Source organism: Theropithecus gelada, chromosome 16 (genome assembly GCF_003255815.1).
Source record: "Theropithecus gelada isolate Dixy chromosome 16, Tgel_1.0, whole genome shotgun sequence".
Lineage (NCBI taxonomy): Eukaryota > Metazoa > Chordata > Mammalia > Primates > Cercopithecidae > Theropithecus > Theropithecus gelada.
This window is the reverse complement of record NC_037684.1, coordinates 62,823,978-62,935,544: the sequence shown is the minus strand read 5'-3', so window position 1 is coordinate 62,935,544 and position 111,567 is coordinate 62,823,978. Positions and strand designations below refer to the sequence as shown.

General features: G+C 44.6%; 5 protein-coding genes across 7 annotated transcripts; 2 read left to right on the top strand and 3 right to left on the bottom strand.

Annotated features, from left to right (window-relative positions):
- Window positions 1–22,955: 22,955 nt before the first annotated feature.
- LOC112610174 (arachidonate 15-lipoxygenase-like) lies at window positions 22,956–29,456 on the bottom strand. Its single transcript, XM_025363503.1, is given in 9 exon segments — window positions 22,956–23,210; window positions 24,348–24,491; window positions 25,464–25,624; window positions 25,824–25,939; window positions 26,319–26,441; window positions 26,520–26,601; window positions 26,899–27,100; window positions 28,068–28,213; window positions 29,033–29,456. Coding segments are annotated over 9 exon segments (1,653 nt in total).
- Window positions 29,457–30,665: 1,209 nt separating this feature from the next.
- C16H17orf100 (chromosome 16 C17orf100 homolog) lies at window positions 30,666–32,491 on the bottom strand. The gene has a single exon (XM_025361754.1). It carries the CDS (start codon window positions 32,242–32,244, stop codon window positions 31,867–31,869), a length of 378 nt encoding a protein of 125 aa, XP_025217539.1. The 5' UTR covers window positions 32,245–32,491; the 3' UTR covers window positions 30,666–31,866.
- A 4-nt stretch (window positions 32,492–32,495) lies between these two features.
- MED31 (mediator complex subunit 31) lies at window positions 32,496–40,506 on the top strand. The gene is made up of 4 exons (XM_025361753.1): window positions 32,496–32,658; window positions 33,479–33,556; window positions 33,837–33,933; window positions 40,119–40,506. The coding sequence occupies exons 1-4, from the start codon at window positions 32,496–32,498 to the stop codon at window positions 40,309–40,311; spliced, it is 531 nt and encodes a 176-aa protein (XP_025217538.1). The 3' UTR covers window positions 40,312–40,506.
- Window positions 40,507–41,599: 1,093 nt separating this feature from the next.
- Window positions 41,600–44,010, bottom strand: TXNDC17 (thioredoxin domain containing 17). The gene is made up of 4 exons (XM_025361752.1): window positions 43,548–44,010; window positions 42,941–43,022; window positions 42,453–42,528; window positions 41,600–41,821 (listed from the first exon to the last, which is right to left on the bottom strand). Exons 1-4 carry the CDS (start codon window positions 43,855–43,857, stop codon window positions 41,753–41,755), a joined length of 537 nt encoding a protein of 178 aa, XP_025217537.1. The 5' UTR covers window positions 43,858–44,010; the 3' UTR covers window positions 41,600–41,752.
- Window positions 43,936–109,564, top strand: KIAA0753 (KIAA0753 ortholog). Of its 3 annotated transcripts, XM_025361748.1 has the most exons (19): window positions 43,936–44,129; window positions 49,478–49,638; window positions 55,921–56,545; window positions 59,985–60,091; window positions 61,280–61,342; window positions 61,783–61,998; window positions 63,961–64,171; window positions 76,173–76,402; window positions 78,161–78,327; window positions 79,843–79,959; window positions 81,036–81,125; window positions 81,363–81,452; window positions 87,872–87,950; window positions 89,003–89,086; window positions 91,975–92,160; window positions 93,259–93,340; window positions 97,209–97,329; window positions 97,835–98,059; window positions 107,987–109,564. In XM_025361748.1, exons 2-19 carry the CDS (start codon window positions 49,543–49,545, stop codon window positions 108,102–108,104), a joined length of 2,907 nt encoding a protein of 968 aa, XP_025217533.1. In that variant the 5' UTR covers window positions 43,936–44,129; window positions 49,478–49,542; the 3' UTR covers window positions 108,105–109,564. The 3 variants fall into 3 exon arrangements, with proteins under 3 accessions (XP_025217533.1, XP_025217536.1, XP_025217535.1); XM_025361751.1 differs by lacking the exons at window positions 49,478–49,638; window positions 61,280–61,342 and adding an exon at window positions 61,163–61,244 and having other exon boundaries at window positions 44,058–44,129; XM_025361750.1 differs by lacking the exon at window positions 49,478–49,638 and having other exon boundaries at window positions 44,064–44,129.
- The last annotated feature ends 2,003 nt before the right edge of the window (window positions 109,565–111,567 follow it).

Sequence of the window (111,567 nt, the reverse complement as noted above, 5' to 3'; positions counted from 1 at the left end):
CTGTTCTTCCTCCCCAGCCCTCTGTCACTGCCTTCCATGCTGCTGCTGTTGACTGGCCTGCCCCACCAGACTGAGGGCTCTGACTGCCCACCGAGTGTAGTGTCAGCAGTATGACTGACCCAGGGCAGGCTGTATAGTTAGTATGATGGATAAATAAATGATTGGTCAGTGTGGTCCTTTAGGTGCAAGCTGGTGGTAGTAGGCAAGGTCAATGAAGGTCATCCAAGGTAGGCATCGAAGGATGAGTAGAATGGCCAGGGGTAATGGGGGAGGAACTGGTGGGTGGGTGGAGAACTCTTCCAGACACCATGTGGTTGAGGGCTGACAGAAAGCTAGGTGGAGGGCTTCCAGAGTACCAAGCTCCCACCTGAAGAGGCTGACCAGAGGCCAATTCTAAATAACTTCTCTAGGAGTTGACCAGAGTTGCACTAACATGTATGGTCTCCCCAACCAAACACTTTGCTTCTTAGGGTAAGGACCACTCTGTCTCATTGATCACTGTCCTGAGCCTATCTCAGGGGAGGCAACAGAGAGGGACCCATATTCGGAGATCTTCCCTTAGCATGACTTGCTCTTGGTCACTCACCTTTCCCTACAAGCCCTGTGAGGCCAAGGCCCTTCATGGCTAGCGGAAGGAGCAGCGGGCATGGAGTTGGAAGATCTGGGTTGGAATTGTAACTGCCACTAACTTGACTTGTGGTTTTGAATGCTTAACTTGGCCATACATGCTCTCTTATTTGCTTCTGATGGCAAATAAGAGAAGGCCCAGCAAACAGTGGCTTAAACCAGAAGGTCATTTAATGTTTGCTTTTCAGGAAGTCTGTAGGTAGGTGGTTGCTGGCATTGGCCCAACAGCTCATTTCAGCCTCCAAGGACTTGGGCTCCATAGTCCACTCTGTCATCTTAAAGCCGTCACACTTTTACCCCCATGCTTGATCCCCAGGCTACATACACAGCTGCTTTCCTTCAAGGCAGAAAGGTGGATGGGGGTGAGGGCATGATGGTGTCAGCTGCATCTTCCTCTTTTACTAGGAAAGTAAAAGCTTCCTCAGAAGCCCCATGCAGACTTCCCTTTATGTCTTACGGGCCATAAGTGGGTCACACGCCTACCCTTAGACCCACCATTCACAAAGGGGAATCGGAGCCCCCTTGGAATACTGTGACCAATTAAGACTCATCTCTTGGGGTTGGGGAATTAGCCTATGTTTCCCCAAATTGAGCTATTTCCACCCACTACAAAATCTGGGCTCTGGCAGGAAAAAACGGTGGGAGGAGGTGTTGGGTAGGCGATGATAAGTGTCCAGCGTGATCACTCCATGAGATCTGAGTGACCCTCTTTCCGCAGAATTCAGTAGAAGCGTGTTGCTAGGTAGGAAGTGAGTGCATGGTTGTCTGGTCAAGAGCTTCAACAATGCCTCCAATTCCCAACAGGTAGGCCCTCTGCAGGGGTCCTGTGGATTGGGAGGCTAGAGTCTGAGCCACGGATGGAGCTCCGTCCTAACATCTGACACCGAATAAGTCATGCTGCACTCTGGGTCTCAGTTTTCTTCATGAAGGCGCTGGACCAGAGGGTCTCTAAGGGCTTTTCCCAGAGTCACGGATCCTCTTACCCTAGTTGACCCTCCCTCTGCTTGGGCCAGATGCAGCACCCCCATCCCAATCTCCCATGTTGTCTCATCTTGGAGCCTGTCCAAGGTCCCACTGCCTGCTTCCCTATGGGGCTTCACTGAAGGCCATCTCAGGCCTTTCCCCCATCTATATGTTGCCTCTGACATTTTGTAAAGAGGCTCCACCCTAGGCCTTTGAGTTCTCTCTTCTTAGTGCTTGGATCAGACATCTGGGCTTGAGGTTAGCTGAACACACAATTTTGACCAGGATTGCTTTTGTAATTTTTTTTGGCAGGGACTTACGGCTCCACAAAGATTCTTTGCATTCCAAAATTAAGTCCCTGGGCTCCGTAGCCTCTGACCTCTGAATGAGATGCTCCTGAGGGCAGGACACAGGTCTCCTCCCCTGTTCATCATGAGCTGAGAGCTTTCTTGGAGAAGGACCGGGGTCTCCCCGTCTGGCATTTACCTGGGACAGGTGAAGTTTTCTCTCCTCCCCACCATCTCTTGTGCATAAACGAAACAAGTCTTTGCTCTGGGTTCCAAGCAGGATACCAGCTTACTAGCACAAAGCCCAGTCCTTGAGATGAACAAATCAGGATGTTCTTGGGTGAGACCTGTAATGGCATGTTCTTGTCTGTGGAAACAGAGCCCAAAAGCTGTATTGTCCAGTTAAAAACTACAGCTGGCAGCCGGGCGGGTGGCTCACGCCTGTAATCCCAACACTTTGGGAGGCTGAGGCAGGTGGATCACGAGGTCAGGAGTTCAAGAACAGCCTGGCCAAGATGGTGAAACCCTGTGTCTACTAAAAATACAAAAATACTAGCTGGGCATGGGAGTGGGCGCCTGTAATCCCAGCTACTCGGGAGACTGAGGCAGAGAATTGCTTGAACCTGGGAGGCGGAAGTTGCAGTGAGCCGAGATCGCACCACTGCACCCCAGGGTGGGTGACAGAGTGAGACTCCGTTTCAAACACAAACAAACAAACAAACAAACAAACTACAGCTGTCTGTCCTATTCTTAGCCCAGAATCCCTTCTTCCAGGTACTTTCTCCCCCTAGTTACACAGCCTCTGAAAAGCCTTTGTGTCCCAACCTACCAGATACTTTTTAAAAATTATTCACACACACACACAAGTTTTATCAAGATAAATCCTCCATACCACAGGATGGGCTTTCATATTTCTCAACCGGAAGTTTGCGACTTCAGGCTGAAATCTCTGCAATCGAGATTCCATTTATTTCACTTGGCTTCCTGAGCCAGGACTCTCTTGCCTGCTCCAGGAGCATCTTCCAGAAGCTTCCCTGATCGCTTGTACAAATACCCGCTTCCAGCCTCAGAGCCACAGGCCACCAATGGCCGGCAGGGGTGTCCCTGCTTCCCGCTATCGAGGGCAGAGAAATATTAAAGTTCAATCTCAGAACACCCTGTTATCTGGTCAAGAAATTTTTAAACTACTTTTTATAGTAAAAAATTAATATGAACACAGTAAAAGAAATTCCAGTGGCACAAAATGTATTGAGACATTTGCCTCTCACTTCAGACCTTGAGTCCCCAAACCAACTTCACCGAAAGAGAACCGCTGTCTACAGTTTGTTACACACCCTTCTAAAATATTACGTAATCCAGAAAGATTATGTAATAGATACCCATTAACTGTATTACATATGGGAGCATACTATACACGTTTTCTGTTCTTGTTTCCACATCCCCCTCCGCCAATTAAGAATTTATTTGCAGATCATTCTATTTCAGGACATATTAAGTTTGGCTAAATTTTTTTATTCAATAGTTAATGTTAGTTTTAAACTGAGGTAAGATTAGGCTGAGCGCAGTGGCTCACACCTGTAATGTCAGCACTTTGGGAGGCTGAGGCGGGCGGATCACAAGGTCAGAAGATTGAGACCATCCTGTCCAACGTGGTGAAACCCCATCTCTACTAAAATACAAAAAATTAGCTGGGCATGGTGGCGCGCACCTGCGGTCCCAGGTACTCAGGAGGCTGCAGCAGGAAAATCCCTTGAACCCGGGAGACAGAGCTTGCAGTGAGCAGAGATCGCACCATTGCACAGAGTGAGACTCCGTTTCTAAATAAATAAATAAAGCGAGGTGAGATTAAATTTGGAAAACTGCACAGATCTTCAGTGTACCATCCAATGATTTTGACAAATGCTTACATCTTGTAAACAGCATCCAAATTCCATAAGCCCCTACCCAAAGTTCTCTCTGCCCTTTCAAGTAACACTTCCTGCAGGCAACCACATTCTGACTTCTGTCACCATGGATGGGTTGTGTCCGTTGAACTTCATATAAATGGAATCATACAATACGTACTTTGGCGTCTGACTTATTTTGTTTAATGAAATCCTCCTGAAATTCATTCCTGTTGTTGTATATCTGTTCATTTTATTGTTGTTGCTAAATAGTGCACCATTGTACGAATATACCACAATTTGTGTAGTCTTCTGTTGGACATGTGGGTTGTTCCAATTTGGGGCTATTATAAATAAGGCCATTATAAACATTTCTGTACAAGTTTCTTTTGTGAGCATATGTTTTCACTTATCCTGAGGCATACCTAAGAGTGAGCCCCTGTCTTTTTAAAAGCTGCAAGGTTTTCTTTTTCTTTTTCTTTTTTTTGAGATAGAGTCTCGCTCTGTCGCCCAGGCTGGAGTGCAGTGCCACGATGTTGGCTCACTGCAAGCTCTGCCTCCCGGGTTCCCACCGTTCTCCTGCCTCAGCCTCCCACGTAGCTGGGACTACAGGCGCCCGCCACCATGCCCAGCTAACTTTTTTTGTATTTTTAGTAGAGACGGGGTTTCACCATGTTAGCCAGGATGGTCTCGATCTCCTGACCTCGTGATCCACCAGCCTCGGCCTCCCAAAGTGCTGGGATTACAGGCGTGAAAAGCTGCAAGGTTTTCTATTGTAAGTATATGTCACAGAATAATCAAGTCCCCTATTGATGGGCGTGGGGTTGTTTCCAGGGGATTGCTAATGCTGTAATAAACATATCTGTACGTACATCTTTGTGTATTTATGTCAGAATAGTTTCTGGCCAGATGTGGTGGCTTACGCCTGTAATCGCAGCACTTTAGGAGGCTGAGGCGGGTGGATCACAAGGTCAGGAGATCAAGACCATCCTGGCTAACATGGTGAAACCCCATCTCTACTAAAAATACAAAAAATTAGCTGGGTGTAGAGGCACGCACCTTTAGTCCCAGCTACTTGAGAGGCTGAGGCAGGAGAATCCCTTGAACCCAGGAGGTGGAGGTTGCAGTGAGCCGACATCGCATCACTGCACTCCAGCCTGGGCGACAGAGCGAGACTCCACCTCAAAAAAAAAAAAACAAACAAAAAAACAAAAAAAAGTTCCCTAGAATGACACGCTCAGTCAAGGGATGTGTATTTAAATCTGAGACCGATACTACCCTGCCCTCCAGGAGGCTGTTCCAATACACTTTCTCGAGATCTGCTCATGAGACTTGCTCTCACAAACCCCCAGCAACCTTTGCTAATCCGATAGCTGAAAAAGCCATCTCATGACTTCTATTTGCGGTTCTTTAAATTGTAAGTAACATTGAATATTGTTTCTCATGTTTATAATTGATTTGTATCTTTTTCCATGACTTCTCTGTCTTTTGCCTATTTTTTTCCAAGAGTTGTTTTTTTTTTTTTTTTTTTTTTTATTTGAGACAGAGTCTTGCTCTGTTGCCCAGGCTAGAGTACAGTGGTACAATCTCGGTTCACTGCAACCTCTCCCAAGTTTAAGTGATTGTCCTGCCTCAGCCTCCCGAGTAGCTGCAATTACAGGTGCCTGCCACCACTCCCAGCTAACTTTTGCATTTTTAGCAGAGACAGGGTTTCACTACGTTGGCCAGGCTGGACTTGAACTCCTGACCTCAAATGATTCACCTACCTTGGCCTCCCAAAGTGCTGGGATTACAGGCATGAGCCACCACGCCCAGCCCCAAGAGTTTTTTTTTTTTTTTAAGTCCTTTTTAATTAATTCGTAAGAATTCTTTACCTATTTAAGAAATTAGTCATTTGGCTATCATAGGGATTTTTATAATATATGTGAAGATCTGCTGAGGCTACTTTGTTTATTCTTCTTTTTCATTATTTTTGCCTAGCTATTTTCACATATTTTTCCATAAGAATTTCTAAGTCAGCTTCTTCAGTTCCAAAAAGAGAGAAAGAAAAAAAAAAAATGGGTTGGCATTTATCTCCCTGGCTATCTCTCCTATTTCTCTTCCTCTCACTCACTCCAGGATTTCCTGACTTCAGCAATATTGACATGTTGAACCGAATACTCCTTTGTTGTAAGAGGCTGTTCTGTGCACGGTGCACAGAATCCTAGCTTCTATTAATATTTAGTAGGTGCCAATAGCCACCCTCTCCCCGTCCAGCTGTAACAGTGAAAAATGTCTGTAGACATTGCCAAATGTCCCCTGGAGGGCAGAATTGCCTGTGGTTGAGAGCCACTGACTCACTCTGACCTAGAACCCTGGTCCCTGCTGTCTAGAGCATGCGGGCTCTCCTCCTGCTCCCCCGCTGCTCCAGTCTTTGCTCAGTGGTCCATTCTCAGCCTAGTTCAGATGACAACTCCCTCACCTGCTCCACACTCTCTCTCTACAGCCTCCTTGACTTTTCTCTATTGCACTTTTCATCTTCTGACATACTATGCAATTTACTTTTTATTTGGTCTGTCTCTCCCACCTCTGTAAGAACGTAAGCCCTCTGAGGACAGGGATTTTTTTCTGTTTTGTGCACTCCTGTTGCCAACCCCAGAGGGTCAGGATCTGGGAAGGGGCTCCTTGGAACAGCTCTGGGCTCTTTCCCATAAGAAGAGGGTTGATCTCGTCTTTGAGTTCTCCCATGGGCTGGCGACACACAGGCTGAGATGACCTTACCTTACCTGGCCAGCTTACCAGCCTAACGGGAAGGGCCATACCAGATGACCCCTCAACCCGTGATGTTTTCCCTACACAGTCCAGTGGAGGAGGATGTTGGAGAAAAGACCGTTCCTCGGCAGACTCTGAGAGGACAGAGGGGGAAAAGGCTCGGCTCTCCTTTCCTTCCTCTGTTTCCTGACTCTTTCACATGGGTCACCCCTGTCCACAGCGCAGGAGTGTCTGGGAGACCGGGAGGCATCGCTGAGCTCCGGGCTTTCCTCGCTGGGTGTAGTTCTTTGCCTGTGAAATGGGCATAATGTGCCTTCTGAGCTTCTGGGGGCTCATGTCAGCCACTGCGGCTGCTCCCCAGGCTCTCCTTCTCTGCAGTGCTTCTAAGGATGCCCACCAGGACCACAAGAGTCCCAGGTCCACCCCAAGGCAACCTCCAGATGGGGCTGTAGCTGTGAGCTCGTGCCACCCAGGAAAGGAGTAAGACTTTTAGAAGCACCAAGCACCCAAATGATTATATGGCCCCCACCCCTTCTTGCACAAGTCAATGGAAAACAAGACTATGCTTGTGAGGAGACCAGCACCACTGACTGTGGAGAAAATGCTGTGTAGGGCCCTGCCTGCCCCTCTCCCTGCACTGTCTCTGGGACCCCCTCCATCTGGCCCCATGGGAGATTACCGGCTGGGGTGTAGACAACAGCTCTGCTCAGAGCCCAGAGCTCTGAGACCCCGTGGGCAGGGCAGGTCTGAAGCTTAGTGGGCTGGCCCTGCAGGGAGGCTGGGAGCAGGCTCCTGCCCGCTGCTGGGCTGCGGCAGTGTCCCGCGGTTCGCCACTTCACATTTATAGCTACAGTGCTTCTCAGCTTACTGTCCCTGCGGTGGGAGGCCTGGCTCTCTGGAAACCGCAGCTGTGGTTTGTTGGGTGCCTGCCTGAGCGCTGAGCTGTGAGGGAGGCTCAGGATTTTCCCAGGACAGTGAGGCCCAGCCCGCAGCTTCAGGCTTGCCCTGGTCTCTTCCTAGAACCTGACTGAGGCTGGAGGGAGCCGTCAGCATGTTGAGGGGCTCCCGGCACCCCTGCTGTAATCTGGTGTTCCAGCAAGCGCAGGAACCTTGCCAGAGAGCGGGGTGCTCCTCAGGCCATAGTGGGACTCCTGAAGGCAAGGGAATGGTCGGAGGAGGTGAAGGAGTCCTGAGGCTAGAGAAAGGGCAGGAGCCAGGTGACAAAGTCTTCTTGGCCCCTGTGGTGCCACAGCCAGTGCTGTCTTCAGAGCCACCAGCTCCTCCCCTGCTGCCAAGAGCCCAGGTGGGCCTATCTGGCCGCTTACAGAAGCAGGGCTGGGCTACCTGGAGCTTGAGGTTTGATGTGTGCACAGGCAGCCTCCGAATGATTTCTAAGTTGCCAAAGCTGCTGCTCTCAAACTGGAATTTATTTCCCTGCTGGGTTTCACAAACAGTGCCTCTGCTGGAGTGGCTGGTCCTGTGCCATCCCTGCCTCACGGTGTGACTGGGTGGGTTCTCTCTGCAGGGGATGCCCCCTTTGGCCGCTGAGGACTCTGAGGCTTGGAGGGGTTTGTCTAAATGAAGAAGCCAGGACCAGGACCGGAACCCTGATACGAAAGCCTCTGCTGTTTGCACTGCACCATGGGGCGCCCCCGTGCATGATCCGAGCTAGGGAGTGGGACCCTGCTGGCTTGACAGAGGCCTGGGAGAAGCAGGGCTTGGCTCCTTCTGTGCACCAGCCATGCATCTTCTGTGCTTTGGATCAGGTAAGCGACAGATCCTGCGACAGACTGACTCCCAGCCTGCCCCCTCTCCTCTCATAGGGCCCTGGCTCTGGCCTGCTTCTCACTAACTCCAGCATCAGGGAGGGAGGGAAGGGGCCAGTCTGAGACAGGCCCCTGTAATGTCTGAAAGCTCAAACCCTGCAATCGAGGGAAACCCCAGAGAGCAAACAGGGGAGGAGAGGTGGAGCAGGTAGGGCCATGATTACTGGGTAGGGTGTAGAAGGAACTGGTGCAAGGGCAGGACCCACCATAGGGAGGTGAGAAGGGAGGGCTGTTACCTATAAACAGACCTGATTTTCATATAAATAGAACACCTATTCACAGTGTTTCTTTTTTTGAAGTAAGGATTTCAGTGCTTTCTTCCTTAGCAAACATCTCTGGCATGCCAGCCCGGGGTGGTTTCGGCCCAGTAACATGGGCACTTGGCTGGTTCAGGTCATGGTGCCCTTAATCTGGGGCTGAAGCAGTGTGTGGTATGTGTGTGTGTGCGTGCATGCACGCGCACGCAGGTGTGTGTGTGTGTGTGCGTGCATGCACGCGCACGCAGGGGTGTGTGTGTGTGTGTGTTTGCAACTGCAAAGAGCAATTCAGTTCTACATTTACTGACCCTTGGTAGATGCTTCTTCTGTGCTGAGAGATGGGGTCACCGAAAAGAATCAGGCTCTGTCCCTGTCCTTGAGGATACAGCCTAGTAAACAGGGTTAGCTTGGTCTGTGTGAATCAGCAAAGTCTCCATTGGATCTATTTTAGGCAGAGTTTTAAAGACAAATAGGAGTTTTCTAGATTCTTCCTTTTTTTCTTGCAAGAACAGTTACTGAGCACCTACTGCATGCTATGCATAAAACTAGTAACAAAGAGACAGGACACAGGTCCTGCCCTTGAGAAGTCTAGCAGGAGACAGTGATAAGAATAGTGACAGTACAATGACTTGAGGGTTAAAACAGAAGCATGGGTAAGATGTACCATTGGCTGGAAGAGGGAACCATCCATGTGGGGATGTGAGAACAAGGACCTGTGTAGGGAGTGGGTTTGTCCTCTGGTGTGACTGAGGCAAGAGAGCAGTGCAGTGTGCACCAGGAGAAGAGGGGGCTGGGAGACAGGCACTGGGCCTGAGCTTCCGTAGGCCTAAGGGCTTAGCAAGTTGCCCAAGGGTGTGGGTCCACCAAGAGGTCACTGAGGCACAGCCAGGAGCAGGCCTGGTGGTCTCGGGCCAGTTGCCTGTGGAAGCGCTGTGTGGTCCAGGGGTGTTAGGACGACTCAGTCCCAGCTCTGACCCCCTCACTTATGACCTGAGTGGCCTCGAGCTACGCATGCCACCTCTCTGAGCTCTATCTGTTCATGTCTCAACTGGAAATTGTGATAGCACTAACCACACCCCCTGGGCAGAGTGACGGAAGGAGTAAATGAGATGGTACGTGAAGGGCTTGGATAGAGCGGGTCCTGCAGCACCTGGATGAATGGGTGCTGTTCTGCCTCCCCAGCAAGGCTATGGGGAGGCAGGACTGGGCCTGGGAGGGCCGTGTGGAGAAAGGGCAGTTGGCCCTCCTGACTCCTGCTGGTAACCCAGGTCCACGAGCAGGGACCCCGTCCCACTCTGGCTCTGTCTGGGGTGCCATCATGGGGATGAGAGGTAGTGCTCCCACTGGAAGGAAACCTTAGTTGGCCTGGGTCTGGTTAGCCAGGCTGTCCATGTAAGCCTGGCCCCTTCACACTCCTTGGATGTTTTTCTTCTTCTTCTTCTTCTTCTTCCTCTTCCTCTTCCCCTTCCCCTTCCCCTTCCCCTTCCTCTTCCCCTTCCTCTTCCCCTTCCCCTTCTCCTTCTCCTTCTTCTTCTTCTTCTCCTTCTCCTTCTCCTTCTCCTTCTCCTTCTTCTTCTTCTCTTCTTTTCTTCTTCTTCTTCTTCCTCTTCTTCCTCTACTTCCTCCTCCTCTTCTTCTTCTTCTTCTTCTCCTTCTCCTTCTTCTCCTTCTCCTTCTCCTTCTTCTTCTTCTTCTTCTTCTCTGAATTTAGGCCCCTTTGGGCAATACCAGCCTGTCTGTGACACGTGTGCCAAACAACCAGGACTTGGCCCATCAGACCCTGGGACCCTGGTCAGGGCCAGGGGAAAGCAGCATTTGGGAATCTTCGAGGGTGCAGATGCTCTGGGATAGGCCTGCCCAAGGTCTGGTCCAAGGACGGTGTTCACCTCCACTTCCGGGTCCCTGGCTCAGCCCTGAGGCCCAGGGCTCAGGTCAGGCAAAGCGGTAGCATCCCAACTGCTCCCACGCCATCCGTGGTCTTCCCGAAACCCTGCTGCTGACTTGGCCTTCGTGGAGGCTGCCCTGGGAGGGGCTCCAACAAGACGGGCCTTGAGAAAGGCCCGTTACCTGCCAGTGCTCGGCCTCCAAAATAGAATTTGAAGGGAGCAAAGCCTTTAATTCCATGTGTCCCAACAGCAGGTCGGTGTGGGGATAACTATGATCTGACTGGTCTTGAGCTATAATTACGGAGTCAGAATAAAAAATTACAGGCATTGTGTGGGCTTGTTTTAAATATAACGTAATCCATACCGTCCTCTCTCTTATTTGCTAGATTTGAGGTGGAGGCTTTGGCAGTTGACGCAGGTTTTGCCTGACGTGTAGCAGATAAAAATGGCCTTTGCTCAGTGAAGAGGGCATGGTAGGAGGCCTCTGAGACCCTCAGTGTTCCCAACTGCCCGCTTCCCACAACCACAGGCACGTGTGCATCTGTGCGAGCCCTCTTTGTCAATCGCATTATCTGTATGTTGCATTTCCCAGCTCGCCTCCCTGTTTCCTGTTTCCTGTCTCCCTCAGGCCCGTCCTCCAGAAACATCTCTGCAAAACCCAGCTTTGATGCTTAAGGACCCATTAAGGGCCTCTCTCTGTCTACAGGGTAAATCCAAACTCCAACTTTCTTTATGACCTGGCTCCAATCCACATTCCAGCATCATAGCCGAGAACAGGAGCTATGGCATGGAGGTGACATGAAGTACTAGGGCCCTGGAGCCCAATGGCGCAGGCTCAGCTCGGGCTCCAACTCTTAGTAACTGAATGTGAGTACAGGCAGTTTCCTTTTTTTTTCTTTTTGAGACGGAGTTTCCGTCTTCTTGCCCAGGCTAGAGTGCAATGGCGCGATCTCGGCTCACTGCAACCTCCACCTCCTGGGTTTAAGCGATTCTCCTGCCTCAGCCTCCCAAGTAGCTAGGATTATAGGCACACACCACCACACCTGGCTAACTTTTCTATTTTTAGTAGAGACGGGGTTTTGCCACGTTGGCCAGGCTAGTCTCGAACTCCTGACCTCAGGTGATCCACCTGCCTCGGCCTCCCAAAGTGCTGGAATTATGGTCATGAGCCACTGCACCTGGCCTTTTTTTTTTGAGACAGAGTCTCACTCTGTTGCCCAGGGTGGAGTGCAGTGGCACTATCTCGGCTCAGTGAGCCCTCTGCCTCCCGGGTTCAAGTGATTCTCCTGCCTCAGCCTCCCAAGTAGCTGGGATTACAGGCACACACCACCATGCCTGGCTAATTTTCTATTTTTAGTAGAGATGGGGTTTCACCATGGCCAGACTGGTCTCGAACTCCTGACCCCAGGTGATCCACCTGCCCCACCCTCCCAAAGTGCTGGGATTATAGGCGTGAGCCACCATGCCTGGCTAGGCAAGTTCCTTAACCTTAATCTGCGTGCTTTAGCTCCTCCACTTCTTGCTATTGATGTGGGGTTGTTGTGAAGACAGAATGAAATAACACACTCCTAGAACCACCCTCAGCATGTCCCTTTTCCTCTCCAAATCTTAGTTGACCGATCACTGAAAGAAGGCAACAGAAATACTGACTTTCGAGTTAGTCGATGTTTCCTTCAATGATATCTCTTGGTGTAGTTGATGGTGTGTGATGACATGGGCATGTGTTAGTTCAACTTTTCTCAAAAGTAAAATAAAAATACACATGCAAAGTCTTAAAACATGCCTGTACCCTATGATGTAGGAATCTAAGCTAAGAGAAAAACCAAATCAAATTGTGGACAAAAATTTACACATAAAGATGCTGACTTTAGTATGTTTTGTTTTGTTTTTGAGACGGAGTCTCACTCTGTCACCGAGGCTGGAGTGCAGTGGGGCGATCTTGGCTCACTGCAAACTCTGCCCCTGGGCTCAAGTGATCCTCCCACCTCGGCCTCCCCCACTCCAGCCCCCAAGTAGCTGGGACTACAGGCGTGAGTCACCATGCCCAGTATTTTTTTTTTTGAGATGGAGTCTCACTCTGTCCCTCGGCTGGAGTGCAGTGGCATGATCTCAGCTCACTGCAACCCCTCCACCCCCCCGAGTTCAAGCGATTCTCCTGCCTCAGCCTCCCAAGTAGCTGGGATTACAGGCGCCTGCCACTGCACCCAGCTAATTTTTGTATTTTTAGTAGAGACAGGGTTTCACCATGTTGGTCAAGCTGGTCTCAAACTCCTGACCTCAAGTGATCCGCCCACCTCGGCCTCCCGAAGTGCTGGGATTACAGGCGTGAGCCACGACGACTGTCCCAAGATGTTTACTTTGGTATGTTTTTATATCCTTGAAAAACTGAAAACATACATGCCTACCATTTAGGTAATAGTAGTTAAGGTGTGTCAGCTCAAAAGACTATTATGCAGTCATTAACAGTGTTTTTAAAGACTATTTCGTTATATTGAAAATGCATATAATCTGAGGTAAATAAAGCAGATACAGAATCACATATAATGTATGATCTCAGTGATAATAAAAATATGTGAGCACAGAAAAGGTTGATATTGAAATAGAATAGCAGTTATCTTTGATGAACTGATAAGAGGATTAATATTTTCTCCTTTACAGTTTTCTGTATTTTCCAAATATCCTAGAAACAGGCATGCATTACTTGTATAATTTTTTAAAAGTTTAACGTTAAAGTGTTAAATAAAATGAGAGGGTAGGGTCGGGTGTGGTGGCCTGTAATCCTAGCACTTTGGGAGGCTGAGGCAGGTGGATCACGAGGTCAGGAGTTCAAGATCAGCCTGGCCAATATGGTGAAACCCCGTCTCTATTAAAACATAGAAAAATTAGCTGGGCATGGTGGTGCACACCTGTAGTCCCAGCTACTTGGGAGGCTGAGGCAGGAGAATCACTGGAACCGGGGAGGCGGAGCTTGCAGTGAGCCAAGATCATGCCACTACACTACAGCCTGGGCGACAGAGCGAGACTCCGTCTCAAAAACACCAAAAAAAAGAAAGAAAAGAAAAAGAAAAAAGGGAGGGTAGAACTTGATGTCAGAGTTCCCTTCTGGCTATAATCAATCTACTATTCTAATGGGCTGGGACCACCCACAGGGGCTGAGAGAAGACTGTAGAGAGCCCTCAAGACCTGCCTGCCTCAAAGACAAACAGCAACAGGGCAGGTCCAGAGCCTGGAGTCAGCAGCTCACTGACCATGAGGATTCACCAAGTACATCTGCAGCGTTCCCTTGAAGCTGGCAGCCTTCCTAAAGTCTTTCTGAAACTTTCCCAAGTGTTGAAGACTCTTCAGTGCCATCGAAAGTGGGCAGTGTGAGAGCCCTGCTCTGACCCTGCTAAACCATGGGGACTTGGCGGCCCCCTGTCCACCTGGTGCCAAGTGGGGTTTGGCCTGAGAGGTGAGCTCTTTCTGCCACTTCAGGTAAGGGGCTCGTTGGAGAAGGTAGGCAGGCTGAGCCATTTTCACCTCCGTGGACCTCTCTGCTGTCCACACATCTGGACTTTGGGGACGCCACTCTCTGGCTCTTTCAGATCACACATCCCCAACGGCCAGGACACACAACACTGTCTGGTGAGTTGTCCTGAGGGTGGGGCATCTGGAACACTTCCTAAGAGGGAGTCACTGAGGGACAGCCTGCTCACTCCCAGCTACTTCTGGGATCTCAGAATCACTGGATCCAATCCAGCAGGTCAGCCCAGGTGAGGCTACCTGGAGAAAGGAAAGGGGCCTTTGGTGAGGCCCTGGTGGAAGGAAGGGCACCATGTGAGTTTACAGAGGGAGCTCCCCAGGGAGGGAGCCCTTGGAGGCAGGAGCCGAGAGCCCTGTGCCCAGAACCCTGCGCCCAGCCTCTAGTCTGCAGCTTGTCAGGGCTTGGCTAGGACCTCCAGGAACCAGCTCCACGCCTGGCCAGTTAGAAACCAGAGAAAGTCAGAGGAATCAGAGGGCTAAGACACTGAGACAGACAGGCTTAAAGAGATAGTAAGAACAACAGTCGGCGGGAGGCAGGCAGAGGTGTGGGGAGACACAGGCTGAGAAACAGACAGTGCCTGAGACAGGGCGGAGAGGCCCCCACGAGGCAGACTGTGCACATCAGCACCTCCAAACAGGCTGCCCCTCACAATCATCAGGGAAGGCAAATTAAAGTACCCCTGATGTGCCATTCATTTCGCACCTACGAAATTAGCAAACATTAACACAATTATAATGTCTCATGCTGTTGAAGCTGTGGTGAAACCAGCTTACACACACTGCCAGTGGCAATGTAAATTAACACCGCCTGTTTAGGGAAGAAATTGGGCAATACGCTTCCCGAGCTATAAAAATGTTCATACCTTTTAATGTGGTGATTCTGCTCCTGGGAACGTGTTGTCAGGAAGTCATTCAACGGAACCATGAAAGATGTGTATCTAAAGACGATGAGGGCAGTGCTCTCTGCTATATCCCGTGTGCTCCAGTATGGCCACCGTGAATATTTTTAAAAATAGGGCATATTAAGACTATAGGCTGGGTGTGGTGGCTTGAGCCTGTAATCCCAGCAGTTTGGGAGGCCGAGGTGGGTGGATCACCTGAAGTCAGGGGTTCGAGACCAACCTGGCCGACATGGCAAAACCCCGTCTCTACTAAAAATACAAAAATTAGCCAGATGTGGTAGCAGGCGCCTGTAATCCCAGCTACTCAGGAGGCTGAGGCAGGAGAATTGCTTGAACCCGGGAGGTGGAGGTTGCAGTGAGCTGAGATTGCATCACTGCACTCCAGCCTGGGTGACAGAGAAAGATTCTGTCTCAAAAAAAAAAAAAAAAAAAAAAGACTATATAGTATAACATTTAAGGGTTCTTAGAATATCTGAAAATAAGCAGAAAATAAAACCATCTTACATTAAAATTAATAATTCCATAAAACAGCTGCCTGAAAGCTCAGGGCAGCCCCACCCTTGCTGGTCTAGGGTGAATGGGTCTTGATTCCCGGCTGGCCATACAGACACTTCTGTCTTCCCACTGAGGGGCCTGCCCTGCCGCTCCCTGTCTGGAGCCGCCCCAGTCATGAAGCCTAATCCACAGACCTCAGACCGGTGGGGAGACAGGCTCAGCAAAGCCTGCCCACCTGGCCAGCTCATGGGGGGTGACCCTGGGGAGTCTGAGTGGTGCTCACTGAGTCACATCTGCTGAGGCGTGACTCTGATGTCACACCTACAGAAGCCAAACCAGAAAGGGAAAGAAAGAGATGGTGGGGTTGGGTCTTCGTTTAAGAAAGGGATACAGTGATTCTGCAAGTTCTGAAGTGTCTTGCTAGTTGCAAGCACAGCGGTCTGTTTAAGCTAGCTGACGTCTGGACTCCCAGCTGGCGCATCACCGGCTGAAGACAATTTAGAATAGATTGAAGGCAAAGGAAGAAGGGATCCTAGGGTCACCCCTCCTCCACTGCCCCGACAGTAGGCACGATCTCATGCTAAACTTGATCGTCCAGTTCTGCATATTCCCCACCACTGTTACCCATCACAGAAGCTGGCACTGAACGGGAACTCAGTGAATTGTGGGTGAATGAAAAGGTGAGAATTTGACATATTCTAAGACCACGTAGTATAATGACCATGTAGTATGGATGAGTACGTGTCACCAGACAATTCCATCTCTATCCAAAGCCTGTCTAGCTTTCCAAATGTGCCCTTCATTGTGTTCTGGGGATGCTATGCCCCTTGGCCTGCCCTGCTAACTGCCAAGGGGAGGCCCTTCCTTACAGAGGCCAAGAATATTCAGGGACCGTGCCCAGGTCCAGACAAGCCCAACCTTGTTCATTTGCTCCACGGATAGCTACGGGACACAAAGAGGCTTTGTGACAGGCCTGCCCTTGATGTGCTTTCAATCTCACGGGAGAGACAGGAGTAAACAACAAAGAATCATTCACGGAGTGACCACATGGGTGCTGTAAAAACAGGCGGCAGCAGTGGGGAGTGAGAACACCCAGGAAGTGGGCTCAGAGTCAAGGACTGGGCAAGTCTCCCTGGGGAGGTGGAAATGGAGCAGGAATTTGAGGACAAATAGGAGTTTATCGGACAGAAGGAGCAACTGAGGTCAGGGGCACGTGTGAGTTGGCCTCAGCCTTCCCCAGCGTCTCATCACTGAACCACTGGCAAGAAATTCATCCCGACCTTTCCTTTGTTCGTTCATTTGTTCCTTCCACCAACACTTACTGCATGCTGGCTCTGTGCCAGATGCCGTTCCAGGTTTGGGGATATAGGAGCAAACAAGTCCAAGTGCTTACCCTCCCGTGGGGAACACAGATCATAAACAATTAAGCAACGAATAAATAATATCAAGTCCCATTTTAGTAGGTACTATAGAGAAATAGAAAAGGTTGACCAGGCGCAGTGGCTCACACCTGTAATCCCACCACTTTGGGAGGCCGAGGCAGGCAGATCACCTGAGGTCAGGAGTTCGAGACCAGCTTGGCCAACATGGTGAAACCCCGGCTCTACTAAAAATACAAAAATTAGCCGGGCATGGTGGTGCATACCTGTCATTCCAGCTACTCAGGAGGCTGAGGCAGGAGAATCGCTTGAACCCAGCAGGTGGAGGTTGCAATGAGCTGAGATTGTGCCACTGCACTTCAGCCTGGGTGACAAGAGTGACACTCCGTTTCAAAAAAAAAAAAGAAGAAGAAGAAGCATTTTACTTTTTATGTTATTTATTTATTTTTTTTGAGATGGAGTGTCACTCTTGTTGCTTAGGCTGGTATGCAATGGCACAATCTTGGCTCACTGCAACCTCTGCCTCCTGGGTTCAAGCGATTCTCCTACTTCAGCCTCCCGAGTAGCTGGGATTACAGGCACCCGCCACCACAGCTGGCTAATTTTTGTAGTTATAGTATAGACGGGGTTTCGGCATGTTTGTCAGGCTGGTCTCGAACTCCCGATCTCAGGTGATCCACCCACCTTAGCCTCCCAAAGTGCTGGGATTACAGGCATGAGCCACCGTGCCTTGGCCTAGAAGCATTTTAGAAATAGATCAGAAGAAGGGAAAGGAGACTGGGCAAAGAGATGATGAAACCCTGAACTAGGGCAATGGCTTTGGGGCCAGTTTCAAGAGACAAAGCAGGTAGATCCCCTGGGTTGACTTGTATGGTGGGGACAGCAGGTAAATGTGAGAGAAAAGTCAAAGATAGTGGCACTTCTACTAGGTGACTGGGCAGATAGTGTTCCTCACTGAGGAAATGCAGGCCGATGTGTGTGGGAATGTGGCCAAAGTTACAGTGGGGAGCTGGGGACACGGGGCAGATGGGCTTTTTGGATGCTCTGAATAAAAGATAAATCTAAGCTGGGCATGGTAGCTCACACCTGTAACCTCAGCACTTTGGGAGTCCGCGGCAGGCAGATCACGAGGTCAGAAGTTCAAGACCAGTCTGGCCAATATGGTGAAATCCTGTCTCTACTAAAAATACAAAAAATTAGCCGGATATGGTCGTGTGCGCCTGTAATTCCAGCTACTCAGGAGGCTGAGACAGGAGAATCGCGTGAACCCGAGAAGCCAAGGTTGCAGTGAGCGAGATGGCGTCATTGCACTCCAGCCTGGGCGACAGTGTGAGACTCCATCTCAAAACAACAACAACAACGATAATGAAACTAATTAATCGAGAACAAGATGCTGAGCCCATGAGAGGTTTGTGCTCAGAATAGAGGCCTGAGCAAAAGGGATATCCGCAGTCAGGCAGTGGCTAAGGCAGAGGAAAGGATTCTGGGGACCATTGACATTTGCTGGGTGTGGGGGAAAGGGAGAGAGAGTTCAGGCTTATGGAGAAAAACAGAGGAAAAACTTTTGAGGAGGAGGGAATTTTCCCCAGAGCCAAATGCTATAGAAAGGTCAGAGAGATTGGGGGTCGAGAAGAAGCCATTGGATTGGGAACGGGAAACTGCAAGAAGTTACATTGGGAAGGACAGATTTGGTGAGGCTGCAGTGCAAGGACAGGGAAAAATGATCAGGACGGGGATGCGTGAGCAGCGAGTGTAGACGCTTTTTGAAGAGCCTGGGAAATAAAATGAACTATGGCTTAGGGTGTGCAGGGTTGGGCAACAGGCAGAGAAAAGGGAGTCCAGTTAGGGCAGAGGGGAGATGAGACATTTTTGTTGACCTAGGCAAGGGACCAGGAGGAGAGGGAAAAGCTAAAGACTCTAAGGAGGAAGCTGTGACCCAGGGACTTCCCACTGCTTCCTTCCCATCCCTTCAAACTCGGGCTACCTGGGACCCCCAGGTTTCCTGTCCAACGCCATGCTAAATGTCCTCTGTGGCACCTGCCCCCGCAGTGGGTGCCCGGCGTTTGTCTGCTCTTGCTAGGAAGACGGAGAGCTCACCATCACAGGGCTGCCTCAACTGTGAGAATGGTTTCCCTGGAGATCTGACGCAGACGTGGCACAGTGTTGGGGTTTCAATGAGGCTTTGATAGATATGGTTTCCTATGTTTGCCTGTAGAATACAAATTTTTTTTTTTTTTGATGAAGTCTCACTCTGTCACCCAGGCTGGAGTGCAGTGGTGCGATCTCGGCTCACTGCAACCTCTGTCCCCCGGGCTCAAGCAATTCTCCTGTCTCAGCCTCCTGAGCGGCTGGGATTACAGGCGGCTGCCACTGTACCCGGCTAATTTTTGTATTTTTAGTAGACATGGGGTTTCACCATCTTGGCCAGCTGGTCTTGAACTCCTGACCTCGTGATCCACCTGCCTCAGCCTCCCAAAGTGCTGGGATTACAGGTGTGAGCCATCGCGCCCGGCCAGATTTTATAGTACATTTTTTAAAGTCTTTTTTTTTTTTTTTTTTTCTGAGCTGAAATCCTCCTAGCTTTTCACCATTTGATTCTAGTTCTGCTCTTGAGGCTGCCTCTGACAAAGACAGCCCTTCAGATAGCAGAATGGTGTCTACCCATTCTTCCTGTCTTAGGCTTGAATATCCCCTGCTCTTCCGATAGCCTCCAGGGTTTCTCCTAACCACATCACACCCTCAGTATCCTTAGAAGTAGATACAGTAAGTAGAAGACTAGGCATTCATTCCTCTTGTACCAACAGTGGCTGGTGGTTAAGAGCATAAACTCTGGAGCCAGCTGGTCTGGGTTTGGATCCTGGCTCTGCTTCTTCCTAGCCAGGAATGCTGGGTAAGTCACCTAACTTTCTCAATCCCCAGTGTCCTGACCTACCTCATCTAGGTGCGAGGAGTGCATGAGTCAGTACATGTAGAGTGCTGCCAACAGTGCCTGGGGGAGACTGAGAGCTCAGTGTGTGTTCGCTGCTCTTCAATATTAAAGCTTCAGGCCAGGTGCAGTGACTCACATCTGTAATCCCTTTGCGCTTTGGGAGGCTGAGGCAGGCGAATCACCTGAGGTCAGGAGTTCAAGACCAGCCTGGCCAACATGGCAAAACCCTGTCTCTACTCAAAATACAAAAATTAGCCGGGCGTGGTGGTGCACACCTGTAGTCCCAGCTACTCGAGGGGGCTGAGGCAGGAGAATCGCTTGAATCCGGGAGGTAGAGGTTGCAGTGAGCTGAGATCATGCCATTGCACTCCAGACTGGGTGACAGGATGAAGATGGTTTTACAGGACCTTGGCTTAAAAGTAACTAGACACGGCCGGGCGTGTTGGTTCACGCCTGTAATCCCACACTTCGGGAGGCCGAGGCGGGTGGATCCCTTGAGGTCAGGAGTTTGAGACCAGCCTGGCCAACATGGTGAAACCCCGTCTCTACTAAAACTACGAAAAGTTAGCCGGACGTCGTGGCGCACGCCTGTAATCCCAGCTACTCAGGAGGCCGAGGCAGGAGAATCGCTTGAACCTGGGAGGTGGAGGTTGCAGTGAGCCAAGATTGCGCCACTGCACTCCAGCCTGAGCAACAATAGTGAAACTCCATCTCAAAAAAAAAAAAAAAAAGAAAGAAAGAAAAATGTAACTAGACTAACTAGACACCTGAAGTATTCCCAGGGAGGTGAAAAATATCCAAAGACAAGGATCCAGCCTGCGAATGGCGACTGGAAAGTGGCTGCGGTCATATCACACAGAGAGTGCTGCGATGCCCAGGAGGACGGGGTACTTGTGCCCTGTCTCTTTCAGAAGCTTCAGGCCTGGCTTCAGCCTTCCCGTCCTGCTTGGCATTCCCCTGCGGTTTCCAACTCCTCCAAAGTCCGGCCTTTGCTGCTGTGTGGGGATTGTCTGCCCTCTACTGTACATTGTCTGTCATGGCACACGCTTGACAGATGGCCAGGAACTCAAGAGGGGGTGCTCACTAATCAGGAGAGACCTTAGAGACGCACTTTTCTCCAACTCTTTTGACCATGACTCCCAGAAATATATTTTACACTGTGATTCCAAACAAAAAAGTTTCACAAAATAATTTTTACCAACCAGGCACCATGGCTCACCCCTGTAATCCCAGCACTTTGGGAGGCCGAGGCAGGTGGATCACTTGAGGTCAGGAGTTTGAGACCAGCCTGGCCAACATGGTGAAACCCTGTCTCTACTAAAGATACAAAAATTAGCCGGGTGTGATGGTGCGCGCCTGTAATTCCAGCTACTCGGGAGGCTAAGGCAGGAGGATTGCTTGAACCTGGGAGGCAGAGGTTGCAGTGAGCCGAGATTGTGCCATTGCACTCCAGCCTGGGCGACAGAACAAAAATCCGTTTTTTTAAAAAAAAAAGTTTTTTTCTATATCAGTGAACATTACTTTGCACACCAGCAGTGGCCTGCATTTCTCACTTTGGGAATCACAGATTAGGAGATGTGTCCAAACACCTCATTTTACAGTGGGGACGGTAAGGCCCAGTGAGATGAATTCACTTATCTGAGGCCACCTACTCATCAGAGTAATTTCTCAGTCAATGGGAAGAAACAGGCCGGGGCAGTGGCTCACACCTGTAATCCCAGCAGTTTGGGAGGCTGAGGCACGTGGATCACCTGAGGTCAGGAGTTCGAGACCAGCCTGGCCAACACTGTGAAATCCCGTTTCTACTAAAAATACCAAAAAAAAAAAAAAAAAAAAAAAAAGAAAGAAATTAGCTGGTTGTGATGGCGTGCGCCTGTAATCTCAGCTACTTGGGAGGCTGAGGCAAGAGAATCGCTTGAACCCAGGAGGAGGAGGTTGCAGTGAGCCGAAATGGTTCCATTGCACTCCAGTCTGGGCGACAAAGCAAGACTCCATCTCAAAACAATAAAGTTAAAAAAAAAGAAATGTATTGTCTTAGGCCACTCCTGGCCAAATGCTGTGCTGAATCTATTAGTCTTAGGACTTTCAGAGAGAAGGCTCCACACGATCATCTCCTCGGAGCCCAGATATCAGGGTAGAGACACCTTGACGGAGCCATTCTGAGACCTTCCTAGGTCATACACATTCTTATTTTTGGAGATCTTATTTATGACGCATACTTTATGCACATCGGGACTTAGTCTATTTTGCATTGCTATAAAGGAACACATGAGGCTGGATTATTTGTAAAGAAAACAGATTTATTTGGTTCACAGTTCTACAGGCTGTACAAGAAGCAATGGCACCATCCTCTGCTTCTGGCGAGGGCTTCAGGGGGCTTCTACTCATGGTAGAAGGCGAAGGGGAGCAAGCATCATAGGGCATCATAGGGAGAGAGCAAAGGAGCAAGAGAGAGGGGAGCAAGAGAGACGGGCAGATTGCCTGAAGTCAGGAGTTCGAGACCAGTCTGGCCAACATGGTGAAACCCCATCTCTACTAAAAATACAGAAATTAACTAGGCATGGTGGCACATGCCTGTAATCTCAGCTACTGGGGAGGCTGAGGCAGGACAATTTCTTGAGCCTGGGAGACGGAGGTTGCAGTGAGCCAAGGTCGTGCCACTGCACTCCAGCCTGGCTGAGAGAGTGAGACTGTTTCTAAAATAAAATAAAATAAAATGTTCTTTTCTATCTAACACAATGCAACTATTCTTCATAGAAATAAAGATGCTATTCGTCTCTCCTTGAGAAAAGAGACACACAAAGTCGCAAAAGTCACTGCATCCATCTCTGGGAGAGAGTAGTAATATTCATCTCTGAGCTATGATAATTACTCCATAAATGGAGTTGCCGTCCTGTCTGAATATTGTTATCTAAAAACTAAATTGTAAAGTTAATCTTCCACAAAATGTACATAAAATAATGAGGAGGAGACCTCCAGCTGGACTGAAGTAAGGAGCTGGATTTACCCTCTTGCCTGAAGTAACTGAAGAAACAGACAAAAGCGGGCCCCATAATTGCCCCAGCTTACTGCCTGGAGAAAGCTTTCCAGCTGCAGAGTAGGGAGGAGCAACCCTGGCAGAGTCCTATCATCTTCCTGAGTTAAGGAGACAGAGAGAGCTGGCAGTACTGGGAGGCCAATACAGCCAGAATAGACAGGGCAGCGTGCTGAAATTGAGGGTGTTGTACAGAAAGAGAACTCTAGAGAAATCAAGTATTCAGCTGAATACAGGAGAGAAGGGGATAAGGTGTTACCTTGAAGATAGGATGTATCGATGGCAGGCACCTCATGGTGGCCACAGCAATGACCTCAGCCATCAAGCATCCCCTCAGAAGATGAGACTGCAGCTCATGGAGCTGGAAGCCAGAGCTGAGGACCCAGCATTTGGCTAGAAGCCAGACCATTGGAAGATCCGTGGGCAAGAAAAGGGGAGATGGTGGGGATCCTGTGCTGGGCAGTTGGAGCTGGAGCAGGGACAAGGTGTGGGGAGAGGAGGCATGAGTGCCGGGCACGCAGCGATTCCCGTCCCTCCTTGCATGTTAATCTTGCTGTTTGTCCTCCAAACGTGTTTCGCTTTCCCCATCTTACTGCTGCCGCTCCCTACAGCTCCCATTTCCTCCCCTCCCCTTCCTACCCGCTTGGTGCATTAGCCCCTGCAAGCTGCTTTGCCTCCAGCATTCTGCAGAAACTGCTCTTCTGGTGCCTCCTCCAGCCTCCACTTCCCCTTTCAGTCCCCGCAGTGTGAACAAGATTCAAACCGCCTGCTTCCTTCGTCCCACACTGTTTTTTCGAAATCTCATCTTTTGGCCCCACCTCTACACAAATGACTGAATCTCGTTCTCAGTTGCCTGCTGGACAATTTAAATGTCTTCCCATTACCTCAACATTGGCCAGACAAAAGTCTACCGGGTCACCCTGTTCTCTTTATTGGTGCTATTTCTGCAGGCACCTGGCCTGGCTCCCCTTTCCCCTCTCCTTGATCTCCCTCTGCACTCGCATCCACCTGTCCTCTCCATCCTGATAATCACCACCCACATCTGAGCTCCCCTCCTCCTGGGGTCAGTGCTGGAGCACATTGCCCCAGCCCCTGTTTCTAGCATCTCCCCTCTCCAACCCACCCTGAACACCACTGCCCACACCGCGTGCCCACAGCACGTTTCATCACAGCCTTCTCCAGCTTTCCACCTCATACTCCTTAGCCTGGCTTAGTCTGGCCTCTGGTCCAACTGTCCCCTAGGAATCTCCTGACTCCTCTACCTCAGCCTCTGCCCAGTCTGTCTTGCCACTGAGGACCAGTCCTTCCTCTCCCTCCTGCTTGTCTGAGACCTGGCCCTCCTCCAAGGCTCATGACATCCCACCTCCCCTCATCCCTCCTGGGCTGTCTCTGTCCACTTCCTCAGTCCCAGAGTCTGCAGACTGGCCCCAAGTGTCTCTCCAGCTACACTGCAAGGCCTTTGAATCAGAGACTTGGCGCATTTCCTCCTTTGGGGTCTCCCCAGTGCTCTAGCCCAGCGCCTTTGCAGATGGTGCTCAGTGAATTTCGATAAGGGGCTGAGCTAAGAAGGCTGGAGACTGGGAGCAGAAATCTTGAGTCCTCTCACCTGGATGACCATGGGCAAGAGTTTCCCATCAGGTTGCAGTTTCAGCATGACCAGAGGGGCAGCCAGGTACTGCTGGCTACAGAGAATGATGTTGGCCTTGATCCCATCCAGCAGGGAGAAGTCAGCTTCAAACAGTGTGCCTCCCTGGGTGGGGGAAGAGGTCAAGGGCTGCTATCAGCATAAAGCATCTTCTTCCTACTCTGATTCCTCCGAGGGGGAAGAGAGAGAGAGAGGAGCTAACCTGTCTCCATCACCTACTTTGTTCCAGGTAATGGATCATGTGCTTATTGCCTCATATCATTGTTTTTTGTTTCTGAGCCAGGGTATAACTCTGTTGACCAGGCTGGAGTGCTGTGGCAGGATCACCACGGCTCACTACAGCCTTGACTTCCTTGGGCCCAGGTGATCCTCCCACCTCAGCCTCCAAATAGATGGGACTACAGGTGCATGCCACTACACCAAAAATTACAGATGCTAATTTTTGTACTTTTGTAGAGACAGGGTTTCACCACGTTGCCTAGGCTGGCCTCCAACTTCTGGGCTCAGGTGATCCTCCCGCCTTGACCTCCCAAAGTGCTGGAATTACAGGTGCAAGCCACTGTGCCCAGCCTTATAATTTTTATACATAGTTGAATAAGCCTCAATTGCACAGAGGAGGAAACAGATAATCAGAGAGGTTGGGTATTTTGCTGAGGTCACACAGCTTACAAATAGCAGAACCAGGATTCACATCCAAGCCTATCTGCCCTGTAATCCCATGAATTTCCTCTCTGTTGTTCCGTGTCGCCTCTTGATTAACAGCCACAGCACTCCGACCCTGATTCTCTTACTCTGCACACTCCCTGAATCCCTAGCACCAAGGGCCAGTCACGTTTCTTCATTTGACCCTGTTTCTGTCAACCATTCCACCTTGCACGCCCTCCCTCCGCAGCTACTCTCGTGTGGGAAGGAGGCCGAGCCACTGAGCTTCTCCAGGATCCCTCAGGACCTCTCCTGCAGAATCCCGCCTTGCTGGCTGGCAGCAAGCCCGGCCCAGAGTGGGTCCCGCAGCAGCAGCACTGAGGCTAGCCCACCGCACTGCACTGCTGAGCCTCCTCGGGGCTCTGATGTCCGTACCTCCAGCTCCTTCTCCAGCTGGGCCTGCAGTTCCTCCGCGCCTGGAGGGAACACGAGGCGGGCAGGAAGGTGAGCGGAGCGCCTCAGCACCATGGGGTTGGCGCCGTTAAGAAACTGGTACCCAAATAAGGCATCTTCCTTCCAGGAGTCCCGCACGCGCTCTGGGGAAGGCAGTTGTTTAGCAAGTTGTGGGATCTGAGCTCTTGGTCCTTCCAACCCCACCAACCATGCCCCTTGACTCCAGCCCACCAGTGGGACCCAAGTCTCTGGTCTCCCCATGCTGCTGCTTTCAATTCCCCTGGGTTGGGCGGGATCTGGGGGTAAGGGTCCTGGGAGACATATTGGGGTGGGTGGACTGACCAGCCACCTTGCTCTGGCCACACCAGAAAATCCAGTTGAAGTCATTCAGATGGCTCCAGCAAGTCAGATCATTATTTTATTTTATTTTTGAGACGCAGTCTTGCTCTGTCACCAGGCTGGAGTACAGCGGCACAATCTCAGCTCACTGCAATCTCCACCTCCCGGGTTCAAGCAGTTCTCCTGCCTCAGACTCCCCAGTAGCTAGGACTACAGGCGCGCACCACCAAACCCAGCTAATTTTTGTATTTTTAGTAGAGACGGGGTTTCACCATATTGGCCAGGATGGTCTCGATTTCTTAACGTCATGATCTGCCCGCCTCAGTCTTTATAGGCGTGAGCCACCATGGGCAAAGGGTTTGAACATTATTCTGAGACTCCAACATGACCACCACAGGCACCGATCTTGGGCCAGTCCAGTGCAGTGAAGCCCATAAGCCCCTTGGCTTCCACTAGACCAGGACACCTCCCTCTCACCCAGCCTCCCCTTGCTCTCACCCCTTGGCCAGTGAAACCTCAAAGTCAACTCTCTTGTCTTCCAGAAATCGCTCATCCACAGGGAGGTCACTTAGTTTCGTCCCAGCCACACTCAGAATTAACCCATCCTTCCAGTTTCCCCACCTGTGGGGCGGGAAGGAAATCAGGCGTGGGTGCTGGAAGCATCAGCAGCTCACGTGGGGTCAGGGGAGGAGGGCTCACCGGTACAGCTTCCTTCTCTCTTCCAGCTCCTCTTCCCGGTGTTTCTGGAACAGGCCCTGAGGGTCTTCGCCCACAGTGCAGCCTAGAAGGACAGGGGAGGGCTTGGCCAGTGACTTTTGGTGAGATCCTCTTCTCGCCCCTGCCAGGAGAGCCTCATCACCCCGTCCTTCTGTGTGGCCCCTGCCCCCTCAGCATCACGCCCCTCCCCCAGGCTCCAGCCACTCTGTACCAGCTGCAGCCACCGCCCCCTCGACAACCCCAAAGACCCCGGCGCTCCAGGTTCCAGCACCTCCATCCTGCGCTCTCTTCTCCACATGCGCATCCCCCCAGCTTCTCTCGCACCCCAGAGGCCTCCTAACACTCCCAGCCCCGCGCTCACCGGTGCCTTCGGGCAGGCTCAGGACGCCATCGCCCTCCACCCAGCGGTAACAAGGGAACCTGACCTCGTCCCCTGCTCCGGGGCCCTGCACGGAGATCCAGTTGCAGAACCAGGCGTCGTCCTGAAGGAGGTGCCGTTTGCGCAGCTTCACAAACAGCAGCGGCCCCAGGTACTCGGGCACTTCCACCTTGACTTCTGTCTCCTGCGGGCGACATTAGAGGCTCAGCCCCGGTGGGGACGGGCGGGAGGGGCACCCGGCTGAGCCCTGCTCCCTCCAGCGCCCACGCCCTTCCTTGGAGGCTCTGAGAGGAGGAGACGTATCAGGGTGGGGGGACTGAGCCAGAGAGAGGAACAGCGCCGAGCAGGTGGCCCCAGGACTCGGTTCTGCGGGGACGGGGACGGCAGGTGGGAAGGGCCGCACCTGCTCTCACTTTCTCCTCTCTGTGGTCGTTGACTGTGCCAAGCGCTGGGCTGGGCCGGCGCCGCGCCTTGGACTAGCGCGCTATGGAGCCGGGACGCGCTGGTGGCAATCCCCGCTGTGCGACCACCCCCTGCCCCCACCCCGCCCAAGGCTGAGGACCTGCAGGGGCCCCACTGGCCTGGGGACAACTTTCCCGGAGACCTGAAGGCGGAGAGGGCTCAGCCAGGGAGAGTGAGAGAAAGGGAAGGCAGGGGAAAGGCGCGCCGGGCAGAGCGAGCAGCGGGGATGGGAGGGCGCGCAGCATCTTGGAGCTGGAGCTCAGAGCCCAGGTGTGGGGAGTCGGCAGGTCCGGAGGCTCTCGAAGGTGGCGCCAAGGGCTTTGGATTTGGTCCCGAGAACAAGCGGGAGCCATTCGAATGCGTTAAGCAGGGGGAGTGAATTAGGGAGCAATCATTCTGGCTTCAGAAGGCCTTGGAAGGTCTGCAGCAGAGGCGGCGAGGCCGCTGGAGGTTTGAAATGGCTTTTACAATAGAGAAAGCGGGAGGACCTACGACGGCTCTGGCGACCAGTTTCCAGACACCAGAGCTGTGTGGAATGAGAGGCGCCCAGGGGCATCCCCTTAATTCCAAGGAGATGGAGTAGCGGGAACATTTATTGAGCGTTTACTGTGTGTCACCAACTGCCCACCACAGGGAGGAAAAAAGGGAGGAGGGAGCGCCTTTCCACCTTCCGTGCCCCGTCCCCTCACCATGGAGTCGCGGGGCAACCCGCTCCATGCGCATTTTCTTTCTGGCTCCCTTCGCCAGCGACGCGGGAGATGATCAGGGTCTAGAACTGACTGCGCCGCATTCTTGTTTAGAGGGAGGTGAAGGGAGGGAGGAGGTGCGGGTGACACTGGGGGAGGTAGGAGGAGAGGGCTGGGAGGTGGGAAGAGGCGAGGACCTTTCGGCCATGTTCCTTTGACGTTCCCTGAGACAGACATCCGGATTTGGGGATCTGGGAGAGAGCTAGAGCAGTGATGGGAATTTGGGGTTTCGCGGAAGAAAAAAAGTAACAGGACCGGGTAGAACACCAGGTAGATATGACATGAGATATGACGGCAGGTGGGTCGGGAAATCGAGAGTGCTCTCCTGTCTTGACTCCCCACCCCAGGTGATAAAGCCCGAAAGGTCAGAGATCCAACAGCGCAAGCGGTTGAAATAGTTTTTTAAAATAGAGAAAGCGGGAGGACCCACGGCCGCTCGGGTGACGGCTGAGTTTCCAGACAAGGGAGCTCTGGGCAGTGAGGGGCGCACAGGAGCATCTCCCCAATTCCAAGGAGTTCAGGTAGCCGGAAATTTTATTAAGCGCTTACTGTGTGCCACCTGCGTGTTTTCTGCCCAAATCAGAAACGGAACCAACGCCTGGTACAGCAGGCAGGCGAGGCAGGGGTAGGACTTACGCACGTGTATGCAAGCCTGGACGGCTGGGAAGCCAACCTCCACGTAAAGGCAAGCACGGTCACACAGATACACACACACGCCTCACAAGCTGGATTGCAAGAGAGGGTGAAGTGGGCGAGGAGACCCAGTCAGCCGTGGCATTTGAAGAAGGTACATTTAGGCCACCGAAATTCATTCCACCAACTTTGCACACTTCTCTTCCTTGTGCCAGGCTCTGGGACTCATTCCTTTTGAGGGTAAAAGTCTCTGCCTCCCTGGGCTCCTGCCCCACAGGCGCTCCCACAGCCCGGCACCGCCCCCTCGCCATTCCGGAGCCAGCGCCGGCTGAGCGAGCCTGGCCGGAGCCACTGTCCCCTTACTCCTCCATGCCCCGGGACCCGAAGAGGGAGCCGTGGTTTCCGGAACTTCTCACGCCCCTCCAGGCTTTTCCTCTGTTGGGCAGGTGACAATTCGGTGTCTTTGCTTGTTATGGCCGCTGCCATCGCCATGGAGACAGGTGAGTAGCGCTCTGAGCCTGGAGTCTCCGAAGACAGAGCTCTCCTTGGCACAGACCGCTTCTTCCACTTCCCCGGGGCCTCCTTCCAGGCCTCACTCTCGGCAGGGTTAGTATTTGGACAGGGAGGAGAGAAGGCTCTTGTAGCATCTAGAAAGGCTAAGGTACTCTGCAGTTTTGCTAATTTGATTTGTTCGCACATCTTTGCTATTCAAACGCTATCCCACCAGCTTCCCAGCACGGGCGAGACTAAGGGAGAGGACTTGTGTCTTAAAGCGTGCCCTCCTTGTGTCTTAAAGCGTGTCCTTGATTGGTTTTCTGCTTCTCACATGAGCTTGCATACGTTTGAAATATCGTCGCCAGACTTGTGTATCATTCTGCTACTTGTGCTTCTCACATATGCATATGCTCCATCATCTTTTAGGCTCTTTGGAGTCTCTTGTTCAGTTTGCATCCTAAGTTTTTCTTAACTGACTCAGCAGGTAGCTTTTGCGAAACTTAATCACTGTTAACAATTGTTACAATGCATTATTAAAATGGGGGAAGTCACAGTTATTACAGCCTACCTTAGTGATCACTGTTAAAATTCCTACACAGTGGCCCACAAGTGGTAGGTATTGTGTCCGATTTGTGCTGCTGTTTTCTTTAATGATTTCTCTTTACCTTTAAAGTCAACCCTCTTCCATGACTGTTTCTTAGGTCTCACTACAATCCTGCTATGTAGAAGTGGCATGCTGTCCCAGTGGACCATGCTCTAGCTTTCTAAGCTGCTAGAACTGTGTTTCTCAGCCTCGGCACTATTGACATTTTGGGACCAGTGATTCTTCACTGTTGGCAGAGGGAAGGGTGTTGACCTGTGCACTGTAGGATATGAGGTGGCATCCCCAGCCTCTACCCACTAGGTGCCAGTAGCACCTAATGTGCTACCCACTCCCCCTAACTTGTCTACCAAACTAAAATGTCTCTAGAGGTTGCCATATATCCTCTGGGGTCAAAATCACACTTAGTTGAGGACCACTGTCCCACATAAAATGTAAATTGCATCATATCATTCCTCTGTTGGAAACCCTTCAATGTTTTCCTATTGACCTTAGAATAAATCTCAAATTCCTTTCTGTGGCTTAGAAGACCTTCTGTGGACTGGCCCCTGCTTGCTTCTAACTCCTCCCTTCGGTTCTGCTTCCATGTCTATATAATTGCCTCTCTCTCCCTCCAGCCACACTGGCCTTCTTTCTGTTCCTTGAACATTCAAAGCTTGTTCCCTTCTAGCTTTTGTATTTGCTGTTCTTCTGCCTAGAATGCACATGTTCCAGATCACTGTTCATTCACACATATCTCAGATTAAATGTTACCTAATCAGCAAGGCCTTCCCCGACCATTTTATCAAAAGAAGCCTCTTACTTCCATTCTGTATCACATGACCCATATATTTCCTTCATAGTGCTAATCACAATAGAAAATTGTCTCGTTTTGTCATTGCTTGTCTGCCTTTTCACCAGAGTGTAAGCTCCACTACAGCTGGGACTTTGGTTTTTTTTACTGCTATAGCCCAAGTTCCCAGAATACAGGCAGTCCCCAACTTAAGATGGTTTGACTTATGATTTTTCGACTTTACAATGGTACAAAAACGACCAGTAGAAATAGTACTTTGAGCACTCATACAACCATTGTTTTTCACTTTTAGTACAGTATGCAATACATTACATGAGCTATTCAACATTTTATTATAAAATGGGCTTTCTGTTAGATGATTTTGCTCAACGTTAGGTGTTCTGAGCATGTTTAAGGTAGGCTAGGCTAAGCTATGATGTTTAGTAGGTTAGGGATATTAAGTGCCTTTTCAAATTACCATATTTTCAACTTACAATAGTTTTAATGGGAGGTAACCCCATTGTAAGTGGGGGAACATCTAGTACCTGGCACAGAGCAGGTTCTCAATAAATATGACTCTTCTCCATCTTCTTCAAACCTCAGACCAGGTTTCAATGGCCTCCTCTCACTTTCTCTTCTAAGATTATTTTTGCTTGCTGGTGGGTTTACTGTCATTTTTAACTACATCTAACCTACCTTTAAAAAGTGTATGGATGGGAGTGCCAGGTACAAAGACTTAGCATAAAGAAAACCACCAGTTACCTTGAAACATAAACAAAGGCCATTAATAATTTATGAGTCTGTTCCTTGCCCCTCAAGTTTCTAGCAGGCATGGAATCATTCCACAGGTCATGATTTCAGTTTGGTCTCTGTTCCTAAGGGGTGAAGGTCTTCTGAGGGCTGTGGATCCCAAACTCACCTGGCTCAGAGGCTCAAACAGCCTCTTTGTCCATCAAGCCAATTTAGACAGCATCCTGGGCATGAAAATCTTTTGTGCTGGCTTCAAGTGAAAATAGTTCACTGGGTCAAAAGTAGGCTGGTCCAAGACGCAGGATGGTCAATAAACGTTGGCTGTGTTCAGAAACTGCGGCTTGGCTGTTTCTTCCATTGATTTATGGTTTGTTTCCATGAAACCGAAAATGATTGGTCCACCTGGCAGCTGGCTGGCTGGCTGGCAACTGGAGGCCTTTCTGTCCTGGCTGAGGGCCCTGGCCCCTTGGTGGCCTTTGGGAAGCAGCATCTCATCGGGCCGGTTTTTCGTTCTGGCGGGCGGCCGGCTTGGCCCGCGGGGCTGGGCTCTCCGCGCAGTGCAGAGCCGTCTCCACCCTCAGGGACGAGGCCCTGATGTGGCGGGAGGTCGTTTCCGTGCGCTGCGAGGAGGATTCCACGTGCCGGGAGGACGCCTCGAGGATGCCAGGGAGCCGCTTCCCCAAGGGGGAGAGGGAGGGCCCCTCGCTGCGGCGCTGGGAGGTCTCCACCCGCCGGGACGACGTCTCCACGCGGTGGGACGAGGTCTCCACACGGTGGGACGAGGTCTCCACGCGGACTGTGGACGTCTCTGTGTAGCGGGTGGTCCCCACCCGGGGAGAAGACTGCTTGGCCCCTCGGGCTGAGGCCATTCTGCCGGCTTGAGGGGGCCAGGGAGGCCTCGGGGCACCCCCCAGCCCAACGGTCACCGCAGGCAGAAGAGAGGAAAACTACGGTACTGCCATAGCCGGGAGCGCCACAACACGATGACGTGCAAACACCATGGTCCTTCGAAGGCTAAAAACACTGGGCTCCTGCCCCTCAGGCGCTCCCGCGGCCCGGGCCCCGCCCCCTCGCTATTTTGGAGCCAGCGCGGGTGGAGCCATCCCAGGGCTGGCCGGGGATGGGCGGAGCCGCCCGGCCCCATATCCCACAGTGCCCCAGGACCGGAAGTGAGACCCGTGGTTTCCGGAACTTCCCCCGCCACTCTGGGCTTTTGCTCGGTCAGGCTGGTGGCGTTTTGGTATCTTCGTTTGTTATGGCCGCTGCCGTCGCTATGGAGACAGGTGAGTAGCCCTCTGATCTTAGAGTCTTCGCAGATGGAACTCCCCTCGGTCCAGACGGCTTCCCCGTGGCCTCCTCCCAGGCCTTACTCTCGGCAGGGTTAATATTTGGACAAGGAGGTGAGAAGGCTCTTGTAGCGTCTAGAAAGACTAAGGTACTCTTTGCAGTTTTCCTAATTTGGTTTGTTCGCACATCTTTGCTATTCAGACACCACCCTACCAGCTCCCCGGCGTGGGTGAGACTAAGGGAGAGGACTTGTGTGTTAAACCGTGTCCTCCTTGATTGGTTTTCTGCTTCTCACATGAGCTTGCCTAAGTTTGAAATATCGTCGCCGGACTTTATGTGTCATTCTGCTACTGGTGCTTCTTATATGCATACGCTCCATGATCTTTTAGGCTCTACGCAGTCTCTTGCATCCTAACTTTTTCTTAACTGATTCAGCACGTAGCTTTTGCAAAACTTAATCACTGTTAACAATTGTTATAACGCATTATTAAAATAGGGGAAGCCATAGTTGTTACAGCCTACCTTAGTGATCACTGTTAAAATTCCTACATAGTGGCCCACGAGTGGTAGGAATTCTCCGTTTGTGTTGCTGCTTTCTTTGATGATTTCTCTTTAATTTTAGAGAAACTTCTAACTCCTTTTAATCAGGGCTCCGCTTTTCTTAGATTTCGAAGAAAGGTTTATCTCCCCCAACTCCCAGTTTAGGAAGACCATCTCAGCATTAGTCAGGTTTCTTTATTGCTGTTTCCTTGCTACAAATCAGTATTATATACAGTGACCCTTACTTTCCATGATTTTTGCTGTCTTGTCTCCTAGATGATGCTGGAAATCGACTTCGGTTTCAGTTGGAGTTGGAATTTGTGCAATGTTTAGCCAACCCAAATTACCTTAATTGTAAGTTGTTAAGCACCTCATTAAATTGAGTAGCTACTAATGATTTCTGACAGAAGAGTTGCAATTCAAAATAGTATCTACTTTTACACATTCTCAATTGAATGACATTACACTTATGCTGGTATATAGATATAATTGCGCACTGGGATTTGTGTTTTGAATTCAATGTGTGTTGGTGGTGGGGGTTTTATGTAAATAGATCCTTTACATTAGGGGTAACAAAGCATAGTTTAAAGATTGGTTTGACCTACAGACATTTTTTTTTTTTAATGCTTTTCAGTTCTTGCCCAAAGAGGTTACTTCAAAGACAAAGCTTTTGTTAATTATCTTAAATACTTGCTTTACTGGAAAGACCCAGAATATGCCAAGTATCTAAAGTAAGTTTAATTTTTATAATCCTAAGCATGTGTATACTTTATGATATGATAGATTTCTTCGTTTCACATTGGCAAAAATGTATTTGGAATCTCTCCACTTCTTTTCGTTGTCACCATCTTAACACAAGACACTCTCATCTCTAACTTGTATCACTGCAGTAATCTACTCCCTGGTTATCTCTGCTTCCACTTTTACCTTCCTGCCCCCCCCCCCCACCCCAAACCAAACCAAGCAAAACAGCTTTCTACACAGAAACCAACTTAGTCATTTAAAAATATAAATCAGAACACTTTACTTTCTTGCTTAGAACCTTTCAATGACTTTCCATACCATGCAGAATAAAATCCAGTCTCTTTTCTTGGGCTAAAGCCCTATATGATCTGGCCCTGCCTTGTCTGACCTTGTCTTTCACCACCCTCCCCATCTCACCAGGTTTCTGGTCCCGAAGAACTCACAGTCTGTAAATGAAGTGACATAAGCCATGGGCTGAAATTAAAAGAGGGTATCTGTAAGGAAGGTGTTTCTGGGGTTATTTGGAGAAGGTGATCTTAACCTGAGTCTTAGAGTTGCTATCTTTTATTTAAGGCCTCTTATGTGCCAGAAACAGTGCTAAATGCTTCTCATTAACTCATATATATATATATATATATATATATATATATATATATATATATTTACCATTCAGGTCATTCAGCGACACTTTCATGTTAAGGCTTACTGAATTGAAAGAAGCATATAACCACAAACCTATTCCCTTTTAATGATTTAAAAAAAAAAAAAAAACACCTTGAACTCATCCCTGCTTTGTCTTAAGCAGGTAGAAAGCAATAGTGAACCTTAAAAAAAAAAAAAGTTTGAGAGGAAAATGTTTCAAACTTGTTTCGAAGTCACTTTTCTGTGTCCAATAACAATTGACTCACGAAGCATATGCATCTTATATTGCCTGCAGGACCCTTTGCACCTTTTCTGGCTTTTTATCCATTTAATAATCCAAAGAAAAGACTTTTAAGAAAAAATAGATTTCAACAAATGTTGTATGTATGTAGATTTACAGACTCAGTGTTGGAAGCCTTAGCCACCAACAAGTTTAATCTTACCCACAAGGTTGCCGAGAGATGGTCATCTACACTCTGGAGGTTTTCACTGAGCCCATGTTACTCTGTCAGGGACAGCTGATTTGATTGTTAGCCAGATGTTAGAAAGTTCTTCCTTATATTGTGATATAATGTCTCTCCTTGTAGCTCTAGTCTGATTGTAGTGTTATCCTTCATCTATCTGCAGTCACATGAAGTCTATTTGTCCCACTACTGGTGACATTAATTTTGATAACTTGGTTGTCCCTGGATTGAGCTAGAACCATTCTATACCCTCTGAGGACAACAACCTTCCAGATACTTACATTCAAGAGAGGTTGCAGATTAGCCCCTTTTGGGCATTTTATTCAGTCTGCAGAAGATTTTAGTTTGTTTGTTTTTTTAATACTTGCCAACATTTGAAGATCAGAAAGTTTTATATAACAAATGCAGATTTCCCACTACTCTTTCAAATCTGGAAGATCTAGTAACCATAGATCTTAATTCTCCCAAGTCAACAACTGGCTGAAGTTGAGAGCAGCTGTCACTACTAGCTGCTTTCCAGCTGGTGGAAGAGACACTTTCTACCACTTGGCCTGCTTCGTTGACAGCCAGTAGGTGTCACTATAACATCTCTCTCCATCTGTGTTTCTCAACTACCCTCAGCCGTTGTGCCGTGGTGTCCGGGAGTTCAGGTTCCCTCCGCTGGATGTTTGGCAGTGGTACTTTATGCAGTTCAGCCAGGAACTAAACACAGGCCTTCGTGTGTGGTCAGAGTACAGTGGGCCAGAGGTCCTTTCTTTTCTTCACGTGAACATATACCTTATGTTACTTTTGAGGGTGGGGGTGGGAGAGGATCACATTGTTGACTTGCTGGGAGCATTACGTCAATTAAAATCCTTCAGTTATTTTCATCAATGTTCTCCCTATCTTGTTTATTTTTAAAAACACCAAATGCGGAACTTCCCTTTTATACTGCCGCTGTTTCATCTTGTTGACATGTAGCCTATCAGAGTACGATTCTTTACTGTCATCTAATGTATTCTGATGTAATCACTGCATGTCTGAATTCTAGTTACTGACTAAATGCTGCTTGAGACCATTCTCTTGGTTGTCACATTATTTTACAGTTGAAGAAACTGAACCTTAGGGAGGTTAAGTACCTTGTTAGAGGCCACCCGGCTGGAACTTACATCCTGGTTCATTTTAACTACTAATGCTGTCATGAAAGGGAGTTAGCCAGGGCAGGTGTGCATAGAGCATTCTAGCATAAGCAACCAACAATTAGAGCAACTGTGTATTTTCAGTGCGTAGATAGCAAACCTTTACTGTCTTGGAAGTTACTATGTTAGAAGCATGTGTTAAGCCCTCTATTCAGTGTGGTGTTCACATCATCAGCATTGGTTTCATTTGGGAGCTTTTTAGAAATGCAGAGCTCAGGCCCCACTCCAGGCCTAAGGAATCCATCAGCATTTTAAGAAGTGGTTCATATACACATTAAAGTTTTAGAATCATTGCTGTAGTATCCTATTTTCCACACTTGAGTCATTTGCATATCACTTGTGCAACTTTGGCTTTATCTGCTTTCTTCCTGAAGGGGGCTTGCCTCTCCACACCTGTGGTATTTCTCGTCAGGTGGAGACCAAAGACTGAGAAAAGAAATAAGACACAGAGACAAAGTACAGAGAAAGAACAGTGAGCCCAGGGGAACGGCACACTCAGCATGCGAGGACCTGCACCGGCGCCGGTCTCTGAGTTCCCTCAGAATTTATTGATCATTATTTTTACTATCTTGGTGAGGCGAGTGTAGCAGGGCAACAAGTAGGGAGAAGGTCAGCAGGGAAACATGTGAGCAAAGGAATCTGTATCATGAATAAGTTCAAGGAAAGGTACTGTGCCTGGATGTGCACATAGGCCAGATTTATGTTTCACTTTACACAAACATGTAAGTGTAGCAAAGAGCAACAGAGCAGTATTGCTGCCAGCATGTCTCACCTCCAGCCACAGGGCGGTTTTCTCCTATCTCAGAATAGAATGAATGGGAATGGTCAGCTTTACACTGAGACATTCCATTCTCAGGGACTAGCAGGAGACAGAAGCCTTCATCTTATCTCAGCTGCAAAGAGGCCTCCCTCTTTCACTCCTCCTCCTCAGCACAGACCTTTTACGGGTGTCGGGCTGGGGGCTGTAAGGTCTTTCCTTTCCCACGAGGTCATATCTCAGGTTGTCTCAGTGGGGGGAAACCTGGACAATTCCCAGGCTTTCTTGGGCAGGGGTCCCTGCGGCTTTCTGCAGTGCATTGTGCCCCGGGTTAATCAAGAATGGAGAATGGCGATGACTTTACCAAGCATACTGCCTGCAAACATATTGTTCACACGGCACATCCTGCACAGCCCTAAATCCATTAAACCTTGATTCAATACAGCACATGTTTCTGTGAGCACGGGGCTGGGGCTAAAGGTACAGATTAACAGCATCTCAAAGCAGAACAATTTCTCTTAGTACAGATCAAAATGGAGTTTCTTATGCCTTCCTTTTCTACATAGACACAGTAACAATCTGATCTCTCTTTTCCCCACACTTCCTATATTTTAATGTATTTTAATTGTCTCAGTTAGTTTTTGTCTTTTCAACTTGAAATAATTTCACTTACAAAATAGCTGGAAAAATAGTAAAGATAATTCCTATATTTTCTTCACCCAGATATTCCAAATGTCTAACACTACAATCAGCAAAAATCAGCACATTAATATTGTTACCTAATCTACAGACCTCACTCACATTTTGCCAGTTGTTCTGCTGGGGTGCTGTATGTAGTACAGGATCCAGTCTAGGCTGTTGTCCTGCTGGGGTGCTGTATGTAGTACGGGCTTTAGTCCAGGCCTGTTGTCCTGCTGGGGTGCTGTATGTAGTACAGGATCCAATCTAGGCTGTTGTCCTGCTGGGGTGCTGTATGTAGTATGGGCTTTAGTCTAGGCCTGTTGTCCTGCTGGGGTGCTGTATGTAGTACAGGATCCAATCTAGGCTGTTGTCCTGCTGGGGTGCTGTATGTAGTATGGGCTTTAGTCCAGGCCTGTTGTCCTGCTGGGGTGCTGTATGTAGTACAGGATCCAATCTAGGCTGTTGTCCTGCTGGGGTGCTGTATGTAGTATGGGCTTTAGTCTAGGCCTGTTGTCCTGCTGGGGTGCTGTATGTAGTACAGGATCCAATCTAGGCTGTTGTCCTGCTGGGGTGCTGTATGTAGTATGGGCTTTAGTCTAGGCCTGTTGTCCTGCTGGGGTGCTGTATGTAGTACAGGATCCAATCTAGGCTGTTGTCCTGCTGGGGTGCTGTATGTAGTATGGGCTTTAGTCTAGGCCTGTTGTCCTGCTGGGGTGCTGTATGTAGTACAGGATCCAATCTAGGCTGTTGTCCTGCTGGGGTGCTGTATGTAGTACGGGCTTTAGTCCAGGCCTGTTGTCCTGCTGGGGTGCTGTATGTAGTATGGGCTTTAGTCTAGGCCTGTTGTCCTGCTGGGGTGCTGTATGTAGTACAGGATCCAATCTAGGCTGTTGTCCTGCTGGGGTGCTGTATGTAGTATGGGCTTTAGTCTAGGCCTGTTGTCCTGCTGGGGTGCTGTATGTAGTACAGGATCCAGTCTAGGCCTGTATGTTGCATTTTGCTGTCACATCTTAGTCTCCTTTCATCTCAGTGGTCTTTTCTTTTCCATGACTATGACAGAAATGATTTTGTGTCCTTCATGTATCTGCAGTCACATGAAGTCTATTTGTCCCACTACTGGTGACATTAATTTTGATAACTTGGTTGAGGGTGGTACCTTCTAGGTTTCTCCATATTGTTACTATTTTTCCTTATGTATTTAATAAGTATCTTATGGGGAAATCCTTTGAGACTATGTAAATATCATATTACATGCCCAGTTTAGCATCTTTTGAAGATATTTGTTTGAAACATTTTTTACTGTGGTGATTTTCGAATTCTGTCATTCTGCATTTATTAGTTTGGAATTCAATTGTAAGGCAGTACATTCCCTTGTTTTCTATTTATTATTTTATTAAAGAAATTTACATCCATTTAGTATGGACTTTTGGATTCTTATTTTTATCCTGTGAATTAGAATTATGTATTTTCTTGCTCTGAGTATTCTAGATTTGGCCATTGGGAGTTGGTTGGTTCAAGTTGGTTCCTGAATACTTTTGATCGTCCCAATAATTTTTAGCGCTTTTTCTTCTGGCACTACGTAATGTTCCAGGCTCATCTTGTACTTTCCCTCTCTTATCCCTGAATCACCCTTTTCTCCAAGGAAACCTGCTTCTTGGATACCACAATCTGGACATTGTGTGTTCATTAGTACCACAGTGTCATTGCTTCTAGGCCCTCTCAGTACACAAAGCTCAAGAACTCTATGTTTGTATGTGTATACATGCACACATGTATACATCTGTTTATCCTGTCTACCTATATTAAAAGCCCTAAGTACATACTAATGTTTTCAATACCAGCTCAGTAACACAGGGTTCATTCTAGCCTTTTTCCTTTCCTTGTCTATAACTCCCTTTCTGATAGCCAGAAATTTGGCTGTCCTTATCCACAGTATATTTACTTGTCCAATCCTAGAGTATATCTAATTTCAGAGTTGGTATATCCCTGTGGACAACAAGAGTATAATGTATGTGCATAGTTCTCTTTCAAACCAACTCACTTTTAAATGAAAGTTGTCTTTTTATCACTATTGATGGAAAAACAAAGAACTATCAATTAAACACAGAATTAGTAAAATATGTTCATGTTCTTCACGTTGGAAACCACTAGAAGGGAATAGCATGGTTTGTCCCTACATTTTCACTCTGCTTACCAGTTACTGTGTTGTGTGGTCCTGAGCAAGTTTAAATTTAATCTTTCTGAACTTAAACCTTCTCACTTTCAAAAATATTGCTGAACACTGACCTTTGATGACCAATCAGGGAAAACACCCTGTGCTGCCAGTGTGTACTAAGTTACTGTTAAAGAAATGGTAGGCTACAAGATCATTTTTAAGAGAATAACTTAATTAGACCTTGGCATTATTTACTTAAATTATGTTGTTCATTTACTTATAAACTTAAACCCAGGTACCCTCAGTGTTTACACATGTTAGAGCTGCTCCAATACGAACACTTCCGAAAGGAGCTGGTGAATGCTCAGTGTGCGAAATTCATTGATGAACAGCAGATTCTACATTGGCAGCACTATTCCCGGAAGCGGATGCGCCTTCAGCAAGCCTTGGCAGAGCAGCAACAGCAAAATAACACGTCGGGAAAATGAAAAACTGGATACAGATGAGGCTCTCAATACATGTATATAATGTATTTCTTTTGTACAGTGAAGACAAAAAATGAAAACTCTTCCTATCTACCTTTATTATGGTAGCCCCTAGAACCTTTAGTGTGCTTTTTAATCCAACTTTTTATTGTTAATAGACTATTTCTTTTAAACCTGAATTGGTCTACTTTGATTTCCCTGTGGATTTGTAAGGTGTTTTCTTTTGTATGCATTTAGCATAATCAGCTGATTAAGAATGGAAAAGTTAGGTGCTTTAGACCAAATGAGGCACTGGGGCATGGGGTAGGGGTGGGCCACCAAGTATACTGAATTCTAAGGCTAGCTCTTCCTGACATATAGTAGCGCAAGGCCATCTCCTGGAACCTTACTGTCTCTCAGATCAACTACTCTACCACTCTTATCTATGTAGTGAGAGTAGCGGAGTCAGTGACCTCTTTAAATCACAGGATAGGAACTGCATAAAGGTTCTCAAATTCTGCAGGACAGGAAATACCTGTATTAGCTGCTTTGCAAGGTGGCTTTAAGAATCACTGTGGCCTCATTTGACCTAGTCATGGCAGGACAACTAGTGGTTAATTACTAATTGGACTCTTGACTGTAGAACAAACATGAGGAGCCTCAAATACTTGTGCTCATTTGGGAAAACTAACATTGATTTGGGAGGTACCACATACCAGGTGCTATGTTAAGTGCTTCCTTGAATTCTCATTTTATTCTCAGAACCTTGTTTATAGAAGAGAAAACTGAGGTTTGGATGGGGCGGGTAACTTGCCTGTGGTTACACAGCTAGTAAGTGGTAGAATCAGTGTGACTGACTCCAGCTTGGAGTTCTTCCCACCACTGGGTTACACAGTCTCTCCAGCCTCTCTCCAGCCCCTCTCCGCCACCTGCCTTATCCCAAGTAAAGCACATTGAGAGAGCCGTAAAACAAACTGCCTCTAGTGCTCAGGATGGGTTTTTTCATAAACAAAACAAAACTGCCTGAATTAAGCAGAGGCTGGACTAGAGGTAATATGCTTCCTTCAGTGGTGAGGTTAGGTTCTACATTCCAAAATCAAAGAAGGGGTTTCAGGAATATCAGTTGCTTTGCAGATGCAGAGAATTTAAGATAAAAGATCCTGATCTTTTGAAAGATCTGGAAGGTGTGCTCTGCGCCTTTAGGAGTTTTTAGGTATTTCCGTCACCTTCAATGATACATTCCTTTGAGCCTTTACTGCTACTTCTGAAGACTTGTTTATATCTTAAAAATATCCATATATTACAGGCAAACTAAAGGTTCATGGGCATTTTAATAGCACTCTATTGTTTAGACACATGCCAGTTTTTTAACCTCATTTATTGCTAACATGAATTCAAAGCAATATACAGTTTATTGATACTAGAACAAATCAGGAAATCAAGACATGATTGCCATCATAAAATCTTAATCTTCAGAGAACAACATTTCCACCAGGTTGGCCTGAAGACACTCAGATTCTACCAGTTTTTGAGGCTGTAAGAGAAGAACAGTCAAATCTTCACTACTCCTATAAAACGTTATTAGGAGTGGAATAGGTTCTGCCTTGAATGACACTAATCTTTGAACACAGAAATTATGCAATTCAGAAACTATCAACTAGTTATAACGAGTTTTATGAAAGAATCAAGATATTTGCTGTAAGATGAATCAGTAACATACTTGGCTGAAGAGACTTAAACCCCAAATACCAGGAAGCTCCACAGACTAAAACAGGAAACAGCAAGCCCAGTGCCCTCTTCTTCCCCTCAACTCTTTAATTTAGGATCCCAGGGGCATGACTGAACTAGAAGAGGTGCCCTTACTTTTTAACCAGAATTATGAATTAAATAGAAAACAACTGTTGATGCCATGTTTTAAGGAATTATGAGTCAACCTACTTTCTGGCTATAGAATTTTTAAAGAGTGACTTAACATGAAAAAGACCTAATAGCTAGATATTTACATTATTAGTGTATTGGGATTGGCCATAAGAATGGACTTTCAGCAGCACTCTCAACAGCAATGGAATTGAGATGACATGTCAAGATCTTTTCAAATCTGGATCCACAGCAAGTTAAAAGTTTTGACAGTGAATTACAGGCCCAGCATATTTAAAGATACTTACTGTTCCATACTTAAGTAGTGTAGGCACTGCTGTTACTTTCAAGTTTTTTCTGAAGTCATTATTTGGATCTTTCCAACTGTTCCAAAAGAAAAAGTGATCATGAAAAAAATTTACTTGGTTTATTACGGTTTGCTTAATATTTGACATATTCCTACATTTAATTTTTCAGTAATCACTGTTCTTGCAAACACTTAAAAAACCTTGTGGACTATGGCTTAATTTGTTAATTACTCTGTGCAAAGTTTTAAAGTGTGACTAAGATATAAAAGTAAAGCCAGCTAAGTTCTGAGCTTACACCAGACCAAATTCGTTGAATTACCCTTACTTAATTCAGGTGGGCATTTTAAATTTGTATTTAATAGCTTCTAATTGTTTAACTTGTCAGACATTGCCTTATAACACAGAAACTGGGTGCGTCTCTGAGGCCCTTCCCGCCTCAGTTTGCAATCTGTGCATGTCTGTGAAGTAGATTATACATTGCCACTTACTAAGGCTTTTCTCCTACTTGGCAGTAGATGAACACACATCCTTCACTGATGTGCTTCAGCCCCTCTCGTACGACTGGTTCAGCTTTAAAAAAAGTTGAGATGAAATAATCGCACGTCAACTCCAGAATCAGGCACTGATAAACAGTGTTCTTTTCCCCTTCCCCCAGTCTTGGTAAGTACTCAGACTTTAACCTGCAGCTAACTGAAGCGGTCAGCAGAAGTCAGGTGTTCACTTCTGGTCTTAGAGCCACGTTAAGGGTAAGGACCAAATCCCAGTCCCGATTTGCCCCCGCACCACCGCGCCCATAACAATGGAAAGCACATGTATTTGCTGACCAACTCACGTATCCTGTAAGACTCTAATGGTACTGGGGGAGTGAGAAGTTTTAAGGAACTAGATTCCAAGATCATCCGGGTTAAATGGTAAAAGGAAGAGCGCTCTTGGCAGGACGGGGTAGAATTTAATAGGAGTTGACATGGGGACAGCTTAGATTGCCCCGCGGATGTCTGGAACCAAGACTCTGCCTCTGCTAAGCCCCCTTTCTGGTCGTAGGTTCGGCCTTCCTGCCATTTCCGTTGGACAGCAGCCCCCGAATCCCGGCCTCACCCTGCACGCAGTCGGGGCACCAGCTTTTCCCTCCGGCGTCCTTAGAACCCGTAAAGTAGGCGAAAATGGTCTTGCCATTGTGCTCTTCCACGGCCCGGTGGAACTCCTCGAAGCCGGACACGCTCACCTCCTCGTAGCGGGCCATTGGCGCGACGTGCAGCAGCTCCTGGAGGAGTGCACGTCTGGCTGCTGCAGGCGGGGCCCACGTGGGCGGGGCGAGGCTGTTTCCGGAAGGGCGAGGGGCGGAGCTTGCGGAAGCCAGCGCCGCTGAAGAGTACGGGAGCCTCTGAGGACCACAATCCATCCGCATGGCTTTCTGCTCTAGTTTCTCAGATTTTTCTGCGCTCGCTGCACTCCCAAGCCCAGGCCTCTACCCTAATCTAGTCCTAGCTCCGACCCCATGGACACTGGCTGCAAAACTTAACGCCTGGCAACACCTGGATCCTTCAGTAGTTCGGCGTCTCAACGGCTCCCAAGCCGCCCTGCGCCTGTTGCTATGGCGACTGGGCGGGCGGCCGGAAGCGCGGCCTAGTTGGGGCCCCCCTTGCCCGCTTCCCGGTAGCGGCGCCTCGCCCCAGCCAGGTGGGCTCGGGATGGGGCTAGGGGGGATTCTGGGAAGCTGCTTTGAGTCATGGACCTGGGGGAGAGGAGATCTGACTCGGAAAGCCTTTGTTGTTTTGTCCCCCCAATTACCTTTTCTGCCGTCTAGGCTTTAGGGGGGCCTGGGACTGGGGGCGGGTTCCTGAGACTGGGCGGGGGTGGGATGGGTGAGGGGCTAGGAGGGAGAAAGGCTGCGAGGCCGGAGCTGAGTGTGTGAGTGCCTGTGTGGAGCAGCTTAGGGAGCGAGGTGCTAAGACAACCCAGGGCCGCGGTAGCGAGGAAGGGAACTGCTCTGGAGCTATGAGCCGGGCGACTGGCCGTGGGGCCTTGCCCAGGCTGCGCCGGGGAGAGCAGGCGGCTAAGATGCCGGGTCGCTGCGTGGGGCCCAGCAGGTCGGGGCGGGGAGTTCGGCGGCCGTGGGGGAAGAGACGGGGCGCAGGGACGTCCCGGGGCCGTGGTGCAAGGCGCCGGGCGAGGTCCTTGGAGTGGCAGTCGCGCTGTGTGAGTGCAGAAAGGGCGCAGGGCTGTCAGCGCCCGTGGGGGACGAGACAAGCGGCGGAGAGAGCCGATGCCGCCGGGGCGAATGAAGCTTTGGAAGCTCCTGGCCCCCCAGGCTCCATCGAGGCTGCAAGGGACCCTGGGGCTGTGTGGGTGAATGGGGCTGCTGGGGAGCCCGAGGTGGTGGGGCCTGCCGGGGCTGTGTGGGTGACCGGGTCTGGGGAGGAGGAGGCCGAAGATAGGAGTCCCCGGGGCTGCGAGGGAAAAGGTCGCCCAGGATCTCTGGGCCATGAGAGCATTCTGCACCTGTGGCTGAAGGTGCAGGCTATGAGGGCCGCCTCGGGATGTGGGGAAGGAAGTAGAGTCGAGCTCCATCCCGTGCCTGTCGGAGAGGGACCTGTCGAAAGGGGTGTTCCTGGCCGAGCTTCCTGGGTAGAGACAAGCCGTGGTGGTCTTACAGGGCCCTGGGTGAAGGGCCAGGCAAGGGGGATCCCTCGGGCCCCCTCAGGGCCTACAGTTCTGGGCTTAGGGGCAGCTTACGAGAGAACCTTAGGCTTCTGTGGACAGGGACAGGCTGGGAGGGTGCCTCCTCCTGTGAGTGTGCCTGGGGCTCTGGCGTCAGGTTCTGAGATGGCCCCGCACCTGTGGAGGGGACAAGCTGTGGGGATTCCTGGGACTGGGGAGGAGATAGGCTATGGGCTTGTCCCAGGCCCTTGTGAAAAAGAACAGGCTGTGGGCGAGCCTGGGACCGTGGGGTGGCCTGGGGCTGTGGGAGCGCCCAGAGCCGTGGAGGGAGAGCTCGGCTGCGGGGGTGCTGCAGGGCTGTGGGGGAGAGGACATTCCCCGCAGATTCCTGGGGCTCTGGCACATGAAGCAGTCTGTGGGGCCACCCCTGGCGTATGGGGGAGGGGACAGGCCGTGGGGGTGTCCGATGCTGTGGAGGAGGAGCCTACTTCTGTGGGTGCCGCAGGTGTGTGTTACAGGAGACAGGCTGGGGAGGAGACAGACTCTGTGGGTATGCCTGGCCCGTGGGGCACGGGACACTCTGTTGGGGTGCCCTGTGCTACTGAAGAGGAAACTAGATGTGGAGGTGACCCAGGGTTCAGGGAAAGGGGACAGCCTGTGTGGGTGGAGACAGGCTCTGGGGGTGATCCAGGGTCACGGGGAGCTGCACAGACTGCAGAGCCATCATGTCCTGGGGAGCAGGCAGCAGGTTCTGGGGGTGCCCCAGGCCTGTGGGGGATAGAACAGGCTACAGGGGTACCCAGGGCCTTGGGGAAGGACACAGGCTGTGTGAATGTCCCAGGACTGTGGGGAGCGGGACAGGTGGTAGGGGTGCCCCAGGCTGTGGTAGTACGTGGAGCCCTGGGAGAAGAGCTGAGCCACAGCGGGGCCCTGGGCCTGTGGGATGGACAGCAAGTTCTTGCGGGGCCCCCAGCCGAGGCAGTTCCTGGGCTTGGAGAGGAGACCTGTGGTGGGAATGTCCTGAGCCTGTGGGAAAGGAGGCAGGCTGTGGGGGAGCCAGAGAGTCTGGGGCCTCCAGCTTTAGGGGTCCCTGGGTCTGTGGATCAGGAGGCTGGCTATGGAGTTGTTTCATGTCTGTGTAGGAGGAGGCAGGCTGTGGGGGTGTCTGAGACGGTGGGCATACCCAGGGCAGCAGATGTGGCCCAGCACAGGTGTGCCACAGCAGGGGTCCCCGTGGCGCTGGGTGTGCCCGGCTCTGGAAAGGCGCCTGCCGGAGTGCCCGCTGCTGTGTGGGCGTCTGGCCCTGTGTGTCAGGAAGGCAGCTCCAGAGACATTTGGAACCTGTGGGAAAGGGCTCGGGCTGCCAGAATCTCTCTGGCTTCAGGGGGACCTGTGGCTCGGGAGGAGCTGTGGTCTGGCGGGGAGGATTGTGATTCTGGGGCCTTCTCGGGCCCATGGGGAAGGAGACAGACTATTGGGGTTTCTGTGGCACCTGAGGGGCCTGGGCTTGGGGAGGAGACTGACTCTGGGGGTATCCCAAGACCTTGGGGACGGAGACAGAGGGTAAGGACTCCTGTGGCCACCGAAGTGCTTCTGGCCCCTAGGGCGCCTGGTTCTGTGGAGCTGGAGCCTGGCTCTGGGGGCTTCTCAGGCTTGTCGGGGAGGCAGCAAACTGCAGGAATGCCTGGCACTGTGGGGCTGTCTGCAGCTAGTGGGGTGCCCGTGGCTCCCAGGGTGCCTAGGCCTGTGCAAGAGGAAACTGGCTCAGAATTGTGGGGCAAAGGAGAGACAGTGGGTGGACCTGCAGATGCCAAGGGTCCCACAAGGATGGAGGTGCCCACCTCGACCAGGATGCCTGGGCCCATGGGGGAGAAGACTGGCTCTGGGGGTGTCTCAGGCTTGTTGGGAGGCAGACAGACTACAGGAGTGTCCATGGCTGTGCGGCTTCCGGGGTCTGTGGGGGAGGGGACCCTCTTTGAGCGTGTCTCTGGCCTGTCTGGAAGAAGGCAGACTGCTGGGAGGCCTGTAGCTGCTAGAGGTTCCATGGCTGTGGGAGTGCCCACAGCTCCCGGGCTCCCTGGGCCAATGTTAGGGGATACCGGCTCTGGGGATGACTGCTCAGGCATATGGGCAAGGACACTGGCCACTGAGGGGCCCACAGCTGCCAGGGTTCCTGGACCTGTGGAAGGGGAGACAGGCTCTGAAGGTGTCTCAGGCCTGTGGAGAAGGAGACACAGTGGAGCCATTCCCGAGGCCGGGAGGGTGCCTATGCCTCTGGGGGTGCTTGCAGCTGTAGGAGCTCCCATGGCAGGGCGCACACCTGCTGCGGTGTGGGTGACTGGGTCCTCGGGAGCAGAAGCAGATGTGGGTGTCTCAGGTGTGACCATGCTGAGGAGACAGTCCACAGGGGGAGTGGGGGCTTCAGAGGACGAGACAGGTGGTGGGAATATTCTGGGACTGGCCGGGAGCAGCCAGGCTGTGGGGGCATCTCACACTTATGTGCCCGGGACCAGGTTATGGAGTTGTCCAAGGTCTGTGGGGGAAGAAACGGCCTTTGAGAATGCTCTAGACATGTCAGGGACAAGAACAGCCGTGGGGGTACCCCCAGTTTCAAGAGAGGAAATAGGCCTTGGCCATTTCAGAGACCACCTACAGCCAAGTGGGAGGAGGCTGGCTGGAGAAGTGTCTGCAGTCAGAGTGAGAGGGAGCAATTTGGGAGAGAGTTATGTGGGGGAGGCTAGATTGAGGGGGGCGTTCCAGTAGTGTGTGTAGGGAAGAAGTTGGGGCTCTGTGGGAGGGAACAGGTTAGGGGGAGGTTTGTCCTGGGTTGTGGATGAAGCACAGGCTGTAAGGGCATCTCGGCATGGGGGAGAGAGGGTTTTTGTAGAGATGCACCAGGGTATGTAGAGGGACAAATTGGGAAGTTTCCTGGAGCAGTGAGAAAGGGCCAGATTGCAAGGAGAGTCCCAGAACTTTGTATAGGGGGACAGTTTAGGGCTGGGTGTCCCTGGACTTTGTGCGTGTGTGTGTGTATGTGTGTATATAGCATCACTTGAGGCATCCTGGAACTGTGGGGATCACCTAGTTTTTTTCTAGTGGAGAATGGACTGTTTGGCCCTTGGCACCTAGAAGCAGCCAGGGGAAAGTACTGACCATTCAGAAGTTGCAGATCCCTGGGCCCCACTTCTGCAGACTTCATTCTGCAACTCCAGCCGCGCAACCCATGCCGATGTCAAGCCAGTTGGGATTGCCTCGCTCGTTTGCCTCCTCCCGTCTGCTTTTTTCACCGTGTGTCTACAGCCTTAGAAATATGGACTCTTAGAAGCTGTCTTTATATTCCTAAGAAGTATCTGTCTTTAAGCAAGTCTAGTCTGCAAATTTTGGATTTATTCAAAAGCTTAAATTAGGGGTTTTTTTTAAACCTTGAATTTCCCAATTGATTTACTAGCAGATTTTTTGAGAGAACGAATTCCCCAGGGATTTAAAACTAGTCAGTTCACAGAAAATCGGCTTAACAAACGCTAAATCATGTACTACGCTCAAAGCACTTTGTTATGGGAAATAGAAGAGCAAGACAAGGCCCTTCCCCTCAAGGTGCCTTGTCTGGCTGGGAAGATGCGACATACACATGTGAAATAGGTAAATAACAGTATGAGACAACACTATACATGATCAGTATGTGAGTGGCAGGGATAGTAAAGTCTATAATGAGGCCTTCAGATTAGGGCAAGGCAATGATAAGGGTATAGCCCTTGACAGCTTACCGAGTGCTTTCATATCTGTTATCTTGTATACATATATGTAGGGTGGGGGAAAGATGGGGAGAAATGAAGATTGAAAGAGATGATTCAGCTCTCCAAATGGCAGATCCTGGCTTGAATCAAGGAATTCTGATGCTACAGGTTTACTTAGAGTCGTTGAGCGTTGTGTGCCTTTGGGCCACCCAGTAGAGTGAAGCATACTGCTTTCTGACTAGTATTAAGACTTGTTAATATAGGCTGCGTGTCCAGAAACCACCCTGCTGGGACGTGCTAGTTTACCATGGCAAAGCTCTGTTTTGGGAATAACCTCTTGCTGGAGACCTTTGAGATTTGAAATGTGGAATGGAAAGGGATCAAGAGATTATTATTAAAATAGTAAGTGTTCCCCTATTTTTTTTTTTTTTTTGAAATTGGGAACTTCCAAAGTGTGGTTGCGTTTATAAATGGAGGAAACTATCATTTACCTGTGTTTAAGCAATCACTCTCAGTATGAGGTTGCTATTGGCTACTTCTAGTATATTGCTACAGGCACATGGCACTGTGTTTTATCTATTCTCTTCCCTTGTTTGAACGCTGTTGGTCTGAAGTGGCTTTGCTTCATTTTAGGAATGGTTTTAGGGAAGACTGTTGCCTGATGACAAGGCTGTCACTATTGTTGTGTACTACCTACCATGATGGGACCAGGCCAGCCAGCTTCCACCTGTGTTCATCTAGCACCTAGGACCCAACTTGATGGGAGGAGCGATCCCACAGTTCTTCAGACACAGGTAGTTCTGGTTTTGCCTGATTTTTTTAATTAAATATTTCAAACATAAAGAAAATTTGAGAGAAAAGGACAATGTAACACTTTTGAAATCACCTCCTAGATTCAGCAATTGCTGACAATTTTTTCTGTCGGTTTTTCTACCTACTCAACCGTCTGTCTCTAAAATTTTTGCAGAATCACCCCAAAGTAAGTTGCAGTCATGACACTTCTAAATATTTGAGAATACTTCTTCTAAAAATGAACTCTCCTACTTAATCATAATACTATTCTTAAACCTAAGAAAATAGACCCAAAAAATTCCCTGTTATCCAATAACCAGCCTTTATTCAGGTTTACTCAGTTGTCTCAAAAATGTCTTTTCCCCTAGCATTATATTATGAAAATCTTAAAAAATACAGCAAAGTTGAATTTTACAATGAACACCTAGATTCCATTATATTTCACTCATTTGTTTCATTGCATATCTGTCACTCAGTCATCCCTCTGGAGATCCATCCATCAATCCATCTTATTTTTTGACACATTTCAAAATCAATTGCAGACATGAATACCCGAACTACTTCCGCATGCATATTGCACATTAGAATTCACTCTGTTTAGGGCCGGGCGCAGTGGCTCACACCTGTAATCCCGGCACTTTTGGAGGTCGAGATGGGTGGATCACCTGAGGTCAGGAGTTCGAGACCAGCCTGACTAACATAGTGAAACCCCTGTCTCTCCTAAAAATACAAAAAGGTGTGGTGGTACACACCTATAATCGCAGCTACTCAGGAGGCTGGGGCAGGAGAATCGCTTGAACGTGGGAGGCGGAGGTTGCAGTGAGCCGAGATTGTGCCACTGCACTCTACCCTGGGTGACAGAGCAAGACTCCATCTCAAAAAAGAAGAAAAGAATTCACCCCATTTACTGATTTTTTTCTTTCAATATACATATTATATCAGAAATGGTGTAATGTACACGTTACAATGTGTACATCTTTTCACATTTGCTGAGTTTTGACAAATGCATACATATGTGTAACCCATACCTCTATCAAGATTCAGATCATTTCTATTATCCTAAAAAGTTCTCTAAATGCCGCTTCCTAGTCAGTCCCCACTCCTCCCCTCCAGAGGCAGCCACTATTCTTATTTTTTCCATCACAGATCAGTTTTCTCTGATCTAGAACCTTATATAAATGGGATTTTTTTTTTTTTTTTTTGGTGTTAAGACTTATTTCACTAGCTGTAAAGTATTTGAGATCCATCCATGTTATTGCATGTATCAGTAGTTTATTCCTTTTTAATCCTTTTTTCTCATTCCGTAGTGTAAGTATACCACAGTTTGTTTATCCATTCTCCGATTAATGGATACCTGGGCTGCTTCCAATTTGGGATTATTATAAATAAAGCTGCTATGAACATTCTTATACAGATCTTTTTATGAACATGTTTTCATTTCTTTTGGGTAAATACCTAACAGTGAAATTGCTGAGTCATGGAGTAGGTGTGTATTTAGTTTTATAACAAACCACTGGACCTTTTTACAAAGTGGTGGTACCGTTTTACGTTCCTGCTGAGAATGTATGAGAGCTCCAGTTGCTCCACATCTTTGTCAACGCTTGTTGTTGTCTTTTTAGCCATTCTGGTGAGTGTTTAATAATATCTTATCGTGGTGTACAAAGAAATTTAAAAAATTTTTTTGACATAATTTTTTGATATAAATTTCAGAATGAAATTTAAATTATGAAAAGTTGCAAGAATAGTCCACAGAATTCCTGGATACTCTTCTCCCAGATTCCTCAAATGCTAACATTTTGCTACATATTCCCTCCTTCTCTCTCTCACTATCTCTGTACACACATATATTATTTTCTAAACCATTTAAGAGTAAATTGCAGGCACGGTGCCCTTTTACCTCTAAGTATTTTTTTCCTAAAAATAAAGAATTCTGTTATATAACCATAGTACAATTATCAGAATCGGGAAATTAACATTAAGTGAATATTATCATGTAATCTACAGACCTTACTGAGATTTTGTTAGTTGTCCCAATAGTGTCCTTTATAGCAAATGAAAATCCAAGATCATAACGTGCATTACATTGTCATGCCTCTGTAGTCTCCTTTAGTCTGATTCCTGGGTTTGTTTTTATGTTTGTGACATTGATTTTTTTAAGAATATAAGCTGGTTATTTGTGGATTTTCTCTCAATTTAGATTTGCCTGATGTCTTCTCACAATTACGTTCAGGTCATGCACTTTTGGCAGGAGAACCACTGAATGATACTGAGTGCTTCTCAGTGCACCCTATCAGGAAGGACATGCTGCCAGTTTAGTCCCAGCACTAGCGGTGTGGACTTCCATCATTTGATTAAGGTGGTATCTGCCTAGTTTTTTCATTGTAAAGTTACTCCTTTGCTTTTTGTAATTATTTGTCTTGGAGACTATGTTAATGTCTCTTTAACACCTCAAACTTTCACCAACTACTTTTAGTATTTTTGCCTGAATCAGTTTTTTATTATGATGGTTGGCAAATGGGGATTTCTAATTTTACCCTTCCTTCTACATTTACTTGTTGCCTTACTACTATAAGGAAGAACTTTCCCTTCTTTTCCTAGTACTTACTTACTTATTTCAGCACAGACTCAGTATTATTTTTTATTCCCATTATTTATTTTGTTGTGCAGATATTTATTTTGATGTTCAAATGGTCTTTGATTTAGCCAGTGAGAGCCACTTCGAGTTGGCCCCAGTGTCTCTTTGACATGATCTCATCTGTCTTTGACCACTTTATGGTGTAAAAAGACACTCCAAGGCTGGGTGTGGTGGCTCGTGCCTGTAATCCCAACACTTTGGGAGGCCAAGGCAGGAGGATCATTTGAGGTCAGGAGTTCAAGACCAGCCTGGCCAACATGGTGAAACCCCATCTCTACTAAAAAATACAAAAAAATTAGCCAAGCATGGTGGTGCACACCTATAATCTCAGCTACTTGGGAGTCCGAGGCAGGAGAATCACTTGAACCTAGGAGGCAGAGGTTGCAGTGAGCCAAGATTGCACCACTGCACTCCAGCCTGGGTGACTCCGTCTCATAAATAAATAAATAAATAAATAAATAAATAAAAGCTATTCCAGGCTCAGCTTGTCTTTTCCTTGTCCTGGCCCTGGAATTAACCGTTTATCCAAGGAGACTTTGATTCTTCAGTGGAGAATGAAATTTTAAAAATCACTATCTGGGGCTGGATGTGCTCCTTGATACTGTTTTGTCACTGTTTCTAGGCCCTCTCAGAGGACAACTAGGAAATAGATGAATACTTGTGTGCATATACATACATGTACACACATTCATAAATGCACATCCATACTCACATATCTGTATGTACACTTTCTCATCTGCTTCCCCTTCCTTCCTTCCTTCCTTCCTTCCTTCCTTCCTTCCTTCCTTCCTTCCTTCCTTCCTTTCTCTTCCCTTCTTCCTTCTGTTTCTGTCTATGTATCTTTCTGTGTCTGTCTGCCTAGATGTTTGTATTAAAACTCACAAGTTCACACAAGTACCTCCATTTCAAATCCAACACTACGTATTTCCAACTCCCTTGTCCAAGAGCATGAAAGCTGGCTCTCATTATCCACAATATATTTACTTTTTTGCTCAATTCTAGAATGTACAAAAAGTCGTTTCTGAATTGTAATCTGTGTCTCTGCTCAAAACGAAGCCTGCAAAATTAGAGTTCAGTATTTGTTTAGAGTACATTTGTCTAAATTTAGCCTGACGGCATATAGTCCAAATACTATGTTCAAAAGTTACTGGGGTTAATTTTTTCATATTCACTTTTTAGCGTGGTTATGTTATTTATCTGAGATTCAGTTTGGTTCATTGGTTTCTGTTGGTATTTATTTGAGGGTTTTTCACTATCCTTAATGGATTTTTTTTTCCTTCCTTTCCTTCTTCCTCCCTGCATTCATTCATTTCTTTCTTCCTGTCTCTCGTGTATATGTGAAACATTAACATGGTTCCAAATATACGAAACGATATATTCAGAAAAGTTATCTGCTACCCCATTCCCTCTGTCCTTTCCATCCTATTTCTACCGGTTACCTGTAGATAACTAGTCTCATTAGTCTCTGATTTTTGTTTTCTGTTTCTTTTTGCACAAGCCATTCAGACGCATATATGTTTTCTTGTGTCTTTTTTTTTTATATGAAGGGTCGTATATTATAAATATACTTTTTGCACTTAGTGCTTTCTGCTAAACAATATATTCCAATCTCGCCACATTAATTCATAGAAGTGTCACAGAGATCTTCCTCATTTTTTTTTTACGTCTTCGTTTTACTGCATTTTGTGGATAGACTATTGTTTATTTAGCTACTCTCCTCCATGGGGACTCAGATTGATTCTAATAATTTACAATTACAAACAATATGGCACAGAGTAACCCTATACATACGTATTGTTGGCGGTGTGTCTGCAGGGTAAATTCCTAGAAGTGAGACTCCTGGGTCAAAAGGTAAATGTGACACTTGTCCTCCAAGTTGCCTGCTTGGGTGTCTTTCAAGTGTCTTTTCTTTCTTTCCTGCTCTAAAGATTTTAATTAAAAAAAAAAAAGTGATGAATGCGTGTGTTTTTGTTAGCGATTGCCAAATTCCCCTCCATAAGAATTATGCCAGTTTGCATGACCACCAGCACCTCTTCTGTGAGGGTGCCTGCCTCCCACTGCCTCACCAACAGCATGTATTACTATACTTTTAAATTTTTGCTAATCGATTGGGTAAGAGATGGTATTTCTATGTATTTTTAACTTGTGTTATGAGATTGGACATCTTCGTATGTACCTAAGGACCTTTTTTTTGGTAAATTGCTCATATGTTTTTCCCTGTTTTTATTGAATTTTGATCTTTTTGTACTTCAATAATTATAATAATTATTATTATTTAGACAGTCTTCTCTGTCACCCAGGCTTGAGTGCAGTGGCTCGATCTCAGCTGACTGCAACCTCCACCTCCCAGACTCAAGCAATTCTTGTGTCTTAGCCTCCTGAGTAGCTGGGATGACAGGCGTGTGCCATCACGCCTAGCTAATTTTTGTATATTTTTTAGTAGAGATGGGGTTTTGCCATGTTGGCCAAGCTGGTCTCAAACTCCTGACCTCAAATGACCAACACTGTTCATCAGTCTATGTACCTTTCAGATGGTAACTACTTGTTTTCTCTTTAGTGAGCTTTTTAACTACTTTTAAAAAATCCGAAATACTTTCCTGAAGTTTTGTCACAATGGATTATTTTTAAGTGACCCTTGATGGCTGTGATTATATAAACACATTGATTGTGAGAGCTGGGGAGGTCATCTCCAAGGTCAAGGCATCACAGGACTGGGTTCATTGAATTTGTAGGCATGGATTCTCCTCATGCTATTGACCTGTCTTTGACAGGTTCATTCTGGAAGGCCTAAGGAGGGTACATATTTAAAGCCATAAAATCGTTTCTTTCCTTTAAACTGATAATCCCGGAACAGATCATTTATCCTAACGAAATGATTTTAAAAGGTTAAAAAACTAAATGCATGGAGATATTAATTGAGGTAATATTTCTATTAGTGGAAAAACTGGAACAATCTAAATGTTTAATAATAACGTTATAGTTAAGCATGAAAAGACCATTCATTGATTTTAGAAAATGCAACAATGACAAATAAAAACTGTAGGGATATGGAAACATGCTTATGTTTAAGTGCAAAATGAAACAAAACTTGTATTTATTATGAGGAAAACTGACAAAAACTTGAGCCTGTATAAGAAAGCATAAGTAGACTGTTTCAAGTGAGGTACACTTAGGGGCAGGGTAAAAGATGGATCCAGCCACCAAATGAAGTCTCAGGAAGACTTATGAAGAAGTATTATCAGATGGCTTGGGTCTGTCCATGGAACAAATTTTAAGAAAGCTCCAGTGGGTTATATTGGTCACTTGCTGGGGCCTGACATTTTGAAATAGGACAGAAGTCCATAACTGGGAAATTGAAGGACTTAGTGGTTGCTGCTTGAAACTTTCTGGGTCGACTTTTAGAAGTGGGGCCCAGTATGACATTAGTAAACAGAAGGATAATAGTATGGGACTGGATGATTGTAGGATAGAACCGGGGTATGTGATGAACCCAAGGGTGTAGGAGAGTGGCTGTGTCTATCAGTAAAATAGAAAAATGCCTCTTAGCACTAATGATCTGGTGGCGAAATTTTAGAAATTTGGTTATAGACATGTACCAACTGTGCAGTATGGAATTTTTCTGATGTCTGCTTTTATTTGCTTCTTAAAGAACCAGCTGCAGTTTAATAGGAATGTTCCTACACATTCAAGCAACTTGGCAATCCGATATTCTTGCCCGCATGCCATTAGAATTGAAAAACTGAAGCACTCGTACAATGAATCATACCATTGTAAAGATGCAGATTGTAGAGTTGGTCCTGACCTAGGCAGTTCTGTGTCATTTTCTGTCATATCAGAAGAGAGACTTAGTTATGCTGTCCACCTAGCCAGAAGAGATGTGAAACGCAGACAATTTGAAGAACATATAAAAGAACATCATCTCAGAAGTCAGCCTCAAAGCTCTCGGAAGTGTGGACATACTAAGTGTAAAATACCTGACCACAGGGTGGAAAGGAAGGAATCAAAGAGTCAAGCAGCCTGTCAGTGCAGCCACCAGCCGTCCAAAGTAGAAATCTCCAGCTCGGGTGCCAAAGTATACCTTTACTCATCTCATCCAGGCCAGTCAGATCTCACTGTGCCAAATTCACCACCCACCCATGATCCGGGACTCCAACCTCATCCCAGGACAGGTGACCACAAAAGCATAAGTGAACAGAAAAGCCTGCTAGAAGTCCAGCGACTCCAGAAAGAACTGAGCAGTTGTATCCACAGAATTGAAGAGGTAACGAAAAAAGGTGAGAAAAATTAGATTCTTTTCTTCGATTTAAGGCTGTGAGTATGGGGTAGTTTAAATGCATTCCTTGAGGACCCTTAACCCCTACAGCAGTTTCATTCCTTCCTTCTGTGAGTTGGTTCACTGGAGTGTGAGCACTCAGGACAAGACAGTTAGGCTTAGAGTTTGAACAGTGTCTTCCCCCAGCTCCTCTTTCCAGCGGAGGGACATGAAAGAGCTTTTTCACTGTGGCTGCCCTTCGAATGTGCACTGACTGAGGGCCCAGCCTAGGAGGTGGCGTTAATGTTGGCTGAACCTTAGGTCTTCTGGGACCTGAGTGCAAATTATCCTATAATGTTTTCCCTCTTCTGGGAAAATTATTTTTCAATTTGCTCAAAAAAAGAGCATAAAGTATTTATATTATAGGTAAAACCAGTTCTCACTTGGGCAGTATTTAGGTGAGTACATACCAGTGACAAGGGAAGTTGTGGGTATATGTGTAAAATGAGCACAGGGGAGGAAGGAAGAAGTTTAATCATCGTATATGGTTTTCTACAGTTCTGCAGCGTTCTCAGGGCCCTTGCATTTCCCTGCTGAGTAGAAGACTGGTTCCTCGTGGAGAATTTGGGGTTACCATACCTAACAAGTAGGGAATCAAGCCCAGCTTTCAGACTGCAAGGGGTATGGAGTTGAGCATCAAAAGAAACTGTTGCGCTAGGGCAGTACATGGTCTAGAATTATTTTTTGCATTTTCAATTTAATTTATGCATATGTACATATATGCATCTTATGTAAAGAATTTAAGGTACCTTAAGAAATACCTGTGATTGAATGAGATAAAACAAAAATGCACATGACGACATTGTGGCAAATGAAGCAAAAGGAAAGGAAAAGCATTTACTAGGGATGAGTCACAGATTTGCTTCCGAGCTTCCTAGGAGCCAGCTAAAGAGGGGACTTCAGTCACTTGGAGAATTTACAAAGTCTAAGACGGAAAAAAACAATTGTGTAAGGAAAACAGTGATTCCACATATTAAGGCCAGAAAGAAATTTCTCCTGCAGGTCTTCTTCAAGAGTGTGCTGTATAATATCATGAACAATTCAAAAACATTCCAGTATAAAAGTAACAGAAATGTTGTGGCTTGTTTCTCTTGACATTCCTTAGTGTCAGCCTGTGGCATGGCCCCCTGCACACTTTGGTTGAAGCCCTGCGAGCAGGGGAACAAAGCCACAAGGCCCACTGCTCCGGCGATCTGGCCTAATACCGGGGAGCTGTTAGAACGGTGATCTGGCCTAATACCGGGGGGCTGTTAGAACGNATACCGGGGAGCTGTTAGAACGGTGATCTGGCCTAATACCGGGGGGCTGTTAGAACGGTGATCTGGCCTAATACCGGGGGGCTGTTAGAACGGTGATCTGGCCTAATACCGGGGGGCTGTTAGAATGGTGATCTGGCCTAATACCGGGAACTGTTAGAAGAGAGCTTTCAAAGCCTCTGTGGGGAAGGACTGGGTTGGTTTATTTTATTTACATACATTTTCAGTGTGTCGTAAGTCAGTACTTTGTGAACTATAATAAAAATGTCACGGTAGTGGCAAACTGCTATGGAAACACGTAAATGTATGCTTTAAATTTCTGTACCTAACCTTTCATGGACGAATAATAGTTTGCGATGGCCCCTGGCTGCAGACCCCCTTTAAAGTAGCCCCGAAGGCCCATTTGTGCTTCCCAATGCTGCTTTGTAGATAGCTGCAAGCGCTGCATCAGAAATCGTCTGCAATGAGCCTTCAAAGCCCCCACCTAAGCCCGTTCCATTTGTGTTCGTATAAGTATGTGAATCCGGATTTCCTCCCTACCGTGCAGCCCAAACGAGATGAAAATAATTAGACATATAAGGTCTCATGAGACTGCATCTGTATGTACAACTTCTGACTTCAGATTTTTGCTTTCTTCAAAACAGCCTTATATTCTTTGCATTGTTTGATGTTTTAAAGAGTAAATATGAAAAATTTGAACTTATAAAATACACTTTTACTAATTGAAGATTCCCTTTTCTTTGATAATTGGACTATATTGGAGTTTTGTATAAGAATTTGTGTAAGTGTATTTGGAAACCACAGCCTGGAAGGAATAGATAGATTGCATCTCCTTCAGGCAGTTTTCCAGAAACAATTTCTTTGAACCAGTCTTTTGAAGATGTAGAGCACCAGTGTGTACAAGGGTATGTTTCCTGAGAAATGCATGAAGACCCTAGGCACTCAAATAATTTTAAGACTTGCTATCTTAATATGTTAGAGAAAGGACTTGTCTTTTGAAATCAAGATTAAGGCTGGGCATGGTGGCTCACACCTGTAATCCCAGCACTTTCGGAGGCTGAGGCAGGCGGATCACTTGAGGCCAGGAGTTTGAGACCAGCCCTGGCCAACATGCCGAAACCCTGTCTCTACTAAAAATACAAAAATTAGCTGGGTGTGGTGGTGTGGACCTGTAATCCCAGCTACTGAGGAGGCTGAGGCATGAGAATCACTTGGCCCGGGAGGTGGAGGTTGCAGTGTGAGACTGGTAATAGTGTGAGACTCTGCCTCAGAAAGAAAAAGAAAACAAAAGATTATGATAAGATGCTATCTTAGTATCTTTTTTTTTTTTCTTCTTCTCTTTTTTAAGACAGTCTCATTTTGTCACCCAGGCTAGAGTGTAGTGGCACAATCTGAGCTCACTACAACCTCCACCTCCTGGGTTCAGGCAATTCTCCTGCCTCAGCCTCCCGAGTAGCTGGGATTACAGGTGCACACCACTACACCTGGCTAATTTTTGTATTTTTAGTAGAGACAGGGTTTTGCCATGTTGGCCGGGCCGGCCTCAAACTCTTGACCTCAGGTGATCTGCCCGTCTCAGCCTCCCAAAGTGCTGGAATTACAGGGGTGAATCACCATGTCTGGCCGGGATTTCTCTTTTGAATTCAACATTTGATTATTCTCTATTAAACAGCAAAGAGTAAAGACCATGTTAAGTGTCTTTCAGGACATATTTAGTGGCTGATCAATAGGCATTTATTAATATCTTCTTTACATTGTAAAACTAATCTTGCTAAACATAACAGGCCAATAAAAAGTTTTTGAAAAAATAGCAAGAATAACAGATTTTGGCTCAATATAAAGAATTTTAAAACAGTAAGAGTTGCCTCATAGTGAAATCGCTGTCCAGTGGGAATTCTGGCTGGAGGGGAGCTTGATGGAGTAAATGTCTTCATATCCCTTCCATCTCTCAGTCAGTACACAGTACCAGTTACTGCTGGTTTCTTGGCTGATGAAAAATGAAATTTTGTGTTATGATAGCTTCATTTTTTTCTTAATAAAACCAGAGATCTTCAACTTTATTATTTCTGTAAGTAATCGAAGTCTTTGTAAGTTTTAATATATGGTTTATAATCCACTTTTGGGGAAAACTATTAATATTTTCAGGTAGACTAGAAGAAGCTTTGGATCCAGATGAAGAACGTCGAATCCGTGTCAGGAGACAGGAGCAAGCTGCTCGCTCTGCCCGAATGCTCTACGTGCTCCAGCAGCAGGTGTGAAAAGTTCAGGGAGAAGCAGGGCAGTCAGCCTTGTGTACTGCTTCCTTAGAGAGTCTCCGTTTTCCTTTGGTCTCAGAAAGATGAGCACTGGAGTATCCCATATGAGTTCTGAGAGATTTGTGAGGCTCAATTTCCTGAACACATGGGCAAATAATTCTCATTCTTTTTGTAATCTGCCTGTGTGTGTTGTGTGTGTGTGTGTGTGTGTGGGTGTGGCCAAACTCCTTAAACAGTGATTCTTGACTTTTTGAGGTCATAGACCTTCGAGAATCTATTAAAAGCCTCTCCTCCCCACCCCCAAGATGCTTATACGTTATATAGCACATATTTTTGCATAGGAAGTCAGGTGGATCAGTTACCCTGAACCCTTGGTCCTAGCTGTGGACCCCAGTCTTAGAGAAAAGGGACCTTGTTAGTTTCCCATCTATTTCATGTTTATAATGTATAGAAGCTTGTAATAGTAAATAATTTGGTAAACAGCAAAGAGTAAAGACCATGTTAAGTGTCTTTGAGGACACCTTTAGTGGCTGATACACAGGCATTTACATTCTTTACGTTGTGATGGATTTTAAAAAAGTGTTTGTTGTGACTTTCATGCCTTATACATTAGTAAGCCTTTTACTCATTTCTGGTCACTGAAGTCACATGTTAGCCTTATTGCTTGAACCAAAAACTGTACTTTTTCATTGAGAAGAGCATGCCTGAGTTAGGTTTTGCACTGTATTCTTTTGGGTTCTATTTCAGTTCTTATTCTACACTGCTGCCGTAGAGATTGCTCTAAAACATGAATCTTACCATGTCAGACCTCTGCTTAAAAGACTTTAGTGGCTCTCTGTAACTTAGAGGACGAAAGCTAAACTCTTCAGCGTGGCGTGTAAGACTTCACGATCCGGTCCGCCTGCGTTTCCAGAGTCACCTCCACCTTCACTCCTTCATGTTAAATTCCTATTATATTACACTGGGGACCAAGGGGTGAAGGTGAACACTGCCTATTTACCATCTTGAACTGGAAACCAGTAACTGTTTTTTGGGTACATGAATGAAGAGCCTTTTTTCATTTTCAAGTGACTTGAATTAATAATGGTTATATTTGGACAAGATGAGATATATCGATGTATCCTTTTCTACAAAAAAGATCCGTGGAAAGGTATGAAGTTTTCTTTTTTCCCCTTTACAAAACAGGTAAAAGAAATCCAGGAAGAAATGGATAAATTGAGTCCACATAAAATTAAACACACTAAGAAGGTATGCTGCAATTAAATTATTTATAAATTAAAAATATTTGTAAATATGAATATTATAAATTACTTATAAATCACATTTCCCAGTGTTTTGTTAGTATTGTGTAGGGCCCTCTGCACTAATGTTATTTTCAGTACTTGTAGAAACCTGTTAGTGAGGGAGCGAGCACTTTAAATATTCTGAATATGGTTGCCTTCCAAGGAACAGGTTCTAAAAAATAGATTTTTATTTTTGTTGCTGCTGGTGTAAGAAATTGGGAATAGTAAGGAAAAGACTGTCACTGGAAAACTTTAAACTTTAAACTCACTTTACTATGAAAAAGTTTTCACAATAGAAAGCACTTTATACAGAAAGAAGACAGGCTATACATATTCTTAGAAGTTGGGTGATTGTTAGCAAGTTCTGAGTATGGAAATGACTTCTCTCATCTTGTTTGTTACCAGTCATGGGCAATGTCTAAGCTGGCGGCTGCCCATCGAGGAGCCATTCGGGCCTTACAGATGTTTGTCACTCAGTTTACTGACCGAGGGGAGCATCCACTTCCTGCTCGGTATAGGGAACTGGGCAGCCTTATTCGCCAGCTTTCGCTTTGTTCTGCCAAGCTGGATGCGGACCCTTCTGTTCCTGATGTGGTTATAGATATTCTGCAACAAATTGAGGTATGGAATTGATTCCAATTTTTGTTAGAGGTGTATCGGAAGTAATGCCTACTATTACCTAGTTTCGTTAGGATTTATGGAGAATACAAGACAAAGCCATTACCTAGTGAATTAAAAGCTTTGCAGAGGGCAGAAGAAACACTTATTTTTATTTTGTTATTTTTACAGTCTAGTCTATGTTATCGTATTTCACTACTTCAAAAATTGGTGACTTGAATATAAAACATATAACAACTTTAAACCAGGTTCATTAACTAAACGGAATGTGCCATTCCCTGGCCCATGCCATTTGAGAAAAAAATGTATTAGCATAGAAAAGGAAACCAGTAAAGCATTCTTAGATTAGAATATCAGTGTTTAATTTAGATGGATTTTAGAAAAGAAGAAACACTTAAAGGTACAGTATATGGAATCAGAACCTTAAATCTTGTGATATAGCTAGAGAGTTCTAGAAATCACAACTGGCATGCATTAGACAGGAATTGATAGTGTTCTTACTCTTGTATTTCTCTAGATAGATGAGATCACCTATCAATCAGCGTGGACAAATCCAGTAAACTTTGTTTTGTTTCTTTTTTCACTGGTGACAAAGATACCTCAATTTTATAGCTCTCTGAAGTTTGCATGGTGGTACCATATAATTTTGCCATTTGAACCTGTCTATGGCAGTATGCTTTGCAATGGGTTTTACTGCTGTTGTACGGATTAAGCTTTTTTAGAAAAGCAAAAGTTGGAGAGATGACAGTTATTTTTCTTGAGAGCTAGAGATCAAATTCTGTCTTCTGACTCCCATGCTAGTATTAGTTCCCCTACGCCATATATTTTCATCCACAAATAGAAAGGTGATCTTTATGTTAGTGTGCCATAGTAAGCTGTTAGCCGTAGAAGAAAGGTGGATAGTGGAGAGAATTCTAGACTAAATGACACTCCGGTTCTACCACCATTAACCAGCTCTCGGTGGTCTTTAAGGCCCCTTCTGCCTTCACAGTTTCATTGTCAAGCAAATATGATTGTGATTTTCATTGGTTGCATTTGTGTATATAGAGCTCACTGTGAGGAATGCTGTTGTCAAATGCAGACCTTAGAATTTCAGGCCGCATCTCAAGTCATGTGATGCTTTTTTAACATATCCATAAGAAACGTTTATTGGCCGAAATAACTTCATTTAGAGTACACATCTTCATAATCCTAGAAAGGATCTGAAGAGACTCTCTAGTCCCTCTCCTACATTGTGAGCTTGAATAAGAGTACCTTTAACATAATGTTTCTTCAACAGAATGTTTATCTCCCCTGCTTTTCAAAATGCAAGAAATGGGTTATTTTTCCTGTTGTGGCCCTACACCATCTCACGGTGTATTGTCTTACTATGTTACTATTCTCTGAACTAAATCTTCCTGACTGTGTTCAGTTGTCCTTAATCTGTACTGACCAGGTGGAGACTGGGCCCTGACTTCCCAGTAATGAATGGGTGGGAACTTATTAGAGGATATGCCTCTTTTTAGGAAGGTGAGACACAGATCTTCTACTCTTATTGACCTATTAAGTATTCTTTAGTTCATGAAAATGTATGTTAGATACAGTATGTGTGTCCACTTGAAAGACTATTTGAGTTTATGAGATTTTTGTTGATGATTAAAATGCTTTTGAAGCAGATGGGATAATGTTCTGAAGACTATTGTTAATTTCTAAAATGATGATCCTTTAAGATTTGGATGCCTTTAAAAGTAGTCATATTCATTATGTCTTTGCTATTGGCTTTAGTGAGCTACACATCTGAAAGTACTTGCAGAAATTGTTATTAGATATCCTAAATAATAACATTTTTAAAATTAAGATTATATTAACTGTTAGAGATAGCCATTTAATAACACGTTTCCCTGGAGTCCTTATTTTCAATTTTGTGATTCAAAGTCATACTTTTCTGAGATAAACTAAGAGAATAATTGATTGTTTTTGTGGCAGGCTTTGGAATCTCTCCTGGAAAAGAAACTGTCACCAAAAAAAGTGAAAAAATGTTTCAGTGAAATTCGGAGCAGATTTCCTGTTGGTAGCCAAAAGGCCTTAGAGAGATGGCCAAGTATATCACCAAAGGGTGAGAGGAGGCCCCTCACAGCAAAGGGCACATGCCCACAGGAGACAAGTCAACCTTCCATGGCAAAGCAGCTTCTTGCCGGTATGTGTCTTAAAGTGTTTGTTGCAAGATATTTTATTCATTACAATTATCTGTGCTGTAACAGTTACTGCACTGAGGGGAAAGTCAGGATTTAGGACCTAGCCCACAACAGATGAACTTTAAGTAGGATCAGTAGATAGCAACCAAGATGCTCCCTCAGGCTGGAGGCTGGAATATTCTATAGAGGAAGGTTGAGAAAGTAACATTTCCTTTTGCTACATCATAGTGTTTGGGCTACCCAAGGCAAATTCCCAGAGAGCTGGAAGTTAGAACCCTACTTTAAAAAAAAGTTTATTTATAATGATAGAGATATATACACACACACACACACACACACATTATATATATATATATACATATATATATATATATATTTTTTTTTTTTCCCTCAGATAAGTTTTTGTTATTCTAAGAAGTGGAATTGTTAGGTGATACAGTATGCGCATTTAAACAGATACTGCCAACTTGCCCCTTAAAAGTGGGCACACATTTATGTCTTGACTAGCGGTGACATCAGTATGTATTTCCACTCATCTTCACCAAGTATGTTATACAAAAAAATTTTGAAAGCTTTCCAGTCTCAGTGGACAGTGGCATCTTCTTGTTTTCTGTTGCATTTCGTGATTCCTGGTGAGGGTTGTCGTTTCTTCACGTGCTCCTTAGCCGTGTTATTTCCTCTTCTGTAATTTGCCTGTTCATATTCTGTATCCATCTCCCTGCTCGGTTGTAAGTGTTTTGCTTATGGATGTGTATGTTAGGATACTGCATTTCGTTGGTCTGAGGTACACATTTGAATGCTCCTGAAATCATTATTAATTGATGACAACTTGTAGTTAATTGTAACAGTTTAAAATTGTAAACATTTTAAACATTTAAAAATTCCTGGTGAGGTATAAAATACTGATGTGTCTTATAATTGATGTTTTAGATTTGATGAAATATGGGACTTTGTTGGTTAACTCTTGTATTTCTCTAGATAGATGAGATCACCTATAAATAAGTATGGACAAATCCAGTAAACTTTGTTTTTTTTTTCTTTTTTCTTTTTTTAATTAAAGTAGAACATACAAGTTGGGGGCGGTGGCTCACACCTGTAAACCCAGCACTTTGGAAGGCCAAGGCAGGTGGATCGCTTGAGCCCAGGAGTTTGAGACCAGCCTGGGCAACATAAGTAGACCCTGTCTCTACAAAAAATGCAAAGGTTAGCCAGGAGTGGTGACTCATGCCTGTGATCCCAGCTACTTGGAAGGCTGACACAGGAGGATCACTTGAGCCTGGGAGGTGGAGGTTGCAGTGAGGTGAAATTGCACCACTGCACTTCAGCCTGGGTGACACATACGGATAGAAAAGTACACAAAATAATGTAGATTTATAGCTCAATTAATTTCCAGAAAACAAAAACATCTGTATAACTGCTATCTAGGTCAAGGAATAGAACATTACCGGCATCTAAGAAGTTCCCCTTTGAGTTACCCCTTCCAATGTTTATCTTCTTCATTTTCCCCAGATTATTCTGATTTTTTTTTTTTTTTTTTTTTTTGAAGTGGAGTCGCACTCTGTTGTCCAGGCTGGAGTGCAGTGATGCGATCTCGGCTCACTGCAACCTCTGCCTCCTGGGTTCAAGCAATTCTCCTGCCTAGCCTCCTGAGTAGCTGGGATTACAGGTGCGCACCACCATGCCCAGCTAATTTTTTTATTTTTAGTAGAGATGTGGTTTTACCATGTTGGCCAGGCTGGTCTTGAACTCCTGACCTCAAGTGATCCAGCTGCCTCAGCCTTCCGAAGTGCTGGGATTACAGGCGTGAGCCACAGCACCTTGCCTATTATTGGAGTTTTTAATTGTTTTAGAGTTCTATATTCAATCTACTTACATTTAATGAGATTAATGACATATTTGAACTTTTTTCTGCCTGATTTTATGTTTCATTTGCCAAAGCTTTTTCTTTGTTGTAATTTACTACATTAATCAAAATTTTATTTCATTTTTTCCTCATTGATTTGAAAGTTATATTTTCAAATTCAGAATTTGAAAGTCCAGAATTCAGTTGATTTATTTCTCAATCTGCCACTATTCTGTGGAACCTTAATAATTGAGTGTTCCACTTCTACCACAAGTGTAACTGTAAGAGACAGGAAAAACCAAACTGTTTTTCCTACTTACTTAAGACTGTCAATACTTCACCTCTGACACCAAATGTGTAGGGTTTTGCCACACCAAACAATTCTCCAGGGGACACCAACTGGGTATCCTGTAATTCAACTCAGTCCTGACACTGTCTCCCTGGAATTAGAGTCAGATACCACGGGTTAAGGTTCAGTCCCATAAGACAATCCAACTTCAGACACCAGTCACAAGTCCCAGGTTGTGACCTATGCTTCTGAGTGACAGGCTATAAAATTGGGGCTTCCTTGACCCCCTCCTGGGGTTTGCTAGGATGGCTCATAGAACTTAGAGAAACACTTTACTTATGTTTACCCATTTATCATAAAGGGTGTTATGGAAGATACAGATGAACAACCAGGTGGAAGAGATGTGTAGGACAAAGTATAATATGTGGAAGGGCACAGAGCTTCCATCCCCTCTTCCATGCCCTGGGATCCACCCTCCAGGACCCCCCACATGTTCACTATCCTGGGAGCTCCTCAAACCCTGCAGTTCTGGGATTTGTTTTTTTCTTTTTCTTTTTTCTTTCTTTTTTTTTGAGACAGAGTCTCGCTCTTGTTGCCCAGGCTGGAGTGCAGTGGCGCGATCTCGGCTCACTGCAACCTCCGCCTCCCGAGTTCAAGTGATTCTCCTGCCTCAGCCTCCCGAGTAGCTGGGATTACGGGCATGTACCACCTTGCCCGGCTAATTTTATATTTTTAGTAGAGACAGGGTTTCTCCATGTTGGTCAGGCTGGTCTTGAACTCCCATCCTCAGGTGATCCACTCGCCTCGGCCTCCCAGAGTGCTGGGATTACAGGCGTGAGCCACCGCACCCAGCTAGTTCTTGGATTTTTATGGAGACTTCATCACATAGACATGATCAATGATGAACTCAGTCTCCAGCCCCTCTCCCCTTCCTGTAGGACGGAGGATGGGACTGGGAGTTCCAAGCTTCTAATCTTGGCATGGTCTTTCTGGTGACCAGCTCCAAGAGTCACCTCATTAGAGAAAAAAAAAAAGAAAAATGCTTCCTTAGCCAGGAAATTCCAAGGGATAAGACCTCTGTGTCAGGTACTGGGGTTAAAGACCAAATATTAGGAAAAAAAGATGAACCTAGCGCCCCTATGCTAGGGAAATTAGAAGGGTTTTAGGAGCTCTGGGCCAGAAACTGGGCTCGAGACCAGATGTTTATTTTTTATTATATTACAATAAAAACCTAATTTTGTTCATTTACTATTAGATATTTATTCACTTTAATGGGATGTTCGCTCTCCTTCATTGGTAGGCAGGTAAAACTAATATAGTGTCTTCCTTCTAATTTAGAAGTCTGCCTTTGCCAGCCTTTCCCTTGAGGGTGGGTGTCAGATTCATTTGTCCTTATATCCTCTATGATGAGCCCAGCATCTGCCACATAGTTAGGCACTTAAGTGCTTGTTGAAAGACTCTATGAAGAAATGTAATTGAATAAGAAAAGATTTCTGAGTAGCAAATCATAGTAACTTGAGTTCTGGGTGCTAGGGAGCTCATTTTGATAGACTGGAGGAAATGGAGAGAACATTCCAGGCCAGCACACAGAGAAGTGTTTGCTAAATGAGTTAGAAGATTTGAGGTGCTCATCAGCTGACTAGTGAAAAATGGAGACCAGTTTCAGAGAGAAGCTGGAAAACCTGCTAACCTAAAACTCATTACAGGAACAAATGTAGGAAAGCTGGGAGGCAGAGGGGGGAAATTTGGACCAAGGAGACCTAGATTCTAGTCCCACCTCTGCCAGTTTGTGAATCTGGGTTGACTAAATCTGTCTGAATCTTATTTATTTATTTATTTTGAGACATAGTCTTGCTTTGTCGCCCAGGCTGGAGTGCAGTGGCATGATCTCAGCTCACTGCAAACCCTGCCTCCTGAGTTCAAGCGGTTCTCCTGCCTCAGCCTCCGGAGTAGCTGGGATTATAGGCACGTTCCACCCTGCCTGGCTAATTTTTTGCATTTTTAGTAAAGATAGGGTTTTACCACGTTGGTTAGGCTGGTCTTGGACTCCTGACCTCAGGTGATCCACCTGCCTCGGCCTCCCAAAGTGCTGGGATTACAGGTGTGAGCCACCGCGCCCGGCCTGAATCTGAATTTTTTCATCTATAAAATGGGAAGGATAGTCTTTGTGTTTTGTGACTGACTTAGTTGTTGTAAGTGGCAAATTATCTAGTTGCTAAATGCTGTAAAAATCTAAGGTGGCATTTTTAGTTTTAATAATAGCACTAAGTTATTAAGAAAAGGCTAGATTATGTTAGGCATTTTCTAACTAAGGAAACAAATCTTTGGTGGCTATTTTAAAAGGAGTTTTGGGCCAGGTGCAGTGGCTCATGCCTGTAATCCCAGCACTCTGGGAGGCCGAGGTGGGCAGATCACGAGGTCAGGAGATCGAGACCATCCTGGCTAACACGTGAAACCCCATCTCTACTAAAAATACAAAAATTAGCCGGTATGGTGGCGTGCGCCTGTAGTCCCAGCTACTGGGGAGACTGAGACGAGAATGGTGTGAACCCGAGAGGTGGAGGTTGCAGTGAGTCGAGATCGCACCACTGCGCTCCAGCCTGGGCGACAGAGTGAGACTCTGTCTCAGAAAAAAACAAAGGAGTTTTGCGTGGCTATAGAGAAGTAAACTTCAGTTCTCTGGAAAATGTGTTTATGGGGAACAGCTCTATGGTCCCTGACAAGGCAGAATGAATGGGACTTACGTGGGACCGAAAGCCAGAAGACTTGGCTCTGCCACTCCTTGGGAACCTTGAGTAAAACACTTAAGGTTTTGGTAGCCCTCCTAGTTTTATTTTATATTTGTTGTTTTTTCTTGTTCTCTGGATTTCAGAAGGTTACATTTTCCTATTTCTGTCTTAGGTACCACTCTACCCAATTCTTCCATTCTGATTTCCTGAGGTCTTCTCTTCCCCACCCACCCCTGAAAAAATCCCCTGGGGAGCCACTGGGATGGAAAGCCCTCCCTGTGCACTCTTCATTTGGAATATACGCCTGAGCCTGATTTGATCAGCTATCTTGTGATTTACATCAGAGTTGGCTGGTGCAGTTTTTTCGCAGCTTCTGAACTGTTCTTGCATTGGTTGATTCCATTAGTGTAACTTGTCAGCGATGAGGATGGTGGCTCCCTTCCCACTACCAGCAGTGTCCTCAAACTCACTCCTAAAACTTATGCTGTGTTTACATGCTGATTTATGCAAATCATTACTGGAAAGGTATCAGGACCTACAGTCAGGTTGCTTTGATGTATGTAAGCTTGGGAGTTAAATAAATTACAGACCAAGGATTTTGGATTTTTTTTTTTTCTGTTGAGACAGAGTCTTGCTCTGTTGCCTAGGCTGGAGTGCATTGGTGCGATCTCAGCTCACTGCAAGCTCCACCTCCCGGGTTCACGCCATTCTCCTGTCTCGGCCTCCTGAGTAGCTGGGACTACAGGTGCCTGCCACCATGCCCGGCTAAGTTTTTGTATTTTTAGTAGAGATGAGGTTTCACTGGGTTAGTCAGGATGGTCTCGATCTCGTGACCTCATGATCCACCTGCCTCCAAGGATTTAGTTTTACCATTCTTTTCTTCTGATTTATATTTCCTTGCTATGTAACTTCTTTTTTTTTTTTTTTTTTTTTTTTTTTTAGATGGAGTCTCGCTCTTTTCCCCCGGCTGGGAGTAGCTGGTACTACAGGTGCACACCACCACGCCCAGCTAATTTTTTTTTGTATTTTTAGTAGAGATGGAGTTTCACCATATTGACCAGGCTGGTTTTGAACTCCTGATCTCGTGATCTGCCCGCCTCGGTCTCCCAAAGTGCTGGGATTACAGGCGTGAGTCACTGCGCCCGGCCCCGTGTAACTTCTGTAGCTTTGATAAGTACCTAATTAAAGTACCTAATTAAAGGATGTAGTGACAGGAAATCTGACCCTTGACTGACTGTTAAAGTAGTCCGAATGTAGTTTTCCTTTGTTGTGAAATATTTAAAATATACAGAAAGGAATAAAAAGAATAATATTATATATCTACTACCTAAATTTAATAAATTTTAACATTTTTGCTTTAATTACTTCAGAATTTTGTTTCTTAGAAATAAAATACAGCACAGGTTGAGCATTCCTTATCCAAAATACTTGGAACCAGAAGTGCTTTGGATTTAAACATTTTCTGGATTTTGGAATATTTACTTTCTACCTACCGATGGAACATCCCGAACCCGAAAATCTGAAATGCAAAAGGCTCCAGTGAACATTTCCCTAGAGCATTATGTTGGTGCTCAAAAAGGTTCCACTTTTGGAGCATTTTGGATTTTGGATTTTTGGGATTTGGGATGCTCAACCTGTAGTCCCTTCTTATCCAAGGGGATACGTTTCAAAACTTACCCCAAAGTGGGATACCCAAAACTGAGGATAGCACCTAACTCATTTGCTGTCATTTGGAACACATTTCTGTTCATGTCTTCCAGCCACTAATTTAATTATTTTTCCATCCTAAGTATCACTCACTATGGCCATAACTTGTCAGTTTGAGGTGTGACAACAAAACTAGCTTTGAATTTCTTTTTCCTTCTTCACAATTTCACAAAAAGAAGATTCATTCTTACTAGATTCAGTAATAGCAGCATATGATTTTTTTTCTCTTTCCTTATTAAGTGAAGAACTTTACCTTTTCACTGAAAGGGGACGTTTTCCAGCTTCTTCAGCACATCTGAATTGCCAGCATCGCTGTAGTTGCTCTTTGAGGCCATTGTGAAGGCAAGTAAGGGTTACTGGAACACAAGCACTGCAATACGAGACAGTCGTTCTGATCGCCAAGACAGCTGCTAGGTGACTAACAGGCAGGGAGCGTCTACAGCATGGATACACAGTTTAAAACTTATGGGCGGGGCGCGGTGGCTCACGCCTGTAATCCCTGTGTTTTGGGAGGCTGAGGTGGGTGGATCACCTGAGGTCAGGAGTTCGAGACCAGCCTGACTAGTATGGTGAAACCCCATTTCTACTAAAAATACAAAAATTAGGCGTGGTGGCACACACCTGTAATCCCAGCACTGTGGGAGGCTGAGGCTGGTGGATCACTTGAAGTCAGGAGTTTGAGACCAGCCTGGCTGGTCTTATAAAAATATAAGACAGGTCTTATATTTTTAGACCTGTCTGTACTAAGAATATAAAAATTAGCTGGACGTGATGATGCACTCTGTAATCTAAGCTACTCGGGAGGCTGAGACAGGAGAATTGCTTGAACCTAGGAGGCGGAGATTGCAGTGAGCCGAGATCGTGCCACTGCACTCCAGCCTGGACAAGAGAGCAAGACTCCGTCTCAAAAAAAAAAATAAAAATAAAACGTATGAATTGTTTATTTCTGGAATTTCCCGTTGAATATTTTTGGACCCAGGGCTGATGAGGGGTAACTGAAATTGAGGAAAGNTGATTTATATTTTCTTGCTATGTTACTTTTTTTTTTTTTTTTTTTTTTTTTGAGATGGACTCTCGCTCTGTCACCCAGGCTGGGAGTAGCTGGTACTACAGGTGCACACCACCACACCCAGCTAATTTTTTTTGTATTTTTAGTAGAGATGGAGTTTCACCATATTGACCAGGCTGGTTTTGAACTCCTGATCTCGTGATCTGCCCGCCTCGGTCTCCCAAAGTGCTGGGATTACAGGCGTGAGTCACTGCGCCCGGCCCCGTGTAACTTCTGTAGCTTTGATAAGTACCTAATTAAAGTACCTAATTAAAGGATGTAGTGACAGGAAATCTGACCCTTGACTGACTGTTAAAGTAGTCCGAATGTAGTTTTCCTTTGTTGTGAAATATTTAAAATATACAGAAAGGAATAAAAAGAATAATATTATATATCTACTACCTAAATTTAATAAATTTTAACATTTTTGCTTTAATTACTTCAGAATTTTGTTTCTTAGAAATAAAATACAGCACAGGTTGAGCATTCCTTATCCAAAATACTTGGAACCAGAAGTGCTTTGGATTTAAACATTTTCTGGATTTTGGAATATTTACTTTCTACCTACCGATGGAACATCCCGAACCCGAAAATCTGAAATGCAAAAGGCTCCAGTGAACATTTCCCTAGAGCATTATGTTGGTGCTCAAAAAGGTTCCACTTTTGGAGCATTTTGGATTTTGGATTTTTGGGATTTGGGATGCTCAACCTGTAGTCCCTTCTTATCCAAGGGGATACGTTTCAAAACTTACCCCAAAGTGGGATACCCAAAACTGAGGATAGCACCTAACTCATTTGCTGTCATTTGGAACACATTTCTGTTCATGTCTTCCAGCCACTAATTTAATTATTTTTCCATCCTAAGTATCACTCACTATGGCCATAACTTGTCAGTTTGAGGTGTGACAACAAAACTAGCTTTGAATTTCTTTTTCCTTCTTCACAATTTCACAAAAAGAAGATTCATTCTTACTAGATTCAGTAATAGCAGCATATGATTTTTTTTCTCTTTCCTTATTAAGTGAAGAACTTTACCTTTTCACTGAAAGGGGACGTTTTCCAGCTTCTTCAGCACATCTGAATTGCCAGCATCGCTGTAGTTGCTCTTTGAGGCCATTGTGAAGGCAAGTAAGGGTTACTGGAACACAAGCACTGCAATACGAGACAGTCGTTCTGATCGCCAAGACAGCTGCTAGGTGACTAACAGGCAGGGAGCGTCTACAGCATGGATACACAGTTTAAAACTTATGGGCGGGGCGCAGTGGCTCACGCCTGTAATCCCTGTGTTTTGGGAGGCTGAGGTGGGATCACCTGAGGTCAGGAGTTCGAGACCAGCCTGACTAGTATGGTGAAACCCCATTTCTACTAAAAATACAAAAATTAGGCGTGGTGGCACACACCTGTAATCCCAGCACTGTGGGAGGCTGAGGCTGGTGGATCACTTGAAGTCAGGAGTTTGAGACCAGCCTGGCTGGTCTTATAAAAATATAAGACAGGTCTTATATTTTTAGACCTATCTGTACTAAAAATATAAAAATTAGCTGGACGTGATGATGCACTCTGTAATCTAAGCTACTCGGGAGGCTGAGACAGGAGAATTGCTTGAACCTAGGAGGCAGAGATTGCAGTGAGCCGAGATCGTGCCACTGCACTCCAGCCTGGACAAGAGAGCAAGACTCCGTCTCAAAAAAAAAATAAAAATAAAAAAATAAAAATAAAACGTATGAATTGTTTATTTCTGGAATTTCCCGTTGAATATTTTTGGACCCAGGGCTGATGAGGGGTAACTGAAATTGAGGAAAGTGAAACCGGATGACAGTACAGTTGAGGCCCCTTTTGTATTTTTCTCCTCATTCCATTCTCTTTCTCCCTTATTAGAAGTTACTATTGTTATTATATTATAGACCCATTCTGTTTTTACATTTGTACTGCTTATATATCTGTCATATATAGTATTGTTTTATGTAAATATCTTACCGTATGCATCATTTTGCAGTTTGCTTACCCCCTCCACTTATGTTTGTAAGGTTTTTTCATATTGATACATTGACACACGAATTCTAATTTATTAATTTTACTGCTGTATAGGTTTCCCTTAAATGAATATACCATAGTTTATTTCTCAGCTCTTATTGATGGATATTTTGGTTGTTCCCAGTATTTTGCTTTTATAAACAATGATGAAGTGAAGTGAATATCTGTGTTCCTGGCTTCCTCTGTCCACATGTTAGAGTTCCTTTAGGCTGAGTATATACCTAGGAGTGAGATTGCTGGGTTGCAGTGTACAGGAATCTTCAACTTTACTATAGCAATCAAGTTGCTTTCCAAAGTAGTTGGGGAATTTACTGCCATGCTAGTAGTCTGTGAGAGTACTTGTTTTTCCACATCTTTTTATGGATTTAAAATACCTCATTGTTTGAATATTTTTGATTCTAGTGAAGTCAATCATCTTTTCCTATTTTTATTGACAATTCAGATTTTCTGTCTAAATTGCCAGTTTCTATCCTTTGTCTGTTTCTCTGTTGGATTGTTTATTTGTCTTACAGGTTTGTAGAAGTTCTTTATATAGTCTGGATATTGGTCCTATGTTAATTATACAGAGATCTACTTCCAGACTTTGGCTTGTCTGTTGACTTTAAGGATGTCTTTTTGTCAAATGGAAGTTGTAGTTTGGTTCAATTAAGTTCAAGTATGTCAGTATTACATTTGAGCTTAAGAAAGTCACTTCTGCCCTGGTGTCATACTGACTGTCTCGTGTATTTTCTAATTAAAGTTTTAAAGTTTTCTTTCCACATTTAGGTCTTCATTCCATTTAGACTTTAAGTGTCCAATGCGAGGCAAGGATTCTGTTTTATTTTTTTCTCTATGGATGCTAGTGGTCTTAGCACTGTTTTTTGAACAGTGTAGTTCATACTCACTGAGTTATCATGCTGCCTTTGTCACATCCATGAAGTCTCATTGATTTCTGCCTGTGTTTGTATCACTCCCACACTGCCTTTAATGTTTTCTCACTAAGACTTTATCTTTGGTCAAGTAAGACTGCTGCCTCCACCAACTCCCCACTTCGCTGGTTGTTCTTCAAAGTTATTTGGGCTATTGGGATTTTACTCTGTATGAATTTTGGATCAACTTATTTAGATCCTTGAAAAAAAATCTGTTAGGGCTTTAATTGAATATACGTTTGAAATTATGGATTATTTAGGGGGAGAACTGACATCGTTATGGTCTATTCATTCATGAAAACAATTTATTTAGATTGTCTTTCATGTCCTTTACCTTTTAAATTTTTCTGTAAAAGCCTTATACCTCTGTCATTAGATTTCTTCCAACATGCCTTACAGTTTTTGTTGTCATGTTAATGAGATTTTTTTCTCTTATATTTTCTATTAGTTATTTTGATATATGGAGATAATACTGATTTTCTGTTTTCATCTTCTTATATCCAGAAACCTTGCTGACCCCTCTTCTCAGCTGTAATAGTCTTTCTGTACAATCTCTTTGATTTTCTGTATTGTCTCATTTTCAAATAAAGATAGCTTTATTTCCTTTCCCATTGCAGGTTAAATGTCTTATATGGAGTTCAGACTTTATTCTCTATCAAATTAGGACCCATGGAAGGTTTTGAGTATAGAAGTGACATTTATTTATTTATTTATTTATTATTTTTGAGATGAAGCCTCGCTCTTGTCCCCCAGGCTGGAGTGCAGTGGCGCCTTCTTGGCTCACTGCAACCTCCACCTCCCAGGTTCAAATGATTATCTTGCGTCAGCCTCCCGAGTACCTGGGATTACAGGTGGCTGCCACCACGCCCGGCTAATTTTTGTAGTTTTAGTAGAGATGGGGTTTCACCATGTTGACCAGGCTGGTCTCGAACCCCTGACCTCAGGTGATCCACCCACCTCGGCCTTCCAAAGTGTTGAGATTACAGGCGTGAGCCACCGTACCTGGCTAGAAGTGACTTTTAAATATTACATTTGAGAAGAACAATTTTGGTAGCCAGAAGACAGTGTGAAGATAAACAAGAGATCAGTTAGGAGACACTGTTATTCTAGTCACAAGATACTGCAAACCTGACCTTGGGTAATAGCAAAAGGGAAGGAAGGGCAGAGATAAATGTAAGAGCTATTTTAGAATTAGGATCAAAGGGACCAGGTAAATGAGTAAAGATGAGAGCGAAGATTCAGGCAGTCAACCGTGATACCTAGGTTTCTGCTTATAAACCCGCCGTAATATTCATAGGAGGAAGAACAGTGTTGACAACAAAACGTCTGCTTCTCAGCAAGGCTAGGATAGATATTTGGAGCCTATCTGTGTATAGCTAATCATTCTCAGAGATTTGATTTGAATAGCATTTTCCTCAGTTCGTTCTTCAAAAATCTCCATGTAGATAAGTACCAGCCTGCTGCTGAGCTTCCGGAGACCCAGAGGTTGCAGAGTGAGCTTGATGTATTAGATGCGGATGTCCTTCCGGAAGAAGGACCATTTATTCTAGACCAAAGTGCAAGCTTCAAAGACGAGGTGTTAGCCGTGGCAAAAACAAAAGCAGTGAAGAAGCAGCCTGTGACTGAGAATGTGCCATTTAGGAAGAAAGATACACTGGCGCCAGCACGGCAGCAAGTATGAAATCGTTCCTTTCTTTTGGCCCATTCATATTAATCTGACGTTGTCAAGGCCACAGAAACTGGTATGCGGTGGAGCCAGTTCTCAGGCAGTTGGATGCTAACAGTCCTTGAGTCTGGCTATTTAAGTCGTTCATATATTTTACAAAAACATAACAATTTTTAATATTGTTACTAGAATAGAGAATTCTTTCTATTCCTGCTTTGGTAAGATCCTAACTAATATGATACCAATATCCTAATTGGGCAGGAGATTTTAAAATTCAGTTTTTTTCCACTTCTGGTTTGGAAGTGTGAGATTTGAGGGGATTAAGATTTGGTTCCTGCCAGGTGTGGTGGCTCAGGCCTATAATCCCAGTACTTTGGGAAGCGAGAGGATTGCTTGAGGCCAGGAGTTTAAGACTAGCCTGGGCAACATAGTGAGACCCCATCTCTACTGAAAACAAAATTAGCCAGGTGTGGTAACTCATGCCTGTAGTCCCAGCTATTTGGGAGCCTGAGGCAGGAAGATCACTTGATCCCAGGAGTTTGAAGCTGCAGTGAGCTATGATCGAGCCACTGTACTCCAGCCTGGGCAGCAGAGTAAGACCCTGTGTTAAAGAAAAAAAAAAAAAAAATTAGTTCCTACTGAAGATAAATATCGATCAAGAATAATTACTGCATATTAAAAGGGCATCCTAGGGTGAATGCTTTCTAATATGGCTTTGGGAGCCAGCAGGATACAACTTGGTTTAAAACTACTTTATATTTTAAACTTCTGTTTAAAACTTACTTATGGCCCTATCAGTGGAAAACTGGCCAAAAGACCACCTCCTGGTTGAATACCCTTATTGTATTAGTGACATTTGGTGGCTTTGCCCAAAGGCTTCTGTAGCAAATCTGTTTATTTTCAGGTGGCCTCCAGAAAAGGAGAGTTAGCACTTACCACAAGATATTGACAGATAATGGATTAGGATCAAGTCTGTTTATTCCCAAACTTCTATGGCAGGGGGTGGCGATGAATCATCGAGATGTCAAGGTTGAACTTGTAAGAATTCAAATGGGTGCTCTTCTCCAGAGACAGAGCCTCCTTCTCTATAACATTTTTTAAGTAGCTGTATTCATTCTATTTAGACCTAAGGCCCAGAGAGGTTAAGTATTTTAACGAAGAATGTTTTACACATTACTTGAGCCCAGGAATTCTAGACCAGCCTGGGCAACACAGTGAGACCCTGGCTCTACAAAAAATAAAAAATTAGCCAAACCTGTTATTTCACATGGTATCTCACACCTGTGATCCCAGCTACTTAGGAGGCTAAGGCAGGAAAATCACTTGAGCCCAGGAGTTTGAGGCTGCAGTGAGCTATGATCATACCTCTGCACTCCAGCCGGGGCATCAGAGCGAGACCCTGTCTCTTAAAAACAAAAAAAGAAAAGAAAAAAGAAAAATAATTTAACAATATGATACGAATTTTTTTTTGTTTAGGAAACTAATTGTAAATACATAAAAATGTATTTTATATATTGTTTATATGTTTAAAGGTGTCAGGCAGAGCCAGGGATTTCAATTCCACACCCTCCACCCCGCCCCCTACCATGGTTGTTTCAATGAAATTTACACCCTCCCCCAAATTTCTGCCACAGTGCTTTCTACTCAGGTTTTTCTGAATCGATACATGAATAACATGGAGAACTTGGAGCTTCAGTGAGTCAGAGGTTGAAACCATAGTTTCTTTGATACTTGTTTGGCTTTATAATTCTTACTTATCTTTCACAGGGACTCCGCAAAGCCGAAAGAAGTAGACAAAGCCAACTTCACAGTAAAAGCAGAGTGCAGCAGACAACAGTTTCATCCAGATTAAAAATTAACCGGCAGCCTGTGAAAGACCGCAAGGCACCATGGATACCCCCAAATCCCACGTCCCCACCAGCGTCTCCTAAATGGTATGTGAAAACTCAAGGGACCATTTGTGTATGTGATTCTCTTTTTCCTCCACATATCAAAGGCAACCTATAGCTTATAAGGAGCAAATGAAGTAATAGCCTTAATTTTTTCCATTAAACAGAAATGCTTTTTTGGGTGAGTCATACATGAGAAGTCTTTGTCCGGAAGCTTGTTAGTTCCTTCTTCTGCCTGACTGTGGTTGGAACACCCTTCCATGGGCCACCCCAACACCGGGACATGTGTGATTGTATGGAAGATGGTGGGCTTCCCTTCACTTGTCTCTTCTGCCAGTAGATTCTAGTAACTTGAGGCCAGGGACTGTGTCTTTTTTATATTTGAATGTCCAGTGCTAGGTACATAGTAGGCATTCAGTATATCTTTGCTGAGTAAATAAATATATTAAAATAATTCTAACTCCTAAGTCAAGATAATTATGAACTATAAAGCCATATAGATCTCACCAACACTGTCTTAGCTGCAGGGAGCAATTAGGGTAATGTTGACGTTACTGTCTTGTCATCCCCATTCAGAGCACATTAGAATGAGAAGCTGCCATTCCACAGGGTTAGAGAGGAGAGGAGCAGGGTCCAGTTAGGTGGAAATAATCTTTGGGGGAATCGGTTGAAGATAAAGGGGAGCTTGTTTACCGTGAGACAGTAGTTCTTGAAAACACAATGGAAAGGACCAGGAGGTGGGACGGAAGAAAGGAAGAAGTAAAAAGCAGTGATGTCGGGGAGAACAAGGGAGAAGATGGGTGATTGCAGGGTTCTGTCTTTGGAGCCATCAGAAGTCAGGGTGAGCAGCCCGGTGGAAGAGAAGCCCCCTAAGATTCCAGGTGAATGTGAAGGAATGGCTGTGCTCATCCATCCACTCTCATTTTCAAGTTAAGGAAACAATGTTAAGATAATTTAATGTCTTATTCATGTAACAGCCAGACCTAAAATCAGGTCTTCTGATTTCATAATGTGCTTTTTTTGTTTTTATTACTCTATTCTGTTTTCTGTATTTTTGTATACAAGTATTAATATGGAGATGTACATTCAGTTGGTAAGCTCAATGGCTGAAGTTTGTATTACAAACCAAATGTACAGTGGACTGTCTTTTAGAGTGCATGTGTGGTGGGTAGAGCAGGGTGGGTGAGGCTTCCAGGCTCACAGTGCTGTTGGGCCTTATAAAGATACAGAGTTGCCTTATAATATGAAATGTAATTAGTGATCCAAATTTATATATTGTAACAGAGTTTTGTTGACACCCAATATTCTGTAATTGATCACTGTTTCTCATTTAAAATGGTGATGGCTTCTTTGAAGCAAAGAAGAATTTCTCCCTTTTGACACTGCACCTGAGTGCAGGAGGATCTTACTTTTCTTCACATTCAGCTTCTACCGTAGGGCCCCGTGCTACAGATCACCATTAATTTAATGCTGTTGTCGTCTCTGAGCTGGCACCTACTTGGATGAGTCATTGGATACAGAGCGAATGATGACAAAGGTATGCTTTTCTATTTTTTTCAGTGCCGCATGGCTAAAGGTGAAATCTAGCCCCAGAGATGCCACCAAAGAGCCTCTCCAGCCAGAAGGTCCTCAAGAGGAAAATCACCTGACAGGTGCTGTTGAGCACGAAGCAGCCAGGTTTGTGCTGGTGTTTTTCAGATCTTTGAGAATTAAAGAGCTCCTTTTACATAGACATGGAAGTGATCCCTTTCTTCTCTTTCCTATGTTTAAAGTTGGTTATTTAAAATGTAGATTATTTTTAAAAAATAGAATAAATACATAAAATGTAGTTTATTAAAGTTTTCAGTCAAACTATGTAGCTTATAGTGAGCTCTTCTATTTTTTCTTATTCATTCATAAATTATATATGTGTCAATTATATATCAGTTGCTAGTTTTGTATATGACACTGTTATGAGCTCTATGGAGACTTTAAAAAGGGCAAAAAGGCCATAATCCCAGCCCTTGCTTATTTATAGTCAATAGAGAAGTTATGTAGTTAACTATAATTTAAGATAGAACATGGTATGTAACCTAGGAACTGAGAGAGTTTAGAAAGGGGAGAGCGTTACTTCTTGCTGCAGAGGTCTAGGCTTCATGGATGCAGATGGAAATTAAACTAGGACCAGAAGAACAGGCAGGATTTCAATATGGGAAATGAGATGAGAACATTCCATAGGAAGAGAGCAGTGAAAACAGGTTTCTCTGTATTCATTTGGCTGAAATTGTTCTTACAATTATGGGAAAGTAAAAATGAAAGCAGTCCATTAAATAATTTGACAATATTCATATATCCAAAACCAAAGGAATCAAATACTTTTACATACAACAGAGTTGTTCACAGTTAACTTTTCCTTTTTGTTTTTATTTGACTTCACTATGCCTGTATGGCTCCTGGGGGCTCACTGTTTGTCTAAACTTGAAGGTATAGCAAGGGTTTTGTTTGAGTCTAATAAGAAACCCTAAGTACAAGTGATAGCTAGTTTTCTTGAGAACCTTTGAGACAGGTTCTCATTGCATTGTGCATCAGTGTCTTTTGACATGGAACACATTCTAGAGAGCTTTAGGGGTACAGAGAGGTTATGTTACCTACTGAGTACCTTAATAGAGCCAGGATTGGTGCTCTGCGGGGATCCTGACTTCTGGTCTCTTTCTGTGATGATGGCACCCTGCAGTGTCGAGGCAGAATTGGTTTGACTCTTGACTGTCTGCTAGGCTCGCTTGGCTTGATGCTGAAACTTCCAAAAGATTGAAGGAACTAGAAGAATTAAAAGCCAAGGAAATTGACAACATGCAAAAACAGAGGTAAATATTTGCTCCTGGGGCAGGAAAAGGTAAGCAGGCCTGTTCTACATCTCTATACATTATGATAAATAGAGATTATTTAGGCCTAGCTACACTCCTTATGTGTATTGGCTTTCTGCCTCCTTAAAAGACTGTGAAGTCACTTAAGAAGCCAAGTGGGGAGCCAAGACTGGAGCTCAGGGGAGTCCTTACTCTGCCTTGAGGTGAGTTGGGGTGACTCTTGATACTGTTCTCTAGGCTTGACTGGCTTGATGCTGAAACTTCTAGAAGAACAAAGGAACTGAATGAGCTCAAAGCCGAAGAAATGGATAGACTCCAAAAATTGAGGTATGTGTTTCCTTCTTAGGAAGAATAGTGGATGTTTGCCTGTTCTAATTGATCTAGATCTAGCAACCAACCTGGACTGTTAAGGCTTAACTTCATTACATGAATGAATGAATACTTGTTTGTCTACCTGTATATTATACCATATTTTTTGCTAGGAAATGTCTGTTTTGTGTGGAGTTTGGAAGAGAACTGAAAAAAAAATATGTAATTGTGGAGAAGTTCTGTCTGAAAGATCAGAGTCTTATGTGTATTTGTTTGGACTGCCCTCAAAGGTACTTTTCTCTAGCCAGATGTCAGCCCTTCCAAGGGCAGAAGATTAGTATGATGCACGTACATATTCTGCTCATGTGAGTCAACATATAGCTACTTTAGTTTCACGTGTTAGCTTGAATGCAGGCTATGGTTTTCAAATGCGGTTCCCTTTTTCTGTTCACTCCATAAGTGTTTTCAAAACTGTGGGCACTATCGGAGTAAAGAAGCTTGTTAAAAGACTTAGTCCAGCTGCTGCTGCAATTGCCTCATTTTTCCCACTCTGATAGTTCACCCTATGGTCACATTAACAGAATACTCTGTGAAACCTGTGTGCATTCTGTCACCATTCATGATGTAGTGTTCAGTCTCAGGTTAGAAGGGCTGTGGGTATATCGTTAGAAGGCCAAGACTTTTTGTCTGTAGTAAAGATTTCAAGTCATACAATCCCAGAATCTTGGGATTTGAAGGATCTTTTCCCCGGAGCTGATGCTTTTGGCTCCTCTCTACTATCTCCACTGAGGAACTGTCCAGTGTATTTACACACACCCTCTGTGATGGGATAGTCACTACTGTCTGAGGGAATCCATTTCATGGTCATTTATCGCTAAGAAGGTGTGACCTTAGGCTGTGCTGAAATTTGATTCTCTGTGACTCTTACGCACTTGTCGTTTGGGCCATATAGCAAAAGCTTCATCCTCTGTGTCCCGTTTATTCCTCTGTGTGTTTTTACTTCAAAAATTAAACATATCACACACATAGAAGAACATACTAAATGCACATATGCAATCCAAAATATTACAGAATGAACATCCACGCACCACCATCGTAAGCCAAGAAATCAACCATTGCCACTGCTACAGAAGTTTCCAGCATATCCCTCCTCAGTTGTATCCCCTTTCCCCCCAGAGGCAGCCACTGTCCTGATTCTTGTGTTGATTTTTTCATTAGTCGTCTTCATAAATCTGTCATCTATGTGTGTATCCCTAACAATATCTTGTTTAATTTTAAAAACTGAGAAACAGGCACAAATCTAACTGAACATGCAAAGGGGCAGTGTTGCTGGTAGTATCAGATGAAGACTCCTAGGGGAAGACAGGTTGAACAGAGTCTGGATCTTAATCTGATTTGTGCTTTCATGCGTATTTGTAGGTGCCCCACTCAGGAGGTCACTGAGCAGCGTCAGGAGTGAGTCCTGCACACACAGGGCGTCCTCCATCTGGGGGGCCTGTCGGTGAGCCAGGTCCATTGGACTTCGGGAGGAAGCCTTGTCAGGAGAGGGGCTGCGCTGTAACACACGGCTTCTCGGCTCGTTCTGGTCAGCTACTGTGGGGATGGGATGAGTATCCTTAGCAGACAGCAGGTCTGCAGGGAGTAGCAGAAACTTCATCAGCAAAAGGGCAAGACAAGCCAGGAATCTAGGCTTAGACCTCCCATTTCCCATATTGTGTTGTAATCTTCTTCAATTTACTTGCTTGTTTTGATGGAGCACGTGCTATTGTAACTGCTTCTTTTTTGTTTTTTTTTAATTAGAGACAAGGTCTCACTATGTTGCCCAGGCTGGTCTTGAACTCCCGGGCTCAAGTGACCCTCCTGCCTTGGCCTCCCAGAGTGCTGGGATTAGGCATAGGGCACCACACTCTGCTTAATTTAGCTTCTTGAGAAAGGATAATGGGAATAAATCCTTTCAGACCTTTTAGGTCTGAATATGTCTTTGTTTGCTGATAAACCTTACTACTCTCATATTTGCTGGTAGCCTTACTGGGTATAGAAGATTATTTTTATTGGAAGTTTTAAATTAAACTTCTTACTGTGAGGTAATCATAGAGTCACACGAAGACCCAGTTTCCCCAAATGGTAGCCTCTTGGGAAAATACATCTCAGTACTACAACCGGGATATTAACATTGGTGTAGTCCAGATACAGAACCTTCCCACCCCCAGGAGCCCTCATGTTGCCACACCCACTTCTCTCCTACCCCCATTCACTGCTTGGCTAAATATCTCCTGGCAACCACTCATCTGCTCTCCCTGTCTATAATTTTGTTATTTCAAGAGTGTTATTATAAGTGGAATTATGTAGTAGGTAACTTTCGGGGACTTCTTTTCTTTACATCATTCTTTGGGAATTCATGGAGCTCATCACATGTATCAGTGGTTCATCCCTTTTGTTGCTGAGTAGTATTCATGGTGTGGATACAAACAAACCGTAGTTTAACCATGTACCTCTTCAAGAACATCTGAGCCTGTGGTCCCAGCTATTTGGGAGGCTGAAGTGGGAGAATCACTTGATCCTGGGAAGTCGAGGCTGCAGTGAGTCACGGTCATGCTGCTGCACTCCAGCCTGGGCAACAGAGCAAGACCCTGTCTCAAAAAAAAAAAGAACACCTGAGTTCTTTCCAGTGTGGGGCTATTACGCATACAGTTTCTATAAACAGTAGCGTACACATATTTGTGTGAACGTAAGTTTTCCTTTTTTCCTGGATAAATGCCCAGAGGGCAATTGCTGGGTTGTGTGCTAGTGGTGTTTTGTTTTGTTTTCTTCCAAACTGCCGTCCTGTTTTCCAGAGCGGCTCTGTCTGTTCCCACCAGCAGTGTTGGAGGGATCCAGTTGTTCCGCATTTCTGCCCACACTTGGTGTGTCATTCTGCTTTCCTGTAGGCATTCTGATGGGTGTATAGTGACCTCTGAACATCTTTTCATGTACTTGTTTGCTCTCCACTCAGTCTTTGCTGGCATGTGGCCGTGGGTTTTTCTGCAGTGTTTGGCTGCAGTCGAGCAGTTATTTTCTAAGTTTTCCATCTTTCTAGACTGCCCCTTTCTTGGTTCTTTTGATAGAGAGAGCAGACTTTATTTGCATTGGAGACTTCTTTTTTGTCTGTGCCTATTGGTGTTTGGGTTGCCGGCTTCTCCGGTACCTACTCTGGGATATATGAGGCAAAGAGAAATCCCAGAGAACTCACTGCTCTGTCATTCTTTTGGTCCCAGTGTCCCGAGGTGATGTGCCTTCTCTACTTCTCTCCAAGTCCTCTTAGGTTTGCGTATATTTAATGTCCAGGATTCTTAGTTGTAATTAACAGGAAGAAGAGGGGAAAGTACATTTTTTCAATCTCTTCAGAAGCAAAAATCTGAGCATTTCTGCTCATTGTCTTATTTCCAATGAGAAATCAGAATTGCTTTTGATCCTTCTCTGGAGACTCACAGACTCTGCTTTCTCCCCTGGGTAGCTCAAATTCATAATGATAGGACTTATTATGGGTGTGTTTTCATTCATCAGTAGACCTTTCAGTCTGGCAGTTTATTTCCTTTAATTCTGAGAAGTTTTCGTGCTTTATTTTGTACTTTTTTTTTTTTTCTTGTCTCTGTTTTCTCTATTCTTTCTGAAACTCCTGTTCTTTGATATTGGACTTCCTTGTTTGGTCCTCTGATTTTCTTATCTGTTTCTTCCTGTTTTCTTTCTCTCTTTCTCCTGTTCTACCTCCACCCCTACCCTCCCTCAGTAGGAGATTTCCTCCAACTTTAACGTTTAACCTATTGAGCTTGTGATTTCTGCCACAGTGTTTAAATTTTAAAATTTAAAAAATGTTGAGAGCTCTGTTATATTCTCCAAATATCTCTTACTCAGTAGTCTCATATCCTTCTCTATGGATACAGTGCTGTTCTCTTTCTGAATATATTTACACGTTTCCCCTGCCTTTTGACCTACATAATCTTTTTCTTTCCCTCCTCAGATACCTAGTAATCTTGGCTATCTTCTCATGTTTAAATGTAGGGGGAGTGATTACTGATCAAAAACAGAGTATGTGGGTTGCCATTTGTATTTTGGTTTTTTAAATAATTGTTTCTATTGTGGTATAATTTACATATAGTAAAATGCAAAGAACTTAAAGGTACAGTTCAATGAATTTTGACAAATGTATGTCCCTGGGTAACCAAAACACTAATCAAGATAGATAATTTGTACTTCAACCTAGAAAGTTCCCACATGTCCTTCTTGGTCGTTCTCTACTCCACACCCCCATCCCTCACAGAGGCAGCTACTTTGATTTCTTTTACTGTAAGTAGCTTTGCCTGTTCAGACTTTATATGAGTAGAATTATCAAGATCTACCCCATTGTGTCTGGCTTCTTTTGCTCAAGAAAATGTTTGCAATTCATCCACGTTGTATGTGCATCAGCATAGTTCATCCATATTAGTGCAGAGTAGTATTCCATTGTGGGAATACACCACATTCTGTTTGTTCATTCTCTTGTGAATTGACATTTGGGCTTTCCCATTTATAGTTAGTATGAATCAAGCTGGTACAGACATTCCTGCACAAGGCTTTTTGCAGATATATGCTTTCATTTCTCTTGGGTAAATGCCTAGGAGTATAATTTCTGGGTAATAGGATAGGCAGTTGTTTAATTTTATTAAACGAGCCATATACATTTTCCAGAGTAGTAGCATTTTTTACTCCCATCAGCAGTGCATGCGAATTCGTTTCTACTGGTTTCACATCCTTGCTAACAATTGAGCTTGTCAGTCTTTTAGTGATTCTGGTAAGAATGTGATGGGATCTCCTTGTGATTTTAATTTGTGTTTCCTTGACGAATGATGTTGGGCACCTTTTCTAGCGCTTAGTGTGAAGTGTCGGTTCAAGTCTTTTGCCCATTAGAGTTTTTTTTAAGTGTTGATTTGAGTTCTTTGTATTTTCTGGATATGAGCCCCTTGCCAGATATGTGTGCAGCAGATATTTTCTCGCAATACTATGGCCCACCCACAGATCTTCGTAATGGTGTCTTTTGATGACTAAAAGTGTTAAATTCTGATTAAGACCAGTTTATCAATTTTTCTTTTCTGGTTAGTCATTCTTGGTGAACTAGCTAAGAAACCATTGCCTATGTTAGGGTCTCAAGGATTTTCTCTTATATTTTCCTTTAAGTGCTTTATAGTTTTACCATTTATTCTTATTTCTATGATTCATTTAGAATTAATTTTTGTTTATGAGATGAAATACTGATCAAAATTCATTTTCTTTAATGGATATCTGGCTATTCCAGCACTGTCTGATGAAAGTAACACCTGGACTATTTGTTAAGGACACTTAGGTTCGTCTTCAGGTCTTTCCTTTGGCCTGGGTCAGACTGCCTGGAGAAGTTTTCTGATCTTTGGCCCAGAGAGTAAGAATCAGGATGTTGCTATCCTAGGAGCCGAGCTGGGGAAGGGGGCTGTGAGCCTAATAACACAGCATTCAGCCTGTATACGTGACCCCCGCCTCTTTTCGGTATGGTACCTACAGCCTCAACTGTGATTGGGTGCCCCTAGTCAAGAGACCTTCACACAGAGAATGAGCCATCAGACTTCTCCTAGAGTTGGAAAGAGGCGGCTGTATAGTGTGTGAAGTAGGGAAAGGGATCTAGGAGTCTAATTTCTCAAACGTCATTTGGCTCTTCTCGTCAGTTTTTAAACCACCCCCTCCCAACTTAGCCCAGGCCTAGATGTACCTGGTACTACCAGTCGTGTGCCTGGTTAAGTCAGCAGCACAAATTGTGTGGGTTCTGGTTTTTCCCACTACTGGCCTTAGAAGTCAACTTCCTGTCTATGGCCATATCACCCTGACTGCACCCGGTCTCGTCTGATCTCGGAAGCTAAACAGGGTCGGGCCTGGTTAGTACTTGGATGGGAGAAGTCAGCTTCCTCAGTTCAGCTAAGTTAGTTATCGCTTTTGTCCTTTGTTTTCCAGCACCATTTTTTTCTTCCTTATCCTTGTGGGTGTAAAGCTAACTCTGTGGTTGTTTTAGTGGAATTTGGAGAGGGAACAAAATTAGTTTCTCTTGTTCAGTTTACTATCCTCTTTAGCTGTTAATGGCAACCATTATTTTTTTAAAGTGTACTGAGTGCCTAACACACTTCAGATGTTACCTAAATCTTTGTGCATAAAGTAAGTCCTAGGACCAGCACTGTCGTATCACCTAGGAGCTTGTTGGAAATGCAGACTCTCAGGCCTTACTCAGACCAACTGAATTGGAATCTGCATTTTCACAAGATCCCCAGGAGATTGGTGTGGCCATGAAGGGTTAGAGAAGCTCATGGTCATTTTATCTCCCTTCACCTGGAGTGGTAAATAAATATGCAAAATAGGATATTTTATTGCCTTTGATTTTAATTTTCAATTTTATTTCTAAATAGTGTTTCTGCCACCCAGTTAGCAGACAAGGTAGAGGAGGCAGTTCTGGATCGTTTGAAGCCTCTCTTGATCAAGGCCCAGGTAATCTAGTTCATTTCATTTGCTTGCTTTTTGGAAGTTCTAGATTTAAAATGAGTTGCTACAGAGGTTTCATTGATCCTTTATAGGGCTAAGTGTCTCTGTGGCAGCTGGAAGATACCCCTAGACCACCACACGCTACTGATGTGCCCTCCATTGTGGAGAAGGGATAGAGATAAAGGGACAGGGGGAAAGTCCTCCTTTTGAGAAAGTTGAGATTTTAGTTTGGGAAACAAGTTGGGATTGTAATCCCTGTTCCGAATGAAATAGATCTGTTGGTGAAGTCAGTGTTCCAATAGCAGCTTTCACTCGAATACTGTGTTTTTTCACCTCAGTGGTTTGGAGTGATGGGCTCTATTTTTCCAAAGGAGAGAGATGTTAGGACAGCTTCTGTGCACAATCCAGTACTTTCTTGAGGATGAAATTATAGATGGTATCACCAAGAGGTTGTGCCATCCTCCCATAAGCAGTAAGCTCAATTCTATAGCCAGACCCTGTAGATCCACCCTGTAAATAGAAACAAACTTGTGTGTATGACTAGATGAGGCCACAGAAGAATATTGTAAATTTAAATGGGATGAATGACATTCGGGATCCCTAAACAGGCCACTGAACTTCTCTATTCTTAGAGAAATGTTGAGTTTGTATTAGAGTCCATGGAAATCTCAGTAGCATAGAACTAGGAAGACTCTTAGAAATCAAGTAGTCTTGAGCTGTAGACTAGCTGAAAAAAAAAAAAAAGAAATCAAGTAGTTCAACTTCCTCATTTGATCATTGAGGAAGCTGTGGAACAGGGAAGTTGAATGACTTGCATAAAGCATGCAGCTATTCTGACAGTGTTTACAGAGTTGAGGGAAGGAAAAGGCTGGAAAGCCAAGATCAACATGTGGCATTTGTTTCCATGAAGACAAAGTGCTTGGAATTGCTGCAAAAAGTCTAATGTAGCTAAAGCTGATGAATCGTTCCACACAAGTTATTCTGGTAATAGAATTCATTTGTACTAATAGGAGCTGTAAGTTTTTATACTCCATGAATGTATTTGTCTGTTTTAATAGAGAGTCAATTCTGCTACAGAAGCACATACTCATTTGAAGGATGGCTCGTCAGTAAACACAGCGACAGCCCAGCCTGCACAGGAGGTATGCGTTGTGTGGTGCTGGCATTCTGGTATTATTGCTTGATAATGTCTTTAGTTGTAATGGAAATGAAATACAGATTACTTTGCAAACACTCGATTATCCTGCTCGAGAAGTATGAATATTATTTTTCACATTTGGCATGTTAATTCTTCCAGTGTATTTTTAGTATTTAGACTAAGGTCAGCCTTGCAAACAGGGCACAGAAATCTTAGAGCCACAGGTTTGTGTTAGTGGCTCTGTCCCTCTGGATCACAGAGTGTCGGTGCCCTGTGTGGCCCTGAATGTTGATGGCCTGCGGCAGAAGAATGGCTGCCCTCATTTCCTTTCGTTCAGCCTAGTTTCACTCATTACTGTCCTAATTTTCTTTATACTTGGGGCCTAATATTTATTGTTAGGCAAGCATGTTTTGAGTGCCTAATATGTGACCAGTATCTGGCCTAGTAGAGAGAAAAAGGTGGCCCAGGAAAAAAATGAAAACATTTGAGAAAAATAAAAACACATTTTCTTGTTGTCCACTCTGTACTCTTCCTCTGGAGGACCTGTTTTTAATATTTGTAGAAATGTTTCTGCCTTGCCTAGACTTAGAGCTGCAGAGCAGAAGGTGCAGGTTACATCCATTTAATCTTTGTGGAGTTTAGAAAGATATTTATTGCTTTAATTGCCCAGAGCAAGGAAAGGAAGCTTCATTCCAACTTCCTTCTTAGGTTTCAGAGCAGAAGGAAATTGGAATGAAGCTCCATTGGCCCAGTGACCTTAGGGACAGGAAGAAGGTAGATTTCAAGAATGTGTCCCTATTCTGATTATTAAGCAATATTTCAGCTGTAACATATTTTCATAATCTCTGTGATTATGACTTTATCGTTCCAAGGTTTTATGACATAATCTGATGTGAGGTGAGGCTTCTAAGACTGAAAGCTAAAAGTCAACATTTGGCCATTACAAATTCAACTGTGTTATGGCTTGGTGTTTTATGCAGCTTGGCCACTAAATGATATATATTTTTTTTCTAGAGGAATAGTGAGGCTAACATTTAACCCAGAGAGGCCACTCCATACTGCACTTTAATATGAAAGGAAAATGAAGTGATTATGAATGCTGGCAGTGAAATAGACATGTTCGAGTATACTAGGAGAGATCAGCCTTGTATATTAGAATTATTTTGTAGGCATTACATGATGTTTAACACAATTTATTGAAACAGAAAAGTAACTCTCTAGTATTTAGAATGCTGGGCTGTTAAATAGCAGCTTCACTGCAGAGTATTCCAGGCAGCACCATCAAGAGTCAGTGTTTACAAATTGAATGAAAACAAACAAAAGCAAACAAACTCATCAAAGTTGGCATGGTGAAGGAGAAAACTGTTTTTACTATGTTAACTTACAAAAGAGCTGGGAGACCTTGAACACAAATTCTCTGTGTTCTCATCTTTAAAATGGAGGAGACATTTGCAAGTAAAATACAACTCTCTGTAGATTTACTTATAGGCAAGATTTTCTCTCATATCCGGAAAAAGCTCTTGTAAAGGTACCATTGTAACATATCTGTCTATTGCTGCTACTATTGTCATTAACTAAACTTGCACATGAAATATATATTTTTCCAAAATGTATGAGTTATGTTAGAATTAAAAGTTATACATGCATATGGCCAAAATTTTAAATAATTCAGAAGAAGTATATGAAAAGTTACACCTCCCCACAAGCAGGTGCCGATTGCTGTTCTGTATTCTGCTTCTTTATTTATAATATATTTTTGTGCTCTTTTTGTATCATTGCATTGAGACCTTCCTTATCTTTTTTGATGGGACATAGTATTTTTGGTGGTCCATTCTTTATAGATGGAAAAGATACACATGCAAGCATTATCGGTTGTCTTTGATTTTTTTGTAATTTTATTATATTGGTTATTGAGTTTGATTTTTATTTCTTTAACTTTGATGAAGGTTGGACATTTTTTCATATCTTTATTGGCCATTAACATTTTCTTCTGTGAATCATTAAAGGTTTCTTAAATTACTGTAGCTGTAACCATTCATTGAGTGTCTTATTTCATGCCCAGCACTATGCTAAGTGTCTCAACATGCAAGCTCTTATGAAATCCCTACAGCTCTGAAATACAAGATTATTTCCATATTATACATGAGAGGATTGAGGCCCGGAGAGGTCGAGTAAACTTGCCCAAAGTTGCAGGCTTATGAGTGGGCAGAACCAGAATTTAATTCTAGAAATATTTCATCCCATTGCCTGATATAATTAATTCCCCCAGCAAACATTCTTTACAAAAGCCTCTTTCAGGGCAGATTATAAACATGTATTCAAATCAAGAGAAATACAGAGCATGTAAAATTGCTTTGGAAACTGGAAAGTGCTTTTTGAATGTACAACATAGCAGGTCAAGAAAGGCTGGCATAGCTCTCCCAGACGATAGGTACGGAGTTTCAAAGACAAAGAATCCTGAACTTTGTGATGTCATATGAACAGACGTTTTCACAGAAGCACTGCACCAAAAGAAAATCGTTACATCCTCTGGAATGTGTGATGTGTAAAATATTGGACATTCTCCTGAATGTAGCAAAAAGAAGATATTTGTTCTACCAACTGGAAAAACAGATGATAATGATAATTTACATGAACAATCGTGGTATTACTTGGTTAATGCTATCATTTAAATGACTGTGATAAAAATCGTTCTGATGTTATTGCTTTTGATACTTACTGACTTAGGAGAATCTTGTTTTACCGTAGAAACTCTGCCATTTGGATCTGTGTGCTGTTGGTTTATTACGATTAACAATAATTTTCATGTTTTTCTGTTTGCATTATATTGCCTTCCCACCCCTAATCCACCCCACGCCTCTCCTCCCCACCCCACCCCACCCCATCTTGTAGGTTGCCGCTGTTGATTTTGAATCCAACAACATTCGTCGGCTTGATGATTTTTTGGAAGATTCTGCCCATGAGCTCTGGGCTGTGACTCATGCTAAGATCTTGGGGTCTGAAACCTTAGCCACCGTTGAGGACAGCAAGGATAGCCCAGATCTAGAGATCATGATGCGCAGAATGGAAGAGATGGAAGTAAGGTCTGGGGCCCCGGGTCTGGTCCGCCGCTAGGGATTGGCTTCTGCCGAGTGCAGTTTCTCCTCATGCCTCTGCAGCTTCATCTGTCAGAGTCACACAGTCCCGGTTTTAAATCCCTGCTCTATTGCCAACTAACTGTATGGCCTTGGTATGTCAACCCCTCTGATAAGTAGGGAGTTTTAAGGATAAAAAGAGGCATAGAGGATTCAGCACACTGCTTGCCATGCAATCCAGTAAGCGACCATTGTTATTATCCCCCTGATACCACTGATGTGTCATTCCAGAAACTCTGAGACCAGGGCCCGGGCCCACAAATGGAATCATAGACTTTTGCATCTGTCAGCTTGTACGTACTCTTCAGTTGCCTCCTCTTCCCAGCTGTAGTGTGATCCTGTCAGATCACAGATAATTTTATCTTCTTCAGTTTCTGTGATACTGCTTCACCCACTCTAACCCCTGGATTATTCAGTGCAGGAAAATGAGGTACAATAAGGAAGTAAGTGACATGGCCAAGGTCACAAAAAAATCCTGGCAGAGCCAGAACGAGAATCCAGGTCTCCTGACTCTCAATTCAGCATTTTCTTTTTCATTGCACCATGATTAAATCTAATTTCTGCTTTGCTGCTAAATAGAAACATTAGAGGAAAAACAATTTTTCTTGGGGGGATTTGAAAGTTTCAAGAATGCAGTTTACCCCAGTCTTGAAATCTCCCCTTGGCAATAGTTGTCTAGGCCTGGGGTGCTCAAAACAGTAGCCACTAGCCACAGGCACTTATTAAAGTGCAAATTAATGAAAATTAAACACACTGTAAGGAGTCAGTAGTTAGTGGCTACTGTATTGGACAGGGCACTTACAGAACACTAGAAGCAGCAGCTTCTAGTGGCCAGTGCTGGCTAGACTGCCTTTATGCTAATCGCTTCATTTTATTTTAGACTTTGTCTCATGAGCTAATTACTTCCTAGCCTGACAGATGCCCATGTCTGGCAATACGTCCGTATCAGTTGTTTCTGCTGAACTTTTACATCTTTACCAGTTCTGGTTTGTAATGAAACTCATTTTTTCTCATAAATTAAACTTTTTTCTTTTTTTTAAAGAAATACCAGGAGTCCGTTCGTCAAAGATATAATAAAATCACTTATGCTGATCCTCGTCTCTGGATGCAGGAAGAAAACAATGGTGAGTGTTTCCCCCATGTTTCCCCTAACATTTTATTCTGAAAAATTTCAAACATACAGAAAATTGAAAAACTTGTAAAGTAAACACTCATATACTCACCTTCTAGATTCTACAATTAGCATTTCACTCTCTTTGCTTTGTCACATATCTGTTTATCCCTCTATCCATCCATCAGTTCATCTTATCTTTGCATTTCAAAGTTGCAGATAGTAGCACACTTTACCCCTAAAGTGTGCTTATTATCAACTAGAGTTTAATATTTACTTATGGCTCTTTTTTCAAGATAAAATTTACAGATGATAAAATGCACAGATCCTAACTGTGCTATTTGGTGGTTTTTGACAACTGGATAACATATCTGTTATGCAAACCCCTATCAAGATACGGAACATATCACCTCAGAAAGTTCCCTCATGCCCTGCCACGTAGGCAACCACTGTGCTTTCTGAGTTAGCTTTGATTGTCTAGAGTTTCATATAAATGCAGTCATTCGACGTGTACCCTTTTGCCTAGACTTCTTTCAGTCACCATAGTGTTTTATAAATATATTTATGTCATAAATATATTAAATCTGTGTTGTTTATTTCCTGTTGCTGTTATTAACAAATTTAAGTTTGTAACAAGTTTAAGCTACATATTTGGTGGCTTAAAGCACAAATTGATTCTCCTATAGTTCTGGGGGCATTGAAATGAGGGTGTTGGCAAGTTCATTCTGGAGCCTCCAGGGAAGGATCTATTCCTTGTTTCTTTCAGCTCCTAAATTTTGGGCTATTAGGAATAAATCTGCTATGAATGTATCCATGTGTATAATTTGTGTGTATATCTTAAGTTTTTCTCTTGGATAAATACCTAATAACAAACTTGCCAGATCATAAAATTAGTTTGTGTTTAACTTTATAAAAAATTGACAAATCTTTACCAAAGCAGCCTTGTTCCAGTTTCCCACATCCTTGCCAACATTTGGTGTCATCAGTCTTTTTCGTGGTAACCATCCTGGTGAAGGTGAATAATGATATTTAGAACCTTTTCAAGTGATTTTTTTTTTTTTTTTTGAGACACAGTTTCACTCTGTTCCCCAGGCTGGAGTGCAGTGGTACAATCTCGGCTCACCACAACCTCCACCTCCTGAGTTCAAGCGATTCTTGTTGCATCAGCCTCCCAAGTAGCTGGGACTACAGGTGTGTGCCACCACGCCCAGCTAATTTTTTTGTCGTCAGTAGAGACAGGGTTTTGCCATGTTGCCTTCAGGTGACCCACCTACCTCGGCCTCCCAAAGTGCTGGGATTCCAAGTGGTAAGCCACCGTGCCCAGCCTCTCAAAGTGCTGGGATTACAGGCGTGAGCCCTCTCACCTGGCCCCTTTTCAGGTGATTATTAGGCATTTGTATATCTTCCCTTGTGAAGCGTCCAGAATCTTTTGTCAGTTTTTTTTTGGGGTTGCTTGTCTTTTTGAGTCATAGAACTTCTTTATGTATTCTGGGTACAAGTTCTTTTCCAGATACATGTTTTTGTTTGTTTTGTTGTTTCTCTAAAATAATTTTAAGGAGATAATTTACATACTTAAATCTCACCTTTTTAAACTGTACAATTCTTTCATTTTTAGTATATTTGCATAGTTGTGCAACTAATTCTAGAACATTTTCATCACTCCCTGTTCTTCTTTCTCCCACCCTGGCAGCCACCAGTCTACTTAGATAGTGGTTTTACAAAACAATTTTTTTCCCATGGAAAAAAAATGGGCTCAGCTGCTTATTTCCAAAATGTTTCATTATGAACAGACATTTTTAATTTTGATGAAGTCTAACTTATCAATTCTTTCTTGAGTGATTTTTGCTTTCTATGACCTAAGAAACCTTTATCTACTCCTAAGTAGAGAACAGAGTCTCTTGTTTTCTTCTAGAGGCTTTATGGTTTTAGTTTTATGTGTAGGTCTATGATTGATCTTGCATAAAAGTTTGCCTATGATTTGAGGTAGAGGTTGGGGTTCATTTTGGTTTTTCCTAATGGATGTCCATGTGTTCTAGTTCCATTTACTGAAAAGACTTTTGCTTTTCTCCTCCACTTTTCAAAATGTATACATTTGTATTTGGGCTGCAATGGCTAGGTTACTGTCACCACTTTGGCTGGGAAATGTTACTCAAATTCTGTTTGACTTGTGCTTATCAGTTACTGCCTTACTCAAGAAGAGGAGAGTAAAGTGCGGTTAAACATTACCTCTAAGGAATGTAAGCGCCCTGAGTACTCCCTCATGAAGACAAAAGGAAATGGGGGATGGAAGGTTTACCACAGCAGCCTGTGTCACATGTCATCATGTAAAATAGGACTTTGAGGTATTGTGTTAGAAAAAGTACTCTCCCTCTCAAATTCTGACCAAAAGATGAGCCATCTAAACAAATGTGTTGCCTTTTGTGTGCTCTCTATTTTCAAGTGCTCTGTGCTTTACTCCTGTTGTTCTCTCTTCCCCTCAATCCTCCTCCAGCCTCCATTTTCATCCTCATATAATAGTCAAGCCATTCTTCAAGGCCAGGCTCAGTGATCCTGCTCGGCCTGTGCTTTCCCTGGCATCTCTGCACTGGAACTTAGCTCCCTTCCTGGCCCGTGAACGCCCATAGCACTTTCTGGCATGCCCTACTATGTATTCAAGGTATTTGTGAAGGTGTCTGTTCTCTCTCAACTGAGCCACAGATTCTTTGAAAGCAGAGAGGTTGTCATTGTGTGTTCCTCACCGTGCCTAGAACGGGACTGGCCCGGCAAGGGTCCTTTTCATCATTGTTGAGTCAGCCCTGGGCATTTTAGCGTCTTTTTGTGTGGAAGCAGAGGAAAGGAAAGTGTTGGAGGGCAATTCGTTTCCCTGATGGTTTGGCCACTGGCCACAAAGTTAGGTTGCATCATGTAGAAGACAGTCTTACAGAGAACTTAGTGTTCTCTGTTTTCAAGGATGATTTAAATTATTAGTCACTATCTGTGACTCTGCCCAGAGTCTAGGTATGCATTTAAAAGGAGCTCTCTAGGACACTAAGAACTGAAATGAGGTTTTGGACACATTCTGGAATCATGGAATTGTTGTAAGTCTCGTTTCTGGTTGTTCTGTTTGTTTAACTTCATCACAAAACCCAATTTAAAGTGATCTTTGCGTTTTGCAGTATCTATGTCTCTTATCCCCTCTGAGAACAATTGAAAATTGGATCGCACTCTCAGTAATAGTTTTACAAAAGCTGACTTATGTCATACTTCTGTCTGACAGCAAGAAATCATAGGCATGTAAATGTGACCCAAGTCGCTTGACATATAGATGCTCCCTACTTCAGAGAAGGACAAATTTTCTTCCTACACTTGAAATACGTTTAAAATTATAAATAATCTGAAACTCAGAAGAGCTGTCAAGCCTGCAAGTTAGAGTTAATAAATTAATGTTTTGACTATCATCATGCAGATTTTTTCAGCATTGCCCAGAGACAAATTAAATCCACTAATTAAGTGTTCAGGTGTGAGTGGTTTTTTTTTTTCTTCTTCAGTAATCAAAGCATTTAAAGGTTAAAAAACCCAATTGCTTAAGACGCCTTGAGTAGTGGGTGGCTGGGTCCTAATGGAAGCCATGTGGCCTGGGGCTTTTCATAGACCTCCTTAAGAAACCTTCCTCAGAGCAAGTTCATTATTTCTTAACACTGATTCCGCATTGGTTTCTTTGTAACATAGAAATTCACCTCTGCATTTAAAATGGGCGTTTTCCCATGGCCCTGCTAGCCAACCCCATCGTGCCTAAGAGATGTCCATGTAACTTGCTCTCAGGTTCTTGGCCACTAGGACGGCTCTAAAGTGGACACCAGCTGTTCTTTATATGCAGTGATTTTATGACCCTCCTTTTCTAGACCAAAAAATCTCAGCAGTAAGTGAAAAGCCCCCGTCTCCTCATCTAATCAGAATCACGAAGACAGTGGAGCGCAAGGATCCAGCCGTGAACATCATGTTAGAAAGGCCCTGTAATGGCAAGTAAGTGGCAGAGACACTTTTAATTTCATTCTGGTTGGTCACCTTTGATGTTACTAGATTTTGAATTCCTGCAGTTCCCATAAGACAGAGAGAAATTCTTCCTTTGAGCAAGATCTTGCCAAAGTCCAGGGTGGCTGAGTAAATAGCATGTTTACAAGATGGGCATTGAATGTGTTGCATCTTGAGGAGCCTTTCCATGTTCAGTAACATTTAGCTGTTTTTTAATGTGGAAAGCATCACATCAGTACATGTAGGTTGTAGCGATATTCACTGCACGATTTGCTTTAAGAATGCTGTTGTCAAAGGGACGGGTATTCCCACTGTGTTGAGGGTTGGTTCATTGCAAAGGGGGAGCAATATATGGTGTTAGGATGTTGAGTGTTGTTCATTGTGAGAAAGAGAAATCAAGATGAGCCTTTGGCTATCAAACCATGAGGGTAAATTAACAGTTTAGCCTTGCTTACAGATGATCTTGAATGCTTTCATCACTTTTATTTGTTCTCAGTTCCCTGGATGAAAGTGTGGGAACAGAGGAGGGATCAGAGAAAAGAGAGGCCCCCCTTCTCTCCCTTGCAGAAGATTCTCAACAGAAAGAAGGCCGAGCTCCCCTCTTTGTCCCACCTGGTATGCGGCACAGCATCGGCGACTACTGCAGTCGTTTTGAGCAGTACCTTCGGATCGTATCTCATGAGGCTGTAGGCTCCTTCAACCCGTGGCTGATAGCTGAGAGGTCAGTGAAATGTTACGGTCTTCTGTTTAGGAACCAAGTGCGAAATTGTTGACTTAGAAAAGGCTGGAGAAAGGATTAGCCAAGGTCTTATTCCATGCTTTGGGGCCCTGGAGTTGCAGTGGTTGTTCTTGGGCTGGGAGACAGGCTTTCTATTTTCAGACACAGGGAACCGTAAAACAGCATGGGTGGTGCCACCCACAGGGGTGCTCTGCAGCTTCCTTTTCCTAGGCAGAGGGTCCCAGTCAGCCCGGGCTGTCATCACAGAATACCATCGACTGCGTGACTTAAACAAGAACGTATTTCTCACAGTCCTGGAGGCTAGGGTGTCTAAAATCAAGGTGCTGGCAGATCGAGTGTCTGTTGAGGGTCCTCTTCCTGGCTTGTAGATGGCCGTCTTCTTGCCGTGTCCTCACGTGACAGAGAAAGGGAACTCTGGTCTCTTCTTCTCAGAAGGGCACTGATCCCATTGAGGGACCTCCACCCTCATGACCTCATCTAAACCTAATTATCTCCCAAAGGCCCCACCACAGATACTACCACATTGGGGGTTAGGGCTTCAACATACGAATGTGGAGGAAACACGGACATTCAGCCCCCAGCAATAGAAGTACAATACTCAGGAGTCAGAGCTGATTTCCTGTTGCTGTTAATACTAATGTTGTCCCATCAGAGAACACAAAATATTCCTGGGCAGGAAACAGCCATGACTGTGGAATCTTCTTGGTGGGGACAAATTTGCTTTTATCAGTAGCAGGCCTCTGATTTTGCAATATTTTCTTTAACCCTTCTCCTTCTTTCATTATGTGGGTAACGTAGTTTTGTGGAGTCACAAAACAAGATCCTGTAGCTACTAAATTTTGAAGAATGGGTAGCCCTTTTTTTATGTACAAATACTTAATTAAAAGATATGTGTAAATCTATTCTTTTTAAATAGGGCCCACATTTAAATTCTTCACAAGTTATCACCTTGTTACAAACATGCAAGATATTTTTCATCACTGAGCTAAGTAGTATACTATGATTACATTCATATAGTAGAATAGTAGTATACTATGATTACATTTCTTTTTATTTGCTAGTTATTTTATATGTTTGTTAACTCTACCTACACAGTAGCCAACCTCTCAATAATATAATTTTTGTCTGGATCAAAAGTATCAGTTAATCTCTGTGACTCGGCCCCACCCTTACTTTTTCTCCTGAGACCCCTTTTCCTCCTACCCGAGTCCGGGCGGCTGCTCTCCAGATCTACTGGATGGCTTTCATCCTGGGGCTTCCCTTCCTCATCACCCCTCATGTTCGGTTACATCTCCCTGTAATAGATGCCCTGTTTTCTGATGCCCTTGTCTTCTGCTTTCTTGGTTTACTCTCTTATTTTGATGGAGCATATCCTGCTTTGTGTATTGGAGGAAATTTCTTGAAACTTACAAGTGTGAAAGTGTCTGCCTTTGTACTTGATTGATGACTTGGCTGAATTTAAAATTACTGGTTTATTTTTTCCAAAGAATGTACCTTCCTTCTTTTGTGGAGGTGGAGAAGGGATTGTCACTTAGCTGCCAGAATAGGGGTGGAGTGTGTCAGTCCAACTGCTTGTTCTGCAAATTTTCAGCCAGTCTCCTCATTTTCTACCCCATACTGCACTCTGCCTTCATGATTCTCAGCACTCTCACTTCCTGAGCCTTCATGATATTTTATAGGGCAAACCGGCTTGTTTTTGCCTGGCATCCCTCCCCCCCCCCCCCCCGCTTACAGACTCTTAGGTTTCAGCTCCCTCTGTGCTGCCAAATCAGTTATGATTCTTCTGCGTGCTTTTATCTTCTGAAAGTCTTGGACATTTCACGTCCACTTGTGTCTCTTTTGGTAGATGTATGTATCTGTGTATCTATTGTCTTGTATTTAAGTGGGATTTTGGGTGGGATCAGGGATAATCACTTGTGTTTAAGCCCTCAGGTTGACCCTGAAGTCCTGAGACTTCTCTTTGGTATATATCATAGTACCCTTCAAAGTATATAAGATGCTTTGTTCTGGTAGAGACACACATTTGTCTTCACATGTATTCTTAAGGATTATCTGGGAGAAGAGAAGAAGTAAACTCGACTTGCTTCCTTTTGTTAACACATGCTCCTGTAGCATATGTACTCATTTTCTTGTAACCTGTCCGACTTGCTTAGGCTAACCGGGATATTGGGAAATGCAAAAGCAAGCCGAGGAAGATAGACTGTTCCTGGTGTGTTCTTACCACCTGATCAAATGATACATTTTGTTCACAGTTGTTAGGTAAATGTAGGGAAAATCTCTCAGCCTGTAAGGAATAACAGGTTAAAATGTAGAGGACAGAGCTATTAAAATATGCCTGGATTTTTACAGTATTTTCCTCTGCTGTTCTTTGACCCCAAGTGACAGTGCATGTGAACAGTCTAGCTCTGTTTGGTTTTTATCTCTTCTTTTTTTATTATTTTATTTTATTTTATTTTATTTTAGATGGAGTCTCACTCTATCACCCAGGCTGGAGTGCAGTGGTACAATCTTGGCTCACTGCAACCTCCACCTTCTGGGTTCAAGCAATTCTCCTGCCTCAGCCTCCCGAGTAGCTAGGATTACAGGTGCTGGCTACCACATCTGGCTAATTTTTGTGTTTTTAGTAAAGACAAGGTTTCACCATGTTGCCCATGCTGGTCTCGAACTCCTGACCTCAGGTGATCCACCCACCTCAGCCTCTCAAAGTGCTGGGATTACAGGCATGAGCCTCTATCTCTTCTTTTTTAGTTTATGGTTTGAATATTCCAAAGATGAGAGTTATGTTGATCAAATCTTTAAAAAGCATCCAAAGACAGTTGACTTCATCTAAAGCCTCTTGGGTAAGGAGAAAGTTGAGTTTTTTCCTTTCTTTTAATGTCTTTATTCCTCATTATACCTGAAGAAAAGCACTTCCAGCGATTAGCATGAGCAGGTGATATAAACTGAATGCAAATAAAAGAGTGATGTGGAAAGAAAGGCTTAAGGTGACAGTGCTTTTATTAAAAGCAAATTCTTAAGAATTCCTGGCTTGAAAAACAATCAAGTGAATTCTGGTTGAAAAGGACAAATGAATGTATGTATTTCTCTTTACTTCCTATATCTCTATCCCACTATATGTCATTACAAGAATGAATAAAAGACATGAAACCATCAATGACAGCAAACAAGAAATACCAATAAGAATTTGGAAGCCATAAAGTAGTTAGACAAATGGTGACTGACTTAGCAGGCTAGAGAAAGCTAAGTGCCTAATGAGGAGGAAGGCAAGAACCAAGTTTTTCTGTAAAGAACATTGGTTGAGACTCAGGAATTAGAAGCATCAGATGCTTGTGAATGCATGTATGAAGGTGTATTGGGCCATTCTTGCATTGCTGTAAATACCTGAGACTGGGTAATTTATAATGAAAAGAGGTTTCATTAGCTCACAGTTCTGCAGGCTTTACAGGAAGCATGGTGTTGGCATATGATTGGCTTCTCGGGACACCTCAGGAAACGTACAGTCATGGCAGAAGACGAAGTGGGGAACAGGCACATCACATAGCAAAAGAAGGAGCAAGCAAGGGGTGGGGGAGAATGCCATACACTTTTAAATGACCAGGTCTCATGAGAACCCACTATCATGAAGACAGCACCAAACCATGAGGGATCTTCTCCCATGATCCAGACACTTCCCACCTTGCCCCACCTCCAGCACTGGGGATTACAGTTCATCATAAGATTTGAGCGGGAACAAATTATACAAACTGTATCAACAGGTGAGCCAGGAAATAGGACGCTTGCTTGACATTCTTGTTCTTGAAAATGAGCAGACAGCTGAGATGACCAGACATTTGATAAAAGATACGTAGGCTATTATAACAGATAAGCACTCTGAGGAAGCAAAGCAGACAATACAGTGAGAAGAATAAAACATTAAAAACAGGCTAGAATTAATATTCTCAGAGAGCTAAGTGAAACTGTTATATCATGAAACAAGAACAGGATACTATAAAAAAGGAACTTTCAGGGAATGAAAAGAAAGTTCTTAGAAATTAAAAACATGATGGCTCAAGTAAACTCACTAGAAGGATCCAAAGAAAAAACTCAAATGTTTCAAGTGGTAGAATAAAAAGACAAGAAACTAGGTAGTAGAGAAGAAATATTTTTAAAATTAGAAGCCTGTTCTAGGAGATTCAACATCTAAATCACTGGAGTTCCAGAATGTGAGAAAAGGGAAAAAGGAGCAATGGGAAATTATCACAGAAATGCTATAAGAAAATTTCCCAGAAGGCTGTCTTTAGATTGAAAGTGTTCATCAGTTGTCCTCTTGTGAGTGAGTGAAGGAATAAATGAATACAACAGAACAGAACACACCATGGCACATCATTATGAAAAGGAAATTTGAGCATCTCAATATAAGGAAAAGAAAGATGGCAAAAGATTCCAGAGGGTAAAAACTGTACACATTCAAATAATCAGAAATGAGAATGGCATATTGTTTTTAGTAGCAACACCAGAAGCTAGAAGATATTAGAGCCTACTTCCAAAATTTAACTTAGAATTATGTGCTCAGATAAATTATCAATTAAAGATAAGGGCAGATAGAACAGAAACATTTTTAGGGCTGGGTATGGTGGCTCACATCTAATCCCAGAACTTTGAGAGGCTAGGCGGGAGGATTGCTTGAGCCCAGGAGTTTGATACCAGCCCAAGCAACATAGTGAAACTTCATCTCTACAAAAAATAAAAAATTAGCTGAGCATGATGCTACATGCCTGTAGTCCCAGTTACTCAGGAGGCTGAGGTGGGAGGATTGCTTGAGCCCAGGAGGTCAAGGCTGCAGTGAGCTAAGATGGCACCACTGCACTCCAGCCTGAGTGACAGAGGGAGACCACATCTCTAAAAAAACCAAAAACACATTTTCAGGTGGGCAAAGTGTTTAAAAATTTAGTTCCCATGCTACTGGAAGATCTAAATTACCAGTGCAAGATGTACATTAAGAAAGAGGAAGACTTGGGTTTTAGTAAACTTAGACTTTACAGTGGAACTTCCAGAAGAATGGCAAAAGCCTTTCCCGGATAAGATTTTTCAGTGAGCATAGGAAAGAACTAATCCAGATTAGAGTAGTGGGACAGAATACTCCAGCAGGGATGGTTCCACAAGGGGAAAAGCAGAACGGGGAAGATTAAAAAAGGAAGAAGAAAAACAGATACTTTACCTAATGTGTTGGAATGTAGTGGAAGTACCCTTGTATTTCTCTCGCAGTTTAGGTATAAATTAGTGATAGGAATATAGAAAGTGAAGCAAATATAAAAACGAGGTAATCACTTCTGCTCCTAGTGATGACGCACTTGGTAATCTGGACCACCTCTCCCACTGAGGATAACTTTTAATAGAAAAGCTGTATTAAAAATAAAACCTATATTCTTGAAGGCATCAAGAAGTTAACTAGGTAATGAAGAATAACTGGGCCAGGGTCCTGGAGAAGACAGAGCCCTGGGGAGGTTAGCCCTTTGTTGAGCACTGGATAGCCAGTTTGGAGGGAGATGAGCAGCACTTCTGACAGCCTTTTCAGAACAGAGGACAGAGGCTGGAATCAGAGGACAGAGGTTGGAATTCACGGGTTGCCAAAGTGGGGGAATTGTCCTAGTGAACTTTCCTCACTTTTAATTGGGCCCCCAAAAGATTGCACTCTGGAAGTACAGGTGACCTGGATATAAATAGGCCTTCTCAGGGACTCCACTCAGCTCCAAATTATCTCAGACGGGATTGAGGTGATTCTAGATTGTTACTGCCCCACAGGTACCACACATTAGAAAACATGAATTTTCTCTGGAGGAAAATAACATCATCTTAGGAATCAAGTTATTTCTATGATTGTCAAATACGCGTATATAGTGAAAAATAACCAGGCAACAGAAAGACAAGACAATAACAAGAACAGACCTACAGCAGATACAAATATTAGAGCTATCAGACACAGACATTAAAATAACTGTGCCTAGTGCATTCACAGACATTAAAATAACTGTGCCTAGTGCATTCACAGAAATAAAAGACACAAATTAGAACTTCAGCATAGAACTGGGAACTAAACAAAATCCAAATGGACATTCTAGAATGAAAGATAAAGTTTCTGAAATGAGGAATTCATTGGTTGGGCTCAATAGCAAATTAGACACAACAGAAGAAAAAATTAGAGACTTGGAGCATAGGACAGAAGAAAATATCCAGAGTGATTCCCGGAGACACACAAAAGAAGATGAAAAGTGAAGAAGAGAGGGAAAGGGACATAGAGGAGGTAAGAAGGTCTAACATGTTGTTGGAATCTCAGGACAGGAGAGAGAGAAAATGAGTCAGAAACAACATCCCAAGAGATAATGGCCGTCACTTCCCCAGAGTAGCAAAAGACATCAAGTCATAGATTTAAGAAGCTCCAAAAACCCCAAACAAGAAGAATAAAAAGAAATCCATACATAATAATTACTGAAAGATCTCAGACAGAGAAAATCTTAAAATCAGCTGGAGGAAGAAAAATCAAGATAAGCAAAAACAGTGGAAACTGGAAGACCTGGCATATCTTTTAAAATTCCAAATGAAAAGAACCACCAGTCTGGAGTTCTAAGCCCAGTGAAAGATACATCAAGAGGCAAGGTGAGAAAAGAGTTTCCTAACAAAGCTGAATTACCAGTAGACCTTCACTGTAGGAAATATTAAGAGTATTTTGGGGGCAGAAAGAAAACAGTCACAGATGGAAGATCAGAAATATAGGAAGGCATGAATTTTAAAAATAGGTAAATAGGTGGGTTAAAGTGAATATGGCTGTATGAAACAATACTGATGTTTTATGGATGCGTGTGTATGTGTACTCACACATTTAAAATATACAGTAACAATAGCATGTAAGAATGTAAGGAAGGGGATAAATTTCATATTCTGAGGTTCTTGCATTGTATGGGAAAAAGGGTAAGAATGTCAATTAATGTTAGACGTCAAGTCATAGATACTTGTAATCCAGGGTGGCCACTTAAAGAATCATAAAAGTGTGTGTAATGTCCAAGTCAGTAGAGAAGAACAAATGTAGTTTAAAAATGACAAAATCTAAAGGAAACCAAGAAAGAAGAGAGAACAAAGAGCCAAATGTAGAAAATACCTATTATTTTAGAAGCATAAATTCAAATATATCAGAATAACATTAAAGGCAAAAGGACCTTACATGCCAATTAAAAGACAAAGGATTGTTGGATTAGCAAAAAAAAAAAACAAAAACAACTGGGTGGGAATGGGGTAGAAGGGATAGGAGATGGGGAGTGAAACTTATCTGCATTTACCATTTTTGTGTAACTCTGACTTTTGAAACTGTGTTAATGTTTCTTATACATCCCCTTTAATCAACAGGGATGGGAAGGGGGCCTTAAGTCGAATACAAACAGAAACATGAACCTAACTGTATTTCAAATAAATAATATAATCACACTAATGGAGTGAAGCCTAAATAACTTTTGAACACAGTATATTGACTCTATACCTCTGGCTAAAGACAAAAAGAACTATAAACACATAACTGGATTCTAGTTTGTAGGTTTCTTTTACACAGTGGCATGGGTTAACAGTTCTAAAACTACTTTATATTTTAGGATTGGTCCAATAAGTAAGTACATTGTGAATAATGGGAGCAAGGTTTCTAGGGGAAGGTTGGGATGAATATATGGTTTTTTATAGATGTAGAAATAGATACAGGATGTTTCTTAGTTTGTCTGCTGAGAAGGCCCAGAAGCAGAGGTGCCAGTAGCAATGAGCACACCTGGTACCCACATCTTGGTTTCTAAATACCATTCTCCATGAAGAGGTACCCGGGCTTCTTGGAAGAATGGCTGATTACAAGACTGGGGCTGGAAAAATGTAAGATAAGCCTCAGACATACTGTGCTAGAAAGGAAGTGCTCAAAGGATGGGGACATGTCAAGAGTTCACAGGAGTTCACAAGAGCGCCTAGTGGCCAAATCCAGGACATTTTCAAGCATCAAAATAAGTAATAATAGTAATGGATTACAAACTATACAATAAAATAAGACCAAACTCTAAGGCCAACCTGATAGGAATGAATACATAAGTAAAGGAGAAGGGAAAGCTTTCACTACAGTAGAATGCCAGCTATTAAATGGAGAAGGAATGATGGAAGTAGAAAATCCGTGTTTAGCAACCCTGTAGTAATTGATTTAGGCGAGTTTAATGAGAAACAGGAGTTTATGTAGTCTCAAAGTATCTCCCTCCACTATACCATTAATTACAAAGGGAAAAACAGTAACTTTACAAGGGAGAAACCTGGCAGACATCACCATAACTCAGTAATGCAAAATTCACTGTCATCATTAATGGATATCAAATAGATACCATGGTGCACTCAAAGGACACACTGTCCTTCCGGGGCATCCCTTTCAAAAACGTATGGCCTGAATCTGATCTTAAGGAAAAAACCCAAATTGAGGGACATTCTCCCCGCCCCCACCCCTCCCCCAAAAAAAGGCCTTTACTCTTTAAAAAATGTTAAGGTCATGAGAGGCAAAGAAAGACTGAAGAACTATTTCAGATTACCGTAGACTGAAGAGCTATGACAACAAAATGCGACATGGAATCCCGGACTGGAATCTTGGACTAGAAAAAATTTTCTTTCGAAGGACATTATTTGAATGGTTGGCAAAATTTGAATAAGGCCTGTAGATAGATAGGCCTGTAGAATAGATAATAGTTTCGTATCAATGTTAATTTTATAATTGGTATAATTGTACCATAGTTATTTAAGAGAGTGTCCTTGTTTGTAGGGCTACTTGGGAGATACGAAGCCTGCACCGTTCAGAAAATAAAGGGGGGTGTGTGTGTGTGTGTGTGTACAGAGGAGCACCCGTGCAGAGTCCCCTAGTGTCCTGCCCTGTCTCCTACAAGAAGGCACACCCCTTTCCTCCGTCGGCCAGTCAGGCAGCTGTTAGAGGTGGGGCTAGGTTGCAGCTGGTTCGTTTCTGGTCACCTCTGGTTTCAAACACATTGAGGATGAAGTCCATCCTGTGTATGTTTTAGGCCCATCCCTCTAGCAGGATTTTGGGATCTAAGCACCATCGCATCCTTCTGTCTAGGAGAGCAGGGCCTCTTACCTTGTTTTTCTTCTTCAAAAGTATCTTGGCCGGGCACGGTGGCTCACGCCTGTAATCCCAGCACTTTGGGAGGCTGAGGTGGGCAGATCACGAGGTCAGGAGATCGAGACCATCCTGGCTAACATGGTGAAACCCCGTCTCTACTAAAAAAATACAAAAAATTAGCTGGGCGTGGTGGCGGGCGCCTGTAGTCCCAGCTACCTGGGAGGCTGAGGCAGGAGAATGGCGTGAACCTGGGAGGCGGAGGTCACAGTGAGCCGACATCGCGCCACTGCATTCCAGCCTGGGCGACAGAGCGAGACTCCGTCTCAAAAAAAAAAAAATCTTGGCTGTTCTTGGCCTTCTGAATTTCCATTTAGATTTCAGAATTGACTTGTTAATTTCCACAGCTGAGTAAAAGAATGACTCCCATCCATGGCTGTATATACCTTTACTGTATTTTATTTTATTTTATATATTTTGAGACGGAATCTTGCTCTGTTGTCCAGGCTGGAGTGCAGTGGCGTGATCTCTGCTCACTGTAACCTCCACTTGCCAGGTTCAAGTGATTCTTCTGCCTCAGCCTCCTGAGTAACTGGGTTTACAGGTGTGCACACCACCACGCCTGGCTAATTGTATGTATTTTTAGTAGAGACAGGGTTTCACCATGTTGGCCAGGCTGGTCTCAAACTCCTGACCTCAGGTGATCCACCCGCCTTGGCCTCCCAAAGTGCTGGGATAACAGGCGTGAGCCACTGCGCCTGGCCTTGTGCATACCTTTGGTTGTGTTGTTTGTCTTCCAGCTTTTCAGAAGAGCTGGTAGATGAAGCTCTGGGTGCCGTGGCTGCTGAACTTCAGGATATGTGTGAAGATTATGCAGAAGCTGTGTTCACCTCAGAATTCTTAGAGGCTGCTACATAAAGGCTCTCCGAGGCGAGGCCCTTTGTCTCACACTGGAGAAGGGATGGCACTACCCTTTGTTTTGGCCCACAGGAAATTTTCATCCTCAGCTGTGCATCCAGGCCCAGAAGGTGCTGCCCACGGAAAGGAAGGCAGTGCCAGGGAGGTCATCCTCACTTTGCATTTTCTTTTGTTATGGCAATGGTTCTAGAAATGTATGATGCAATGTATTATACTTACCGGTGCCCAGGAAACACGACTTGATGATGGCAATATTTTCAGAATGTGTACTTTTCCTATTGAAATATGATGTTCATTCCTCTGGCTCAGTTTGGTGATGAAAATGTTTTGAAAGATAATCGATACGTATATTTCACACTCGGATTCAGGTGGCTTTTGAACCCTTGGTGGCATTGATGCCAACACAAGTGCAGCTACTAGCTGGTCCCATCGCCGGGCCCCTGTTTTGCATCTTTGGCGATTTCCTGTCAGGACCTCTGGCCCTACTAGGCTACAGACTCAGGGAGAGCACAGTTTGGCTATGCTGCCAAACCTCTGCTCTGCTGCAGCTTATTACAAACAGGAGCCCCCCACCCCCGGTTGTCAGTGCACAATAATAAACACGCATTTCTTCAATGTTCCATTCCTAGGTGATTTTCACATTTTTAGTTCCTCAGCATATTTTATTGCTGTGTTTGACACAATCTGGTACAAAAAACTTTCTCTGGATTCAGAGGAAGTTTGAGGAATCAGGAGAGGCCCAGGCCGTCTCTGTGCCTGGCTGAAGGTACAGAGCTCGCCGTGTCTCCGATGAGGTCAGAAGTGTCTCTATTTCATACCACAAAGGAACTCTGAGTGGGAGTAGAGAACAGACGGGTGGCGCGGAGACCCCTGCGTCTCCCCAGACGGGTGGCGCGGAGACCCCTGCGTCTCCCCAGAGAGAGGAAGAAACTTAAGAACCGTCATGACCTGGTCCTCCAACATCTTACAGATCATGTTTTCCAAGAGAAAAGCCTGTGTTTTCAGACACTCTGCATTCAGAAAAAGAAACAGAATGTGCATAAGAATCAGGCCACTGCCTGGGAAGACTTCCTCTCAGTTCCTAGCCTGAGGCTCAGTGAAGGAAACGTGCAGAAAGAATGCCCGAGACGCCCCCAGGGAATAAGGGAACTCTTTATAACCCGTCCAGTGCTGTCATCTGGGATTTTTCTCTGAAGTACGAGAATTTCAGGTGATTTAAGCTGCTTGATCACACTTATTTGTGCAAAATTGATTTTCATTTAATGTTAATGTTTTCCTGCTTAATTTTATATAACTTCAGAATGTAAAGAGCTTCAAGGTAAATTACAAGGTCTTTCAACTGGGGAGTTAAATGTGTACACTTGAATTAATAGGAGCACCTGTCATTGCTAGTATAAAGTAATTTGTGTGGCAGTTTGTACTGTGCTGATTTTTAAAAATAAACCCAATATTTTAAAGTATGTGCCTGTCTATTTGAAATAATTTACATCTCCCTTTTTTCCCACAGGCAAAGTGAAATGTGATTTACAGAAACCATTGAGAATACTTTTATATGTGATATGAGTATAGTGGATTATTTGCCACCCCTTCCCACCGAGAAAAAAAAACAAATGACAATAAAAGCTAACATTTATTGGGCACCTGCTAGAGCATTGCTCTCCAGGCCCGCCATGTAGTAACTTACTTCATCCTCACCTCATCTCTGTGAGGTGGACAGCATCATTGTTCCCATCATGTAGATGAATAAAGCGAGGCACAGGAGGAGATAATTTGACCAAACTTTGAGTTCACCTGAGCACCTTTCCTTATCTTCCTGCCTTTCCCTATCCCCACTCAACGTGTGCTGGACACAGTCCTTTGGAGCAGTCCCTTTCCTCACACTTCCTGCTGCTGCCCATGTCCTGAAAGACCGAGCCCAGGCTTTGCCTTGTTTCATGATCTTCCCACTCTCTCTCCTGCTCCTCCCACCAGGCGGATCTGCCCTTCTCTGACTCATGGGTGGGGCTTCAACCAGCCCCAGTGTCCAGGTGTCGACTTTATATCCCTAGCCCATCGCAAACATCCGCAGCCAGAGCATTCTCCAAAGACACAAAAATATACTGCAGGAAATAAACATTTTTATTTGAAAATGGAAGCTAAATCCTTAGAATATAAAAGTTCCCATTTATCGCCGTGGAGCCAGCCCAGACATCTAGAATTTTTGTTCTTCATGAACAAGGGCTGACCGTACATCATTCTGTAATTCCCTTCAGCTTTCTCCCGAACTATTCGTGTACCATTTTCAGAAGCAGAAACACACGAGTTCAGTGTTTTTGTGTGGCATAGGCCATCCCCAATGTACAGAGACATGAAAATGCACTCCGAGCACTCCACCGCCGCAGCTTGGCCACACGAGATTTCTGTCTGTTTCTGTGCTTACCTCTAGACCGTTTAGCTCCTTGAGGGCAGGGACCCTGCCTAGCTTGTAGTTGGTGCTCAGTAAATTCTTATGAATTAGTGAAAGGTGAAGGGCAGACTGATTGATTTTATACAGGGGGGTCTGTCACATATAGTCACATATAGTCTGTCACAGAAATTTATGTTGTCCTTTTGTGATCCTGAGATAGAATGCCATTGAGAACTATAATTCCAACTTAGAGGTACTGCTGCCATTGCAATTCCAGCTCAGATGGCAAGAACTTGCTTCCTCCTCCTAGAGCAGGGGATGGGCCTCAACCTCAGGCTGCTCCTGACCTTGAGTGAGCCTTGGCCAGAGTGCTCCTGGGGACTAGGCTGGGGCGGCCCAGGGACTAGAGAAGAAGACAGAAGGATGTGCATGGGAGCCCCTTTCCTCTCATGTTCTGTTACTATTTCAGCACTGTGATCCCTTCTCCCTCTGCCCGCTGGTGCTGGGGTTTGGAGGAGAGATGGTGAGAAAAGGGCTTTCCTCTCTCCACTTCTTCCCTGGGCTCACGGTTCCTGCTTTCCTGAAGATGGTCTGAGTGTGTGTGTGTGTTGGGGGAGTGGGGGAGGTGGAGGCATGAACTGTACTGTGGCTAGTGGGTCTGAAAGACAGGAGGAAGGGCCTGAGGAAGCCCCAGGGCCAACAGCAAGGGGAAGGGTCCAAGTCAGAAAGTCCCCGGCACTCTCTGTGGCTGTGTAGGTTTCCATCACGCTTCTGTGTTTGTGAGAGGAGCTCTCTTTATTTTGGCAACGTGAGAGAGTAGTGAGAATTCCCTGCAGAGCCTGTAAATCAGGGGTGTCCGCATCATCATGGGCTTGTTATCACCACAGAAGTGCCCTCTGGAAGGGGCCGGCCTGTGAAAGGGCTCCCGGTTCTCTGGGCTCTTGGAGAGCCGCAGAAGGGCAGTGGCCTTGCCCCACTCAGTCCGTTCGTTCGGGAGCCGAGATCTCAGGTCTGTTTCCACACTGGCATGTTGACTGAGCCCAATAACGTGGGCCTGGATTGGAGGGGCTTCCGCCT

Excerpts from the sequence above, each read along its gene's own strand:
- C16H17orf100 (XM_025361754.1), bottom strand. The coding sequence starts at position 32,244 with ATGGCCTCAGCCCGAGGGGCCAAGCAGTCTTCTCCCCGGGTGGGGACC.
- MED31 (XM_025361753.1), top strand. The coding sequence starts at position 32,496 with ATGGGCGGAGCCGCCCGGCCCCATATCCCACAGTGCCCCAGGACCGGA. Across the intron at positions 32,659-33,478 it reads TGCCGTCGCTATGGAGACAG|ATGATGCTGGAAATCGACTT; the intron begins GTGAGTAGCCCT and ends CTTGTCTCCTAG. Across the intron at positions 33,557-33,836 it reads CAACCCAAATTACCTTAATT|TTCTTGCCCAAAGAGGTTAC; the intron begins GTAAGTTGTTAA and ends AATGCTTTTCAG.
- TXNDC17 (XM_025361752.1), bottom strand. The coding sequence starts at position 43,857 with ATGCGGATGGATTGTGGTCCTCAGAGGCTCCCGTACTCTTCAGCGGCG. Across the intron at positions 42,529-42,940 it reads CAAGTAGGAGAAAAGCCTTA|TTGGAAAGATCCAAATAATG; the intron begins GTAAGTGGCAAT and ends CTTTTGGAACAG. Across the intron at positions 41,822-42,452 it reads CACTACTTAAGTATGGAACA|CCTCAAAAACTGGTAGAATC; the intron begins GTAAGTATCTTT and ends CTTCTCTTACAG.
- KIAA0753 (XM_025361748.1), top strand. The coding sequence starts at position 49,543 with ATGATGGGACCAGGCCAGCCAGCTTCCACCTGTGTTCATCTAGCACCT. Across the intron at positions 49,639-55,920 it reads CCACAGTTCTTCAGACACAG|AACCAGCTGCAGTTTAATAG; the intron begins GTAGTTCTGGTT and ends TGCTTCTTAAAG. Across the intron at positions 78,328-79,842 it reads CCACCAGCGTCTCCTAAATG|TGCCGCATGGCTAAAGGTGA; the intron begins GTATGTGAAAAC and ends TATTTTTTTCAG.